This window comes from Diplotaxodon limnothrissa, linkage group LG3 (assembly GCF_057381915.1).
Source record: "Diplotaxodon limnothrissa isolate DT_005_m linkage group LG3, D_limnothrissa_male_GT1.1, whole genome shotgun sequence".
NCBI classification, from domain to species: domain Eukaryota; kingdom Metazoa; phylum Chordata; class Actinopteri; order Cichliformes; family Cichlidae; genus Diplotaxodon; species Diplotaxodon limnothrissa.
In genome coordinates this window covers 6,664,218-6,808,396 of record NC_140598.1, presented here as the reverse complement: position 1 = coordinate 6,808,396, position 144,179 = coordinate 6,664,218, and the positions used below count along the sequence as shown (strand labels likewise).

At 43.3% G+C, this 144,179-nt stretch overlaps 2 protein-coding genes across 3 annotated transcripts; both read right to left on the bottom strand.

Annotated features, from left to right (window-relative positions):
• Positions 1-78,149: 78,149 nt before the first annotated feature.
• LOC146634342 (protein NLRC3-like) lies at positions 78,150-140,444 on the bottom strand. 2 transcript variants are annotated; one of them, XM_085377007.1, is made up of 9 exons: positions 140,326-140,444; positions 139,969-140,070; positions 138,898-138,976; positions 138,550-138,736; positions 136,624-138,421; positions 135,538-135,711; positions 134,723-134,896; positions 118,107-118,153; positions 117,423-117,958 (listed from the first exon to the last, which is right to left on the bottom strand). In XM_085377007.1, the coding sequence occupies exons 1-9, from the start codon at positions 140,442-140,444 to the stop codon at positions 117,423-117,425; spliced, it is 3,216 nt and encodes a 1,071-aa protein (XP_085233133.1). The 2 variants fall into 2 exon arrangements, with proteins under 2 accessions (XP_085233142.1, XP_085233133.1); XM_085377016.1 differs by lacking the exons at positions 117,423-117,958; positions 118,107-118,153; positions 134,723-134,896; ... (3 more) ...; positions 139,969-140,070; positions 140,326-140,444 and adding exons at positions 78,150-78,691; positions 78,840-78,886; positions 86,689-86,862; positions 93,209-93,382 and having other exon boundaries at positions 136,624-137,714.
• On the bottom strand, positions 107,236-108,774 carry LOC146634343 (lipocalin-like). The gene is made up of 5 exons (XM_085377081.1): positions 108,565-108,774; positions 107,941-108,070; positions 107,761-107,849; positions 107,565-107,678; positions 107,236-107,304 (listed from the first exon to the last, which is right to left on the bottom strand). Exons 1-5 carry the CDS (start codon positions 108,647-108,649, stop codon positions 107,276-107,278), a joined length of 447 nt encoding a protein of 148 aa, XP_085233207.1. The 5' UTR covers positions 108,650-108,774; the 3' UTR covers positions 107,236-107,275.
• Positions 140,445-144,179: the final 3,735 nt, after the last annotated feature.

Here is a 144,179-nt window from a genome sequence, read left to right as displayed (position 1 = left end):
ATAAAATAACCAGAGATTACACTCTCCCTCTCTAAACAGCATGAGTCCCTTCATGCATCGTTGACCAACGTGGACGTGGTGGAGTAACAGTTGTGGAGAATGCAACAGCTGAGGTTTGAGAAAAGGAGCTAATAGCCAAGGTCAGCGGCTCTCCTACTTCCTCATAAGGAAACTTCTCAGCTGTAGCTGAGCAGGATATCATTGCATTTGAATCCTCCTCGCTCTCTTTAACCCGAGTTCCTTCTGATTGGTTTCCTGGTTCTACAAAGAGAGTCTGCTGCCTGAGGGCCCCACCTCCTCCTCCACCTACTGCTGTGGACATTTACAAAACATCAATCCAAGAAAAATTGTCTGGTTTGTAATAGATAGACATTTTTTATTAGAGTCTACAGCAGGAACCAACCTGAACCTTGTTATGAGCTGAATCAGTGCTGGACTGTAGAAATGCTGTTTCAGTGGCTGCTGCAGGAACTAACATGGAAACGTGTTCAGCAGCTTTCCAGCTCTAATATAGGAAACACAAGATCAGAGTTTGGACACACTGGAACCAAACAGTTTTGTCTCGGACTTTTATTTCAGCATCATCGTTTGGGTTGAATTAAAACCTTTCAGCAACGCTAACCAGACTTTACGAGGTAAACGTGTATCTCCAAGAATGTCTTGCTAAGAGTCGCGTGTTCTGGGAAACAACACACAAATCAGTGGCGTCAATAAGGTTGTGTTTCATGTAATACTCTAGACTTTACTGTGAGACCATCACTAACATGCAGACGTCACAAAGTTGTTCACGGATCACATTAATCCAGAGTCACAGACATGCAGAGACACTTCCAGGTATAACATATATAATCCACACAGTCAGTCACAGCTGAGCTCTTTACTGAAGTCAGCATCAGCTCTCTGCTCGCTCTCACATCATATTCATGACAATCAGACGTGTTTCAATGATGCTGCTGTTTTCAGCCAAGCACACAGTCTCCATGGAAGTTTAAACTGGAAACACTGGTAACTGCAGCAGAGTTTCATTTGGAGCAGACCTGATCTTTGTGACGCATCAACATGTCAACACAGTATTTAACAGAACTGCAGTTTGCATCAGATCATACATCAGACTGACCACGTTTGTCATTTCATCAAACCTGCCATTAACATATTCAACAGTACTTACACTATCTTAAACATGTTTTCTTTTTAAAATGTTTGCATATTTATTAAATATAAACTGTGCAGTATTTCATTGATGGAGGCCAAGAAAACACAGTTACAGGAGAAATGTATTTAAGCTTGAAATGTAGCTGCACTCGGTAGAATTGAGCCAACTGGTTGTCTTCATTTTCAGTTCTGATGAGCTCACATGTTTAAGATCATCAGTTTAAAGAACCATAAGGCCGTGGATCCTTAAGGGTTTTATGGTTTGAGTTTACAGTGAGAGGTGTTGATAATGATGTTGGCTGTTTTCAAGTTGAACAATCTTCCAGGGAAGTTTAAACTAGAAAAACGAGTCACTGCCTGCAGCAGAGATTCAGTTTGCAGCATTCCTGATCTTTGTGCAGCAGCAACAACATGTTGTTAACAGAGCTGTGTAAAGACTGACTCACCTCACCAGGCTCTCTTTCATTCACAGCATACACAACATTTACTTCATTACAAGCTGTGCTGCTCAAGTTACTGGAAATAAGCACTCAGTTACTAAGTAATCCCATGTCTTTACTGATTACTTATTTTCAAAAGTATTTGGTTACTTTACTCTTTAAAAAAAACACGACTTGAATACGTAATAAAGTAGAAAGTAGACGTTTCAGCCCGAGACTTTTTCTGCATAATCCATCATATAGAAATGAATCAAATTAAAAAGCCTTTCTTTTAATTGTTTTATTGTTTTTAATCTTTTTATTTTATGCATCAAGAAAAGATTAAATTATATTATAGCTGTTTTTGACTTGATGAAATGTGTTTAACATTTAAACCTATTTCCTGTATATTCCAGCACATGACATAAAATAATGTTTTGTGTTTCCACTCCCGAGTGGGGCGGGTGGAGGTCTGCCCACAGCGGTCATGTCAGGGGGAGGATCCGGGGGTTTCTCTGTCAATGTCACGTTCCCATGGCAGCGTGCTTGCTCAGATCTGAAGTGTTATGGTCCTGGGTGGGTGACCCAGTGTTTTTTGAGTTTTGGTTCCTTCTCATGGTTCCTTAGTTTTTTAGTGTTTCCTGAGTTCTAGTTTTAGGGTTTGTTATGTGGCTTCCTTCTGCATTTCCTGTTTTATTGTGAAGGTCTGTGTCTTATGCCAGAGTGTTCAGTTTGCGTTTCCCCTGTCTCGTCTTGTCAATCAGAATCGGCCGTGCCTCCCTCCTGTGTGTAGTTTCCCCTCTGTGTATTTATAGTGTGTGTTGTCTCGTGTTCGTCGCTGGTTCGTCTGTGTCGTCTCCTTCACGTCTCCCTGCATATCTTTCTAAGGTAATGTTTGTCGCGCTGTTGCACACACAGCACGCTCGTTTGTTTCAGTTCGTCAGTAGCAACAAGACAGCTTACCAACGTGTACGTAATAAGCTGATACTCCTGGGTGCTACACACTACAGTGTGCGCTGTACACCTACTTACTGGTTGTGTCGCATCAGTCTGTGTCTCTGAGTTAACTTGTGTTTCTCCTACAGCTCCGGACCGCTAAAAATGCGCGTGCTCTTTGTGAGCTCGTTCCCGGCTCGTAACCAGCGCGTTCTGCCGTCAAGGGCGATCATTGGTTAGATGTGATCATGTGACTGATGCAAGCCAGATCCTTTTATTTAGCAAAACTGTGATTAATAGTTAAATATTATTGTTGAGGGGCACAGACAGGACTCCGCACACACACACATAAAAAAATAAATAAAAAAAATTTAAAAGTTGCCTCAACAAAAGGGCACTTTGGGCACTCATCAGGAAAGGGGCGGGTGCTCAAGCCCCTCTAGCCCCCCCCTCTGCACGTCCCTGAACTGGAGGACACTCAGGACTTACACAGGCTAATGATAATGATCAGGGTTCATATGCCTTTTTCAGGGTCAAATTCAAGCACTTCTTAAGCACTTTCAAGGTCCCTTTTCAAACTTTTCCAGCACATCCCTCCCTCACCGCCAAAAAAAAATGCATGTTTCAATTCACATCACCTCAGTAAGACCATGTGAAAGTTAAGACAAATCATCCTAGGTGAACTTAAACACCTTTGTTCCCTTTTTGTTAAGAAATAGAAAAACACTCCACACAAAAATACTGCAAAAGGAAACTGTTGCCTTATATAAAGAGTGTATAAACTCAAAATGCACATGTCACTTAAAAATTAAGATGTGAACAAATCAACTTGTTAGATATTCTTCTCCTGTTGAAAAACCCCCCAAAAAGAAATAAATAAGTCTTCTCATCAGATATTGATGCTTCTTTCCTGTGTGACAGAAAATAGGAGACAGATGTTTGTTTGTTTTTTAAGTTAATTCCCAATAAAGCTGTTTTACTGCTAACTACATTGCTGTCTGTATTATTGCTGAAGTCCTAAACGATCACCTTTAAAGTAGAGCTGGGCGATATGAGATTTTTTCATATCACGATATGTTTTTTTCATTTCAGGCGATAACGATATCTATCACGATATAAGCCAAATAACTATATTTGTAAGATTTAAATGTGCCGTTGCTCACAAGTAAAATGTGAAATAATCAGCAGCTTGTTTTTATTTAAATATTTATTTCCCATAATAAGTTCAACAGGGTAGATGTACTTAAGGAACATGAGACTTTTTCAGATAAATAAAGGCAAATATTGCAAACTACACAAAAGGCAGCCGCTAAAGCGTTTAAGTTTCAAAATAGAACAAACGAAACAGACTAAATTGTCAATTCCACTTAGAAACAAAATATTAATTCTAAAAATAAATCTTAGTTTGTTTTACAGAAGAACAGACAAAACTGACTAACTTTTGTCAATATCAAATAAACTGAGAACTAAAAGGAAATTCTCAATCTCTCCTTGTTGTATAGCTGAGCTTTTCAAACAGTTTTAACAGTTACTTTAGTCTGACAAAAGCCGAATGACGAATCAGCGCTTCCAGTCAGAGACTGAGGCTACGTCCACACGTACACGGGTATTTTTGAAAACGGAGATTTTCCGTTTCCGTTTTAAAAAATAATCCCGTCCACACATAAAGGCAGAAATGAAGGAAAACGCTGCTATGAACATGCCAAAGCAGCAGGTGGCGCTAGATTCCTAACCGTGCAGAAATGTTGGCCAATCAGAAGTCTAGAAGCCTCGGTGGGAAAAAGTAAACAAAGCTGGGGCATAGAAGCAGAACCGAGTCGTATGTGTGGACGGACAGTAACTGTGTGTATATGTAAGCATTTAAACACTGCAGAGAGTAGAATTAACAGTATTGTAGAAATTCATTTCACCGACACAATAACGTGGCGCACAGTGTGACGCATGCACCAGTTTATTGTATTTCCAGACTTGCTTTCGGCACAATTTACAGTGCACGCTACTCTGTTTTTTGTCAGACTTATAGCCGAAATACCTTCACACTACGGAACTTCTATGGCTCTTCCGTTTGACAATCTCTCCGGCGTTGGAACCATCATCTGTTTTCTCTTCGGTCACACTCGGTTGATTTTTCTAGCCGGCACACTCATTTCCTCCATTACCCGCTGGCTGCTTCCCAAACAAACACACGTGCGGCTACTTAGTTTGGATTGGCTGACCTTTTTTTTTTTTTTTTTTTAAGAGGACAAGAGCGGCGAGGTCTATCGCAATAGTTTAATTTCTCTATCGAGTAAAAGTTATATCGCGATACATATCGTTATCGTTCTATCGCCCAGCTCTACCTAGAAACCAGGTCAATGTGTCTGTAGGTTCAGTCATCCAGGTCATGTGATCTAAGGAGCTTGGAGAGAAAAGAGACGTCTTTAAGTTTCTGGAAGACGTTTCATCAGAGAAGCTTCTTCAGCTCTAAAACCAAACGGTGGAGAGTCCCAGATATTTAAACCTGAGAGGGAAAGAAAGCATGTCGCTGACCCACCACTGATGTTATTTCAAGGAGGAAACTGAGAGCCTTTGCACCAGGAGCACAAACATCAGCTCCAGCAATGATCCACTGATGTGTTTTTATTCCATGTATGAATGTTGTTATTGACAGAGATGACGTTTGTGTGTCAGTGATGCAGTGACTGTTGTTGTTACCTGTACAGGCTGGTTAGACTCTATGAAACAGATCATACAGATCTCTGCATGTTAGAAGAGACTATTAAAGGTCATGAATGAGACAAAGGCAGGGAGGCGTCCTTTACAGCTAAACAGCAGAGTGAGAGAACAGCCAGCACCTCTACATTTATCACATTATACAGCACATGTATGATACTGACAGGGATGAGAAGAATTTAGTGATTCTGATCCCATCATTGATATTACTTATTGATTCTCAGTAGCTCTGCTCTGACAGTCACCACCATCACTGAGCAGCATATCAAAGACATTTGTGCACATTAACTGCATGTTGTGGCTCAAATGTTTGTGCATGTTGGAGGCATTTCCTCTTTGTTGTGATCAGTGTTGGTCATTACTCAAAACAGTCATTATTACACATATTACACAGAACACTTTGATTAAAAGTAATGGAGTACGTTACTTCATTACTCCTCATAACATTACTTTGATGTTACTGTGTAAAATGAACAAATGAGCATGTAACAACATAAAGCTGAGGTACAGCCCCACACACCAACACAGATCCTGATGAGGTCACGTGATGTTTCTCTGAGTGTTTATGAACACAAATCAAAGATGAAACAGCACAAAGACACTTCAAAGTGATTCTACTGTAGAAACATGAACAGGTAGAAACCTGCAGCCTGACTGCTCATCACTTTGTTACCTGTTCAAGTTCAGCAGCAGCAGCTCACTTTATCACGGTGCTGGTCTGGGGTCAGTGTTTACTCAGCTTTAACTAGTGATGTGACGTTCTGTATCGAGGCTTCGAAGCGTGTGTCGAGTAATGGAGGGGGCGTTTCCGCGAAGCGCGTATCGAGGCTTGCTTCATTTATGGGAGGAGCTGAAAATGATGACGTCCGAAGCCTCGCTGCCCGGCTGTACCACGTGTCTGGTTCAGGAAGCGGTTCGAACTTTGCCGCGAGCTATGACAGCGATATAAACCCCTCAGACAAAATGTGGGCGTTTGATGGAGAGTTGCGGTTAGTGAGAGTTAGAGACAGTTTAGAAAAAAAAAATCGCCTACGACCTGCCACAGTGGAGAAACTGTTTCTTTTTAACAAAAACCAATGATGTGTCCCCTAAACACTAATCACTGTCCTTGCCTCAATGTTACAAAAGCACAACCACTGTCCACACCTCACCTCACAGTATATGATCATTTCCATTTTAGGCATTTCCAAATAATCATGTTCCATACTGCCAGTATAAATATACACAGTACACTGCATCACTACAATATACATGTTTTACACACTCCTTTTGTTGTTGACATTTACAGGCTGTGTGCAAAAAGGCCACACTCTTCAAATTCATGCCAACTAATATTTTTACGTCCAGTAGGTGTCCTACTAGAGCAAATGAAGCTTCAAGAAGCTTCGCGTTGGGGTGAACCAATTGGATGAAAAGCTTCAGTGCTTCATGAGGCTTCATCTGCCCATCACTAGCTTTAACCTCACTCTGGGTTCTTGGCTAGCCTAGCTTTAGCTTAGTGTTAGCATGCTGTGTGCTAGCTTAGCGTCAGAGCTCTGCAGGTGTCTCGTGTGTAAATATTAATCACAGTGACAGTAAAGGAGGTAAAGGGCTGTGACGTCATCACGTACGCTGCGTCCTCTGTGGGCTCTGAGTGAACTCAAAGTACAAACTACAAGTACACAAACACGAACGTAGCTCAGAGTGGCGGACACACTCGGCCTCGTTGGTCCAGCTGTGAGTCCGTTACCGTGAACTATGGAGCGGCAGATTTGTGCTGAACTAAGCTGCACACAGCTGATGTTAGCCAGGAAACATTACACACTGACTTTAATGGAGAGACCGGAAATACAAACACACAGTTTGTTGTGTGAAGAAATCAAACACGAGCTGAACAAACAGTAAAGTTCCTAAAGACAAACTGTTAAAGGAGGAAACAAAGCAAACTTACAGTTTCTTCACACACCAACAACAAGCTCCACTCCACACCTGGACACTAAACACGGACACACAGGTGAGCTGCTTCCTGGAAGGAGGCGGGGCTCCACCTGAAACTCAGCACAGGTGGGAGGGGCTCAGCTCTGTGTGTGCTGATGTGTTAACTTTAAAAATATGCCGTCTGACTGCTCAGACTGAGTCAGAGTAAAGTTCACATGCTGACGTGTGGAGACATGAAACCTTGTTGTAGCTGCAGGTGTGAACACACTGATCCCAGATCAGCTCTGCTGTATTTGTAACATGAACATTTCTGCTGCAAAGCTTCAAATGTTCAGCATGTTTCTCTGTTTCCAGTCTATAGATCCAGTCACACTTTCTACCTTCACCTGTGCAGTAAAGACTGAGAGCAGAGCTGAAAGCAAGCGTCCAATCAGTGAGCAGCATCAACACCTGAGCTTCATTCAGACTCTGTTATTGAAGATGTTGTTGGTACAAAGTTCATCTGCTGCTCACATGAATCCATGAAAGATTTATTTCACTGATGTTTCTTCAAAGCTCATTTCAACCTGTTGAAGTCATGAATGAAAGTGCAGACTGAGAGTGGATCACATGATGTTTGAGGTGTGTCATGTGACATGTTCAGTATTGTCACACATGTCTAGATTGTCCCTGATATCATAACTGCTCAAACACTGATGATTATATTTGAAGCATTATTCCTGATGGCAGCAAAGTTTGAATGGAGCTCTCTGTCTGTGCTGATTTGTCGCCCTCTGGAGGTCAAAGCACAAACTGCATGATGTCACTGTAACCACCACAGAGACAGGAAGTGTTTTTATGACTGAAACACTGAAATGATGCTAACGGCTGTCGTTAGGCTCACTGACAGCAGTGCTGATGTGTTCATGTCAAACACTGGCTCAGGTCAGACTCCTTCATCCTTCTCCAGCGTGAGGCCGCCCTCAGACCCACAGGAGCTCTGACCTTTGACCTCCTGACCCTAACCATTTTAGTCTTGTTGCATCTTTAAATGCAAATCCATCCAAACTGTAGCCGAGCAAAAGAAGCTGGAAGCTGTTCTATGAATGATGTTCATCCCAGAGTTTCTGTTAAACGCTGCTGCTGTGCTACATTTGTCATTTCCTGCTTTCACTACCATCCATGTCAAAGTGCTGAACTCATCTGATCACTTTAATGCAGTAAAGCAGGAGCTGTAAGTCTGACATTTATTTACTGTCATTACAAACACACACATCTGGATTAGCATTCAGACAAAGGGCTGAAAAAAAATCAGCATTTGATTATTATTATTATATATCCTGTTTATGTGGATGCACTTTTCTATCTGTCAGTGCTGAAAGCAGACGTCACTGATCACATGACTCTGAGGGATGTTTCCAGCACTTTGCTGAATCTGAGCCATGAAGATTTAAGGCTCAGCTCTGAAGGCAAAGCAGGTCTGAGCCTGTGTTAGCAAGCTGTACCTAATAAAGTGGCAGCAAGGACTCAGTCAGTAATGATCAGAGCCAGCAGGGGGCAGCACAGAGAGGTGAGGAGCTGTCAGAGAAGCAGGCTCACATCAGACTGGCCATATTCCATCATCTATACCTGAAATAATCATCAAACACACGCAGAGCAGAAACATGTGGAAACATCTGGAGCTCAGTCTCAGTTTGATCCCTCAGAGGTTTACCTCAGTCCTGCTCCTCTACTTCCTGTTTACAGCGCACATCATGCTGTGTACTGAGGGTCATGTGGTCAAATTGCTCGCTCTCTGTTACTCTGACAGAGAGCGAGCACAGTTATCCTAATGTGTGACATCACTTCTAACCACAGAGCATTCAGCTTTCACAGCAGCCAACATCCTGTCACACTGAGCATGTGCAAACACAGCAGCCAACATCCTGTCACACTGAGCATGTGCAAACACAGCAGCCAACATCCTGTCACACTGAGCATGTGCAAACACAGCAGCCAACATCCTGTCACACTGAGCATGTGCAAACACAGCAGCCAACATCCTGTCACACTGAGCATGTGCAAACACAGCAGCCAACATCCTGTCACACTGAGCATGTGCAAACACAGCAGCCAACATCCTGTCACACTGAGCATGTGCAAACAGAGCAGCCAACATCCTGTCAAACTGAGCATGTGCAAGCACAGCAGCCAACATCCTGTCACACTGAGCATGTGCAAACACAGCAGCCAACATCCTTTAATGATAGAACAAAATTCAGACATCAAAGTTTCTCACGTTACAGAATCAGATGAACAGACATGAAGGGATATTTGTGGTTTTATGCACAGAGTCAGAATCAGAGTCAGAGGTGTTCCTCGTGATGTTTGGTGATGGAAACAGTCTCATCGACGTTTCCATCACCAAACTAGAGAAACTAGTAGCTGCACGCAGCAGAGTTTAGCACAGCTGATCTCTGTGACACATCAACAGGAACAACATGTTGTTAAACAGGACTGTATAAAGACTCAGAGTCTGACTCACACCTGAACAATGAGGCTGTGCAGCATCGTCCTGTCACACCTGCTAAACCACTCGTATCAGTTTGAGCCCGAACAGTAACACGGTCACATGACCGACGAGGCCAACGCGCCCAGACGAACGTCTTCCTCGTGGAACTAACTTGTTCCTGTTATCAGATTTGTGAGCAGCAGCTGAAACTGCCACACGAATAAATGTTCTTCAAACTGTTTGATTCCAGCCAATCAATAATCTATAATCATGAGGATTCAAACACAAGAGCTGAACGTGTGGTTACATTGTAACCTTGGTTCTCTGAGTGAGAGACTCTCTCTCCCCTCTGTCACATATGGAACAGAGGGGAGAGAGAGTGTCGGTGTGATGGAGAACATCAGGTCCAAACATCACAGAAACAAACAAACTGTTAAAGGAGGAAACAAAGCAAACTTACAGTTTCTTCACACAGAGACACCAACAACAAGCTCCACTGTCCCACTCTGATCCTGTCTCCTCCTCTTTTATTCTTGCTCTGAGCTCTTTTTGGGTGTGTGTTTCTGTCTCCACCCACAGGAATGCATTGATACACTGTTGATAACGACTCGAGAGCAGACGTGTTACAGAAAACAGAAAAATAACCTAAACACCTAAATAACGTAAAATAAACTGAATATTTATTAATATGTTTAATTTCTCTTTAAAAACTTTTCTGCTCCTCAAATCCTTTGTTTAAGTTCAATCTAAGGAAAGAAAAGCGTCTTCTTTAAGTTTCTCAAAGAAGTCCACGATCTGTAGGCTCATGGAAATTCATTTTGTTGTTTTTTTGAGCAGAAACACCAGAGTGTAGAGCAGGAAAACGATCCCAGCAGGACGTCTCTGTTGGGGAAATATCCCAGTTATTCCCCTGAGCCTGGTTAGTGAACTGAGTCAGAGCTGTTCATCGATCCTACAGGTGCTAACATACAAACACGATCAGCAGCTTCTCTCATATGGAGAACACACTTCAACATCTGCAGCAAATCCTGTGTTTTATGTTGATGTGACCAACATCTTGTGTTGAGTCTTTGAAGATGAGGAGCCAAACACAGACAGTGGATCCAGAAGGACTGTTTATTCAGGGCTTTAATACGACTGAACTGATGCTTCACATCCTGTTTAGAGACGATCGACCAACACAGGCTCAGTCCTCACTCATCACACGGACTTCAGTCACACTGGGATCAACAGAGGAGACTGTTCACCATCACAGTTCAGCAACAATAATCAGAGCTTTTCTCTCTTGGTGAGGATCACATGTTCTGACACACAAAATATCTTCTGCTTTAACTCGTCTCTCTTTTTTAGTTTGGTTGTCGTGTTTTTTACTCTTTGTTCCTGTCAGTGTCAAATATGAGAGCAAACTGTTTTATGCAGGAGCCAAACCAACACCAAGCTGACCAAGAGAACCTATAACACCACCAGAATTTATTATCCAGACTTTACTGACAGATTTATGTGCAAGTAAAGCTGTTTTTTTAATTACGTTCACTGCTTTCAGCCAAGGAAGCATTCGTTCTTAAAAGTTCACGAAACGAGTAAATCCAGTTCAGCAGAGTTCCAGTTTGTAGCACAGCTGATCTCAGCTGATCAACAGTAACAACAGTAGGGGTGGGCCATAGAAACGATATACGATAGAATCAATATAAATTTGGCCAACGATAGAGATTGTGACTGTACCGCATGTTGATGATGTCATCAAGCTGCGCCTGTTTTGGTCGAAAGCATCGCAGCAGCTACAACAATTATCATCTGCAATTATGGCGGGCGACAGTCATAACAAAGAGATGAAGCACTATTGAAATATGGGGAAAGCCAAAAAGTTAGCATTCATCCTCCAGCTTCACTGTGCTAATGTTATGCTAACATAGCTGTGTCGCTAGCAGTCATGTAGCACAACATTATATACCAGGTAGTCCAACTTCAGTAACCCTGCAAACGCCACTGCTGTTTAGTCTTCATTTATGTTGGAAGTGATAGCAGAGCTGTACGTTTGAATTAGTTTCAAAAATCTCTCAGTCAGAATATGCTATGAAATGTTTAGGTGGAAACTAGCGAGCTAACTTCCTGTTAACTTCTAACTCCGTTAAATTTAATAAATTCTGTTTTCATGGATGCCTGGATGTAGGGCTGCTCGATTATGGCAAAAATGATAATCACGGTTATTTTCACTGAAATTGAGATCTCGATTATTTGACAATATTTATTTAACAATAACAATGTGTTGAATAATGACTTTAAAGGTTGTCAAAAAATAATATTAAATAGTGTGCAAATACTGATAACAGTGCAAATGTTTGCAATATAAAAAAATAAATGAAAAATGTAAACATCTATGTTTAGTGAACTTTGCAGTGTTGCTCTGTGGTGCAGCTACGACACCGTAGCAAAGTTTACACACTGTGTCTACTTGATCCACGTTTGACTGAACCCATAATGTTTCCAACCACTGAAGTTTTTTTACCTCTTTTCAACCAACAGCAGTCACTCTCCTCTCCAAATAACTTCTGTTTAGCTTTCCAAGCTTCCCTCGCGTCCTCTTAATCAGCGGTCCCCAACCCCCGGGCCTCGGACCGGTCCCGGTCGGTGAGTCGTTTGGTACCGGGCCGCGAGAGTTGAGGCTCAGGTGTGAAATGTATAGTTTTCAGGGTTTTTATCGGTTTTCCATGTTATTTTGTCATCGTTTTTATCGTTGACTTGGTTTTCCTGGGTCTTTTCACGTGTGTTATGAATAAATTTTCTTTTTTTCGGTACCGGCACTAGTTTTATTTTGTTGTATTTATCCGCGACACCTTAAAGGCCGGCCCGTGAAAATATTGTCGGGTATAAACCGGTCCGTGGAGCAAAAAAGGTTGGAGGCCGCTGCTCTTAATTGTTGTGACACGTGTTCGAAATGCAGAGAGGTGCGCTCGATTTGCCACACGGAGCAGCGCGAGAGTAAAGCACGAGGGAGGGGCTAATAATCGGCTCAGTCATTTTTAATGATCGTTGAAAGCCCAGATCGTAATCGAGATTAAAATTCGATTAATTGAGCAGCCCTACCTGGATGTTAAACTTAATTGTTACACCTGGTAAAGCAGCAACGCTGATGATTTAATTAAAGATGAAAGAATTTAGACCGTTTTTAACTCTTAGTGTTCGTTTGACTTTGGTACCTGAAGCTGTCGGAGTTTTGGACCCAGATTCCTCCGTGAAGCTCCTCCCTACGGCAGCCGTAATGCTCTGACGATCCATCAAGCAGTGCTGCTTACCAAAGTTGTACTAAAACATTTTTAACAGATTTCTGCAGCCAAAATCGGTTCGAGGTCAGTAAGCACAACCAGAATTCATACATAAGGCACACTCTCGATTTTTGAGGAAATTAAAGGATTTTAAGTGTGGAAAATATGTTATACAGAAGAATATATCGTGATATGGATTTGAGGCCATATCGCCCAGCCCTAAACAACAGGTTATTAAACACATCAGTTTGATCTACAGATCAGGTCATACATCAGGTTTACTTCATGTAAAATAAACGTCTCACTCTATGAGCTCCATCAGTCTGTGTACCTCCTCATTGTCATTTCTGAGCAGAGTTTACCTGCACACTTCCTCATGTCTGACAGTGTCACAGTGTGTGTGCGTGCCAACATTAACCAGCTTATCATCAGCTGCTTGTGCTTCATGAATAACTCAGACTGACAGAGTGATGAACAGAGCACAGAGGGAGGCTCTGCTCTGGTCCATCAAGCAGGATTCACATAGTAACATGTTTTTCCTTTGAACACTTCATTGTGTTTAACTTGAAACAGATTAAAAAGTGTTCGATTGTGCACTTCACACAGTCCTGAGTCACAGAGGCTTAAATGTGTTTGATTCTGAGAGGCTTTACTCCTGCATCAACATCAAGTATATGTAGGATTTAAACCGCAGTGAAAACATCCTTAAATATTGATGGTGTGTGAGAGAGTCTGTATTTACTTCTGATTATCTCTGTTTGCAGTGACCCTGAACTGAGCTGGAGCAGCTTCATGTTGTTTTGACGTCACTCAGTAAAACCTGAATGTCGGCTTCTGAAGAACAAACTGGTTTCATCTGTTTCCAGTTAAAGGGACGATCATTGTTCCACCAGTGATGTTGGATCCAAAGTTTCATTCAGATCGTTTTAAACTGTTTATCAAAGACAAATGTTTGAGTGCAGAGTTACTGACTGATAACCAGAGTGGATTCAGCCAATCATCAAATCATCTCATTGGTTTTATTTTATGTAAATACAAACGTCTCACTTCCTGATCTGCTCATAAAGTTCCTAAAGACAAACTGTTAAAGGAGGAAACAGAGCAAACTTACAGCTTCTTCACACACCAACAACAAGCTCCACAGCTGCACACTAAACACAGACACACAGGTGATTCCTGGAAGGAGGCGGGGCTTCACCTGAAGCAGGACAGGTGGAGACTTGATAGGAATTTTCCCCGTACAGGGAGGAGGCTGATCTTCAGATGAGTTCCTGTTAAATCTGACGAAACAAAGTTAAAAGTGGACTCAGTCTTGTCTGATTTCACTCTGTTTTTCACTGAGCAGGTTTAAGTTTTATTAATGAAAATCAGCAGAGCTTGGTACTGATGGAAGACCCTCCTCTAATCGTTGTCATTCAGAGTGATCCAACCTGTTTGTGAATGCAGCTCACAGACTCTCCGCATTTCCACACGACTTAACAGACTGATGGTGTTTTTCCTTCAAACAAACTTTACTGAGAACACTCAGTGACACTCAGTGACACTCATGGACGCTCCAACAGAGTGAAGATGGTGATCAGGATGAAGAAGACTTTAGAGAGTTCTCAGAGCTGCTGAGCTTCTCACAGTGGAGACTCAAAGTCAGGACTTTAACCTTTTTAAGCATCTGTATTAAAGCAGATATAATATTAAACAGTGCTGTCATATACAGGCTCACCTCCAGGAATAAACATGCAGACACATAAACTTGTGTTCATGCTGACATTAAATAGGAACATACAAAATGATTTTATCAACTCTTACAGTTCAGATCAGGCAGAGTGGAGCTGTTTATAAAGACCAGTCAAACCTAAGATAAGATCATGAGAGGTGGAAACAAAATCCCCAAATGACTCGTTTGTATTTTAATGTCACAATAACTCGTGTGTTGCTCACCTAAAGTATAGAAAATGAAAAAATCAATTGAGTTTAATGTCATCAAATTAATGTTGCAGTTCATTTTCACTGCAGTGAGATAAAAAGGTTTAGTATCTACGTGTTAGCTGGTGTTTGTTTGCTTACAGCTGTTCATTTTTTTAATGTTTGTCAACATCTACAAAGATTTTAGTTTTCTATTATAATCATGTAAAATACTATTCTCACCGAGAAAAAGCAACGATTGAATGTCACAGCTCAAAGTCTGACTTTTCCTACTAAAATAAAACGTGTGAGTGATACGTGTCAGGCACGCTGTCCACAGGGTTCATACACCTTTTTCAGGGTGAAATTCAAGTACTTTTTAAGCACTTTCAAGGTCCTTTTTCAAGCTTTTTTGTTCATCTCCCTTAAATAAACAGGCAGCCTGTAAGTATGAAATATTCATATACAAACACACATAAATGTGTGTACTGTCGCAGTGGCTGATTGTGCCCCACAGGCCTCAGTGTGAGCTTGAAGACATTTATAATCTTTAAGTAGTTTGATGTGTCGGTGCTGATGATAAACAGTTTGAATGAAACTTTGGTAGCACAGAAACAAGAGGCTATTCTTTGTGACCATATGGATCGGTCACATTACCGTTATTTCACCCAAAGGCACCAAGTTAATACTCAAAGAAGCTGCAGCTGTACACACGAATATAAACAGTACTTGGTGACAACTTTGCTTTTAGCCTCTAGCCCTCTGGGGTCCAGGCTGTAATTGGCCGTTTCTGACTACTTTTGATTTGTTCTCTAGATTTCACCTTTAAAACTGTTATTTTCTCATTTTGACAAACTGTAAATATGTAAATATTGTGCTTAAAACATGAGTAGAAAGTGATATTTTTGACTGTAAAAACCAGAAGCATGTTTAACAAATCATTTTCGTAACTTGAAATGCAAATAGAAATTGTGCATTTTTAAAAAATATGCACAAGTTTTGCAAACAACAAAGTTATTTGGTACTGTTGAGCTAAAAATGCAGCCGAGGCTCAGACGTTTTTCATATAACCATTTCAAACTATGTACAGAACAATCAGCTGTTCTGCATCAAAGAAGAAGACACACGAATGATTTATGCAACTCCAAAAAATAGTTTGTGTCACTGTGACACAGAGGAGAACAGCACAGGGATAAACCTGCAGGTCTGACAGCAGCTGTGTCAGCGTTTACACTGCAACCTGCCTTTGGTGGCTTTAAGGCAGCAACTGTGGCGTTCACTAGTAGAACTGACACACAAAACAACAACTACACACTAACTACACAAGACAACACACTAACCTGAGACTCCAAACACGGTAAACGTCACAAACCTCTCACCTATCAAAACTCTCTCTCTCTCTCTCTCTCTCTCTCTTCCCAAACAACCACATGCCACATGTTGCCATATCATTTTTTGATTGGTCCATTTTTCCACCAATAGGGAAGGAGTGTTTTTTCTTTTTTCACTCACAATCGAAGCGTGTTTGCTAGCGCTCTCCTTAGAAAACGCCGTTTTTACCGTTTCTTCCCGGAGGAAACGCCAGTTTTATTCAGAAAAAACATCAGTTTTACGAGGCCTATCAACACGATTTAAAAGCTGGTACATAGTTTGAAGTCCGCACGTTCGACCCAAGTTGAAATGGAGACTCTGGGTCCGTCGACCCCAGAGGGTTAATCAGAAAGCCTAAGTTAGCTAGTTATGGTAAATGGTCTGTATTTGTATAGCGCTTTACACTCTACACAATCATCCACCTATTCACACACACATTCACACACTGATAGTTATGTATCAGGCTAATGTTTAAAGTTTTCACTTGAGTAAATTAACTCATATCACTGCTAAGTGATGTTAGCTATGTTCACAGCATATTCCATAACAGCGCTGCCATACTGCATCACACTCAGTGCATTTCGATCATTGCTCCAGCGAGTTTGATAGCAACATAATAATCATAATTTTTTAAAAATAGCGTGTGTAACATACACATACTGGAAAATTATTTACTAGCACTCACCTATCATGACTGGAGAGCGCAAACTCCGCCATTTGTTCCATCAAACACTCATTAAAACAGCGACCTACAGGTATGTTAGCGCACTCATCCCCGACTGTCCGACGGAGGGGCGGGGTCACACGGTGAAACAGACGCAAGGCAGCCAGGCGGGGAAATTTTGCTTTTACATTTTGCGACTCATTTTATTTTTATATCTGACAAGAAAAGTATTCAACCAGATAGTTATTTGTGGTGAATGAAATACAGTTACACTTTTAAGCACCACATCTGAAATTCAAGCACTTTTCAAACCTTGAAAAGACAACATTCAAGGATTTTCACGGATTTCAAGCACCCGTATGAACCCTGTGTCCGTCTCAGCTGAGTACACTCCCCTCTGATGCATCAGTTTTGTTAAGTGCTATAAATAAATAAATAGATCAAATAAAGTAGCAACATCCTGAGATCTCGGTGTTAGAAAAACTGAATCCTTTTAGAGGTGAATCGTTGTATCTACAGCCTCCAAGGAAACCGGTGACTTCACTTGTAATTAAGCACATATTTCAATCAACTGATGGTTCCTGTATCACATCTGTACAAAATGCAATAAAAGTCTAATTTTGCTGTGGTCTTTGTCTCCACATATCTTACATCTGTGCAGTTCTTATTGGCCATAACAAAATACATTTGAGTGCAAAGGAACCATGGAAAGTGTCTCACATGGTGTGTTAGCTGAAACTAACAACACAAGTTAGCCCAGGGAGCACATGTGGATACGCTAGCATCCATTCACAGGCTAACACAGCTAAGAAATCATTAGCAGCTTCTACAATCACATTTCCAACAAAACGTCGTATCCTGACTGGTTTTAGAAGTCAGACACCGGACTGTGAACCACAATTCAATTTGCAAATAAACGAGATTCACCAGGATCTTCTTCACAGAATAAACTCTGTGGTTCAACACGTTACTGGACAGAAACTTTGACAACAGCTTTGTGCATCTACAAAACAAAATCAGTGCCTCGTTTCATGGAGCTAAAGAAACACAGGCTCTATATACAGAGAAACTCACCCTGCTCCATGCAGACAGATGCAGTGAAACCATGAGCAGCACTACGGTGCATTCATGGTGCATGGGGAAACTCACTGCTCTACAAAAAGTAACATTTAAAATAAAACACCATAGCAATAAAATAACCAGAGATTACACTCTCCCTCTCTAAACAGCATGAGTCCCTTCATGCATCGTTGACCAACGTGGACGTGGTGGAGTAACAGTTGTGGAGAATGCAACAGCTGAGGTTTGAGAAAAGGAGCTAATAGCCAAGGTCAGCGGCTCTCCTACTTCCTCATAAGGAAACTTCTCAGCTGTAGCTGAGCAGGATATCATTGCATTTGAATCCTCCTCGCTCTCTTTAACCCGAGTTCCTTCTGATTGGTTTCCTGGTTCTACAAAGAGAGTCTGCTGCCTGAGGGCCCCACCTCCTCCTCCACCTACTGCTGTGGACATTTACAAAACGTCAATCCAAGAAAAATTGTCTGGTTTGTAATAGATAGTCATTTTTTATTAGAGTCTACAGCAGGAACCAACCTGAACCTTGTTATGAGCTGAATCAGTGCTGGACTGTAGAAATGCTGTTTCAGTGGCTGCTGCAGGAACTAACATGGAAACGTGTTCAGCAGCTTTCCAGCTCTAATATAGGAAACACAAGATCAGAGTTTGGACACACTGGAACCAAACAGTTTTGTCTCGGACTTTTATTTCAAAACAACAACTGGTTGTCTTCATTTTCAGTTCTGATGAGCTCACATGTTTAAGATCATCAGTTTAAAGAACCATAAGGCCGTGGATCCTTAAGGGTTTTATGGTTTGAGTTTACAGTGAGAGGTGTTGATAATGATGTTGGCTGTTTTCAAGTTGAACAATCTTCCAGGGAAGTTTAAACTAGAAAAACGAGTCACTGCCTGCAGCAGAGATTCAGTTTGCAGCATTCCTGATCTTTGTGCAGCAGCAACAACATGTTGTTAACAGAGCTGTGTAAAGACTGACTCACCTCACCAGGCTCTCTTTCATTCACAGCATACACAACATTTACTTCATTACAAGCTGTGCTGCTCAAGTTACTGGAAATAAGTACTCAGTTACTAAGTAATCCCATGTCTTTACTGATTACTTATTTTCAAAAGTATTTGGTTACTTTACTCTTTAAAAAAACACGACTTGAATACGTAATAAAGTAGAAAGTAGACGTTTCAGCCCGAGACTTTTTTCTGCATAATCCATCATATAGAAATGAATCAAATTAAAAAGCCTTTCTTTTAATTGTTTTATTGTTTTTAATCTTTTTATTTTATGCATCAAGAAAAGATTAAATTATATTATAGCTGTTTTTGACTTGATGAAATGTGTTTAACATTTAAACCTATTTCCTGTATATTCCAGCACATGACATAAAATAATGTTTTGTGTTTCCACTCCCGAGTGGGGCGGGTGGAGGTCTGCCCACAGCGGTCATGTCAGGGGGAGGATCCGGGGGTTTCTCTGTCAATGTCACGTTCCCATGGCAGCGTGCTTGCTCAGATCTGAAGTGTTATGGTCCTGGGTGGGTGGCCCAGTGTTTTTTGAGTTTTGGTTCCTTCTCATGGTTCCTTAGTTTTTTAGTGTTTCCTGAGTTCTAGTTTTAGGGTTTGTTATGTGGCTTCCTTCTGCATTTCCTGTTTTATTGTGAAGGTCTGTGTCTTATGCCAGAGTGTTCAGTTTGCGTTTCCCCTGTCTCGTCTTGTCAATCAGAATCGGCCGTGCCTCCCTCCTGTGTGTAGTTTCCCCTCTGTGTATTTATAGTGTGTGTTGTGTCATGTTCGTCGCTGGTTCGTCTGTGTCGTCTCCTTCACGTCTCCCTGCATATCTTTCTAAGGATTTCAGGTTTGAGGTTAGTTTTGTTTAGTGATGGGTAGATGAGGCCTCGTGAAGCGTTTCAGCACATTCCCCAAACTGTACCGATACTGTGTCGACACAGTGTTGCTGTTTTGCTCCATACTGACACCTGCTGGACTTTAAATATCATTGCAGGCAACTTACTTGAGACTCAACAGACACCTAGTCATACTTGTTTACACTGTAAGGTACAGTGGAACCCCGACTTACCAAATTAATTCGTTTCCGAAGGTCTTTCGTAAGTCGAACATTTTCGTAAGTCGAAGCACCCATTGCGCGTTTTGAGTGAGGCGATGCTGAATGATAGGCTATAGGCTAACAACAATACTCTAACTAGAACAACAATACATCAGTGGAACAGCGATGCGCAAGTACGGAAGCCAAGGGGTTGTCTCCGAAAACATTAGAGCACTTTTGCAAACATGTGATGTCTTCAGGGGCGGATCTAGAAGGGTGGCATGCATGTGCCACCCTAAAATGATCCCTTGCCACCCCAAGTGCCACCCCAGTTTTGCATTTGACAGTGTTGTTTATTAAAATAAGATCGCATTAACAGTTTGAGCGTAGTTACAGGCAGCAGTGATATATACACATATATAGTATATATATATATATATATATATATATATATATATATATATACACATATATAGTATATATACACATATATAGTATATATATATATATGTATGTATATATATATATACTATATATATATATATATATATATATATATATATATATATATATATATATATATATATACATATATACTATATATGTGTATATATACTATATATGTGTATATATATATATATAGTTGGTTTTGTCCATAAAACTACTCATCTACTGACCTTGGTTTTAAGTTGGACAGTGATTTTAAATTGGACAACCAAATCAGAGCAGTGGTGAAGTCCGGTTTTTATCATTTAAGGCGACTGGCAAGAGTAAAATCTTTTCTTTCGAGGCAGCACCTTGAAACAGTGATCCATGCTTTTATTTCTTCCCGCCTGGACGACTGTAACTCACTTTATGTGGGGGTCAGTCAGTCGTTGCTCTCACGTCTGCAGCTGGTTCAAAATGCGGCTGCACGACTCCTAACAGGAACTCAAAAAAGAGAGCATATAACCCCCGTGCTGGCCTCTCTGCACTGGCTGCCTGTGTCTTTTAGAGTTCATTTTAAAATTCTTATGTTTGTTTTTAAATGCCTTCACAGTCTTGCCCCGCCTTACCTCTCTGAGCTTCTTCATCCCCACACACCCTGTCGGTCTCTCAGGTCAGCTGACCAGCTGCTCCTGGAGGTACCGAGATCCAGGAGGAAGCTCAGAGGGGGCGGGGCCTTCTCTATTGTGGCTCCAAGTTATGGAATCATTTGCCCATGCATGTTAGAGAGGCCCCTTCACTGTCCACTTTTACATCACGTCTTAAAACCCACTTTTATTCCTTGGCTTTTAACCTCAGTGAGACTTAGTTTCTTTTTTAATTGAAGTAGTTATTTAATTAATGATTTCACTCTTCTTTTATTTGTGTTTTATTTATATCTCATGTAATTTTATTTTACAGTTCCAGTGTACAGCACTTTGTGTCAGCTGTGGTTGTTTTAAAGTGCTTTATAAATAAAGTTGATGATGATCTCAGATGACCACAAAGTAAAAGATCTCTCAGCAAAATGATGCAACAGTTTAGGCACTGTTGCCCCGATCAGATCAGTGAGCTTTTTATTCTAAACATGAGCTGCTGTTACAGCAACAGACATTAATCCTACTGGTGTCTCACACAACAACTCAGTGTCCACTATGTGAAGCAGCCAAACACAGGCCTGCTCCTCTCACTAACAGAGACAAACTGCTGGCATGTTGGTTTCCATCTATACTGTCCAGTCTCTGCTGGTGGACACACAGCAGCATTGTTTCATCTCGTTTGAGTCATTGTTGACCTTAGCATGTTTTTAGTCTTCTGAGAGCACTGAAGCTTCTTTCAGCCTCAGTACCTGCGTTTTATCCTCAGATTAAATTATTATTCTGTGCTTGATGTGCCTCACCTTTGGCCCTGGCTCCTCCCCTCTGACTGCACTAGGACATACTGTCACCTGATAAAATAACACATGGATTCGTGCCATATAAAAAGTGAGACGTGTCAATTCAGATTCTTTGTCAAACATACACTAATGAATCAGTTTACATCAGCAGCCTGACAACTGTCATGATAAATACTAGTTAATCTACAGTCACCTGTGAGCTCTCCTCTCCACCTCTGAGCTACATGGCAGAGCTGCCTCTGTCACCTGATCAATAACAGTGAGACACTCCACATACATGCAGTCACACATGTGCTTCAAATACAGTCATGAACCATCAGGTCATCCTCCAGTTTCACCTGTGACCTTGTGTCACCATTGCTCTCTGAGCTTTGTGTTGGTTCTTCTGTCACCTGACAAACAGGACAAACATGACAATAAGAATAAAATGTGCAGCTGCTTCAGTGTTTCTGTCACTTTGTGCAGATCCTGACTCGTCAGTAATGTTTGTAGGCTGAGTGCATTTTAAAACTGTGCAAACTGCACTACAAGGTGGAAAATTTGCTCTGAGACTGAGAGAACTAACAGTGCTGATGGTCCGCTTGAAGCTGAAGCTCCGGTGCATGTGTCAAAAAAATCAACACACTGCTTCAGAAGCTCTGTGTCGAAGCTTGATTCGTTTGGCCAGAGTGATCAGTGACGTCCGAAGCTTCATTTAGAACCTAACTGCTTCGGTGTCTGATTCAATGGTTTATAAGGAAGTGAATCATTCGCGGGATTTGTGGAGTGTTTGGTGGTGACAGATAGCGAACCACTGATCATTCCACTGAGAGATTTGGAGCCAGTGAGGAATAGAGGAGGTTCTGTTGTGTGGGAGAATTTTGAGTTGATTTTGGTCGATCCGGTGGGTTTTCCAGCTTTGTGTTCTGGCTGTTTGCTTTTGTTTTGTGCGTGTTTATTATATCTGAAAACGGGAAAAAGATAAAATGTCAAAAATCTGCTTCCATAATATAAATATCATTAAATAACTTTAGAAAAACTTCCACTTGACTCTTTACATGTAATGTTGTAAAAATATATATTTTATTGTTTAATTCATCTGAAAATGTTAGTCTGCCAAATGTGCAGCAATTGAATTTATTTATTCTCTTTGGCTGATAGTTTGTGGGGCCCAGGTAGACTGTACAACTGCATCTCTACCAGTTTCTCTGCACTCCAGCCTCCTCTGTGCCATGTGAAGGGATTTTCCTTAAGGCAGGAGAAATGATCTCCACGAAAAGGAACAGGTTCGGCCATCGCACACTAGAACAAATTCTCTGCTTAAATAAAAATGAAAAAGGGTTACCTTAAATGCATCATGTTTTTCATTTGCAAGTTCATAAGCATTTTCCATTTCACAATCAATTCTACCCCCAGGTCAAAAATATGTCTGGGAAAATTTCCCTAATATAATATTATTTATAAATATACCCCTCCGGCGATTAAATGCATACCTGCATGGAGGCAGGACCTCACAGCAGAAGCATACTCCATAATGTGTTGTACATTATTACATGTATATATATGTAACGTGGTATTTTTCAATTATTGTATTTACCAACATCAAGAAGTCACAAGCAAAGAAAGACCACACCATGGTGCATGTTTAAACAAGGAGAGTTTACCGGTCAAAACTATTTATTAAACAAATAAACCACATTTTTTAACCACCAAAAAATACACGTTCAAAGCAACACAGCGGCGGCCCAATATCAGACAGAACTCCACTCTGTAGAGTGAGCAGTCATTATGAAGCAGTTGGTTTTCTTTTGTGGATTCAAGCTGCTCTTCATATTTTTGGCCACCAGATGTCACCAGAGAGGACTGTGTTGAAAAGCTTCGAGTAATGAACCGTTTTTCAATACAAGCTTCAGAAAGCTTCATTTAGCCATCACTACCTGTAACGTTATTGTGACACATTTTATGAGTGAACTTGGCTTTAAGTGACTCACAGGTTTCTTTGAAAAACACTTTCTTACATCCAGCTTCTTCCTCTTTGCTGCCGTCCTCCTCTCCTCCTCGCAGCGCAGGCTTGCCGCTGCTGAAACTAAACAGAGCTCCCTGACAGGCTCAGCCAATCACATTGGCCATACTTGTCACATGACCAGGACTCCAGTAGAAGTAATTTAACTCTTTGGGCACCGCTGGGTGAGATGTATGGAGTGCCAGGACTGCCATAATGCATTAATTAAATACACCATTAAATAATTAATTAAATGTGGCAATAATTAATTAAAATTGGAATTAATTAATTAAATAAATAGTTATGACACATGTAATTAATTAATTATTGACACATTTAATTAATTAATTATTGACACATTTAATTAATTATTGACACATTTAATTAATTAATTATTGACACATTTAATTAATTAATTATTGACACATTTAATTAATTATTGACACATTTAATTAATTATTGACACATTTAATTAATTATTTAATGATATATTTATTTATTTCATTTTGGCAGTCCTGGCGCCTGGCTCTCATCATGAAATAATTTTATCTGTCAGCATCACCCATCAAACTCAGGGGGCGGGGTTAACGCTGATCGAGTCAAAACCATTGCTTTGGCCTGGTGGCCATTGTTTCTAGCACACAACAACCGGCATGTGGAAGCTAACAGAACTGAGCTTTGAAAAACCCTGTTTGTGTGTTACCAAATACCGTTTTAATATTTTTTTAGCCGAGAATGTAGTGGTTTAATCTTCATGTGTCTGGTCGGTTTGTCAAGATACAGCCTCTTTGCAAAAGTGCTTCGATGATTTCGGAGATGTCGTCCCAGTCTCACGGCAAAGCGTGGGATAGACCCGCTCGCCTCGCAAGCAATCCCACCGACAAAGCGCAGGCCCCGGTACACAGCTGTAGTAACCCCCGCTGACTTCTTTTACTGAGGTTATATTTATCTGTGTTTTATTTCCTGATGTTCTTATGTGTCCTACGTGTTTCAGTCTGAATTATAACTAACATTAAAAACATGTTTAAGGAGGAGAGAGAGCAAATAAATCTGTTTAACATCTGATCTTTGGGTTTTTGTTCAGTAATCAGCGTGACCTGTGTATAAACGCATAAAAGAGATAACGTTGGTGTTTCCGTCATGTAGTAACTGCTGGCTTTAACTGTACAAAGGTTGTTCGACACTATGAAACACATACAGACTTCATGATGTTCGGCTAATATTTTTATTGTGAATATTAATCATGCTGACCTCGCTCTGTACACCACGCAGCGAGGTCAGCATATCCACGATATCCTCAGCTCCATGAGTTAACACAAAGTTTCCCAGCTGACTATCTAACTGCCAACTATTCCAGAGACGTGAAAATATACAGCATAAAGAAAAGTGTAAGAGACTCAGCAGCAGATTAGAATAACAGTTATACATTTAATAAATCACCAAATGAATCCAAGAAACGAGCAAACCTGAGTTTGTGTTCCCTCAGCTGCAGACTCGCTGCTGTTTAAATGTTTGAAAAGGAAGATTAGATATAAAAAACGTCAAACATAGACTCAGTCTGCCTTCACATTTGATATGAGGCCAGCACGTATAGTGGCCTCAGCAGGCTATTACTGAAATACACGTGCTATATCATAAACTATGATATAAACAGGGAGGTCCTATTAACATGTTTAGTTTTAAAGGACACCTTCCTGCCTTTAGTCTCATTCATGAGCAGTATTAGTTTTCTTCTAACATCCATAAGTCTGCACAATGTGTTTCATAGTTTGTAACAAGCCTTTGACAGGTAAACATAACATGACCGAAAAAGCAAAAAAAAAGAAAAAAAAAAGAGAGAGAGTGTTGACATAAGAAGAGAAAATTCTCTCAATTATGGAGACAGACAAATGGTTCATTTATGTTTGATGTGTGTTTATTCCTCCCTAAATATCGTCGGTGAAGTTCGCCATGCACGTCAGATTTTCCTGCGCATTTTTATACCTCTGCCAACAGAGAGAGAAAAAATCACATTCTAACAGACAGCTGGTGCTTAGAATACAGTTGAATAACTATTAAAAAACAGATGATATTTAGATGATAGTTCAGTCTAACACATGTGCCAGTGAACCATTAAACGTCTGTGAAACTATGCAGTTATGAAACGTAACTTTAACCTCAGCCAAACCGATTTGCTCAGTTGTAAATAAAACAGCGAAGTAAACGTGACCCGACAGACAGAACCTGAGTGAATGAAGTCCAGCGTTTAACCACTGAGAGCTAAAACTCAGCTGAGGTTTGAAAGCTGTGTGCTGGTGATTGGACATCAGCCGCTGATAAAGCTGCTTCGCCTATAAAGTGCTCTGTAAGGAAACGAGCTCCAGCAGCTCTGCGCTCGGGGAAAACACTATATTTACTTATCTTGTGCAGAAAAATGCGCTGACATTGCTTTATATCGAGCACCGGCTGCCCAGTTAAACTGTGACTATCACCAGGTAACGTAGGCGTGTTTCTTGAATTAGCAGCAGGTGTTAAACAGCTGACAGATGAGGAGGAGGATGCATGCAGGTAAACTGAGGGTCTGCTGAGCTGATCGCTGGTTTCGTGAGAAAAATGTCAGCTCGTTCTTTATGTTACAGAAGCACAGAGACACAAGACCAGGCGGAAAGAGACGATCGTTCGGTGAAAATGAGAATCTGCGAATGCAACATGTGGAACACGGAGAGTGGAATATGTAAACAAACCGGTTAACGTAACCCCCTCGGTGCACTCTGCATGCTAACTGTTAGCAGAGCTAGTGAAATCTCTGAAAACATCTGAGCACTTTTGCAAACATGTTCTATGTTGACAACCTGACCAGACATACGTCGCGACACTCGCGGCTAAAACACTGTTAAAAGTGTAGCTGGTGACAGAAAAACGGGGTATTTTAAAACTACACCACCACCATTGCTGCCTGTGATTTGATCTGCATTCTGGGATACCTGGCTGCCCCAAGTCTACACAAGCAATCGATTATCTAGGATCGACCTGTTTTGACTTACTTTGCACGGCAACCAATCAAATGTTAGAGAAGCTGCATGGGCAGCGTTAACCCCGCCCCCTGAGTTTGATGGGTGAGGCTGACAGATAAAATTATTTCATGACGAGAGCCAGGCGCCAGGACTGCCAAAATGAAATAAATAAATATATCATTAAATAATTAATTAAATGTGTCAATAATTAATTAAAATGTGAAATACATAAATAATTAATTAAATGTGTCAATAATTAATTAAAATGTGAAATACATAAATAATTAATTACATGTGTCATAACTATTTAATTAATTAATTCCAATTTTAATTAATTATTGCCACATTTAATTAATTATTTAATGGTGTATTTAATTAATGCATTATGGCAGTCCTGGCACTCCATAGTGACGCTGACAGATCGTTTTTCTTTCTTTCTATCGGGTTTGATTTTCTTTACTGGAAGAGATCAAATTATTGGTGGGGACACGTCACTTCCGTCCGTGACAATCTACGCCCTTGGTAAAAAACTTTGAAGTCCGAACTTTCAATGTGGCTGAAACAGACTCAGCGTTGCTGCAGCTTGTTGCTGTGTCAGCTCACATCAGTCATGTGATCTGGAGGTGCAGCGTGTCCATGGACCACAGAGGGTTAATAGCACTCACCTTCCTTCATTTCCACAGTGTAACATCCACCCACCTGTGTAACATCCGAAATTCCCATGGTGTTGTTCAAAATGTGCTCTGGCACAATCATAAGCATCACTTGCTGCTGGAAACAAGAAAAAAGCCGTCCTGCTATGGGCTGAACCATTTGTTACTGATGCAGGGGGGGGGGGACACTATGGAATATATCCAGTTCTAGCATTTATATTCACTGCTGACTGTAACTACGCTCAAACTGTTAAACTTATTTTAATAAACAACACTGTCATATGCAAAACTGGGGTGGCACTTGGGGTGGCAAGGGATCATTTTAGGGTGGCACTTGCCACCCCATGCCACCCTTCTAGATCCGCCCCTGCTGATGAAGCCAACAGGTTCGCTTCATTTGCAAAAAGCAGATATGAGTTTCTGAGGCCACAGTCTTCTGTGGCTGAAGGGGAATCAGGGGAAGCCCTGGAGGAGTCCACCACCCACCAGAAACAGGTCTGAGCTCTCACTGCAGTGGTAAAGGGGCTACACAGCCCACATGAGGCTGAGGGATGCAGCCTTCTGTCAGACTGTCACTAACACAGAGAAACACCCGTGTACACTCATACTCATGGGCACATACACCAATCAACCTAACCCCACTAACTGCTCGTCTTTGGACTGTGGGAGCCAGAGAACCCAGAGAGGACCCAGACATGGGGAGAGCATGCAAACAGCTTAGATGTTGGATTTGAACCCAGAACCTTCTTGCTGTCAGGAAACAGTGCCAACCACTTTTCCACTGTGCTGCCTGTTTGACTCTGATACACCCATTTTTGAGCTCTTAAAAACAGCCCTCCACACAACAGGGACAAACCATAAAGGACTTTGTGGCTTGTAGCAACCAAAGAAAGTTTAAGGTGCAAAATAAAGAGGTTGAAAGGAAAGTAATAAAGGAAACATGTAATTATAACAGTAATGTTGACTGTGTATCACGTGTGGCATGTCATTGTGGGGCTGGCCTCTGTTGGGATTGAGAATATGTGATGGCGGGGGCAGGGTTGGTTACTGGGGTTTATCCTGATCTCCTGTTTAGTGGAACTGTGCTCCTTTGAATCCACAGCACTAACCTGGCACACACACATAAAATGCATCATTGCTACAGAGCACAGCAGGACTCATTATGAGTGGTGGGGCAGGCTGGATGGTGTTGAGGAGTCGTATCGCAGTGACATTGGCTCCCCTGCTTCACTCTCTCCTGCCCCACTAATGCAACTCACTAATCCCTCTGTCCCCTTTAGGTGGGGCTCACGCTGACAAGATAAAATAAGCTGCAGGACTGGTGGGTGGGGGCTGTGCTGTCAGCCCCCCTGGGTCTGCTCCTCTGTGATCCTCAGTGGGCCAGTATGCCTCTCCTGGTAGCTCCATGGGGGATGGTGTGGTGGGTTGGTGGGTGCCATGGCGACTATGTGCGGACTTCACATTTTTGTCTGCTGTGACAGCTCCTTGATCTGGGCGGGGCCAGTGGGGTGTGGGTAGGTCCTTTGTGGGGCTTTGGACGTTGCCTGAATATTGTCAGGCAGCTGGGTGCTGTGCCTCGACCCTTTCTTCCTTTGCATTTGTGGTTTGGTGCCATAAATGCACAACATAGAAGAGCCACCTCGACGGGACAACACTCAGCGGTTCATCTGTCTCTCTTCCACAGCATGTCTTTATCCTGTCTTCCTTCTCTCACCTCAACCAATCACAGCAGATGGCCCCGCCCCTCCCTGAGCCTGGTCGGAGGTTTCTTCCTGTTAAAAGGGAGTTTTTCCTTCCCACTGTCGCCAAAGTGCTGCTCATAGGGGGTCATATTGTTGGGTTTTTCTCTGTATGTATTATTGTACGAGCTACCTTACAGTATAAAGCACCTTGAGACGACTGCTGTTGTGATTTGGTGCTGTGTAAATAAAACTGAATTGAATTAAGAAACAACTCTTAGATTCCTCACATGATTCTCCTGTATTCCTACGGGACGCCAAGGTAATATAACATGGAAGTGTGTCGCAGTGCCTGGTGGCCACATGTTACCCATAAACTGTCAACCTGACCGTACTGTAGCTACGTCCAAAGACTAGTTAAAGATTAAAGCTTTTTGGGGGGTTAAATCTGACATAAATAAAGAAAGAATAACATTAAAGTCGATTCTTTTGATCACTGTAGTTCTACTTTGAGGATATGATGTGTAAAAACCCTCAGTTGTGGCTGGTGGATCTCACATTCCTGGTCTTTGTAATTCCAGTTCAATGAAGCCTCATTTTCACCTTTTTCCAGGTAAATTTTCCCAACTGTTCTAATGTCCATGCTGTGGCATTGTCCCATCATTTGTATTTCCTGTTAATGGATTTTTAATATGGTCTGGGAAATTACTATATATGAGTAACTTCCTGTTGTATTGCAGCTTAAGTTGTAATAGTTTCCTTTCAGAACGAGGAAAAGGAAGAAACCCAAACACTGCTCAGTGGATGAGTCCGTCCTGGAATAAATACCAGGACAAAACTAAAAAGAAGAGCTTGTTTCCTCGAAGCAACAACAGAAAGCTCTTTGTCTCTACAGATGTTTCTGGGAAACACGTTAACAATATTTAAACATTTGTTCTTAATAAACGTTTTTACTTAATGATGCTTTATGATATTTCTATCTGACCTAATGCAGCAGCGTATCCACATGAACTCTGCAGTGTTTCTACCCAGAGGCCACCGTGGTCCTTCTTTACTAATGCTGAGGGTTTTCTCCCAGCCGTGATAGCCTTTGACAGGTAAACTGAGTCATTCCAGCCCAGTGCAAAAATAACCTCCCTGTCTGCTCTTAACTTCACGCATCGATGCTAAAACGTTGCATAACTGAACCTGCAGACTGTGATCCTGTAGCTGTCGAGGAGAGGGCTTGATGCCGTCCATCTTCTGCTCAATTAACAACGCCTGCAACCTTTTGAGCCTTGGTCCTGCTACAGTCACAAATATTCAATTCAATTCAATTCAATTCAATTCAATTTTATTTATATAGCGCCAAATCACAACAAAAGTCGCCTCAAGGCGCTTCATAGATACAGAGAAAAACCCAACAATCATATGACCCCCTATGAGCAAGCACTTTGGCGACAGTGGGAAGGAAAAACTCCCTTTTAACAGGAAGAAACCTCCGGCAGAACCAGGCTCAGGGAGGGGCGGCCATCTGCTGCGACCGGTTGGGGTGAGAGAAGGAAGACAGGATAAAGACATGCTGTGGAAGAGAGACAGAGGTTAATAACAGATATGATTCAATGCAGAGAGGTCTATTAATACATAGTGAGTGAGAAAGGTGACTGGAAAGGAAAAACTCAATGCATCATGGGAATCCCCCGGCAGCCTACATCTATTGCAGCATAACAAAGGGAGGATTCAGGGTCACCTGGTCCAGCCCTAACTATATGCTTTAGAAAAAAGGAAAGTTTTAAGCCTAATCTTAAAAGTAGAGATAGTGTCTGTCTCCCGAATCCAAACTGGAAGCTGGTTCCACAGAAGAGGGGCCTGAAAACTGAAGGCTCTCCCTCCCATTCTACTTTTAAATACTCTAGGAACAACAAGTAGGCCTGCAGAGCGAGAGCGGAGCGCTCTAATAGGGTGATATGGTACTACAAGGTCATTAAGATAAGATGGGGCCTGATTATTTAAGACCTTGTATGTGAGGAGCAGGATTTTGAATTCAATTCTGGATTTAACAGGAAGCCAATGAAGGGAAGCCAAAACAGGAGAAATATGCTCTCTCTTTCTAGTCCCTGTCAGGACTCTTGCTGCAGCATTTTGGATTAGTTGAAGGCTTTTCAGTGAGTTTTTTGGACATCCTGATAATAATGAATTACAGTAGTCCAGCCTGGAAGTAATAAATGCATGAACTAGTTTTTCAGCGTCACTCTGAGACAGGATATTTCTAATTTTAGAGATGTTGCGCAAATGGAAGAAAGCAGTCTTACATATTTGTTTAATATGTGCGTTGAAGGACATGTCCTGGTCAAAAATGACTCCAAGGTTCCTCACCGCGTTACTGGAGGCCAAGGTAATGCCATCCAGAGTAAGAATCTGATTAGATACCATATTTCTAAGATTTTCAGGGCCGAGTACAATAACCTCAGTTTTATCTGAATTAAGAAGCAGAAAGTTAGCGGCCATCCAGGTCTTTATGTCTTTAAGACATTCCTGCAGTTTAACTAATTGGTGTGTGTTATCTGGCTTCATGGACAGATAGAGCTGGGTGTCATCTGCATAGCAGTGAAAATGTATGCTATGTCTTCTAATGATACTGCCTAAGGGAAGCATGTATAATGTAAACAGAATTGGTCCTAGCACTGAACCCTGTGGAACTCCATAATTAACCTCAGTGTGTGAAGAGGACTCTCCATTTACATGCACGAATTGGAGTCTATTAGATAGATATGATACAAACCACTGCAGCGCAGTACTTGTAATACCTACAGCATGTTCTAATCGCTCTAATAGGATATTATGATCAACAGTATCGAACGCTGCACTGAGGTCTAGCAGGACAAGCACAGAGATGAGTCCACTGTCAGAGGCCATAAGAAGATCATTTGTAACCTTCACTAAAGCTGTTTCTGTGCTGTGCTGAGCTCTGAAACCTGACTGAAACTCTTCAAATAAACCATTCCTCTGCAGATGATCTGTTAGCTGTTTGACAACTACTCTTTCAAGGATTTTTGATATGAAAGGAAGGTTGGAGATTGGCCTATAATTAGCTAAGACTGCTGGGTCTAGAGATGGCTTTTTGAGTAAAGGTTTAACTACAGCCAGCTTGAAGGCCTGTGGTACATAGCCGATTATTAGAGATAGGTTGATCATATTTAAGATCGAAGAATTAATTAATGGCAGGACTTCTTTGAGCAGTTTTGTAGGAATGGGGTCTAAAAGACACGTTGATGGTTTGGAGGAAGTAATTATTGAAGTTAACTCAGAAAGATCAATTGGAGAAAAAGAGTCTAACTTAATATCAATGGTACTAAGAGTAGCTGTAGATAATATTACATCTGTGGGATGATTATTGGTAATTTTTTCTCTAATGATAAAAATTTTATTTGTGAAGAAGTTCATGAAGTCATTACTAGTTAACGTTAAAGGGATGGTTGGCTCAAAAGAGCTCTGACTTTTTGTCAGCCTGGCTACAGTGCTGAAGAGAAACCTAGGGTTGTTCTTATTTTCTTCAATCAGTGATGAATAGTAAGATGTTCTGGCTTTGCGGAGGGCTTTCTTATAAAGCAGCAAACTATTTCTCCAGGCTGAATGATGATCCTCTAGATTTGTGACACGCCATTTCCTCTCCAGATTACGAGTCATCTGCTTTAGGGTACGTGTTTCAGAATTATACCACGGAGTCAGGTACTTCTGATTTGAGGCCTTAGTTTTCACAGGAGCTACAGTATCCAGAGTCGTACGTAGTGAGGAGGTGAAATTATTAACAAGATAATCGACCTCTGTTGGGGTAGCGTTCAGATAGCTGCTTTGCTCTGTGTTGGTACAGGGCATTGGAGATGATAACAGTGGGTGGATTATATTCTTAAACTTAGTTACAGTGCTTTCAGAAAGACATCTACTTTGATAAAGTCTACTCTTCACCGCTGTGTAATCAATTATTGTAAAAGTAAATGTTATCAGGAAATGATCAGACAGGAGAGGGTTTTCAGGAAACACTGTTAAATGTTCAGGTTCGATGCCATATGTTAAAACAAGATCTAGAGTGTGATTAAAGTGGTGGGTGGGTTCTTTTACATTTTGAGAGAAACCAATTGAGTCTAATAACAGATTAAATGCCATGTTGAGGCTGTCATTTTTAGCATCTACATGGATGTTAAAATCACCCACAATAATTATTTTATCTGAGCTCAGAACTAAATTAGATATAAAGTCTGAGAAATCAGACAGAAACTCTGTGTAAGGCCCAGGTGGACGATAGATGATAACAAGTAAGACTGGTTTCTGAGTTTCACAGCTGGGGTGGACAATGTTAAGCATCAGGCTTTCAAATGAATTAAAAGTCTGTCTTGGTCTTTCATTAATTAATAGGCTGGTGTGAAAAATTGCTGCCACACCGCCTCCTCGGCCTGTGCTTCGAGATTTCTGGTAGTTAGAATGGCTCGGGGGTGTTGATTCATTTAAACTAACATAATCATCCTGCTGCAACCAGGTTTCTGTAAGGCAGAGTAAATCATCACTCTTTATTTGATCCACTACACTGCTGTCATTTGTCTGTTATGGCCCCACAAGGTCACTGAATTCTGTCATTCTTCTCCAATCCATGGTTTTCAGTCACTGGTGGGCAACATTACTCTACCACGACTGCAAACAGTGGACAGTTGGTAGGTAGTCCTGCAGGACGCCTGTCTCGAGCCAAGGCTACTTGGAACATCTCTCCATGGAGGAACAATGAAGACATGAAGAGAAACTATAAATCTTTGGGACTTGTGCTCCAACAGCTTTGTTTAAAGGCCTGAAAGTGGCGACGTCTCTCCCAGAGCTCCAGCTCAGTGACATCTATGTGTGCCTTGTATGCTTCAGCTGACGCTGCTGCCAGGATGAAAGCTGTCAAACCGAGCACAGCTACATGTTCCACCTGGATGGGTAAATAATGTGTTTGAGGTGAGAACAATCAGGAAAGCTCGCCAGCGGCTTTACTTCCTGAGGAGGCTGAGGAAGTTTGGCATGAACGCCAACATCACCTCAAATTTCTACAGGTGTGCAGTCGAGAGCTTGCTGACGAGCTGCATCACAGTTTGGTACGAAGCTGCTCTGCCAGCAGCCGTAAATCACTACAGAGGGTGAAGGCAGCAGAGCACATCACTGGCACGAGGCTTCCTGCCATTCAGGACATTTATCTCCAGCGGTGCCTCCATAAAGCACACAGCATCATCAAGGACCACAGCCACCCAGCACATCAGCTGTTCTCCTTGTTACCATCGTTACAGGAGTCTGTCTGCTCGGACTACAAGACTCAAAAACTGTTTCTACCACCAAGCCATACGACACCTCAACCACAACACTTAAACACACACAACACAGCACTCAGAAGCTACCTGCAGCTTCACAAGTACTCTGTTTAATCTGCACTGGTCACTCCACTTTATTGTCATTGATATTTATATTTAAAAGTGCAATACTGAAATTTTCTGCTGCTCATTCCTGTGCAATGTCCCATCTGCCCTCCCGTCATATTTCTCTTCAAGATTTTCTTATTTAATCACTAGTGTACATATATTTATAGATACAAATATATTTAGTCATCTTTTCTCTTTTACCATGTCTCTCTAATATTTGCTCCTTACTATTTTTCTATTTTCTTTATTATTTTATTTTATTATATTTTCTCCTACTGTATCAAGCTGCCGAGTGACTGCTGCTCGTCAAACACATTTCATTGCAATGTTGACCCTGTGCTAACTTGCATATGACAAATAAAACTGAAAACTGAAAAGAAGAAACTGGTCGTTGTTAAAGGAAAGGTAATCTCCACATAAGCAGCTTAGATGACCTTCCACGTGTAAATCTTACAATGTGTTGACTTGGACATGAACAGTGTAGGACCAGAAAAGTCCCAGCAGTGTTAATTTGTCACATTAATGTAAAATGAAGTATTTTTCTGATGTTGGGTTAATCGTTCCTACAGTTTAAATGAGCCGTCACTGATGTTCACATGTGGCAGCCATACTCTACGGCTTCTGTAAATAAACACTGATTACTGAATCCAGTTTTGGCTACATTAAACTCAAAGACGTTCAAAGGATGGCTGGAAAGCTACAGACTGCAGTACTGTTTGGCACCAGTAGCAAAGTATGTCTGTTGTGGAGTTGTAGACATGTAACTTGAACATGTTTGTAACTTTTTACTAGCATTTTGTTTACTATGTTTCAGATCTATGGCACTAAATGGGGGACTGACCACGTTTTTGACCTTGACTGGACTTACTGGGTCCAGTAAAGATATCATAGCCAAAGGTGGCTCTGCTTCCAGTTCTGGCTTATAGGAAGATCTCTGAAGGTTGGGTGTAATCCTCTCCTGACTTTGGATCACTCTCTTAGATCTAAACCTCCAGCTCTGGACTCGCCATCCTCAAAGACTGCTCCATAAGAACACAGGCATGTGTGAACAGCCCACTCCTCCTTTGGTCAATGGCACACACTTTTAGACGATGTGTATTCAGCATCTGGCAAGAGTGGAATCAACTGGGGCTCTTTCTAAATTGGCGTCACCATTGATTGTGGTGGTGGCAGCAGCTCATTCTGCTGGCTCTGTGTAACAGGGTCATAAATCACATTGTTATAATGTGTTCTAAACCCCCAAACTGCTCCTTTTATACCTGACTTTTAGGACCTCCAAGCCTGTAGTTGTGTTCATTATCAGTTAGAGCCCCTCCTCGTTCTTTTCTTCTTCTTCGGTGCAATCCTATAAATACAGTGTACCCCTTTTGCCTCTCCCCTTTTCTACAATCCCCCTGTGGGAGAGGTGGGTGTCATTTCTTTCCAACACTTTAAAACACACATATAATGCATATTTAGCCACCTGGATGTTTCTGGTTGCAATTTTAGTTCGATTATTGTCATTATTAAGCCTGTTTTTGTTAGATGTTATAAGTGTGTCGTATGTGTGTATCATAAATGTGTTTTAGGCGCCATAAATGCTAGCATGAATATATACTCCTTGCTAGCTTGGGAGCTGTGGTGGGTTGAACTAACCCTCTTCCCCACTGTTTGCATTTGGTCGTAGGAGCTGGAGTGGGCAAATTATTTACTGGGAGGTCTTTCTTTCTTTTACCTTTTTTATCAGACACAACGCAGAATCACACCGGTTACATCTGCAGCTCATCCATCACCTGTTCTTCCCATCACTTAATGTTTTTGCTGCAAGACGTTGGAGTGAGTGCCATCTATTTTGCTGTTGTTTGGAGGCATTTTAGTTCAGTGAGAGACAGGAGGTCACGCAACAAACTGCTCAAACGAGTGGAAGCCGCTGCCCTCTGCTCGTCAGCTGGGAAACCTGGATCTCCCTTGTTGTGTTAACAGACCTCTCTGCATTGAATCATATCTGTTATTAACCTCTGTCTCTCTTCCACAGCATGTCTTTATCCTGTTTTTCTTCTCTCACCCCAACCAATCACAGCAGATGGCCCCGCCCCTCCCTGAGCCTGGTTCTGTCGGAGGTTTCTTCCTGTTAAAAGGGAGTTTTTCCTTCCCACTGTCGCCAAAGTGCTGCTCATAGGGGGTCATATGATTGTTGGGTTTTTCTCTGTATCTATGAAGCGCCTTGAGGCGACTTTTGTTGTGATTTGGCGCTATATAAATAAAATTGAATTGTCAGGGTCAAAGTTCAGAGGTAAGTTTGTTTAGCAAATGAATGACAATAAATCATACATGTTTGCTGATTCACAGATTGACAGCCCAGAGGAACAGGGCTGTGTCATTCCTGTGATGTGATTCAGCTTTATTTTAGTATTCATTTATTTTATTAGCTTTATTTCAGCCACTCAAACAAAACAACATTATATTATATTTAATATATATTAAATATGTGCCAACTGATTCAGTACGTTTCATGTAGAAATATGTGTGGCAACTTTTTGTTGCAGCAATGATCTCAAAACACGGGGGGGGGCTAAGATGAAGTCTGCTGTGAGGACAGGGGGTGTGCATGTGCTCAAGTCACGTGACACGTCATTTACGCAACATTTGGTCGATTTAAAAGTTACAGTGAGATAAAATCATGTTATGGATTGCACTCAGTATATTGTGCCGACATGGTGAGATTGTGTCTGTCGAGCCGAGGAGAGCGTCGCAGTGCCAAAAGCTGTAAAATGAACTATCAGGCTGGAGTGTGCTGCCACAGCACAGAGCAGTCACAGAGTCCTGCAGGCAGAAGAGGAGTGATCGTGTTAGCCACCTTACAAAACAAAAAGACATGAAGTGAAAAGCAGAGCGCAGAGTGTGGCAGAAGAAGACAGACTGGGCCAAGTCCTGCATGTGCGAGAGCGAGCGAGACCCGGGACAACGTCATCCGCCTCGCCTGGACTAGTCCGCCGGCCGGAGGAGGGACAGTGGCTGCACTGTGCAGCCGAAGACTCACTTTGATCGCGCAGGAAACGAGCGACGCAACCGGTCCACCGTCCGTGCAAACTGCGCCAGGCAGCGTATTGCACGCTGGAGGACACCGAGGAAAGTCACACTAGGAGCGGCGCTTAGTGAGAGGTGATGTCGGGGGGACATGGCTTCTTCTCCGGTCACCCCAGCATCGCTTGAAGGAGAAACACCTTCACCCACCGGGAACGAGGAGCCCGCGACCACCCGACAGGTACGACACGCCTCCGAGACCCTCTGCGCGCCCGGTAACGTTGTAACGTTTTACCGAAGTTCATTCGCAAACACACCAGTTTAAGATGGACCCGAGAATCAGCACACGGGAGCACTGGTGTCTGACTCAGCAGAAACGGCTCGACGTGCATGTAATGCTTCGTATTTGATAACGATGGAATAATTCTTTAAAATAAGCACACAGATAAACACTGGTGGGTGGAAAAGCTCGTGTTTTGGTGAAATGAGTCCCGCCTAGTCCGGTCTACACCTCATTCAGCAAACATCTGAGTCACCCTGAGACGCCAGTGCGCGTCCTTCTGATGCAAAAAGCCGTAAGTGACACGCTGTTTACACGCAGGAGCAGTTTAACACATGCAGGTTGTGCCAGTAGGCGTTTCCTTCAATGTGACACCAAACGTGTAAATCAGTGCTGGGAGCGGATGTTGGACCTGATCAGTCTTAATCTGACAAACTGTAGTTCCTGCTCTGTTTCTAATTCAGCCCCATGACAGACAACCAGCATGTTCTCCTGTCACGTGTTATTGACACGCACATATTTAGTCCGTGTGTGGGATGTTAAAGGTGAGTTTGTTCAGGGCACGATCAGACTGAGGCCATTTCAACAGGTGCAAGGAAGTGTTAGTGTGGTTACTACGGCAGCACTGATGCCCTGATGAGTGCACATGGCTGGAATGAAAAGTCAATGCTATGTATAGCATGAACTACTTGTTGTCTAAGGCGGTGCAGAGAGTGAGCAGGAAATATCTGAGGTTGGATATTTCAGTACATACAGAGCTGTGCAGAGACATTAGGATCTTAAACTATTGTCTGTATCTGGCAAAGCGAGAATCTGAGCCTTGTGTACAAACTGTCTGGTGTTTGTTCTGGCAGGAATATGAAACTACTGTGCACAGCATGCTTATTAAGATGGCCCAGGACCAGGTCATCTTGCAGGATGGTAGTGTTACATCGAGAAGGTTCCTCTTTAATTGTTGGATTTCTGTGTGAGTTTTCTCCCTGTGCCTCTGTGGCCTCTCCCCACAGTATCCGTGTTTGTGTTTAAAGTGTTTAAAGTACAGCACTAGATGATCGTATGGGTGAATGTGACTTGTTGTAAAGCACTTTGAGTTGTTGTCTATATAAAGTCTAAATGGAAATCCACTTATGTGCAGAGGACCAGAAGATCCAGCGCATCGAAATAAAAAGTTCTTTGCTTAAACAATGAATTGTGCGATAAAATATTAATTTACAAATTCATTTTTAAGTTATTTTATTTATTCAATACAAAAGTAATTTATTATCTAGTAATTTAATTGAAAATAAAAAAATTTATAAATCAGTATTTGAAAATAAATAATTATTCCATTAATAAATACTTCAAATCAGAAAAAAAAGAAATAAAATCTCAATAAAAACCTCACATCAAAAATCCTTTTCCTGTGTCGTCTCATGTCCAACATCTGTGTAGGCAGAGTGTAAACACAGAGGCTGAATGGCCTTTGGTATAGGTGCAAAGCTAAGACTGTCTAACCAATGAAAGAGCTCCTTACCTCGCACCGGCTAATTTGCATTGCTCCGGGATTTCGGAAATTTATCCATTTATTCATTATGATGTGGTTCAGCATCATAATGCTGAACCACAGAAACACACACACACACATATATATATATATATACACATATATTAGGGGTGCAACGATATTCGTATCGATATTGAACCGTTCGATACAGTGCTTTCGGTTCAGTACACATATGTATCAAACAATACAATATTTTTAATTTATTTCATCAACTTTCCTTCTGCAGATGCTGTCTGTGTTGAGCGCTCAGTGGATCTGCGTTCGACTACTCCGCCTAGGCTGCACTGTCGAGTGCAGATCCACTGAGCGCAGGGCAAGCTAGCAGACAGAAGCTAAGCTCCTTGCAACATGGCAAACGAACCTCCCCCACCCTCACTCAGGTTTTCATGTGACGTATGACCCTGAAGGTAAGCGCGTCATGGACTAAAGTAAAACAGTATGTTGGATGTGCCATGCAATGCTCAATTACATGGGTGGGAACTAGTGTGTTAGCGCAGTTAGCTCGTTAACGTGTTGACGCCGTCCAGCCCCACGCACGGGGCGATCCGCGGTAGCTTGTTAACGGAGATTTGCCGTGTTGTGGCGTTAAGGTCATTTCAGATTAACGCTGACAGCACTAGTGGGAACACAACGAATATGACTGCACATTTACTCCGACATCATCCTAGTGCAAAGACAAGTGGAAGCAGACAAAACAACAAGCACCATGCTACAAACTTTACCCGAGTCATTTAGACAGCCGTTAGCACAGGATTCTCCTTATGGGGACCTGATATGTTTAATATGCTGCTGAGAATATAGCCCAGAAGAAGCGTATAGTAGAGCTTTTATTTTGAAAGAGACATTTCTCTGTAATAAACTCTCTTTTCCAAAGATGGGTGATTCCTCCATCAGATAGATTTTTTTATTTTTTATTACTTTGTTGTTTCAGCAACATTAAATTTAAAAACTGTACGTTTGAGTTAAAATATATATTTATAATTTTAATAACTGACAAATTAAAAAGGCATGAACATTTTTTTTGTATCGAAAAAATATCGAACCGTGACACCAAAGTATCGAACCGAACCGTGAATTTTGTGTATCGTTGCACCCCTAATATATTTGTATATATGTGTGTGTGTATTTATACATCAATCCATTTTCTTGCTTATGGAGTTCAGGGCCTGGGACCTACTCCATGTCAGCTTTCAGTGTTTATAAACATGAACATTATGAACTCATGACTCCCTTGGGAAGCCTATGGTTTTTCATAGGCAGGGGATATTTGTTTTATCACAGTTCATTACCAAACAGAGCAGGGTTCTAATTGATTTGTGGCTTTTAGGATATTATGTATAGGTGTGTAAAAGTGGAGTGAATATAATTACAAACAGCAATGCTAGTGGAGTGATGACAGACAGGGCGGTTGGGGGGTGGTGAACAGTTTGCCAACAGTTCTGCCCCTGTAGAGAAGGACATCTGCCATTTCTTTTTCCTTTTAGTCAAACAATTCAGGTAGTGATGAAAGAAAATCAGACTGTGGCAGTGCTTGCAGCAGGTAACGGAGTGATAATGCAGAGTTTTTACTGCAGTGGACAGTCCCTAGTGTGACCATCGCTGGAACCAACCAGCTGATTTACACCATGGCAGCAGTTATCAGTGAAGTTCTTGGCTGCAACATGAACAATCTCAAGTAGCAATGCCTCCCATGGAGAAGGACACTAAGGCTAAACCCTTGAGGCGACTTTTGTTGTGATTTGGTGCTATATAAATAAAATTGAATTGAATTGAATTGAAAGACCAAGGGAGCACGAAGGGATGTTAGCCAACTATCAGAGCTGCAGAAAGGTGCAATGAAGAAGGTGCCTAAGAAGTACAGCAAGCTGCCCATACCTGAGGCCTTGGAAACTGCCAAGCAACGACTCAAAGCCTTGGCCAGCCGCTTGAAGGGACCATACCAGAGAGATAGAAGGCAGGAGAATTAACTAAGAGTAATCTACAGTTCAAGGTATATTCTCAGTGGCAGGGGGACACTATGAGAAGAGCCCCACCAAGGCTGGAGATGGAGCAATACTGGAAGAGCATATGGGAGTAGGATGCAACCCATATGGAGATGCTCTGTCGCCGCTGCTGTTCTGCATAGGCCTGAACCCTCTCAGTGAGGTCTTTGACAAGACTGGCTACAGATGCAGACTACATAATGGAGCAGTTGGATCAAACTACCAGAAGGCAACATTGAAGACATAGAGGACAGTTACAAGTACCTGGGGATCCCGCAGGTGAATGGGAACCATGAAGAGGCCGCCAGGAAAGCTGCATCCACCAAGTACCTGCAGAGGGTCAGGCAAGTCCTGAGGAGTCAGCTGAACAGTAAGAACAAGATCCGGGCCATCAACACCCGTGATCAGGTACCCTGCTGGGGTAATAGGCTGGCCAAAGGAGGGGATAGAAGCCACTGACATAAAGACAAGAAAGCTCCTTACCATGCATGGAGGGTTTCACCCCAAGTCCAGCACCCTGAGGCTGTACGCTAAGCGGAAGGAAGGGGGCCGGGGACTGGTGAGTGTCAGCACCACAGTCCAGGATGAGACAAGGAACATCCACAAATACATCAGGAAGATGGCCCCAACTAACCGAGTGCTCAGTGAATACCTCAGGCAGCAGAAACCCACGAAAGAGGAGGGAGACGAGGAACCATCATGGAAGGACAGGCCCCTGCACGGTATGTACCACCGGCAGATAGAGGAGGTGGCTGATATCCAGAAATCCTACCAGTGGCTGGACAAAGCTGGACTGAAAGACAGCACAGAGGCACTAATCATGGCAGCACAAGAACAAGCTCTGAGTACAAGATCCATAGAGGCTGGGGTCTATCACACCAGGCAAGACCCCAGGTGCAGGCTATGTAAAGATGCCCCAGAGACAATCCAGCACATAACAGCAGGGTGCAAGATGCTAGCAGGCAAGGCATACATGGAACGCCATAACCAAGTGGCATAGTGTACAGGAACATCTGTGCCGAGTATAACCTGGAAGTCCCGAGGTCAAAATGGGAGATGCCCCCAAGGGTGGTGGAGAATGACCGAGCTAAGATCCTGTCGGACTTCCAGATACAGACGGACAAAATTGTGGTAGACAAACAGAAGAAGACGGCCGTAGTGATCGATGTAGTGGTCCCGAACGACAGCTGCATCAGGAAGAAGGAACACGAGAAGCTGAAGGGGTACCAAGAGTTGAAAGAAGAACTGAAAAAGATGTAATTTCTTACAAAGAAAGACATTTCTTGAACCATTTGGCAGTGTTCAGCCTTTTCTCCGTTTCCCTTCTGTAACAATGATATCTTTACAGCCTCCCAGACAGCTGTTTGGGAATCACGCTGTTGCAGAGATGCTATTGTGCCTGTCAAACTATGTTGTCTTTGGCATTTTGTAAGAAATTAAATGTGTTTGAGAGCACAGTTTAAAAGATACAGTTTAAAATTGGTTCTTTGCTAAGTCTGTTATGTACGTGCTAGACACAATACTGGTTCATCCCTTGACTTGAGTGCCTTTTTTATGTTTCAGTGATCAATGGCTTAACAAACAAAAACATGCTTCTGAAATGCTTGATTTTCTTTAGGATTGGTTAAACTAAAAGACATTGACAAGGAATTTTAAGGGTTTTAGGAAGCATAAAACCGAAATCAGTTGTATTGGATACGAGTATAAATGAGTGCTTAGGCTCATGCAAGAAAAAACATCTTAGACAGGATATGACAAAACGTACTGTGATACAAGTTCTTCATTACTACAGCTCATTGAGTGCTTTTGTAAAAAGTCAAATCTGTGTGCTCCATTAAACCCTGTAGAAGTTGTTTCGAATGCTGACAGTGGACAAACAAAGTTGTCATTTAGCTTAAACATTAACAGTAGAAAAGGCCCGATAGGAATCTAACATCCTTGGAATCAAGCTGTGGGAGTGAGTTTTGAAACCTTTCTGTAGGACTGCTTTAAACTTGCCTTCTTGGTGATGTGTTGTCTGATGTCTTGTTTGACTTGAGCAGATTCTTTACGTGCTTTAAGTTTCTAACACATTTGCTTTAACCAGTAATTGAAACTGCTGAGTAGGAAGTACTAAAGTGGGTGTTGAGCATGTTGGGTGTGTCCTTATTACCTGTTTCGATGTTTTCTTTTAATTGAAAGCGTTTCATGAATATGAAATGCTTCTGCGTAATGTTAAACGTTATAAAATATTCTTATGATTTAAACTCTGTATTCATGGCTTATTCTTTCCTGTAAGCACTTTTATGCTCGGTGGTAAAATATCACAGAACAGTTTGGCGAGTGTCATACCGCCTGGATTAGTGGCTCAGCTGGTAATTCAGAGATTTATGTAGCTTAGTTTGCTGTGTCATGCTGATTTGGGGAGACTGGACACAGACCTGAGTCATTCTCTTCTGGGTGATCACAGTGGTTACTCTCCTCCCTTCCTCATCTCACCCTGCAAAGAAATCTGCCTCGACCTCTTCCTCTGTGTTAGTTTGCTGTCCTTTCATTAGCTAGCATTAGGTCTGTCTCATTCTCCTCTCCTCCATGAATTTATCCCCACTGATCCCATTACATGCTTGTCCTGCAGACACACCAGCAGATGACAAACCATCCATTATCTTGGACGGAGGTACATGTAGCGATGAATTAGGCAGCAATAAAGCTTTTATTCAGCTGCAGTTATTTGTCTTTCACAGAGATATGTTGGGTTGAACACTGTTGCACTGCTGTAATAGAAACATGTACACACTAGTGATGGGTCGGTCGCGAACGAAATGGCTCTTAGAGCCGGGTCTCTGACATGAACGACGCGAGTCGGCTCCTAATCTATTTAATTGTGTTGTGGTTTGCAGTGTTTTGTGTTGTTTTCACTTTAAATTTGTAAAAGGAAAAAGCTGAAAATTTAAATAGTTAAAAGTTGAAATGTGAATAGTTGATTTTTGTATTATATGATTTATTTATTACATTTTATGTGGAGTGAATAAATAAAAGTATATTTACAGTGGCCCCTAGAGACAAAACACATAAAAACTCCAAAACACGTAAAAACTCCAAAACACGTAAAAACACGTACAAACTCCAAAACACGTAAAAACTCCAAAACACGTAAAAACACGTACAAACTCCAAAACACGTAAAAACTCCGAAGCACATAAAAACTCAAAACACGTACAAAACACAACAGAAGTGCTCCAGGATGCTGGGCGCAGTGTTGAGCTTTTGTTACCTCGTGGCTACACAAGCCAGCAAGTACCAACGACCGGATTTGGTGTGTGGTAGTAACAGGTAAATGAACTTTTTTTTAAATTATTTGACTATATATGAGTGCTTGTGTATAAATACACAAACAATACACACATGCTTTCAATTGTGTAATTTAGGTGATCTAGTAGCTCTGCTTTGGAAGTTCAGTTCATGCTAGAAATGTGTTTTGGAGTTTGTACGTGGTTTGTCTCTAGGGGCCACCGCATATATTTATATATAAACATATATAAATAAAACCACTTTTTTTTACATTAGTAATTCCTTTTGTGCATAATTTTATATTATTGTTAATAATAATGTAAATTATAGCAACAAAACAACCTGAAGAGCCGGTTCTCTAACAAGAGCCAGAAATCCCATCACTAGTACACACTGACTATAACATCAAATGTGAAGTCGTGCAGGCCGTGGTCATTTTTTAACATGTCTCTTCCAGATTGGACATGACCTCACATTTATCAAACATACTTTATAAAATCAAACAGTTAGAAATGACATTCATTACTTCATTATGTAACATGTGATCTAAACAGCCTGTTCTTAGCCCTCACAGCACATTTGTTTCCAAAGCAAAGTAAATTGAAATAATTGTGCCAATAAATTAGATTTGAAAGCTCTTATTCTAATTTTCTGTTTTGATGATATTTGGGATATGCTGTTTATGTAGAACAGCTAAAACTAGTTCTTTATATTCCCATATAAATGATAAACACATATTATTTACAAAACACTGCCCGGTGGACGCCAAAGGACGGCCTGTTTTGATTACGCTGGGATCTTTTTGGAGCGCACATTTTTGGTCTACGATCAAAGCTGCCACACCACGCTGGATTAATCTCCCAGTAGCTGAGTTTATGAAGTCATAAGAAAGGAATGTCCCACATGTTCCTGGTGTTACACCATATTTGGACTGGGACACCTTTGCTAACCTCTGTTGCTCAATGACACACTGATTTGAATCTGGAGGTGCTGGCGACATATTTGCAGCAGTGTGGGTTCACAGAGGCTGTTTGGACTCTGAGCATGTGACACACCAGTAGCGTGCCACGCTGGGCCTCTCGGGGTGGCGTACAGTGTCACTGTGTGTGTCTATTTAAGAGTTTGTCGTGTAAATGAGGACAACCAAGATATGTGAAGTATAGAGTGGTGTACCACAGTGACAGGTTAATGTCAGTGTGAGTGTGTAGCAGTTTGTGTGGCCAGAGAAGGTCAGCAGCCTCCAGAGGACAAAGCGCTTGTGTTCTTCCACAATCGCCCGTTTGATCAGACAGATCATTTGGCATCTGTCAGGCTAAAAACAACAACACAACATGAAACCAAGCATACGCTCTGCAGTCCTGCAGCTAACTGCTGACAGTCTGTCTGCTGTAGGCTGAAGAAATCAGGGGCTCATTCATCTGCACCTGTCAGCGTCTTTATGCTAACAATAGATCAAACAGTATGTGTTCACAGAATGTGTAATGTTGAAGGTTACCGTACATCCTTATCTCCAGCACTGAGAATCAGTTATCACTGATCGCTGTCTCTGCTTTGTTTTGACATGTTTCATATTTATATATTTCATATTTATAAGGTAAATACCCTACAACATTACAGAGAAGAAGAAGTAACCCCAGGCTCGGTGAGGGGCAGCCATCTGCCGTCACCAGCTGGAGGTGATGAGTGGAAGACTCGATAGGCCACTCTTATTTTCATCCACTGCTTCGTTACCTCGACACGATGTTTTGGATCATCGTCATGCTTGAACATCCATCTTCATGGGACGAAGGTTCCTCGTCACAGTACGATACGCGGTCCTGTCTATTGGCCCTCCATGCAGGGAGGTCATGTTGTGCTCTTAGCAGAAAAGTGACCCATGTTTCCACCGCTTTACTGTGGGGGTGGTGTTCTTTGGTTTTTAGTGATTGTAAAGAAGTTTTCACAGACAAACCATCACAAAAAACCCATTAAGTGCCAAAATGACATAAACCTGTAGTTTTAAAAATAAATAACTACGAATTTTCAAAAATTTCTTAACAGAAAATCTGTTTAAACAAAAAGGTTTTGAACTGCTTTTTAAAAGAATTGACAGAGTCAGCTGTAGACTGGTGCAGAGCCTTGGTGGTTTCTCTAATCCAGCACAGAGGCCAGTACATTAATCTAAATGCAATGATGGAAACGCATTGATAATTTCTTCCAGTTCAGCAGAGGAGACCATGTTTCACAATTTAGAAATGTTAGGAGTGAGATAAAGATTTTACACAGTTGAAACTCAGAGAAGACTCAAACATTACACCAAGACTTTGAATGCTGAACTTAGCATGTGAACAAAAACAGAATAGAATAGAATGCATTTTATTGTCACTACACACATGCACAATAAGCTTCAGAGCATCTCCTATTCAGTGCAGACGTGGGAAAGAAAGAGGGGTGAGTTGCACAGTTCTGCAGCACTATCTACAAATATAGAAACAAAACATAGTGCTATATATTACAGTGTGGGTTACTGCACGTAAATTAAGTGTTGCACTGTGGTGATGATAGTTGTGTAGTCTGTGTATAGAGGTCCTACATTGGGGGGTGGAACTGTGTTTATCATGTGTGAGTTCAGGTTACGGGTGGAAAAAACTGTTGTGAGTCTGTGGGTCTCCTTGCTGATGCACCTGTAGCGCCTCCCTGAGGGAAGCAGGTTGAACAGGTTAGAACCGGACTGGAGCTGTCATGGATAATGCTTGCTGCTCTGCTGAGGCAGCGGGAGGAATAAATGTCCATCAGGGAGGGGAGAGGGCAGCCGATGATCTTCTGTGCTGTCTTGACCACACTCTGAAGCCTCTATCCGCCTTAGTGCAGCTGCCGTACCATACCGTGATGTCAGCAGCAGGTTGGAGTTCAGCTTGTACTTCCTGAAGACTCTCAGGAAGTGCAGCCGCTGTTGGGCCTTCTTGACGACCGCTGAGATGTTGTCTGTCCAGGAGGTGTCAGCAGAGATGAGGACACCAAGGAACCGGGAGGTGTGGACCCTCTCCACACACTCCCCGTTGATGTAGAGGGGGGCCAAGTCAGTGCCTCCTGACGTTGACAATGACCTCATTGGTTTTCTTAGTGTTCAGTCCCAGGCTGTTTTCTGAACACCATGCTGACAACTTCAGGACTCTTTATGCTGATTCTTTCATCCGGGCTGGACTTCTTATTCTTGACTGAAACTTGGCTTCGCCCTGGTGAGTTCTTTTCTTTCTCAGAACCAACCCGATTCACCTTTCTGAGCTCACCCCAGTCTACTGACAGAGGTGGAGGGCTAGCTTCAGTTTTTAAAAACAAATTCACTGTGGTGTGCCTCAAGGATCTGTGCTCGGCCCAGTTCTTTTTCCTTGTACATGCTGCCTTTGGGAGTAATACTTAAAAAATATAACATTTCCTTTCACTGCTACGCCGACAACATAAAAATTTATTTCCCTTTGACATCAGATGTCTCTACGTCTCTGGAACCCCTATTTGACTGTCTAAATGAGGTACAAACGTGGTCACGTCTCTCACACTGAAAGACAAAAGTTTTAGTTTTTGATAGTCACACCCCGCTGGAACAACTTACTGATGCCTTAGGGCCCCTTGGTAGCCATCTCTCACTCACTGTTAGAAACCTTGGTGTTTTCCTGGACAGCTCAAGAAATCGACCTCCTCTGTGGTAAAAAACAGTTTCTACCAGCTGCGTCAGATATCTAAAGCAAAGCCATACCTCCCTTTGAAGGACCTTAAAAAACTCATTCATGGTCTTATCACGTCCAGATTAGACTACTGTAATTCTCTCTACTCGGGCCTCCCACCTTCCTCTATTCACCGGCTCCAGTTAGTTTGAAATGCAGCTGCGCGTCTCTTAACTGGAACTAGAAATTATGCCCACATCACACCAGTTTTAGCCAACCTACGTTGGCTCCCTGTTGATTATCGTACCAATATTCAAAATTCTTTTGCTTACCTTTAAAATTTTGAACAATTTAGCTCCCAGCTATCTATGCGAACGCCTCCATTTGTGCATCCCTAATAAGGCACTTAGATCTTCCGATCAAATGCTCCTGACGCAACCGAGGTCTCGTCTGAAGTCCAGAGGGGATCGGGCCTTTACTGTCGTACCTCCCAGACTCTGGAGTAACCTCCCTCTTTATATTCGTCTCTCCGAGTCCATGCAGTCTTTTAAAATGCGTCTTAAAACTTATTATTTTAGTCTGGCTTTTGATCCAAACTACTATGTTATTTCTATTTTATTTATTTATTTATTTTGATAACACTTCTGAAGCGTCAGAGCTGTCCTTGCCTGTGATAGAGCTGACCTGCCATAGGACACTGGGAAGAGTGTAAATCCAGGCTGAATTCCTTGTGTTGGACAGTATTTGTGTGCAGCAGCAGAGCGCACAAATCAAACTGTATGTTTTGGTAAGCCTGGCCTTCTTGTACTGGATGTCAGTGAGCCAGTAGCTGGTGAGTTTATCACATTAACATTTTTACTAGCAATTTCACTAGCTGGGACCACATCCTCAGTTACGATGAACGATGATGGATGAGGGAGCGTGTACTGGTGCTGCAGTGTGGGGAAGGCCTCAAAGAGGACCGGCAGCGGCTCCTGGGCTCCAGGTGGGCATGAAAATGAGAACCGAGGGTATTGGTGAAGGGGGCATATATAAACTGAGGCGGCATGAATGAGGTGTGGTCCCACTCCTGAAATTCAGATAATATCTCCACTTAGAATAAACTGGGTCAAAGAAAAAGTGCCTCTGATTGGGCTGCTTTCTACAGTTGGCTGTGAGTCCATTGCAGGGCATCAAACATGGATAAGGGGTTGTTTCAACAGTAATTCTATGATGAAAAATTAACGAGGCATTTATCAGGATCTATATTTAATTTAATATCTATTTAACATATTTAATCAATATAAAGCTCAGTGTCTATTTCTTAGCTTGTAAAGTTGTGAAATTCATGGCAGATTCACTTCTTGGCTGTTTTGCGTTTTATTAGATAGTTGATAATAAAGAGTGTCTTTGCCTGTGGCTTTGTTAAGACTGCAGGTTTTTGTCCGCCTGACCTTTGGTGACCTTGGCGAGCTCAGGATGAACAGGCTGTCTGCTCTGTTTGGGTGTGATGCTGCCTGCAGAGACAGTCTACTCTCATGCAGACACAACATCTTTACTGATATAACGTGGTCATGGACTCTTCTCTGTTCTTCCTTATTAAATAATAGTAAAATGACTCTGCAGTTTTGATTCAAAATGCACCAGGTCTGCTCAGTCTGAATCACACCGTTAGAGCCAGACCAAATGATTGGAGCACCAATGTTAGCACTCAAAGAGTCTAAGCAGTACCACTACCAGCTTTGGCCAGTGCAGGAGTGAACATGTAGATCCATGTTCTACTGAGCAGACACTGAGCAGAGGCAACATGCAGTAAATGAATTAGTGGTCTCCACATGTTTGCACCCAAAGTTTCCCTGCTTTTGTGAGCTGGGCTGTTTTAATATTTTCCATGTATTAGATGATACTGTCCAATGCTTCCAGGGCTGTGAAGATGGAAAAAATGATGTTGCAGTCGTTGCTGAAGTGTTGGTACCATTTGAAGGAAGTCATTAAAGCGCCAGAGCGAGCAGACAAGGCAAGCACTCAAAGAATGTGGAAGGCAGTCGGGGAAAGTTGCCATGGACGGACTTGATTCCTCCCAGCCCCAAACAGCTTTTATACTGTGGACAAAAATACATGAAAGTGTGTGTGTGTACCTGTTTAGATGTCTCTGTGGGGACCAAGAATTGGAATGTTACTATACTTGTGGGGACCAACTGTCATTTATGAGGACAAAAGTGCCTCACGAGTTTGAGACTCACAATGTGGTTCTAGTGTCAGGGTTACAGTTAGGTTATGGTTAGGTTTAGGTTGAGCGTTAACCATCCATTATTGATGGTTACAGTGAGCGGCTAGGAAAAGGATCATGTCAACTAGGTGTCCTCACTAAGATATCAAAACTAGAATGTGTGTGTGTGTGTTAGTGAAAGGAACTGTAACTGGTCCCAGTAGCAGCAGGATACAAACGCCATAATGACACAGCTGCCTCTCGTCTGCCTTGTGAGTGAAATAAGACATTTGGGACCTTTGAATAGTTTTTTGAAAATATTTTTTTGTTTAAAGAAAGGAAAGAGAAGTTTAATCCTTTAACTATTTAACTGTTAGGTGTCAATCCCTGGGAGGGTTTCCCCCTTTTATTTGGCGTGGAGTCAGAATTATGGCTTCTCCACACTGTGGAAGTAGCTCTTTGACACAGTCGAGCAGTCATTGGTCATAACAGGATCATTTAAGACTGGATGATGAATAAGACTGTTGAAGTGCATGAGAAGGATCTCATATAAAACAGTCTGTGTCTGCTCCTCAATTCAATTTAATTCAGAAGACCCCTATGAGTGCAAGATCAAGGAAACAGTTCACCCTGCCTGGGATAGTGTTACCAGGGCCCTGCCCTGGAGCCAGGCCCGGGGAGGGTGCCAGAAGCTGTACATCTGGTGGCCGGGCACTGGTCCATGGGGCCTGGCTGGGCACAACCCGAAAAAGTGACATGGGCCCATTCTTATGCAGGCCCACCACCTGCAGTGGGCGCCATAGGGGTCGCATGCAATGTGTGCCACGTGGCAGCCAGGATCAGAGGCCATGGTGGACGGATCCCCGGCTACCAAGACCAAGACTAGACTTAGTGTCTCATAGTCATTGAAGAACTCTGACTTGCTTCCTGTTCTAGTTGTTCTCTGGAAAAAAATCTGCAGGTCAAACAGGTGCACATACAAAGAGCACATTATTGATTAAAGCCTGGAAAACAACTGAGGCATTTGTCAGCCCGGCACGCTTGAAATGTCCAAGTGTTGAAAACAGTTTTCCATTCGTCACCTCCCCAATGTCCACCAGATGGAACGTGTTTCTAAGATCAAGCTTAGTGAAGATTATTGCTCTATGTAGTGGCTAAAAGCTCCAGCTGAAGCTGTTCTACAGTGGCTGGATGCAAAGCCCCATTCACCATATAGCAGAACGTCTGTGAAGGTTCTCAGTCATCCAGGTCATCGTAGTCAAAGGAGCTTGCAAAGAAAAGCGTCTGGACTTCTTTAAGTTGCTTGAAGACGTTTCACCTCTCATCCGAGAAGCTTCTTATGTTGTTGTACTAGAGACAACACACTCGTTTTGCAGGATCCACCTGTGTTATCGCACAGGGAGAATTGATGTGGCCATTCTTCAGTCCTTCTCTATCACTCCTCCTGAGTAAGTCTGCTCAGCTGCACTGACTTCTCACGATGTTCTTGATGAGGAAGCTGATCGTGACTTGTAGTTTCTTTCAGTATTCAGTTATGGCAGTGGTGTCCAAACCCAGGCCACGAGCGTCCTGCAGGTTTTAGACGTGTCCAGCTGATTTAAATGGCTCAACATGCCTTGAAGTTCTCCAGACGCCTGGTAATGAACTAATCATTTGATTCAGGTGAGTAGACCCAGGGTGAGATCTAAAACCTGCAGGACACCGGCCCTCGAGGCCTGGAGCTGGCCAAGTTATGAAACTATTCTCAAGGCTAATGTAACAAGTTCTTCAAATGATTTCGTTTCATCCGTAGATACCAACTCATCTCTCAGGTGCTTACAGCATGATAGAAGGTGCTTCAGAAGAGTCCAAAATGTTGCTGATTTAGATGTTCTGTCATGGCATAGGAGGATTCTGGATTCAGGAGCAGATGGTGCAGTGAAAATGTTTATTTACAAACTACAGAGAAATACATATGGGCTTGGATTAAGTGGGCTGCTTAGAGCAGGGCGATATGGCCAAAAATATTTATCACGACATATATTTGAAAATTTGCAATAACGATATAACTGATGCGAGACAAAATACAACTCCACAACTTTACCAGCGCAAAAACCCCATCCATTTATTTTCACTTAAACAAGCAGCTGTTTTTTTATGTGCATTAAAGCTTTATAAAAATGTAACAGTGCAAATGCAAATTCCTCGCTGACAGTTTAACCAAAAGGCATCTCCAGTAGAAATGGGCTGACATATCCTGAGCATAACCATGTATAATATCCACTGAAGTTAAAGAGGTGCTTTGCTACATTAAACTGCTGTGTGCCAAATCAATCAATCTTTATTTATAAAGCACTTTTCATACAAAAAAAATGTAGCACAAAGTGCTTTACATGGTTAATAAAAAAGTCAAATACGTATTTTTCAGACCATAAGGTGCACGAGATTATAAGACACAAGAAACAAAGCAGCCAGATAAATCAAACTTTATTAAACTCATTCTTCTTGCTTCCTCCACTTCTGTACCATTGATTCATTAATGTTGAATTCTCTGGTAGCTGCTCTATTCCCATGTTGTTGCAGTATATTAATGACTAACCTCGTATTGTGGATGGATTATCTCAGTTGTTCTCCTGACTGAAGTTTGGTCCGTTTACAGCATCCTGCCATGCGATTGCATTTGTTTCTAACCATGAGGAACCTTCACGTTAACTTTTATAAGTGGAAAAGTGTTAGTGTTCGTCCTCCAGCTTCACTGTTTATGTTATGCTAACATAGCTGTGTCGCTAGCGATCACGTAGCACATCATTATATACCAGCTAGCCCAACTTCAGTAACCCTACAAACGTCACTGCTGTTTAGTTTTCTGTCTTCATTTATGTTGGAAGTGATAGCAGAGCTGTACGTTTGAATTTTTCAGAAATCTCTGTCAGAACATGCTATATCATGCTTAGGTAACTAGCGAAACTAGCAAGCTAGCTTCCGCTAGCTTCCTGCTAACTTCTAACTCCGTTAAATATAATAAATTTTGTTTTCATGGATGCCTGGATGTTAAACTTAATTGTTACACCTGGTAAAGCAGCAATGTTGTTCGTTTTATTATTGTTGAAAGAATTTAGTTTTTAACTCTCAGTGATGCTGCAGCGTTCGTTTGACTTTGGGTCCTGAAGGACAGAGTTTAGGACCCAGATTACTCCCAGATTTACGAGCACCTTAGTCCGAAAAATATGGCAATAATGACGGCCGCTTGCATGTTCTACAAAAAAATGGTGCTTTGTTGTGTATCTGATGGACAAACACCAAACCAGTTCCACACCACTGAAGCTGCACCATTTTTACAAACCAGTTCTGGTTCATCCGTTTCATTCAACGATCCGCTTTCCCCCTTCTCATTCTCTATCGCCACCATGTGGGTATGAAAACAAAGGCACTGCGCATGCGCGCTTTACTCATATTCTATCGCGATATTTTATTTTTTTATCGTTGCCCAACATTAAACCAGTATTACCATGAACAGTATAATGTGGCACAGCCATAGGTGGGCTGGTAGGAATGCTGCGGAGGGAGGAGAGAATGGGTTAGCCAGAGTCTAGAGTGAGATGTACACTTACAGAGAGAGTCGAAACCATCCTACCGGGCGATGTGGTGACAAGAAGCAGGTAGTAAGCGACGTAACAGGCGTGTCTTTTCCTCTGTAGAGCTAACACTCCTGCTGTTTTACTTCTGTACTCCTGTGCATACGTCAAGGATGTCACAATCACATTTTACAGCATCCATGTTATATTAGAGATACTTTAGTCCCAGCAAAGTAGTGTACTGTTGTTGTTTGCTCCATTGCAACAAAACATGCAATGATATTATACTGAATTGCACCAGTTTTTAGGACGTCTATCTTTTACTTTCTGTGGGTTTTTCACTGCTTCTCTGCGATCAGATGAATTGTGCACACTATTTGCTCTTCCACAGCTTTATTTTTTAGTCTTTGAATGTTCCCATCACTTCTGTGATGACAAAAGTCATGATTATGCCATAGTCAGTCTATTTATATAGACCAAAGGCTCATCAGCAGATCCAAGCCGACAGAAAGGCCACGGTTTCCTAAGAATAGAGCACTTACCAGTTATTCACATTGAAATGTCCTGTAACGTAGACACCGTTATCATGGTTTTGTTAACCTTAAAGAACAAAACTATGTGCCTGTTTAAATATTTATGGTCTGTATATACATTAATAATATTTACCATTAAAGGCAGTTTACTTTATACCTAGATCATCGATCACAGTGCATCGATCGGCTTCCTGCTTTACTTCCTCATTGATGACTGAGATGCTGCAATTAGTCCTCCAAAATATTAAGCAGGGTGCACGCCATCCCATCAGTTTCCATACTCCTGACATAGAGTGAGATTTCCTGAAGCCTTGCTATTTATAGCTGCAGGAGGCAGCTTCTAGCTTCTCCCTGGAGGAAGCTGTCCTTGTTTTTGTCTTCATCAAAAAACCTTAAAATCTAAAAATACAGACAGCAGGTTCTTTGTTGGGCTTCTCTTTGTGGTTTGCTGTGGCTTTGCATCTGCTCTGCATCCCTGACCATCAATGTCACCAACATGTGTTCAATGATCAGCCAGTTCACCTCTGAGGGACTTTGGTCTATTCAAACTGGCTGAGATGCTGTGGCTTAAAAAGGTGGTTCAGACTTGAAAACCCTCCGATGGGCTGAATTATAACTCTAATAAGAATAAATAGCTACATTTACAACCTGCATGTTGTGTTTACTTGTGTTGTCTGTGTCTAATATTAACATTTTGTTGATGATCTGAAACATTCAAATGTAACATTTTTGGATTCATTCCTGTGGAGCTCAGGTCGGCACTCCCAGTCAGCGAGCCATGGCATGTATGTATGTGTATGTGGAGACATGCGTCTGTATGTTCGCATGCATGTATTTATACATACATGTATGCATGTGCGTGTATGTTTGTATGGGTGTATCCGTATGTTTGCAGGTGCATGTATAACTTGTACATATCGTTCTTGTGTAAATGTAAATTTGTCTGTGATTGTGTAAATACTTCACACACATGGAGAAATGTCAAACAGCCTTTCATTGTTCTTGTAACAGTGACAATAAAAGCTATTCTATTCTATTCTATTCTATTGCTCTGTCATGCATTCTTGCATCTCTTGCCTGCAAGCACACTTTGCAGAGTGCACTCTGTAGTTTATTTTACATAATAGTTAATACAGTACTTGTATTTAAGTGTATTTCGGTTTATTGTTTTACATCTCATAGCACTGCAAACACTTATAAAGCATAAGGTTTACTGAGCTCTTACTACTAATCGGTTCTATCTTGTAGTTGCACTAAACTGCACGATAAATCATAGAAGTAATTCAGACAGGGAGTTTTATGTCAGTGTTCTCCATTGAAACTGGTTATGAGTATTCACAAGATTTGTATCCAGGGATTATATCCCAGTCACCAGCACACTGTCATGTCTCATAAGCTGGTTTGGTATCTCGGTGCAGTCCCCTACTCACAGAATAGTCTGAGGCCAGGGGCCTTTATGAAGGGGGCCAGGGGATCCCATGTCCTTGAGTGATTACTCTGCCTTGGAAGCTCGTCTGTTCAGAGCGTTTTATGGCATTTGATGTTTGTATATCTTCTTTTTATTCTATCATTATTTTAAAATTAGATTTTTTGTATGTGTGGGGGGACATATGAAGAACACTGGAGTTAGAAAGCTCATGGCTTTTCCTTTTGTGCGGAGCCTAAGAATAGCTCGGCGGACTTCATTCACATGTTGCTGTTATTTATAGCTGCCAGTGACACAAACAACACGCCTGTGGGTGCTGCTGCCTGTGCTGGGATTGGTTTTTGTCGTAACATAAACAGAACTAAAGTGGATCCTGTTAAGGTTCAAAATATTGGGGATGGAGACAAGAGAAAAAACCACAATAACAACACTGGTCCGGCCGGGTTGAGTCAAACGATGATTTAATGATCACACACGTGGGAGATGGACACTGATGCAGACAGCCTCAAAATCTCAAAATGGTGGAGCATTGCTCAAACTTTTATAACCTCTGGTGCCTCCACCTTATCATAAAAAGCCTAAACATTCACATGCTCTCTCTCACACAGCGCCTAAGCTACGACCTTGGCTCCCTGTTTATCTGCTCCTGCTGAAATGGGGCAGAAAACTCCAGTATGTTCTGTTCTCTTCTACTCAGACAAATTAGACAATAACCTTCTGCGAACAGTATTTCTTATAACTCAGCAATATAATGCATCATAAAACAATATCATTCATTCACAACAAGTCAGCAATTTAATGTAATGCAAATCAGTTTAACTAATGCAATAGTTATCAGCTTCTTCTAATTCAGGAGAATAATGCAAACTAAAACTACATAATAATTCACAATCTTTAATTAGGGGTATAACATGGCATAAAATAATATCATAATTTTACAATTCCCCCTGATGAGGTCATTAGAATAATGACCTCACAAACACCCTGTAGCCCAGTGTGGCCGGGTTCATCTCTTCTCACTCCTGAGGTCCTTTGTCCCCCTGAGGGGCAAACCATATGTAAGATGACCTCTGTGTTTACGCAAGTCAGGTGCAAGAAAAACTAGGATTCCAACAGTAGCAGGTCCAGATGACAATGTCCTTGTCTCCCACTGCTTTATTTGGTGTTCCCTTATACCATTCAGACGTAGACTAGAACCTCTGTCCGAAGAGCTCTTAACCTTTATTTTATTGCTGCAGCTACCAGTGTCGTCCAGTTGGGTGATCCTCTGCTCTTAATTCTCCAACCTTAGGGGTTAGACAACCCTTCAGTCGTAACACAGATCAGGGGATTATTCTGCTCCGATTTCAAACAACGATCTGTGTATTCTCCAGAAAAAGGAACAGGAAGGTGTCCCCTTTTTGCCCAAAAGCCTCTCGAACTTCGTTGGTCTGGTGTTCCCGGATTTCCGCCAACCCCTTCATGGTTATTGCTGTGTTTATGGGATCCATCCTTTTGTGGTGACTAGCTGGAGCCCAAACGCCATGACCCTTGGACCCAGTTGATGTCTCGGCAGTCACTGTGTCTGACTCTGCTACGGAGGATCCTCGCATCTCTGTGACCTCGTCTGGTGTCTGTTCCTTGCTCTGTAAGAGACAGAAAACCAAAACACCTCTCTTCCTAACCCTAATAATCTAATGTTCTTATCTACTGACCTTCTAGTGATTCAGAATTGGTCTAAAACATTCAGAATGTCCCAGGGACTTATTCTAATCATATCTTATGTGTGTGTAAGCAGTGTTTGCATTTAGCCCTCCGCACTCAAGGCATTTCTTACACTTTATCAGTCCGGACAGTCACGCCGAACGAAGCTTCTGACCTTCAAAAGGCCGAGTGCCAACTCGTTATAAGCACATTTGCAAGGTGTGTCTGAAAATTATTGAAACCCCTCTTTTTAACAAAAGACAAAAAATTAACAAATCTTCTAAACGCTATTCAGTTCATTTCAATGAGTAATGATTAAACATGAAAGTGATAGTTTATGCTTTTTCACTGATTCTCTAAAAGGTCCGTCTTCTCGGACCGCTATTAGCTTAAGCTTTACCATTCCTAAATTATTAAAGACACAAATGAAGTTATAAAATGTTCAAATAATCCTGGTTTGATGTTAAAGCTCAACCTTCCCCCCCTTTTTTGACACATTCCAATGTGTCAAATCAACGGAGCTAGAACATTCAAAAAAAAAAAAAAGTTAGGCAGCTACAAAGTTTCCCAGACTCTTAAGGTGATCCGCGTGTAACGTTCTGACTCAGGTATTTAATATTTTAATAAATCTCGTTTAATTAACCGCCACTATTTAAACTAACCTTAAAGACATAATTTAAGAAAAGATCACAAAGAATAACATGATATCAGTGTTTTGTAAGCGCGTGCGGCCCTCCATGCTCGAAGCCTTTCCCCTCAATAGATCAGTCAGACATTCGCGCTGACTGTAGCTTTTAACCCTTATGAACTTGAGCACAACTCTACAATGAGCAACAAGTTGCAATATGTATAAAAAATGATCATGGTTACACTTGCAATGAAAAATTATATCATTATCCTAACACCTGTAAATAGAAGATTCATCAGAGGTTATAACAATCACAGGAACACAGATGTTAGTATAAGGTCAAAAACTTCAATAAATGATCATCGATGCAATGCTTGTTGCATGATTCTCATACAATAATAATGCTGACATTGAAAATAACAGTATAACACCCCCTTTTGTCCCGTTTCACTTGACACCTAAACGTTTATGAATGCCTCTTTAATTCTTGATTTTATTTCCCCCTTTTCTCCCCTTACTGACCACAGCAGGGGGATCTTAGTTTTGAATCAGCCATGAATCCAGCTCACCTGATTCATCAGTGAGCTCCACCATCACTGGCGTCTGACAGGGTGGCGCTGCATACTCTTCCTTTAATGTCACTATTTTCAACCTGTTAATTAAAGTGTTTAAACCTGAAGTCGACTACGTCCACAACAAGTCAATACAGCTGTAAATGTGGCCAATTATCAATCTATTACCAATCAATAACAACAGATAACTTCTATTTTATGCATGCTTTTAATCAACCACTCACCCAGAGGATCTCCAATCCCAGGAAATGCCTTCTCCTCCTTTAATGAGTCTGTCCTCCTTCCATGCCCTGGTAACTGGTCCATCCAGAGCCATATGATCTCAAATATACATACGACAAGCCAAACCACACCTTGGCCACACCAACCCCCCTTCCACCCCCAAGATGTCCAATGCCATCCTAGTATGGACTGTCAAAAGTGGCTTTAACGCTGACTGTTCTGACAATCAATTTTATAACGTTCCTGGTCAGATTTGCCAATCTCTGCACCAGAGTTTTAAACGTTCCGCCATTTTCATTAGGGTGGCTATTTGTTTTTTGATTTGTTTGTTGCAGACCGACCCGGGAAACCAGTCTGAGCACGGAGGCCATGCCAGTCCGGCGTTGTTTGATACACCAAGTACATCACGCGTGGTCCATAGTGATTTAAGGTTGCGGGCAAGAGTGAAGCGCGAGGTCTCTGGTAAAAAGGATGAGTGTCTCAGCACATATGGTGGTTTAGAATTAGATTATGTTATTGGCTCCACAACTTCCTTTACGTTTGATCTGTGTGATGTTGTTAATTGCAGGGACGTCGGCAGTGCTTGGAGGGGATACAATGTGTGGGTCTGTTGGGATTATTCAGTGAGTACGCACTGCGAGAGGGGAAATCGTCCTTATGACAGCTGGTGCCGTAATTGGGACCAGGTAAGGGGTTACACTGGGCAAAATTGGGAACCGTTAGAATCAGGATCAGAAAACGGGCTTAAACTACAGAGGGATTTTAGCCCCTCTGGAAACGCGTTAACTTTATCATTGGGGAATTGGGATCGCAAACAATCTATGTATTTAATTTTGGGGGTGGAAATAGCGGGGGTTGATCCAAAAGGGTTAATTAAAGTTAATTTCCTAGAAAAAACTAATCGCGTACCGTCAGGTAGAGAAGACATAACAACTCGTGTGATTTCTACTCCCACCAGCTCTGTTGCATCTTTTACAGGGCAGGAGGGGAGCGGGTCATCGGAAGCTATACCAGAGGAGCACGAACCAAGGGAGAGGCGAGTAGTGTCGGTGGACTACACCACCCTGAAACCTCAGGATTTGATTGAACGCGCTACCGGGTTCAGTGACAGTAACATCTGGCTGGACTGGATAGCCCAAAATGCTAGAGAACAAAAAGTGGCTAATTGTGTAGCCTGCGCTTCAGCAAGGCCGCGTTTATTTATAGAGCCTGCACCTCTGCATCCAGAGGATCAGTGGGGCTATAATTGTATGTTGCAAATAACTAGAGGAGCTGTGAATACGGGGAACTGCACTGTGTTGTCCAGTCTATTTCCCCCTATTGGCAAGCTCACGCAAGTAGGGCCGTTTATGCCCCGGAAAGATAATTATACGTGCTTTAAGTTTACCACAGATAAAGTTAAATATCGGTTGGGGGAAATTGACCCCAGTTGGTGTTCGGTCACCCAGATTGGGAGGACCACCAACAATGTGAGTGATGCAGCCACCCTAATTGGGACTTGGGCTAGGAGCGGGCTGTATTACTATTGCGGGCACAGGACTCTACTGGTACGTGTTCCTCTTGGGAGCGTGGGGACGTGCGCGATGGTGAGACTAGGAGCGCCACTTATGCTAATCGGAAATAAGGTAAAATCAATTCCCTCACACAATACGCGCACTTTGGCAGCCAGGCGCAAAAGACACATTTTGAGAAAGAGAGGAATACAAAACACAAATGTTTATGACCCTAGAATGAATTCCCCCACCTGGATCGACTCCATTGGAGTGCCCAGGGGGGTTCCAAATGAATTTAAACTTATTGACCAAATAGCAGCCGGGTTTGAAAATATTCCAATAATTTCTGCTTTCTTTCCAGTGACTCCAAATAAGAATGTAGATAGGATTAATTATGTTCATTACAATGTACTGAGGCTCTCTAACCTGACCAGAGACGGATTGGAGGGGCTAGCGGAGCAGGTGGGTCCGACCTCGTTAATGGGAGTGCAGAATAGAATGGCCCTTGACATGTTGTTAGCGGAAAAGGGGGGCGTGTGTGCTATGTTTGCTGACCAGTGTTGCACCTTTATTCCAAACAATACTGCTTCAGATAGGTCGGTAACCAAGGCTCTGGAGGGCCTAAAGAGCCTTTCTGAAACTATGCATGATCACTCCGGTGTTGGTAATCCGTTAGAAGGCTGGCTGACCTCAGTGTTCGGACGGTGGAAGGGGGTCATCGCTTCGGTCATGTTTTCTTTGTCTATTGTGGTGGGTATTATGGTTATTTGTTGTTGTCTCATCCCTTGTGCCAGAAGAATGTTCAAAAGTATGTCTGTGAGGGCAGTGGACCCTGGAGTCATTACTCCAATGTCCATGATGCCAATGATGCATGTGGAACTGAATGTGTAGGCCAAGGAGGGACACAACTGTTTGTGACCTCTGGATTCTCCAGAGGTCAACAGAGGGAATTGTAGAATAAGGAGGGGATGTTTTTCTCATTATCATTTAATATTTTAATATGCCATTATTAGTTCATTAGAAGTATATAACCAGCTTTGCATTAAGCATAAATTGAAGTTTTTGATCTTATATTATTCTTTGCATTACAGTGATGGTGATAACTTTAATTTGATCTTTCTTACAGGTACCAGAATAATAACGTGATTTTCCATTGCAGATGTAACCATGATCATTCCATACACATTGCAGTTTGTTGCTCATTCTAGAGTTGTGCTCAAGGTAATTAAAGGTTAAAAGCTACAGCCAGCGCGAGTCTGGCTGATCTATGGAGGGCAAAGGCGTTGAGCTTGGAAGGCCGCACGCGCTTACACAGCACTTATAAGATGTCATTCTTGGTGATTTTGTGCTTAGTCATGTTTTAATATGTTTTAAGTAGAAGTAGCTGATCCAGCAATATTCATTTAATATTATATACTTGATTTAGAGCAATACACACTGATGGTCTTAATAAATGAAAGAGTCCTTGTAGTTGCCATGTTGTGTCTCAGCAGGGTACAGACGGTTCCAGGAGAAGGGGGGCAGTTAGCGTCTGCCCTCGGGAAGGAGACAATGTTATTCTTTGTGTTAAATAAAATTGTCAACATTGATTGTATTACACCTGTCACTACGCATGAGGGGGCGTTCTAATACCCTGATTTCATAAAACTATGGAGATGTGTTTTTTGAGATGAGATCTGAGACTCATGTGACTCATGCAGAGGAAGACAAAAGAATGCATTTGCCAGGTCAATGCACGTGAACCACTTTTGGTCACATGTGATAGCTGATAAAGCTGTGTACGGATTTGGTACCGGTGCAGTAGTAGAGAGCAATATTTCATTAATGGCTCTCAAATCATGTGCCATACGGTATTTTCCTGTTCCATGTTTCTCCACTGGTAGAATTGGTGTGTTCCACAGTGAGTGAGAGGGCTCTAACACCCCGGCCCTTAGCAGGCCTTCTATTGTTTCTGTAATTCCTGCCTCTGCTTCAGGTTTGTGTTTATACTGTGGTCTATTGATTGGTGTGTGTGACTTGAGCTGGAACAAGACAGGAGGACACTTAGCTAGGCCAACATCCGTGGGCCCTTTTGACCATAGACTGTCAGGCAGATTCGACAGTCCAGCAACTGCGTGAGGATGATCTACACACTCCTCACCATGTGTTTTTGAAATTTCTTTATGTTCCAAGATCACTGTATCCTCACAGGCACAAGTTATGCAATAGGTTTTACAATTTGGAGCATAAAATAAGTTAGGAATTTGGGTTCCAAGTGTTAAAAACAATTTAAAAATGTACATTGCAGCCACTGTCTGTGCATCTGGAACTGTTTCTGATGATCTGTGATGGTAGCAGGTACTTAGTTCACCAGATACTAAGAAATGATTCCTTTTGTTTTTTAAGGTAACTACTTAATTTGTCTTTTCTCTTGCAGGTAAGTTGACATGGAGCTGTCCAAAGCCTGACTCCTGCTGACGGTCGTTCTGTATGTGTTTGTTGTGGGGCTGGTGACAGAGAGGTAAATATGCCTCAAATAGTTGTTGACCTTTCTGTGTGGAGACACGAGGCAGAAGCAGCAGCCACTCTGATTATTGGACGTCCTGCTGTGACAGTGGACAGTGATAGAAAGGCCAGCGCTGTCTTTACTGAGCATCTTAGCTTCGTTGTTTTGTGATTTCATGAATAAATAATTATAAATAAATGATCAATAATTAGCCATTTGTCAGTAGTAGATGTGTGGTTATTATAACAGAGGGCAGAGGTCCTCTAAGGGCCTGGTTTAGGTGTTCAGCAGCGTCCTGTGTGCAGCAGATTAATCACATCATGTTCGGTTTGGTGGCTTTTTGATGTGATTGTTCGGAGAAAGCTGCCAGGAAACGACTAATAACTGATCAATGACAGCTCAGACAGTCCAGTCCAGTCTAGCTGGCTTTCCTTACAAAGTGATTCATTCGTTACCGTCTGTGGTCTCTGACCTGAGGAGGCGCAGTGTTACACTGATTTCATCTCCACAAAGCTTCTGCTGAATGTGAGTGAAGCGAGATCACTCCAAGCTGGTCAGTAATCTGTCCAGACCAGTATGTCAGTACTGTCTGGGTTTATGCTGAGCTGGGCTACTGGTACATGACTGGTAATGAACTGGTAACAACCCAGAGTTCAGTAGAACCTCTGGCTCTCTGTGCGCAATGAGAAAGCCAATCCATAAATAAATCATGAACAGCCAACATGCACACATGCTTAACATAGTGTGTGTGTGTGTGTGTGTGTGTGTGTGTGTGTGTGTGTGTGTGTGTGAGTCTGCTTCCTTTGAGTACAGCTGTTTGCATTAATATTTCAGGAAGATGCCCTCAGAGAGACATTATATATGTTTGCATGCTGCATAATTAATATAATAATAAATACCTTTCTAGCGTGATAACAGCAGGGGGCGCTGTGACTGCAGAGTCCTTTTGATGTGCTGTTTTTACGTGACAAATTGCTGCTGACAGATCTATGTGATCACATATATTAAGAGAGGATTCCTGATTCTCTGTTTTACTTTGTACTGTGACGCTAATTTAGTTTATAAATAAGTCTTTTAATCGTATTAGTTGTAATTAGAAAGACGAACTCCTCTCTCCTGATTGTTTATTGGCTTTTTATGAATTAGGGTGAAAACTTCAAACCCACAAATACAAAAGTAACCTAGTCAGTTTTGAAGATTAACAATGGCTAACACTGAACAGTGCTGATTTTCTAACACTGGAATATTTCTAACATTTTGAGTTATTTTCCAGTGTTAGAAAATCAGCACTGCTCAGTGTTAGCCATTGTTAATCTTCAAAACTGACTAGGTTACTTTTAAACATATAACACTGTCAAAAGTGTTAATTTAACACTCAACAGTGTTGTGTGGACCCATATAGACACTCTCTAGTGTTAATTTAACACTGGAGATTTTGCTGTGTAGCCTCTTTAGTTAGATTCATTTTAAATTTTGGCCCTCGAAGATAAATGGGCCCTAGTGACAGTTCGTTGCTGCTACAGGTGATTGTTTTACTCCTTTAGCAATGGCTTAAAAAATATTAAAGAAATCACACTGACTATTTGTACTATTACATTGTACAATAGTTATTATTACACAGACTTATTGTTATTATTTGTTACTGTTTAGAAGGCTTTGATGTGGCAGCCATCACAATTGCCTGTTTTCCATTAGTACCTACCCCCGTTTTTCCAGTAGGTTATAGTACCATGTAGTTTTTCAGTAACTACTGCACCAAGGTTCCAAGTGATCCAAAGTGATCAGAAAATTTGACATAGACTGAATGCCACCAGGTGGCTGGTCAATGGTGTCACTCGATAAGTTATGAGTGCGCCTCCTTCGTGAAAATCCAAGCCATCATTTTTGAAACTCTGAAAGGTTTGAAATAGCGACCAAAATTAACAGCGTGATCCCTGAATTGAACACTAAAGTATAGACTGAGCAGCAGGCATTTTGTCACCTTGACGTCCATGCTTGCTGTGGCATTTATATCACTGGATGCTCGGCTGCATTGCTATAGTGACCCCAGGCACAGTAGGTGATACTCAATTTCAGTGAACAACTAGATGCCGTAAGTCACGTTAAGCCAATTTGAGTAGGTACAAATGTAAAAATGGCTTAGGGTATGCAATTTATCAGTTCCAAAAAGTACAATTGTAGAAATACCTTGCATCTCCAGAGCCAATCCGAGTCACCATAATTATAGTCTATTTCTTCACCTGGACTTATGTCTCTGCTTGCAAATAAGCATAGATGGGGCTTTCCATTGAGTAATGGTAAATGGTAAATGCACTGGTTCTTATACAGCACTCTTCTACCCTCCCTAAGCACTAAACCAGTTCCAGAGCATCTAATAAAAGCACTGGCAGCAACAGGGGCCAGTATCCCGCCCAAGGTGACTTTGGCACGCAGACTGGAGCAGCCGGGGATCGAACTACCGACTGACGTCCTGAGCCACAGTCGCCTCTTTTCCAGTAGAACATAACTGCCTCAGCTCAACTTGACTCTACTCGACTCTACTTGACTCTGTCTCTCAGTTACAGTTGAGCACCACCTCAGTGTGGGTGGGGCTGTTACAGCAACACAACCTGGAAGTCCCGTGACGCAAACACAACAAGCGATGACATCCCGGTGATGGAACATCTGCACCCCGTCACTGGACTTCCTGTGTAGCCGTTTCCCTCGTTGCCAGGCAGGTTTGAGTCTTGAAGGGTTCGCTCTCATAACTGATCCAGTGATGTCACTTCCTGGCCATCGGCGGCATGTATCTGGGACACAAACTGGGCTTGGAACTGGGTGAGAGATGAAACTCTGAGGACCTGCACAGACTTGCTGCCTCGCTCTTTGTGAGGAACGTCCTTCAGGAGTATGAAAGGGAAACTAGCAGTTTATTGAAACCAGCTCCGCTTCAACCTCAGATGCACACAAAGTAGACTCGTTCCCCAAGAGTTTGCACTTTGGATCCCAGGTATCGAACCAGCAACCCTCTGATTAGCAGATGAGCCAGTCGGGCTACAGCTACCCTACGTGTGTGTGTGTGTTGCCTTTTCATTCACATAATCCATCTTATCTCTAATGAAAAAGCCAAATGAAATCCTCAGATTTGCCCCTCAGGTTCCCACAGTGTTCAGGTCCCACATTTGAGCCACGACTGTGGGTCACACAGAGGACAGAGCATGTCCTTTAGCCTTCTTTGTTTTTGGATTGTGTGCCACAGAGTCTCACTGAAGATGATTTTGGCACGTTTGCTGAGATTGTTTGAAAAACAAGCTAAAGAACACGTCCACGATGTCACAGCAGCTGTGGGCCTCGATGGAGCCCACGTTTGTCCTGGAGGCGTCCTCTGTGGAGTGAGGCCGGCTCACATGGTTCAGTCTGAACAGGGTGAAGCTCCAGCTTTGACCTCATTAACTTCCAGTAGTGGAAAAGCAGCTGTAGCTGCATTTTTCATCACTATTAATGGGATGCTGCTATGACCTGCTGTTAGTGGGAGCTCAAAGCCTGAGGCCATCATTAAGATCTGTGTGGGTCTGTGTGTGTGTGTGGGTCTGTGTGTGTGTGTGTGTGTGTGGGTCTGTGTGGATCTGTGTGTGTTTGTGTGAGTCTGTGTGGATCTGTGTGTGTGTGTGTGGGTCTGTGTGGATCTGTGTGAGTCTGTGTGTGTGTGTGGGTCTGTGTGGGTCTGTGTGGATCTGTGTGGGTCTGTGTGAGTCTGTGAGTCTGTGTGGATCTGTGTGTGTGTGTGTGTGGGTCTGTGTGTGTGTGTGGGTCTGTGTGAGTCTGTGTGAGTCTGTGAGTCTGTGTGGATCTGTGTGTGTCTGTGTGAGTCTGTGTGGATCTGTGTGTGTCTGTGTGAGTCTGTGTGGATCTGTGTGTGTGTGTGTGGGTCTGTGTGAGTCTGTGTGGGTCTGTGGGGGTCTGTGTGAGTCTGTGTGGGTCTGTGTGGATCTGTGTGTGTCTGTGTGAGTCTGTGTGGATCTGTGTGTGTGTGTGTGGGTCTGTGTGGGTCTGTGTGTCTGTGTGTGAGTCTGTATGGGTCTGTGTGGGTCTGTGTGAGTCTGTGTGAGTCTGTGTGGGTCTGTGTGGATCTGTGTGTGTCTGTGTGAGTCTGTGTGGATCTGTGTGTGTGTGTGTGGGTCTGTGTGAGTCTGTGTGGGTCTGTGTGTCTGTGTGGGTCTGTGGGTCTGTGTGGGTCTGTGAGTCTGTGTGGATCTGTGTGTGTGTGTGTGTGGGTCTGTGTGTGTGTGTGGGTCTGTGTGAGTCTGTGTGTGTCTGTGTGTGTCTGTGTGTCTGTGTGGGTCTGTGTGTCTGTGTGGGTCTGTGTGTGTGTGTGGGTCTGTGTGAGTCTGTGTGAGTCTGTGAGTCTGTGTGGGTCTGTGTGGGTCTGTGAGTCTGTGTGGATCTGTGTGTGTGTGTGTGTGGGTCTGTGTGTGTGTGTGGGTCTGTGTGAGTCTGTGTGAGTCTGTGTGGGTCTGTGTGAGTCTGTGTGTGTCTGTGTGGGTCTGTGTGAGTCTGTGTGTCTGTGTGTTACTTGAAAACAGTAATCAGTAACTAATTACTTCCCCCAAAAACTAATCCTGTTACTTTACTGATTACTTATTTTCAAAAGTAATTAGTTACTTAGTTACTTTTTGTCGTGAGACATTCTCGCAAAAAAATCACGGTTTTAGTAACGCAGTAACGCAGCGTTCCTACGGGAAAGTAACGGTAATCTAATTACTGTTTTTGCAATAGTAATCCCTTACTTTACTCGGTACTTCAAAAAAATAATCGGATTACGCGTTACTGGAGCGTTGTTCTCCTCTGTAACAAAGCAGTGATAAAGGAATAGATGCTGATTTTATTAACTTGTGTCTTTGTGCTGCTGGATTCAGTCTGAAGCAGGCAGCAGTGCTGAACCTACCAGTGTAAATGTGATGGTGGAAGCAGAGGCCAGCACTTGGCAGTGCTAAACACAATAAAAGACTCACAAGTTCCTGCTCAAAGGTCAGCTGCCTTCAGATCAATCATTAACCTGCAGCAGGTTGTGGCCTGATGTGTTTGTAAGAGTTTCACTTTCAGGAGGAGAAGATTTAAACGAGTCACACAAATGTGAACTACAAAGTCTGTGACACACAATTTATGCAAACTGCATGAAATCTGACCTGAAGAAATCCAGTCTTCTGCCTGTTGTGGTTGTGACAGCTGCTCGTAGGAGAGTTTGTTTGTAGGAGGTGGAGATGTTCTCAGATCAAGTGCGTAATCGTCTCTTTGTGTAGACGCTAAAAGCTGTGAGCCAAAACTCTCTGCTCTGAAACTCTTCACTCAGTCCTCACGCTGAGAGTTTAGAGGCTGAACTTCTTGTTCCTCCATAACACTTTTCATGAAACAGCAGAAATGAGCTTGTGTTTCTCAGCAGTGCGCACACAGAGAACCGATACTCTCTGCTCAGTCTGAACAAATCAAAGTGAAACGTCAGTGAAAACACAGCTGCTGATCAAACTGTGTCAGATTAATGCCTCAATGTTTCACTGTGAGGTTAAAAAATACATAAAAATGATTTAAAGAAGTAGGAGGCAGATTTTCACAATAAGAGCACTTTGTTTTTAATTCAGTTAATGTCAAACTGTCATCAACACCTCTGTGTTGTCTCCGTCTCTGAGCAGATTCAGGCATTACTCAAATAATAAAGGCTTTTTTTCACTATTATACTTTTCATTAGTCTCCAGGTTGATGATTATAAACAGAATTATTAAAGTTTTTATCATTTCAGGCTGAAAATCAACATGAATTTGGTTCTAATCAAAGAAGCTCCTTTAATGTGTGTCATTAAAATCCTCACACAGACTTAAAAAGGCGACATTAACATTAAAATAAATGAAAGAAGCTTCAGCTGAGAGCTTCATGCAGTCATCATCAGCAGCTCATAGCAGTCACAGCTCTTTATTACGCAGCTTTGCAGGAATTAAAGTGGCTGAAGTGTCAGAGTTTGTGTGAGAAGCTGCTTCATGGACAGCTGTACACACGTCTTTATTATTTCTTCATAAATCAAACACACAGGTTTGTCTGCAGATGATTTAAAGTGTGTCGTTGTGCAGTTAAAGCTGTTTGTGTGACGCCCTGACCTCCTGTGAATGAAACAGCCAATCAGATCCATCAGAGAGAGAGCAGGAAGTGTTGTGTGTTTGTGACAGAACAAGGAAACAGTGATGATGATGAACATAAAGGTCCTCTGATGTTTCCTGTTACAGTAACGCTTGTTCATCTGTTGCTCTCCTACACTTTCCTATAAATAAAGGAGAAAAAGTCAGTTTAGTTTCATTTCCTACAGCTCAGAGTTACACTTCACATTCCTGCTGTCACATCAAAAAGCTTCACTTTGGTCCAACATCTACATGTTAACATGAAACACAGACAGACTCAGAACATCTGGAACATCTGCACTTTGACCCAAACTGTTATAACAGGATATTTTCTGCATATTTCTTATGTTGGACCTGTTTGAACTGTAAACGACCTGTAATCATCTGTAAATGGTGTGAGACACACTGAGGCCACCTACAGGGCAGCTGGGGAACAGCAGGGATCTGAAATCAGTGAGAAGAACAAACGGACTTAAGATGGCTCGAAGTGATCAAAGTTGATCTAAAACAGAAGATAAATCCACTGATTCTTTGTAAAGTTGATCTGCTGCTCACATGAATCCATGAAAGATTTATTTCACTGAATGTTTCTTCAAAGCTCATTTCAACCTGTTGAAGTCATGAATGAAAGTGCAGACTGAGAGTGGATCACATGATGTTTGAGGTGTGTCATGTGACATGTTCAGTATTGTCACACATGTCTAGATTGTCCCTGATATCATAACTGCTCAAACACTGATGATTATATTTGAAGAATTATTCCTGATGGCAGCAAAGTTTGAATGGAGCTCTCTGTCTGTGCTGATTTGTCGCCCTCTGGAGGTCAAAGCACAAACCTACAGGGCAGGTGAGGAACAGCAGGGATCTGAAATCATACGAGACGTTAGTGAGTGAGAAGAACAAACGGACTTAAGATGGCTCGAAGTGATCAAAGTTGATCTAAAACAGAAGATAAATCCAAAGCAGCATCAGATGAATGTTACCATTTCCAGTTACGGTGCCCTTCATCTAATATGGAAATGTGTTGTTTTTTTAGCCGTGTTGTTGTTCTTCCTATTGTGTTTAGGCCAGAGATGCTCTTCAAACAGCGGACAGACATGACCACATTACAAGAACATGGTGTGAGTCCGATTTGATATTCCAGTCAACGCTGAGAGACCTTAACCAGGAAGTCAGAGGTCAGCTGATGCTGCGAGCAGGAAGTGAACCAAGGGAAAGGTCCACTCTACTCAATCTCAAAGAAAATATGCTGGTATTTGTTGATGTTGATGGTACAATAAAAATATATAATATAATAAATAATAAAATATCATGTGATGATGAGATGTGTTGTTGGTGTTTGTATTTTCTGTAAATGTCTTTTTTAATGTAAATGCTTTGTTCCAGACGGACAGGGAATCAGTTGCTGTACGATGACATCATCTTGATGTTGACGAGGAGGGCGAGAAAAACTAGTTTTGTCCTGCAGATGGCGATCTTGCACCGTGTTCAGAGAGCCGACACTTTGATGGTGCTGCTCTACTCAGCTTACTTTAGCCTGGGTTGGACTCTATATGAGCAGCTTCCACTCTGGTTTCACTCTTAAACACACTTGTTTGATTTCACTTGTAAAAGTTGAAGAATAAATATTTTATTACAAAATTATTTGTTGATGCATTTTTTTAGGGTCAAATATCTTGTTTGATTTGAGGAATGAACTGTTAGGGTGGAAAAAGTGAATCAGGTTAAAATAGTGGTGCTTTATATCAGTGAAGATGTATAATGTAATTTAAAATGTTGATGATGGGTTGTAGTGGGCTTGTACTTACAAAACTGCCTCATTTTATTGGAACGATCCACAGTTGCATCCATTCACGGATGACATCTGACATCATTTGACATCTGGTCTGAACACGTTTGTACACAAGATGCCTCAGTTCTGGATGTTCCCACAGACTCCTCTGTGCACCTAAAGGAAAGGTCAAGGGTCAGCAGCACATGTAGTTGGGACAATTCTTCAGTCGCACAAACTACACAATCATTTTCCTCCAATGACGACTTTTCACTTGCAGAAATGGTCCTGTGTGATTTCCAGGCTGTGATATAAAAACTAGTTCCTAATGGCAGCGACTCACTCAGTAAACATGTGTTTCCTTCACCAACCTCACACACAGATCCAATAAGATCAGGAAGTGGGCAGTATAGTACAATATGTGTTATTCTGTGCTGCACTGCCCAAACTAAAGATCTGCTGAAGTGTTGGAAATGATCCAGATGTTTATTTTGGACGATACAGCAGAAGATCAGACATGAAAGTGGAGATAACACAGAAGACCTGCAGCAAAGGTCAGAGGTCAGACTGGGCCCCTGGATTCAACAATGAGCCAATGATCATCAAGCAGTGACTAAAGCAGAGCCCTGACGTTCTGACATTCATCACACAGTCAGAACAAATGTCTGCTGATGACTTCATCTCATGAAACGACTGATAGATGTCAGTTCATTGATCAGCTGAGCTGCTGATCTTCATCGTCACAGAAACATTCAGCTTGTTTCAATCAGTAAATAACTCCCACTACTCCCAGTTTGAACTGTTCCCACTCAAAATGCTGTGAGAACAATGATCATTGTAGGACTTCACAAACATCACGTGTTGTTTTCCACATGTAAGATCAGCAAACACACAGAAACTTCCTGTTGCCACACACGGCCTCTAAAATCTCTTCCACGCTTTCTGTCTGAAGTCCACTCTCTGTGTCGGATCCACAGGAAACAACAAGATCTTATTAACATGGTTTTCAATGTGTCTCCTTCCAAAAAGTCCAACCAATGAACAAATGTGTGTATTTGTGGAGGCCGAACAAAAGCATGACACATTTCTCTGTTTCTATAAACTGGAGTCAAACACAAACATGAAGAGTTTCACTGACAGACTCCAAAATGCCCCCACAGTGGATCAAAGGGAAATCCTACAGTGTGGCCAGAGACTCTTAATGGCTCCAACATCAACACATCCACAATGTTGGATCCAGTTCTGCCTCACAGAGTTACTAAGACACACCCTCTGCCAGCATCACAACAGCTCCACCTGCTTCACCTGCCTCCTCAGCATCTGTACACCTGAAGAGAAAAGAAAGGCTCCAACAGCTCAAATCTACAAAGGATTCATGAAGTTTCATCCAACAATAACATGTTTGCCTTCCACAGTGTGCTGTTAGACACCACTGTACCTCTGCCATTTCAAAAAGAGCAGCTTGGGAACATTTTGGCTCCAAACACTTTGTGTTTAAGTTCTTTGTTTTCTTTGTGAAGCCGACAACATCTGGAGCTTTGTGACTCATAGAAACATCATTTTGTTCTTTAGATGACAGCAGATTGGGACTGAATAATCAATCACTATCAAACCAATAAAGACAAACATGCTGATTTTACAGGAACTTTGTTGGAGAAGCTGCAAAGACATGAAACTGGTGGAGATCCCAAACCAGTTGATAGTGCTGGTTATTCCAAATAAAGCTGTTTCCCTTTGAGATGAAATGACTTTGTGTCCTGATATATAATAAAGATGTTGTTGTTTTTGAGCCCCTGTATTAAAAGTAGTTTAAAGTCAGCTTGAGTTTGATGTCTTTATGTCAAAGCTGCTCATGATGTTGAGCTGCTGATGGAATAAAAACAATATAAAAGCATGTAGTCCAGACTTAAATGTAGCCTGTTGTTAGCTGAGGTCCACACACAGTGTTTGACAGTGTAAAGTGTGTGAAAGGGCTGCTGGTGGAGCTCACTAGGATGAGCAGGTGACCACGAGGTGGAGAGCAGCTGGCCTGGCTTTGACCCGGGCCACGCCCCCTTTCTCTCTGCTTTGCTGTCACTTATCTTCACTGCTCTGTCCAATAAAGCTGAAAAAGGCCCCGAATCAAAGAAATCTGCTGCAGCCTCTGAAATGTCTTCTGTTTCCTTCCCGACGGCTTTTTCACCGTCAGCCCATCAGACAGTCCAGCAGCATTTATGATGATGTCATGATGTTGAAGAGGCTGCTACGGTGGCCTCCCATGACCCCCAGCCTCATCACAGCTGAGATGCAGACATTTGAAACCATTCAGCAGACAACTGAATAACAGTCCAACACAACAGTCTGTGTGCAGACACACACTGACCTTTCATATAGTCAAACACAGCTGGTTGAGTCATTTCTCTGTGAGTCTAAAGTGAATCTAGTATTTGAAAGTCCACTTCCTGTATTTGTTGTTGAAGACTTCTTCAGCTTCTTCTCGAGGACATCAGCTGCTTGTTTGGCAGCAGAGGCAGTTAAGAAGCTTCCTGAAAAACACTGAACAGTGAGTTCACTGTGGCATATGACAGATTCAGCTTTCTGTGTGCAAATGTGTCTGTGTCGACCTTTCAAATGCTGTTGAATCCAAAACATCAGCGGCTCCTCGGCTGCTCACTTCATGCACTTCTGTCTGTGTGACAGTCCAATGACATCACAGCTGTTTCCAGCCCCAGTGTCTCAGGACTGGACACCTTTAAACATGTCGAGGATCAAACAGCGTCCAGCTAAACACACATGAAACTATCAGAGCTGACAATCATTCCAATAACATCTAATGGTTCATGTATGTAGACACAGGACTACAAGGAAATGGCTCTCAGCATCTGGCTGTGGGAACACATGAGTCCCTGTTTGTGTTCAGATTGTGTGCATGTTTTAGACATGTGTCACATGTAGAAACACAACAATCCCACAATGACACACAGATGTGTTTGACACAGCTGTGCAGCTGTAAGTTGTTTCTAATGATTCATTGAAGCTCTTCTAACATTCTGGAGACGATCAGTACATGAATCTGTTCAACACGACAACAATTTGACTTCAGTGTGAACGTTTGCATTAAATAACCTTCTTCATCCAGCTGACAGCATCTTCATCCTATGATGTGAACAGTTCCTCCTGTTGATGACAAACCTCTGACAGGATCTGCTTGAGGAGCTTTTTCATGTGCAGCTCTCTGAGCTCAGGGCTGAGCTGCTGTTTCATCTTTAAGAGCTGCTGCCTCCTCGCCGGACTTGTTCTCCTCTTCTTCTCCTAATGACACCATTTCTGCTTCATATTAAATTCAATAAAGATGCTGACATGTATCTGTAGCAACAACATCATTGAATCTAGAACAACTGGAGCCAAACCAGTGGCTCTGCTGGGATCACTGGTGAGCCAACACTTCCTTGTTGATGCAGATTTCAGGGCTTCCTTTTGCTCCTCCGTTATAACTGTTCTCTCTTCTCAACACATGATGACACAAAGGAATCAGCAGTGACAAAGATGATGCTGAAGAGAAGCACACACTTCACACATATAACAGAGCAGTGCAGTTACACACACCTCTGCTCGACATCAGGCCTCAAACAAAGACACAAAACACTAACTTGACTCTAAACAGAAGAAACGAGCAGCTGTTTCTGTTCTGTGCTTATTTATATTTGACACACATGCTTCTCTTTGTGCAAACACACATCGCACTATAAGGGTAACCTCGCACACAATGATTGGACAGCACAGTGATGATGCTGGGAGATCCTATACGCAGCAACACAGAAACACTGAGAACTTTAAACAATGATGGAAAGTGTTATAAATGACTTGTTGGCCTCTGATCTGTCACAAACAGCTGAAACGTGTCTCTCATGAGTCACATGAAGGTTTTTGACAGAAAGGACAAAAAGTAGCTGCAGTCAGTTTGTGTCATTTTTATATTTATTCATCTGGGAGAAAAATCTGAGGGACATTAAAATGTGTTTTCAACAGAGACAAGAACATGAATATAACAGAACAGGTAAATGAACATGTTTCAAGTAAACAGCTGGACTGATCAGGTCCAAACACAGAGTGATAAACTTGTCAAACAGCTGTCATATCTTTATATAGAAGCTCTTTATAAATGCTGCTCACTGCAGTCTGTTTACTAATAATGTCAAAGTGTTAGAAACACAGAAACATCAGAATGGTCTTTGTTCACAGAAACCTGTCTGGGATCCTTTGTTGTTCTTTTGATGCAGAGTTACATTATAAATATAAAGAGTTATTTCAGAGTCTCATCAGTTTTCCTGCATGTCTTTATTTAACACATCAGCAGGGCTGAAGCTCTCATGTTAAACACACACTGATCTATGGACACGTTCATGTGTTTCTAACAGAACCAGGCTGTTATCAGCCTGCACTAACATTATGTCACACACACTGAATGTAACAGTGACAGTTTACATCATCACACAATCAGCTGTGATTGTTTCACTGTCATCAAACGAGTCAACAGGAAGTAGAATCAATAGAAACCAATCATTTACTGACAGCATGTCTGATGGAAATAAGTGCAGATTATGTATGAAGTCTAACTGCACACAGTAACTGTGTTACAATAAGGACTTAACAGCGCCCTCTGCTGGAGTGTTTCAGTACTGCGTTAACTAGAATACACCACCTCCTCCTCACACCACCTGCTACAGCTCTACTCTTCTATGACTACAGTCATCCACAGCACTGATGTGAGGTCACATGGTTCATATGTAAGGAGCACAGCTGACCTCAGGTCAGTTTAATGACTGTGAGCAGCAGCTGTGTTATTGTCACTGTGACAGGGAGACACTCTCAGACACAGCGCTCATGTCAGCTTGTTCTCATGCAGGAGGATCAGGAGCTCCATGTTTGTCTTTCTGTTTGAATCATGATGTGTTTGTGCCATCAGAGTCTGTCATGAGTACTCAGGGTTTCACAGCAGCTCTTCTGGATGCTGACGAGGACTCCAACCTCATGTTTCACCTCTCTGAGCTTCTGATGTCTGTGAACACTCGTGTTTCTTCTCTGGGCTCATCTGGACAAAAACACCTTTCTGTGTTTGGCTGCAGCCTCATTCTGACTGACAGGAAGTGTGTTATCCATGAGCTGCACTTCTGTGAGGAAGTTTCCTGCTGTGTTTCCTGTCTGTGGACAAACACGAGTGTTCCAGCTGAGGACTTGGTTCCTTCCACCTGTCCATACAGGACATCACGCTGTCTGCAGCTCTGTAAATGCAGCTCCAGGTCCTTCCACGTGCTGCTCTGTATTTGTGCAGTTTGTAGTGTGTCCTGGGAAACGTAGCACACATGGTGTTCTTCTGCTGTTTCCTCCTTTCACTGAGTGTGAAACACTGACGCTGTGCTGTTGTTCACAGAGGGGAGCTGATTCTAGCTGCAGCTGGACTCTGTCATCTAACTGAATGTGTTGGTGCAGATCACGGGGCTCTGAGGGGGGAGCAGCAGGAGGACTCTGGATGCTGACGTCAGTGTATCTGTGGAAGCTCCCACAGCGTGTCTGTCATTCAATATTGTGCTGTATATTGTATCTATGCAAAGATGAACAGACTGTGTGTTCACTGGTCTCTGTGCTGCAGCTCTGATGTCATCATCACTCCCTCCTCCACCCTCAGCAGTCCCAGCATGCTGCTGTGGTGCACCCCACCCTCACTCTACACCTGAGCCACAGACCACACCCTCCACCTCAATATACACCACAGTTTTCTCTGCTGTGGAAATGAGATCAGGAGGAAATCATCATTATTATTATTTAATAAACGCTCACATTAATGTGGGCTTATTTGTTTCATATTAGAAACATTAGTTGAGTGTTTTTAGTATAAAATGGTCAAAGTCCCTCTTTTTGCTCCTCCCCTCACCTGTGGATGGGCGGTGCTGTTACCGTGGTGACAGCTTGGATGTGTTTCAGTCCTGCCTGGTTATCACTGCAGGAATCTTTCACATTTATTACAGGTAATAACTCTGATTTTTCTGTGTATTATGAACCAAATGTATGCTGATACACACAGAGATGGATGAGCAGGTTTTTTTTGCAGTTTATGTAGTTACTATGGACTTAATGCATACATATTATTAAAATTAGGGCTATAACAGTTGTATTGATGTATAGCAACTTGAAATGCTCCCACAAATGGCTCCACAGCATGTAAAAATATAACAAAAGCTCTGGCGGACTTGGTTCTGTGGTCAGTCTTAAAGGGTGAAGTTAAACTCTGTAATCTTCACTGTGTCACAGAGTTCAGTGAGTCCCGTTATTCACAGTATCAATCAGATCATCAGAGAACAGCTGATCAGCAATCAGTGGTGCCAACAGCGCCTCCTGTGGTGAGAGGATGCAATAATGCAATGTAGCATTTTTCCACTCAACACTTGCAGTCATGGAAACTGTCTGTTGGATCTGTGTGACGTTGCTTTCTTGGTTAGAGTTCCTCACAAATGTCCAGATGATTCTTCTAATGAGGCGTCGACCATGTTTGCAGCTCTTTGGAAGAAAACGTCGCCCTTTGCCATCCTTACTTTTCTTTGACTTCTTCAAATGCAGCTGAACTCCAGCTGGTATTTTCTTGGACTTTGCAGCTGTTTCTGGTCATCAGTTCATTCCTGCAAACCTCTGAAGCTGAACAACAATGATGCTGCATTGCTGGCTGATCCCAAAAGGTTGATTCTGTTCATCTGGACGTTTTCAGAAACGTTTGCTCACTGATCAGGTGACTTCTTCAGTCTCAGCTGACTGCAGCTTTACAAGCTTACAAACAGCACATTTGCACAATGACTGAAAGCAGCAGCACCTGATATATATGATACTAATATAATACATATACATATATAATCCATACTAATGATGAAGGAACTGAGCTCACAGTCCATTGTTCATTCAGTGAACTACTCAGTTTATTTTGGGCCTCAGAAATGCTCACTCTGTTTGTACATCACTGTCAGCAAAAGACTCATTCTGCTGTGTGGACAGGAACACATGTGACATCACTTCCTGTTTGTTTGGGACTGAAGAGGAAGAAGTTTACAAGGAATCATTTAGAAGAGTTTCAAACATCAACTGATTGAATCCATGAATCTGAAAACGTGTTTGTGAGTGAAAGAGACAGACATGTACAGACTGAACTATCTGTTCAACAGTCAGAGTGTTTCTGTAACAGGAGACACTCTTTACACTCCACTCAGCACAGGGACACTGAGGAACCAGCATACCAGAACATAAACCCAGGATAAAGAGTTTGAGTGAATGTGGTGTTGAAGGTGTGGAGGTGGATCAGAGTGTCAGAGGAGACTCTGTAGAAGGACAGAGTGCCAGCAGGACAGTCCACATACACTGCTGCTCTGTTAGAGACAGAGGAGGAGGAGGAGGAGGAGGAGGAGATGGATGTTTGTATCTTATTGTGTCTGACATAACGAGGACGATCATCAGAGCACCACAGACTCCAGGACTGATCATTGTATCCAAACACACAGTCATCACTGCCTCCTTTCCTTCTGATGCTTCTGTAACTCACTGATATATAAACGTCTCCTCTCCACTCGACCTCCCAGTAACAGCGACCAGTCAGACCATCTCTACACAGCAGCTGAGGACGAACATCAAATCTGTCTGGATGATCAGGATATGACTGAACCTCCTCCACATGTGTCACCTTCCTGTTGTTGTCAGACAGTTGGAGCTCTGTGTTCACTGTGTTTGTGTCGATTGTGAGTTGACAGGAATCTGATGGAGAGAACAAACACAATCCAGCTGCAGTTATTGATCCATCATCTGTTCATTGATTGACACTTTGATGATGACTCCTGACATGATGAAGATGGTTGAATGTGTGCTGCTTTGTTTTCATGAATCCCATTAAAAACACACTTACACTTCCTCAGACCTGGTCTCAACCATCGGACTCCAGCAGGCTCCACCCTGAAAGGAGGAGGGGGGTCAGAGCAGCACAGTCAGCATGCACACATGGACATTACATGGCTCTCACACACACACTGTTACACACTGAGCTCAAAGCTCGGCTCCACTGTTTTATTCAAAGAAATCTACATTTATTTATCAGCACATTTAAAAACAGCTTGAGCCAAAGTGCTGCACAGAGTAGAGAGAAAATAGGAAACATACACAGTAATGACTATAAAGACTGGTCAGGATTGAAAGCTACAGAGTACAAATGTGTTTCCAACCGGCTTTTAAAAATGTCCAGTGTTGGTGTTACATACTGGGAGGCTGTGGGAGTGTGTGGGCGTGGTGTTGTCTTCTCCCTCTCCTCCTCCTTTGTTCTGGCCCCTCCCCTTGTCTCTCTCTGCCCCTGCCCTCTCCTTTAGGTCACACCTGCTGCTCATCTGCTCTCGTTACAACCAATTACCCTCAGGGGTGATATAAGCTGGAGAAGAGCAGTGTGGAGGAGGAGGGAGAGGTTTCTGGTGGTTTTCCTCTGTGCTGGTCAGAGTGTGCTACTGACTTAGGTGTGGAACAGCCTGCTGCATGTGACCAGCCTTCCGGTGTGTGGCTCTGGTGTGTGAGTAGTGCTTAACTGAGCAGTGATTGCCCATGAGTGACGGCGGCCTTCATTAGTTTGTGTGGCCTGCCTGGATGGTTTGTTTGCTAGCAGTGTTGCTGTCTCTTTCTGTTGAAGCCTTATTGTTGCTTTCTTTGTTGAGTGGTCATTACCACTTTGGGTTGACCCCCCTGATTTCTCATTAAAGCAGCGGTGCTGTCTCCTTTTGTTGTTGCCATTTATATTTATTGAGGTGTTTGCCTACAATAAAGATCTATTTTATATTAAATACCTCTGCCTGGCGTTCTTTTCATTCCACCTGGATCTAACTGTTACTGTCCCCCACCCTCATCGCCTAGCATTTAAGAGGGGACGTAACAAAGTGGGGGCTCGTCCGGGATCGGAATGAGATGAAAGGGATTGGGTTGATCACGAGTGCGTACAGGTGTTTGTGTGTTGTGTGACGGTCTTTTGGTTAGCTGCTGCTCTCCCCGGCTAGCACAGGGGAGTGTCTAGCTGAGCATTTGCTCTTCCTTCGGACACTCGTTTTTTTGTTTTGCCTTTTTTATTTTCGGAGCAAACCCGGGTGGGGATTAATTCTCTGTTGGGGGTAGGCTTGTCGGTGCCTTTGGCGCTTGATGATTCGCCTTTAAAGTGGCCTCGAGCCTGGTATGCTCCAGAAGCTAGAATAGGCTAGATTCTGAGCAGGCAGGACTGGGGGGAGTGTGGGCTTTTCAATTAATGGTTGACTTTGGACACAAGACATTTCTCTTTTGCCTGTGTGTAGTTCTGTAGTGAAGGCGTTGTGTGTGGCCTTTCAGTGGTTTGCTTGTGTTTTGGCAGGCCGTTTTGGGTTTTCATGGCCACTTTTGATATTGCTGGGTTTACGGCAGAGCTGTCGCTTGCCCTGCTGGATGTTTGCAGGAAGAGAGACCTGCATGAGCTGGCTACACATTACCGGATCAGTGTCTCCACTGAAGGCCGCTCTGGTGTCCCGGTTGTTGGAGAAGAGGGTGGTTGTAATGCAAGAACCCCCGAGCACACCCGGTCCGGCTGGACCAAGTGCGGCGCCTCACGTTCGAGGCCAGGTTGTAGAACCAGCAGTGTCCACACCTATGGACCAGGGGTTGCCCGAGGGGGGGCCTATGACGCTGCCCCGTTTTGATCCACTCTCCACCCAGTCATCAGAGGGTTCTAAGCAGGATGCTAGGCTCAAAGTCCGTCTAGCTCGCCTCCAGCTGGAGAAGGAGCAGAGCGAGAGAGAGTTCCAGCTGAAGAGGGAGGTAGAGCTTAGGCGTTTGGACGCAGAACTGGCTAGGGCTAGAGAGGTTGAGCTGATTAAAGTGGAGGCGGAGACGAAGGTCAAGCTGTGACAGCTGGAACTCCAGCAGGCCTCCACCCCTCCTGTGGTGGCTTCGCTGTCACATACAGACGTACAGTTTGATGTGGGAAGGAATAGTCGTCTGGTCCCTGCATTTCGTGACACTGAGGTGGAGATTTATTTTGAATCGTTTGAGCGGATAGCGACAGCCTTGCGTTGGCCGCGGGATGCGTGGGCCATCCTACTACAGTGCAAGCTGGTGGGCAAGGCGCAGGAAGTTTGTTCCTCGTTGTCCGCTGAATGCAGCTTGGACTACGACAAACTGAAAAGTGCAATCCTGTTAGCCTATGAACTAGTCCCCAAGGCTTACAGGCAGCGATTTCGGGGGCTGAAAAAGGTGCAGGGTCAATCCTTCCTGGATTTCGCAAGAGAAAAGAGTGTCCTCTTTAATCGGTGGTGTATGGCCTGTAAAGCTGCAGACCTAGCTTCGGTACGGGAATTAATTCTCATTGAGGAGTTCAAAAATTGCATCACCGAGCGGATGGCGGTATATCTGAACGAGCAGAAGGTCTCTACGTTGCAGCAGACCGCGACCCTGGCTGACGAGTTCGCACTCATCCATAAAACCAGTGTTGTTAAGCATGAGGGACGCGACATACTAGCAAAGGCTAGCGGTGCTACTGGTGAGCAAGACACAAGGAGAGAGGTGCCTGTGCCTCGTCCCAGGTCAGATCGGAAATGTTTCTATTGTTTTAAATCCAGCCATTTAATAGCGGATTGCGAGGCCTACAGGCAAAGACAGCCAGTTTCAACACCACGTAAACCAAAAGGGATAGGGCTGATTAAACACGCTTCTCCTGGTAGTGGACCACCTAGCACCGAAACGCCTGACGAATGTTTTAGACCCTTCATTTTCAAAGGAGCGGTGTCACTCTCTGGTAAGCCTGGAGATGGGTGTAATGTGACCATTCTACATGACACAGGTGGTTCACAGTCCCTCATACTGGGTAGTGCCCTTGCCTTTGATGAAAAAACCACCAGCGGCACTGATGTTATTGTTAGGGGCGTTGGAATGACTTATGTGCCAGCCCCCCTCCATCGAATTTGGGTGCAGAGTGACCTAATAAGTGGTGTTTTTCCTGTAGCTGTGTGTCCTTGTTTCCCGATTGATTGTGTAGACTTCATAATGGGCAATGACATTGCAGGCGGGAAGGTTTATCCTATCCCAGAGGTCACAAAGACCCCTGACCCAAGCCCTTTGCCAGATGTTTTAAAAAGGCAGCACCCGGATGTATTTCCCGTAGGTGTTCTTACCTGGTCACAGGCCCATCGGCAGGGAGAAGTGGTTGACTTGTCAGGGTCAGTGGTCGGCTCTATGCTGGAGATGGATGTGATGCCCTCTGAGGAGGAGGAGGAGGTGGGTCCCTGATGCCAAGGAACTGGCTCAAGAAGTGGCTGAGCCTGCTCCTGAACCCGCAGCCCCCCCCTCTCCTCACACGGGAGGCCCTTATTATCGCTCAGAAAGAAGACCTGTCGTTAACCAAATGTTTTGCTGCCGTAGATGAGAGTGATGATCCGACAGGAGACAGGAAGCAGACGTTTGTTGTTTGTGATGGATTGCTAATGCGCAGGTGGACTTCAAAGCCAGGGGAGGACTGGAGTGTAGTCCAACAGATAGTGGTCCCGGCTAGTTTACGTCAGCACGTGGTACAGTTAGCCCATGACCATTCATGGTCAGGACATTTGGGGATAACTAAAACATATGACCGTATTCTGCAGCACTTCTTCTGGCCGGCAATGAAGACAGATGTTGCGAAGTACTGTAATACTTGTCATACGTGTCAACTGGTGGGCAAACCAAATCAAACTGTGCCCCCCGCCCCACTATGTCCAATACCTGCTGTGGGTGAGCCATTCGAGCATGTTTTGGTCGATTGTGTTGGTCCGTTGCCAAGAACACGAGCAGGCAATCAGTTTTTGTTGACCACAATGTGTTTGTCCACGCGGTTCCCCGAAGCAATTCCTCTGCGGAGGGTCACCACTGCAAACATTACTAAGGCGCTAATCAAATTTTTCACCACCTTTGGTCTTCCAAAAACAGTGCAAACAGACCAGGGAACTAACTTCTTATCTTGAGCATTTAAACAGAATTTAGCTTCCCTGGGCGTCTCTCATTCTGTGTCTAGTGCTTATCACCCAGAGTCGCAGGGTGTACTTGAGCGTTGGCACCAAACACTTAAGGCCATGCTAAAAAAGTACTGCCAGGACACGGGCAGAAGTTGGGATGAGGGTGTCCCCTTTGTACTGTTCGCAATACGCAACGTTAAGCAGGAATCCTTAGGGTTCAGCCCAGCTACCCTTGTGTTTGGCCGCGAGGTGCGGGGCCCGCTAAAGGTGTTGAAAGAGAGGTTCCTTGGTGGGGGTGTTCCAAAAACTAACGTGGCAGATTTTGTGAAGACATGTAAGGATCGTTGGCAACGTGCTACCTCATTAGCAAGAGAGGCCCTGTGTATTGCCCAGGCGTGCATGAAGACGTGGCATGACAGAAAGGCTGTGAAAAGGCATTTTCAGGCTGGGGACAAGGTTCTAGTGTTGCTACCGGTGCCTGGTTCTGCTCTTACGGCCCGTTTTTCAGGACCGCACGTCATAGTGAGGAAGGTGTCTGAGACAGATTACGTTCTCAGTACCCCAGAGCGCAGGAGGAAAACACGCCTATGCCACATCAACATGTTAAAACCCTACCATGATAGGGAAACCCATGAAACTGTTGACGACCTGATGTGAAGGGCGACTGTTCCAGAGTTTGGCTGCAGCCATCGATAAAGCTCACCTCTGTTTTTACATCTAGTTCTGGTCAGAAGCTACTTATCTGCAGACCTGAGGGCTCCACTTGGATTCTTTTGTTAAAGAGAGATAAGATGGAGCCAATCCATTCAGAGACAACCAGATCTGGAAGTGGATTCTACCACGTACTGGTAACCAGTGGAAAAAGCTGGTGATGAGTCGTCTAGCACAGACCCACCGCTGGAACCAGACAATTGATGAGGTAGAGAACTGTGACAGCGCTGTTCCTTCACTTGACCTCAGTCGCTCTCGTCTGCTCCCTCGTAACACTGCTCTTTATTGAGCTTACATGAATATGCACAAGTTCATTAACATATGACGTCTTACACAGGTATGAACAAAGAGTACCAGTCTGTGCATAGTGTGTGTGTGTGTGTGTGTGTGTGTGTGTGTTCCAGATGTGACCCTGTGACCCCAAAGCTGGTGCTAAGAGTCCAACGGTCCCCCTAACAAAGGGCTCTTATACTTAACCAGACACAGAGTAGGTGTCCTCCTACACCAGGGGTCTCAAACTCGCGGCCCGTGGGCCAATTGCGGCCCGCAGGACGATAGTTTTTGGCCCCACCTTAATATGAAAATGTAATGTTAGTTTGATAATGTATGACACTTTACAGTGTTGTGGGCGGAGCTGAATTAACCCACCAATCAGGGTGGGATATGGATCTCAGGGGACACCAGCCGGGCTTGATGCAAGCAGGGAAACATTTCTCAATGAGTCAAAGTTCCAGCAGCGTTGCCCTGGAGTGTTTCTTTCTTTCCTGTGCCTGGCTGGCTTCCTCCTTTCTATTGGGCAAACGCCGACATTCGCCCCAGCGCGCTGCGTTCACAACACTTCAAAAAAAGTTGTTTTTTTAAGTTGCTGCCCAGCGGGACGTTATACGTATATAGATTTATACACACGTCAGTGGGATTTAAAGTTATTTTTCCACAGAGAGAGATCTCATTAACTCTCAAAGTGATGCGTAGGCGGCGGGATAAAAGAAAAGTAATGAACTCAATGCAGCCCAATTTAGTCTGCAGTCACATAGCGACACCTGTTCATCGGCAACAACAGTCCCCGGTAACCCGGACTAATTATCGGGTCGCACCGTAATTTGTGGCTCGATGTTTTTATTTGCATCACTCCGTTTGCATTGCAGCAAACATGAACATTACATATATTTCAATATAATGTAAAAGCAGTCAAAACAACTACAGTGGGGCAAAAAAGTATTTAGTCAGCCACAGATTGTGCAAGTTCCCCCACCTAAAATGGTGACAGAGGTCAGTAATTTGCACCAGAGGTACACTTCAACTGTGAGAGACAGAATGTGAAAAAAAAATCCATGAATCCACATGGTAGGATTTGTAAAGAATTTATTCGTAAATCAGGGTGGAAAATATGTATTTGGTCAATAACAAAAATGCAACTCAATACTTTGTAACATAACCTTTGTTGGCAATAACAGAGGTCAAACGTTTACTATAGGTCTTTACCAGGTTTGCACACACAGTAGCTGGTATTTTGGCCCATTCCTCCATGCAGATCTTCTCGAGAGCAGTGATGTTTTGGGGCTGTCGCCGAGCAACACGGACTTTCAACTCCCGCCACAGATTTTCTATGGGGTTGAGGTCTGGAGACTGGCTAGGCCACTCCAGGACTTTCAAATGCTTCTTACGGAGCCACTCCTTTGTTGCCCGGGCGGTGTGTTTTGGATCATTGTCATGTTGGAAGACCCAGCCTCGTTTCATCTTCAAAGTTCTCACTGATGGAAGGAGGTTTTGGCTCAAAATCTCACGATACATGGCCCCATTCATTCTGTCCTTAACACGGATCAGTCGTCCTGTCCCCTTGGCAGAAAAACAGCCCCATAGCATGATGTTTCCACCCCCATGCTTCACAGTAGGTATGGTGTTCTTGGGATGCAACTCAGTATTCTTCGTCCTCCAAACACGACGAGTTGAGTTTATAGCAAAAAGTTCTACTTTGGTTTCATCTGACCACATGACATTCTCCCAATCCTCTGCTGTATCATCCATGTGCTCTCTGGCAAACTTCAGACGGGCCTGGACATGCACTGGCTTCAGCAGCGGAACACGTCTGGCACTGCGGGATTTGATTCCCTGCCGTTGTAGTGTGTTACTGATGGTGACCTTTGTTACTTTGGTCCCAGCTCTCTGCAGGTCATTCACCAGGTCCCCCGTGTGGTTCTGGGATCTTTGCTCACCATTCTCATGATCATTTTGACCCCATGGGATGAGATCTTGCGTGGAGCCCCAGATCGTGGGAGATTATCAGTGGTCGTGTATGTCTTCCATTTTCTGATGATTGCTCCCACAGTTGATTTTTTCACACCAAGCTGCTTGCCTATTGTAGATTCACTCTTCCCAGTCTGGTGCAGGTCTACAATACTTTTCCTGGTGTCCTTCGGAAGCTCTTTGGTCTTGGCCATGGCGGAGTTTGGAGTCTGACCGTTTGAGGCTGTGGACAGGTGTCTTTTATACAGATGATGAGTTCAAACAGGTGCCATTCATACAGGTAACGAGTGGGGGACAGAAAAGCGTCTTACAGAAGACGTTACAGGTCTGTGAGAGCCAGAGATTTTCCATGTTTGAGGTGACCAAATACTTATTTTCCACCCTAATTTACGAATAAATTCTTTACAAATCATGGGCCCTGTTAGAATCAATATTTCATTCTCATTCTGTTATTTGAGAACAATATGAGCAGAACAGAAAAATGTGCACTTGAGAACAAATTTATTGTGAATTCAGCTGTGAATGTACAGTTTGTCATTATTTAAGCTTCCATTTCCAAATGTTAGCTGACACTTTATTAGGTACACTGGCATCTATCTCAGGTACACCTGTGACCTAGATGTTCCTGCAAACAGACTCCTTGGAGACCCCTACATAAATATCCATGAACTATCCAGCTAGACTAGTGTGTCTGTCCCTGAAAATATTCCTGCATGTGTGATTGTTCATGTCTCATCTGCAGGAAACAAACAGGAAGTGAGTGAAAGACACAGGAAATGTTTCCAGCTCTTCCTCCTCTATCAGACATTCTCTCCATACCTGAGAGTGTCCAGTCTCCAGCCTGGATCCTTCAGTCCAGCCGACAGCAGCTTCATTCCTGAGGGACCTGGATGATTGTAGCTCAGGTCCAGCTCTCTCAGATGGGAGGGGTTGGAGGTCAGAGCTGAGGCCAGAGAAGTACAGCCTTCCTCTGTGATCAGACAGCCTGACAGACTGCAGACACACAAAACAACAATCTATCTGTCAACAGTTGTTTTCTCTTTGTCACAATAACATCTATCCATCCATTGTAACTTTATTTATAAGTGACAATACCCAACAGACAACAACAGTCATCTGAAGCTGTTTAACAGTGTAAGGTAACCGCCTCCACTGTGAGCAGCACTTGGTGATGGTGGGAAGAAGAACTCCCTCTGACACAAAGATCCTCCCAGTGAAAACAGGCTCCAGGAGGAGCATCTACCATGACTGGTTGCAGGGTGAGGGGAAAGAGAAGAGATGAGCTCAGAGAGACAAGAACAAAACCGAGAGACAAAAGTTAAGGACATGCAGTAGTGACATATAAAAGCATGAGGAGTGAAAAGAGGGGAGAAGAAAGCAGAGCATCATGGGAAGTCCATCAACAGCCTGAGCCTATAGCAGCATAACTAAGGGATGGTTCAGGGTCACCTGATCCAGCTCGAACTATAAGCTTTATCAAAAAGGAAAGTTTGAAGCTGATCTTCAAAGTAGAGAGGGTGTCTGTCTCCTGAACTCAAACTGGGAGCTGCTGCCACACCCAGTCCAACATAGCCAGGCTTTCTTTGCTGCTTTGACAAAACCTCAAATCCCAGTCAGAGATGATGAGCATCACCACATTGATGATCATTTCTCTGTAACCCAGGCTTTCTGCTTCAGGATCTGTGCACGCTCACAGAACAAGGAGACCTTTAAACATCATTTCACTAAATGGATGGACTGAGCTCAGCCTACAGATGAACTGGTGCCAGAGATCATAAAGAACATCAAACAGTCAAATTCAACACTTTTAATGGAAATATGAGATTAATGCTGCAGACAATCATGAACCTGCTGAATTCATGAACATCAAGAATGCAGCGAGTGGTAAAATAAAGATTTGACCTCAGTGTGCTCAGTGTTCCTGTCTATTCCTAACATATTCCTAACATGATAGCTGCACTTTAGAGCTCTAAAACTGGAACTGACTCATGTTTAAACTCTACATGTTACTCAGTACATTCAGTTCTGACACTCGCCCACAGTCCAACAAAGGAAACATGGAGATCACATCAGTTTGTCACCAAAGTCTAATTATTAGGGCAACTTAACCTGTTATAATCTCGTTAACTCATTAACTGATTAACGTCAGCAATTATTTTAATCACAGTTTTTAAAATCATGATTATTGTGAAAGTGCTCACTGGCTCTGAATATAAAAGCCATGGGTCACAGGAGGGATGTTGATCAGTGCTGGCTTGAAATGGGCGTCATTATGCGTCTCAGTCAATGGGAGCATTGAGGGTGGGCCTAATACTACTGCAGCGCTCACATGACCCAGGACAGAAAGAGAGGGGCGGGGCCACCCATGGCTCCAACACCATTGTGAAGTTTGCTGACGACACAGTGGTGTTGGGTGCCATCTCCAACAACGATGAGGCGGCCTACATGGATGAAGTGAAGAATCTGGCATCGTGGTGCCAGGACAACCACCTCCAGCTGAACGTCTGCAAGACCAAGGAGCTGGTGGTGGACTTCAGAAGGGGTCAGCCAGAGACTACAAGCCCATTATCATCAATGGAGCTCCAGTGGAGAGGGTGCAGTCCTTCAAGTATCTTGGTGTCCACATCTCCTCAGACCTGACACATTCAGGTCCAGACCAAAAAGGCTAGGCAGCGCCTGTATCACCTACGACAACTGAGGAAGTTCAGGGTCTCTCCAAAAATCCTCAGGATTTTCTATACAGGCGCTGTGGAGAGCATCCTCACACAGAACATGACATCGTGGTTCGGGAACAGCTGTGTGAAGGACCAAAAAGCTCTCCAGAGAGTGATCCGTACAGCAGAACGCTGCTGCAGGATTGCTCTCCCCCCGCTTCAGGACACCTACACCAGGAGATGCCGGACTAGAGCAGATACTGAAGGACCCGTCCCATCCTGGCAACAAACTGTTCCAACTTCTGCAATCTGGTAGAAGGTTCAGCATCTTCCAGGCAAGGACAGAGAGACTCAAGAGGAGCTTCTATCCCCAAGCCATCCGTGCCCTAAACACACACACCCGCCCTCTCACATCATCTATAATTGACTGAGACAGGACTCTCTTCCAGACACTCTAAACCAAGGCACAATGTACATTTCAATTCCTTTAATTTTAAATATATTTATATTGTCTATACTGTAAAATAGTCAGATTGTCTATTCATATTAATGTACAGAATTCACCTGCTTGCTGCTACTACTGCACATTCACCCAGTGTATGTATGTATGTATGTATGTATGTATGTATGTATGTATGTGTGTGTGTGTGTGTGTATATATATATATATATAAATAAAATATTCTTCCTCTAAACCCCCCCCCCCCCAAATTTTTGCACATGTCGAGGAGCGTGTCAGGCTACATTTCACTGTGTGTTATACTTGTATAACTATGCATGTGACAAATAAAGAACCTTGAACCTTGAACCGTTCCAGGAGGCAGTGTTGATACAACTAAAGTTATCTGTTGTTGAAGAAGTCGGTCTGAGGAACGTTCTTAGGATCAACAAATGACGGCATGTATGAGCCTCAAGACGCAGCATCACAAGAAGAACACATGAGCTGTAGAAAAAGGAGAGACTACGAAAGCCACGGCGTTACAACGTGAACCAGCTGTTGGTCTCTCTGGAGACTACTGGGCGTGGCTGGGTAACCATGGTTACCTGGGAGTTGCAGAAACGTGCAGAACATGTGATTCATGTTGCACAGCAGTGGGACATTTGAAATACAGTCAGCACACTCAGTACAGATAGTGCATCAAATATGATGCTGCTGCCAGACGTCTGCCTTTGAACACGTCCCTGCATCGCGCACAACACCAAGGTTGCCATGGCAATCACAGCTGACAGGGACAAAGTGCACAGCTGGAAGCCTGCAGGTATATTTAACATGATGTATTTCTCAGTGTCCTGTCTGTGTGTGAGAGACAAACAGCCTCTGTATGTGTGTGTAAATACAGCATGAATATGTAGAGGACATGTTTGTGGATATAAGTAAATGAAAGCTCTGCGTCATTTGAATCTTTGACTCTTGTTTCTGTTGCAGGTCTGTGACTGAACTTCTGGGAGGAGAAACGTTGGTTTCATGCTCTGTGATTCTGTGTTTTGTCATCTCTCTCAGGTGATGGACAGCTCAGATGATGACCCCGCCTACGTGTTCAAATTCAAGTCTACATTCAGAACAGACCTGGAGACACGCAAGCAAAATGCCAACATTGTATATGTGAAAACTGCTGCTGGAGCCAGATTCAAGGAGCTCAAGTGTTTACCCAGATCTTACTGAACTCACTGCAGGAACAGAGGGTTGTTGGAGGGAAACCTGTGGAAGCAACAACATCCGAGCCACCAGAGAAGAAGTTGGCCCTGTTGGTGCTTCATCAGAGTGTGAACAGGAGGAAGACTCAGCTGAGAACAGTGTGGTGGATACAGAGCAGAGCCCACCATCAGTACAGAGGCCTGTCCATTAGAGTGCTGCTCCAACATGCAGCACATGTACTTGGCCACAGCTGCAACATCTGTACCTGTGAAAGCTTCTTCTCTGTTGCTGCTCATATTGTGCAGAAGAAGAGAGTTTCTTTATCATCAGAAAATGTCAATGAGCTTGTGAGTCTCAGCAGCTGGCTCGGTGCAGAGGAGGAAGAACATGTCAGTCAGAGGAAGATAAATGCAGTTCATGTTGTCAACTCAACCTGGACTGTTGAAAGCGTTTTTCTTTGTCTTGTTTCTGACTGAGATTCTCCAAAGGAAATCCAGCACAAACACACACTTCACACACTCAAAGTCCTGCACAGTAAATGAGCTGATGAGCGTTTGTGCTGCTGCCTGATAACAGAACAATAGTTCTGCTGCTTCCTGTTCTGCAAACACACATTTATAAATGTTCACTTGCTGTTGATCAAAGGTATGTTGGTGGCTCTGGACGCTGAGGGAACTTTGTAAAAAACTAGATCAAATGTTAACGTCCTGGCAGAGGCAAAGAACTTTGATTTGATATTTGATTAGATTCATGTTTCAGCTCAGACTGACAGAAATATTTGAACTGCTGCTGTGTTAAAGGGAACACTGCTGTTAGAAAGCACCTGATCTGTTTCTGCACACTGAATGTTGCACTTCTCATACTGCAGTACTATTAAAATAAGTACACAATACACTACTTTTGAACTCATGATTGAATGTTGCTGTAACAAAGCCATTAATGTGATTCAAAGTGTTCATGGTTTCCCAGCACAACAAATGATTGCACAAGTGTGACTGATCCACTTTCTAATGTGTGTGTAGCCCACACTGTGTGTCACTGTGTCACAGGTGAGTCTGTGTGTCCAGGTTCTATGAGGACAACAGGATATAGTGACTGAGTCCAGCAGCTTAAAGTCTGACTCCATCCTCCATTTAAATAACTCACAGCAACAACTGAATAGCTTTGCCTTTGTGTAGCTGACACTTCATTTTAATGTCCTTCTATTCTGGTTCATCTGGTCTCAGTTTCTATAAGCACACAGGTTTCATCAGGACTCTATGACCTCAGTGATCTTTGCTGGGCCTTAATGCTCTGAACAAAGCTGCACATCACAAGACTAAATAGAAATGAATCAGTCTTTCATTCTCACTGCTGTTTGACTTCAGCTCTCAATGTCCCACCATAACCCATGGAAAGAATTACTGTCCATCCAGGCTGCTGAACATGAAGCTGAAGAAGGTGGAGTATTGTGAGGGCTGATGGAGATGATGATGAGGAATCCAGGAGCAGTGGGTGGATGGCAGCATCAGCATGAAGGATCAGTGTGAGAACACATCATCATCCACAAAGGAAACCAGTCTGAGTGTCTGACGCTCTTGTTAGAAAGACGCAGTCCCAGCAGTTAGCTTGTCTGCTAGTTAGCTGAGAGCTAACTCACTTGTACATTGAATACCAAACTGTGTAAACCAGGGGTGTCAAACATATGGCCCGTGGGCCAAATCCAGCCCTTGAGATAATTTCATATGTCAAATATTGATGAATTTTCACGCTTGCTGATAATCAATGTGAGCACGGCTGAGATTTTATTCTGATGAGCAAACCATGTGGCCAAACACTTTAAGAGACAGACTGGGATCATACCATTATGTGAAAGAAGACATGTCCCATAGACAGCAAGGGTGGTGGTAGAGACCAGTACACAGAGAAATGGGAGCTGTACTGAAATGCAAGCGTGTCAGGAAAGAGTGAAAAGGCAAAATGAGCAGCATCTGGCTGCATTTCAGTGATATTGGAGACCACAAAGCTGAGTGCAACATTTATATAGGAGATATACAGGAGACGCTGAGAGTAGAACTGATAAAATTAGGAGCTGGCTAAAGTGAGACCCATTTTTATTTCCACCCATTTTCCACTGTGGAGGACAAAAGGTTTCAAACTGGTCCAGGTCTTAAACCTCACGTGTTCTTCCTAACAGCAGTAAATGGATAAAAATAAGGCTTTTATGAAAACACTGAATAAAACTTGCTGCCTTTAAAAAGACTAAATGTACAGTTCAGTATTGAATACTACATAAAATAAACTATATATAAAGTGTGTCTGAATGGCAGAGATGCAGAACTATGTGCATGTAGCACAGAGCCACGGCTCAGTGTCTGAATGAGTCTCACAGACCTGAATGTGCTGTTGAAGCCATTTATAATTATAACGTAATTCTTTACTCGTTTGATCTGCTCCTTACCACAAGCCACCAGACGTAGAAGGTTTTGGACTTTTAACTATATTTTCTGAAGTTTTACAACTTTTCTTACTGTTAAAAACCTCGTTATGGCCATTCATGCTGTACAAAGTAATTAGACATGTGTGGTATCTACAGAAACGTCAGAATCTCAGCTAAAAGTTCACAAAACCATCTCAACAACCACCAAACAGCTGAAACAGCAGGTGAACAGATCACACAAAAAAGATGTAAACACAAATCCCCCTGATCATCTGTTTTTTAAACATGAAGCGTAGTTTTGGATGTTCATTTACTGCTGGTTCAGTGAATTTTGGTTGGACAGTGATGAAACCTGCAGCCTCAGAATCTGTGAGAAGTCTGCTTTCAGCTCGCAACAGCATTGTTGTGTTGTGTGCTGTGGATCCACCTCTGCAAACTCATCACTGTTTCACCATCATGTTTCTACTTAGACAATAACAAAGGAAGCAGTTCCCAGGAACTACTTCCTGTCTTGTTAACATAAGAGTACGTTGCCCTTCAAAACACCTCCACTTCTCCTCTTATTAGAGGACTGCCTTATTATTAATCTGCTAATTCTGTCAGTTGATGAAAGAAAAATGCTTGATCTCACCTGAGAGTTTCCAGTGTACAGTGTGGACTCTTCAGTCCTTCAGACAGAAGCTTCACGCCTGGATCCTTCAGGTTGATGTTACTCAGGTCCAGCTGTCTCAGATTAGAGGTCTGAGAGCTGAGACCTGAGGCCAGAGCTTCACAGCTTCTCTCTGACAGGTCACAGTGACTCAGTCTGAAAAATAACAGATAAACAATTACAAAAATAAAACACGTATGTTGAAGCGTAATGAGATACTATTATTTTTAGCAATATTTCATCTTGTTTTGTCAGGAAACTGAGCACTGATGCAGAGCAACATGTGGAGAGAATCAGAGGAGAAGAAGTGAAGAGAGAACAGCAGTAAAACAACACTGAATTGTTCAGTGTGATTTTGATATCAACAGAATGTGTCAAACTTCTTTATTTTGTATTTGTTTTAGTAGAATTGATGATTATCACTTAGATAACAACCACAGGCCAGGTCTAAATTTCACTTTGGTGACAGTTACACCCAGAAATATTTCAGAAACGTGGACAATTTGTGCTCCAATGTATTCAGTACTGAACAAACTGAGTACCGATGACCACTTAATATTTTTGATATTTTATTTGAGTTGTTCCACCTGATCTGTGTTAACTAGAATAAACATTTAAAAACTAAAGCTATGATCACATATGTACTTACAGAGCTTTGTTGGAGGCTTTGACCACTGGCAGCAGCCTAAGAAGAGCCTCCTCTGAAGCAGAGTATTTCTTCAGGTCAAACACATCCAGATCTTCTTCTGATGACAGTAAGATGAAGACCAGAGCTGACCACTGAGCAGGAGACAGTTTATCTGTGGAGAGACGTCCTGATCTCAGGGACTGTTGGATCTCCTCCACTAGAGAACGATCATTCAGTTCATTCAGACAGTGGAACAGATTGATGCTTTTCTCTGCAGACAGATTCTCATTGAGCTTCTTCTTGATGTACTTGACTGTTTTCTTATTGTACTGTGAGCTGCTTCCTGTCTGTGTCAGCAGACCTCGTAGGAGAGTCTGATTGGTCTGCAGTGAAAGACCCAAGAGGAAGCGGAGGAACAAGTCCAGGTGTCCATTTGGACTCTGTAAGGCCTTGTTCACAGCACTCTGGTAGAAGTGTTTCTTTGCAGATTCTCTTGTTTCAGATTTCTTGGAGGTTGTTTGTTGTTCTTCCAGCAGATTGAGTCCAAAGTTGATGACGGTCAGATGGACATGAAGAGCAGCCAGAAACTCCTGAACACTCAGATGGATGAAGCAGAACACCTTGTCCTGGTACAGTCCTCTCTCCTCTTTAAAGATCTGTGTGAACACTCCTGAGTACACTGAGGCTGCTCTGATATCGATGCCACACTCTGTCAGGTCTGATTCATAGAAGATCAGGTTTCCTTTCTGCAGCTGATCAAAAGCCAGTTTTCCCAGAGACTCCATCATCTTCCTGCTCTCAGGACTCCAGTGTGGATCTGTCTCAGCTCCTCCATCATACTTGACCTTCTTCACTTTGGCCTGAACCACCAGGAAGTGGATGTACATCTCAGTCAGGGTGTTGGGCAGCTGTCCTCCCTCTCTGGTTTCCAGCACATCCTCCAGAACTGTAGCAGTGATCCAGCAGAAGACTGGGATGTGACACATGATGTGGAGGCTTCGTGATGTCTTGATGTGGGAGATGATCCTGCTGGCCTGCTCCTCATCTCTGAATCTCTTCCTGAAGTACTCCTCCTTCTGTGGGTCAGTGAACCCTCTGACCTCTGTCACCATGCCAACACAGTCAGGAGGGATCTGATTGGCTGCTCCAGGTCGTGTGGTTATCCAGAGGCGAGCAGAGGGAAGCAGTTTCCCCCTGATGAGGTTTATCAGCAGCACATCCACTGAGGTGGACTTTCTAGGGTCAGTTAGGATTGTAGTTTTGTGGAAGTCCAGAGGAAGTCGACACTCATCCAGACCATCAAAGATGAACACAACCTGGAAGTCTTCAAAGCTGCAGATTCCTGCTTCTTTGGTTTCAGTAAAGAAGTGATGAACAAGTCCCACCAAGCTGAACTTTTCCTCTTGCAGCACATTCAGCTCTCTGAAAGTGAATGGAAATATGAACTGGATGTCCTGGTTGGCTTTGTCTTCAGCCCAGTCCAGGCTGTATTTCTGTGTTAAGACAGTTTTCCCAATGCCAGCCACTCCCTTTGTCAGCACTGTTCTGATTGGTTCATCTCTTCCAGGTGAGGCTTTAAAGATGTCTTCTTGTCTGATGGTTGTTTCTGGTCTGTCTGGTTTCCTGGATGCTGTTTCAATCTGTCTGACCTCATGTTCATCATTGACCTCTGCAGTCCCTCCCTCTGTGATGTAGAGCTCTGTGTAGATCTGATTCAGGAGGGTTGGGTTTCCTGCTTTAGAAATGCCCTCAAACACACACTGGAACTTCTTCTTCAGGGTGGATTTAAGGTTACGATGACAAACTGGAGCTTGAAGTTCTGAATGAGAAGAAAAATAAACACTCAATTCCAAAAAGAACTAATCTTTAAAACATGTTGCTCCATCTTCCATCTCTGGAAAATGTTCATTTATCCAGCAGCTTAAATCTTTAGATAAATCCTCTTACTGCTCTGCAGACGGTTAGCCAGCTCCTCCTGCTTCATTCTCCTCAGGAAGTCCACTGTGATCTTCACAAACGCCTCTCTGCTGCTGCTCCTCTGACTCTCAAAGCATTCTGGATAATCTGGCCTCAGAACCTTCTGGATCTTCTTCAGCTCGTTCTTCACAAAAGTGATGATGTTGTCCTCCAGCAGCTGGAACAGAATATTTATGAATGAGCCAATCAGACTGAAATCATGGAGCCAAACATCAGATCCATGTTGGACACACTGACGATCCACTGGTCTACAAAGAGCAGCATGGAGATGACTGTGAACAGAACAGATGTAACAGTAGTTGTTGTACATGTACAGACCATAAATATGGCGTCCAGCTGTGTTTGATGCTGCTGGGCAGACTGACCACTGGGAACCTCTGAGCTCTGCTGGTCCACTCTGTGGAGGAACCATGAAGGATTAGATCAACACAGGATAAAGATCCAGGAGTTTCTGCTCAAATAACTTCATCTGAATCAAGTCTGTCAAGTTTTAAACTCTCAGATTGTGAACATATCAGTAATTTTCAGTCTGTTTTCATGGACGTCCTTTCAGTGGTGATGTCAGGGATGATTTTGAAGAAGCTCATCAAACTGAACCATCAACAGATCACTGCTCCAAAACCAGAACATGATCCGAGTCTCCCTCCACCACCAGAACACCAGCTTTACTAACGTGGTAGATCAGTGTAGTACAGATCAATAACTGATGAGTCATTTGATCAAAATCACTGAGTGCTTCACATCTGACCCTCTGATGCTTCTGTAGACATTTTGCATATTTAATGAATGTCTGACAGTTTTACATTCATTCTATGAACACAGTGGAAATGTTGTGTTATAGTCTCCATGTTGTTTCCAGCATCATAAATTCTTAAGTTCAGAAAATTAGATTCTTTCTTCACAGCTGAAAAACAACAACATTTATTCTCTATTGAAATCTGCATCGTCCACTCCAAAGGTCACAATCTGAAGGTAACATCTGGTTTTGTTCCCTGTGGTTAACTCTGAGCATCAGTATGGTGGGATTTATCCACTACATCCACACCACTGTGGTTCAGTGTTGTCCTGATGGAGTAACAGCAGCCAGTATGATCCAGGCTTTAGCTGCTGGGTCTCTGTGTGACCTCTCAGACTGTTTAACAGATCAGACACAAAGAGAATCAGAGCAGCTCTGTTCTTTAAAGACAAACATGAACCCACTCAGGTCACACTTTCCCCACAGATATGAGCATCACTGTCCTCAAACAGCAAATGACCAAGTCGAACATTTGGATCTTTTCTCTTTCATTGTTTTCTTTTTAATGGATATTTGTAACAATCTGAGGATGTTTCAGGTCATATTTATCCAGAAAACACAAACATGTAAAGGAGTCATCACAGCTCTCTGACCTCGTTGCTCCAGGGTCAGCACTGAAGTATGGAGGTTCACCTTTGGACCGGTCACTCCTCACAGACGGACAGCTGGACCCTGCAGACTCTGCTCTGTCCTCCTCTTCCTCCATCATCATCTTCAGTCAGTCTGAGAGGTAAACCACAAACACTCAGTGAGTTCACATTAACAGGAGGAACTGAGTTACAGTCGCTGACCTCTGACCTGTCATGTAACATACACTCAACAAAAATATAAACGCAACACCTTTGTTACTGCTCCCATTCCCCATGGGATGGACGTAGAGACCTAAAATTCATTCCAGATACACAATATAACCATCCCTCCCAAACAGTGGTCACAAATCAGTCCAAATGTGTGGTAGTGGGCACATCTGCCATATTGAGATAATCCATCCCACCTCACAGGTGTGCCACATCAGGATGCTGATCTGACATCATGAGTAGTGCACAGGTGTACCTCAGACTGCCCACAACAAAAGGCCACCCTGGAATGTGCAGTTTTTTGCGCTATTGGGGGTCTGGGGACCCAGAACCGGTCAGTATCTGGTGTGACCACCATTTGCCTCATGCTGTGCAACACATCGTCGCATGGAGTCTATCAGATTGTCAATTGTGGCCTGTGGAATGTTGGTCCACTCCACTTCAATGGCTGTGCGAGGTTGTTGGATATTCGTGGGAACTGGTACACGCTGTCGTATACGCCGGTCAAGCACATCCCGAACATGCTCAATGGGTGACATGTCCGGTGAGTATGCTGGCCATGCAAGAACTGGGACATTCTCAGCTGCCATCTGCCCTGAACAATGTGAACCATGATTCATCCGTGAAGCGCACACCTCTCCAACGTGCCAGACGCCATCGAATGTGAGCATTTGCCCACACAAGTCTGTTACGGCGACGAGCTGGAGTCAGGTCAAGACCCCGATGAGGACGACGGGCATGCAGTTGAGCGTCCCTGAGACGGTTTCTGACAGTTTGTGCAGAAATTGTTTGGTTGTGCAAACCAATTGTTCCAGCAGCTGTCTGGGTGGCTGGTCTCAGACGATCTTGGAGGTGAACCTGCTGGATGTGGAGGTCCTGGGCTGGTGTGGTTACACGAGGTCTGCGGTTGTGAGGCCGGTTGGATGTGCTGCCATATTCTCTGAAACGCCTGTGGAGACGGCTTATGGTTGAGAAATGAACATTCAATGCACGGGCGACAGATCTGGTTGACATTCCTGCTGTCAGCATGCCAATTGCACGCTCCCTCATTGCTTGTGGTATCTGTGGCATTTTGCTGTGACACAAAACTGCACATTCCAGGGTGGCCTTTTGTTGTGGGCAGTCTGAGGTACACCTGTGCACTACTCATGATGTCAGATCAGCATCCTGATGTGGCACACCTGTGAGGTGGGATGGATTATCTCAATATTGCAGATGTTCCCACTACCACACATTTGGACTGATTTGTGACCACTGTTTGGGAGGGATGGTTATATTGTGTATCTGGAATGAATTTTAGGTCTCTACTTCCATCCCATGGGGAATGGGAGCAGTAACAAAGGTGTTGCGTTTATATTTTTGTTGAGTGTAGAAACCAGTAGGATCTCAGTCATGAAGGTCATGTGATCTAAGGAGCTTGGAGAGAAAAGAGACGTCTTTAAGTTTCTGGAAGACGTTTCATCCAAGAAACTTCTTCAGCTCTAAAACCAAATGGTGGAGAGTCCCAGATATTTAAACCTGAGAGGAAAAGAAAGCATGTCGCTGACCCACCACTGATCATGAGATGAGTCACATGATCAATAGTGGGTCAACAATATAACAACAATATAAACACTTATTTCAAGGGGGAAACTGAGAGCCTGTTCACCAGGAGCACAAACATCTGGAGCACAGACACCTGGAGCACAGACATCTGGAGCACAGACACCAGGAGCACAGACACCAGGAGCACAGACACCTGGAGCACAGACACCTGGAGCACAGACATCTGGAGCACAGATACCTGGAGCACAGACACCTGGAGCACAGATACCTGGAGCACAGACATCTGGAGCACAGATACCTGGAGCACAGACACCTGGAGCACAAACACCTGGAGCACAGACACCTGGAGCACAGACACCTGGAGCACAAACACCTGGAGCACAAACATCTGGAGCACAGACACCAGGAGCACAAACACCTGGAGCACAAACACCTGGAGCACAGACACCTGGAGCACAGACACCTGGAGCACAAACATCTGGAGCACAAACATCTGGAGCACAGACACCTGGAGCACAGACACCTGGAGCATAAACATCTGGAGCACAAACATCTGGAGCACAAACATCTGGAGCAGCATGTCGATGCTGTTGGCTGAGATCCTGAAGACTGAAGTCCAGGCAGCTCCAGCAATGATCCACTGATGTGTTTTTATTCCATGTATGAATGTTGTTATTGACAGAGATGACGTTTGTGTGTCAGTGATGCAGTGACTGTTGTTGTTACCTGTACAGGCTGGTTAGACTCTATGAAACAGATCATACAGATCTCTGCATGTTAGAAGAGACTATTAAAGGTCATGAATGAGACAAAGGCAGGGAGGCGTCCTTTACAGCTAAACAGCAGAGTGAGAGAACAGCCAGCACCTCTACATTTATCACATTATACAGCACATGTATGATACTGACAGGGATGAGAAGAACTTAGTGATTCTGATCCCATCATTGATATTACTTATTGATTCTCAGTAGCTCTGCTCTGACAGTCACCACCATCACTGAGCAGCATATCAAAGACATTTGTGCACATTAACTGCATGTTGTGGCTCAAATGTTTGTGCATGTTGGAGGCATTTCCTCTTTGTTTTGATCAGTGTTGGTCATTACTCAAAACAGTCATTATTACACATATTACACAGAACACTTTGATTAAAAGTAATGGAGTATGTTACTTCATTACTCCTCATAACATTACTTTGATGTTACTGTGTAAAATGAACAAATGAGCATGTAACAACATAAAGCTGAGGTACAGCCCCACACACCAACACAGATCCTGATGAGGTCACGTGATGTTTCTCTGAGTGTTAATGAACACAAATCAAAGATGAAACAGCACAAAGACACTTCAAAGTGATTCTACTGTAGAAACATGAACAGGTAGAAACCTGCAGCCTGACTGCTCATCACTTTGTTACCTGTTCAAGTTCAGCAGCAGCAGCTCACTTTATCACGGTGCTGGTCTGGGGTCAGTGTTTACTCAGCTTTAACCTCACTCTGGGTTCTTGGCTAGCTTAGTGTTAGCTTAGCGTTAGCTTAGCATTAACATGCTGTCAGGTGTCTCGTGTGTAAATATTAATCACAGTGACAGTAAAGGAGGTAAAGGGCTGTGACGTCATCACGTACGCTGCGTCCTCTGTGGGCTCTGAGTGAACTCAAAGTACAAATTACAAGTACACAAACACGAACGTAGCTCAGAGTGGCGGACACACTCGGCCTCGTTGGTCCAGCTGTGAGTCCGTTACCGTGAACTATGGAGCGGCAGATTTGTGCTGAACTAAGCTGCACACAGCTGATGTTAGCCAGGAAACATTACACACTGACTTTAATGGAGAGACCGGAAATACAAACACACACAGTTTGTTGTGTGAAGAAATCAAACACGAGCTGAACAAACAGTAAAGTTCCTAAAGACAAACTGTTAAAGGAGGAAACAAAGCAAACTTACAGTTTCTTCACACACCAACAACAAGCTCCACTCCACACCTGGACACTAAACACGGACACACAGGTGAGCTGCTTCCTGGAAGGAGGCGGGACTCCACCTGAAACTCAGCACAGGTGGGAGGGGCTCAGCTCTGTGTGTGCTGATGTGTTAACTTTAAAAATATGCCGTCTGACTGCTCAGACTGAGTCAGAGTAAAGTTCACATGCTGACGTGTGGAGACATGAAACCTTGTTGTAGCTGCAGGTGTGAACACACTGATCCCAGATCAGCTCTGCTGTATTTGTAACTAGAGATGGACCGATCCGATATTACGTATCGGTATCGGTCCGATACTGACCTAAATTACTGGATCGGATATCGGAGAAAAATAAAAAATGTAATCCGATCCATTAAATATCACGAAAGCACCTCACAAAACTTGCAACAGGCCGTAACTCACCTCAGAACGTTAGCACGTCGGAGCAGTATACATCACGTGATAGAGCGGCTGTGGCATGCGGGACCTGTCGGTGGTCTGGATAGCATTTGGAGCTTTGCTAGCAACCCGGCATTTCATCTCCGACAAAGTTATCCCCGAGAGAAGTAAAGCAAGTGTGTAAGTCCATCTCTGAATGTTTGTAAAGCATTCCCACGTTAAGCTTAACGAGCGACTGCCTCTCGTTTAGCCAGGGGGGCCGATAGGGCATGAACAGGGAAAAGGGGGCACAAAGACATACTTTTCTTTCTTATTCTCATTTTAAATGTCTAGCTTTTAATAAATAATTATCTGACACCCAAAGTTTTAATTTGATGTAAAATGAATAGAAGTCAATTACTGTATATAGTGACTATTAAGTCTAATATATATACCCTAGTAAGCTATAGTACTTTTTACTTTGGGAAGGTACCATCTGTGCAGTCTGCAATTTTGTTGAAGAAAGATGTTGAATCTATTTAATATTTCTTGAAAAATAATTGATTTCTGTGCATTTTTTTTCACACTGCATCAAATTAAGGTTGATTACGTCGATTAAGCATCATGAGGTGGCGCGTGAGGGGTGGTTCCCTATTTTTTATTTATTTATTTTTGTTGTTGCTTGGAGTTGGAACCCTATTAGTTAGGTTGCTTAATATTTACGCTAAGTACTCTTTAAAATACCAGAATAGGGAGGATGGTGTAGGTTTAAGTTTATTAGATTGATCAGTATTGCTGAACTATGAAATATTTTTTTTGTATACAGGTATAACAGAATAGCTTTAGTGTAGTTGTTGTTTTAAACTTGAGTATGAACTTGCAGACTTGCAAAATGCAGCAAGATATTTTAAAAAACAGTTTTGTTGATTAAAAAACACTATATCGGATTCATATCGGTATCGGCAGATATCCAAATTTATGATATCGGTATCGGACATAAAAAAGTGGTATCGTGCCATCTCTATTTGTAACATGAACATTTCTGCTGCAAAGCTTCAAATGTTCAGCATGTTTCTCTGTTTCCAGTCTATAGATCCAGTCACACTTTCTACCTTCACCTGTGCAGTAAAGACTGAGAGCAGAGCTGAAACCAAGCGTCCAATCAGTGAGCAGCATCAACACCTGAGCTTCATTCAGACTCTGTTATTGAAGATGTTGTTGGTACAAAGTTCATCTGCTGCTCACATGAATCCATGAAAGATTTATTTCACTGAATGTTTCTTCAAAGCTCATTTCAACCTGTTGAAGTCATGAATGAAAGTGCAGACTGAGAGTGGATCACATGATGTTTGAGGTGTGTCATGTGACATGTTCAGTATTGTCACACATGTCTAGATTGTCCCTGATATCATAACTGCTCAAACACTGATGATTATATTTGAAGAATTATTCCTGATGGCAGCAAAGTTTGAATGGAGCTCTCTGTCTGTGCTGATTTGTCGCCCTCTGGAGGTCAAAGCACAAACTGCATGATGTCACTGTAACCACCACAGTGACAGGAAGTGTTTTTATGACTGAAACACTGAAATGATGCTAACGGCTGTCGTTAGGCTCACTGACAGCAGTGCTGATGTGTTCATGTCAAACACTGGCTCAGGTCAGACTCCTTCATCCTTCTCCAGCGTGAGGCCGCCCTCAGACCCACAGGAGCTCTGACCTTTGACCTCCTGACCCTAACCATTTTAGTCTTGTTGCATCTTTAAATGCAAATCCATCCAAACTGTAGCCGAGCAAAAGAAGCTGGAAGCTGTTCTATGAATGATGTTGTTGAAGGAGCTTGGAAAGAAAAGCGTCTGGACTTCTTTAAGTTGCTTGAAGAGGGACATGGACGTCTTAACACCCACTCACATCCTGGGACATTTGATCACAGGAAATCACATGATAGGGTGGGGCTAGATCTCACAATGGGTTCACCCAAAACCTTGGCTGATTGTGACCCACACCCGTTTTCACACCGTGGCTCGTGTGATTAGGTAGAGGATCAACAGGGGCTCCATGTCCCTGAATTTAAACTGAATCTAAACACACCGTGCACAATGCCAAGTTAGATAATGGTTAAAAGAACAAGATAAGAATAAATAAAAAGATAAAATAAGGATAAAAAATAACTTAAAAAAATAAAATAAAAAGATAAATAACTGCAAATAAGTACAAATAAGTAACTGAAGACACGTGTGGTCTGCAGATGTCGATGTACATGGATGTACATGGAGTTTAATGTGCAAAATGAACTTAGTGTGCAAAGTGACCTGATGTGCAAACTGCAGTTTGAGGTCGGTCAGCTGTTCAGGAGTCTGATAGCAGTGGGGAAGATGGAGTTGTTGAGTCTGGATGTTCTACATTTCACACTTCTGAACCTTCGTCTCGAGGGCAGAGGTGTGTCTCTCCTCTGGACTCTGTGATGGTAGCTGCTCTGCAGAGAGGGCAGCGGGGTCCTGATGATCTTCTCCACAGTTGTTATCACTCTCTGCAGGCGTTTGCGGTTTGCAGTAGTGCTGCCGTACCATGCAGTGATGCAGCTGTCAGGCTGCTCTCCACAGTGCAGCTGTAGAACCTGCTGAGGATCTTGGCCAACATACCAAATTTCCTCAGCCTCCTCAGGAAATACAGCAGCTGCTGAGCCTTCTTGACCAGCTGTGTGACTTTGAGTCCCTCACTGACTCAAACTCCTTCAGTGACACTTGCAGCCTTGCAGATTAGTTTGCTGATCCTGATGCATCTCTGCAGCTGATGCTGTCCCCCAGCAGACAACAACAACATAGATGCTCTCACTAGTCCACTTTACCCTCTAATCACATCTCTGACATCTGCAGGTTGCTCCATAGAGACTCTTGTGCAATGCCAGGTGTTTGTGTTTGTCTGTAGGTACACATTAGATATGACCATAGACGCACACACACAAGTGAACACAGCAGCACAGATGGTTTCCACCTGCTTCCCTCTTTCTTCACACAACTGTGAGGATGATGAAGAGGTTTCAGGACGAGGTGGTCAGCAAGCACAGGATAAAGCAGGGCCATGAAACTCTCTGGTGCAGCAGATGTTTAATCAGACTCAGCTTTAGGCTTCTTTTCCCACCTGGCAGCAAAGTAACAGCTTCACTAATGTGAACAGTCACAATGTTAAACGTTTCTATATCTTCATATATTTTTATCTGTTGATGCTGCAGAATAAAGTCTGTTAACAGAGTGCAGGATGTGTAGAGCAGGTCCAGCTCTCCCTTTACTGTGTCCACTTTCATCAGCCCCTGTGAAGTGACACAGAGTGCATGTGTGTCTGTCAGCTGTTGTTTGTTGTGAAGGATGGAACAAATGAACACACACTTTTAGAGAAATCTGAAAAAGCAACACGTGCTTGGGCTCCTTCTGTGCTCGTCTTCATTAATGCTGATCTTTCTTTCCTGTTTGTTCTTTGGCACAAGCTTCAGTCTTTTCTCCCAGGGCTCCTTCACACTTAGAAACACACCTACATTCATTTATACACAAACATCATGAAACAAAGGCTTTGTAAAAGAGGACATGAGATCCTCTCTGAACAGCACATTCATATCAAACACAGGACTGAACAGGATATACTGAGTCTGTGCTGTTTTCATTGTTACTTGCTGAGTATTTTTCCAGTGTTTGAAATGTGACTCAAGTCTGATTCTTCTACTGTGTGTGAACTCTAAGCAGCTGCATTAAACAGCTGCTTTTCAAACCAGGCTCAATCCTATGACTCTGTGAATGTAAACTTTTGTCACCTGCATGAATAACAATCCTTGATCTAGTCAGGACTGCAGTGCTCCTGTGATCCCAGCTTATAGATGGAGGCTAGCATGAGAGGCTCAGCAGCTAAAGCAGCACACCTGGGTCTCCCAGCCTATTAAAAGCAGCCCTTTGCTTCACCTGCTTCACTAAACATTATTATTATTATTTAAGCAGAGTGGTGTGATTCATGTAGGCATTGCTGTGTGACAGGAGGACTTTTCTTGAAACAGCTCGTGTGACGTGAGCTGACGTAAAAACAGTGATGTTAGCTTGATTCTCTTGGCTAAAACTATTTTAAAAAGAGGGTCAATCATGCAAATCTGCCAATAGAAGCCAAAGTTACAGCCCCTCAGAGTTTAAAGAGAAAAGGCCCGTTTCCAACACTCGGTTGTGCAAAGGGAAACAGGCCCACAGTGCCTGAGTGTGTGGGTAATTCTTCAAATAATATTCAAAAGCAAACATTTTTAAGCATGTAAATAAAATTCAATCATTTCTGCTCTTCAATACCTAAGAAATGAAAACTGGCAGATGGTCCCAAAATGTGAAACGCCTGGCTATCTGTGCATTTAGTGCTGCAAGTTTTCACTGTTTACCTTCAGAAGCATAAATCTCTGCACAGATAATGTTCATATGTGGATTCCTGGTTTTCTGCAGTTAATTGTGACCCAAAGCGTATTTTTAAAGTGGTTCCAGGCAATAAAGTCTAAAAATAAATACATCTACTTCCTTTTTCTGTGTTCCAGCCTCAGTGACTCTGACACAGTGCTGTAATATTTACACCTCTGATGAAAACAGAGTTTGTAGTTGCAGAGAAATACTCGACTCATTTTGGGCATTTACGAGCAGGAACCTCAGAAAGCCCCTCGCTGCTTCACTGGTTAAGAAGCAAAGCAAACATTAGTTCACAGTGATGTTAATTAAGGCCCAAAGTTTAGGAACGAACGTCAGCACTTCACTAATGAATGTAATGCTGATTCATGTGCTTGTTTTGTAATGTGCATGTTGTGCGTTGCTATTTCCCATATTCTTTGGCACTGATAGATGAAGAGTCTCAGGCAGGACCGAGGCTGCCAGCTGCTGACAGTGAGCAGGGAGAGAGCAGCAGAAGCTGGGCAAGAGCAGGGCACCTTCAGCCCCCTTCATCAGTCAGAAATCATTTGGGTGTCTGTGTGAAATGTCTGATTTTTAAAATCTTTTTGTAGACATATTTATTAAATGTTTAACAATTATATAGAAGAAAGACAATGTAAAGAACAAAACATGACAAAACAAAAATGAGTTGAAGTTATGAACTGTTTCTGAGAGACAAATAACACCAGGATCCTTTTTTGTGTAGCTGACAGCTGGTAACTGTGCAGGGGCGGGTCTAGCAAAGTGTTGCCAGGGGGCCAGGTAGGGCATTAACAGGGAGAGGGGGGCACAAAGACATACTTTTCTTTCTTATTCTCATTTAAAATGTCTCACTTTTAATAAATAATTATCTGAATCTTACAACAAACGTTTTCATCTGATGTAAAATGTATAGAAATCCATTATTGTACATAGTCATTTTTTAAGGGTCCCATCATAATTTCTTCAGAAGTAAGTACTGCATATGATGCCAGTATTTCCCCACATTTTCTAGATTCTGCACCAGTACTGTGTGTAAAATGCATCAAAAAGTCCGTTTGATTCTTTCTCAGCTGTCTTTCTGTCTCCTTTCACTTTTTAAAGGTTGCCATGTTAGAAAACATATTTTGCCCTGCCGTGCTGTTTATTGATGTGGCAAATGAAAGGTTTATGAAAATATATCTAAATCTGTCATCAGTAATCAGCAATGATCATGTCTCACCTCTAGTCTCTGTCTTAATGTCAGGTTTCCACCGTGTGTTGTAGATGTTCAGGAGGTTAACTCGAGCAACAGTCTACTTCCTGTTTAGAATACCAGGACAGGGAGGATGGTGCAGGTTTAAGTTTATTAGACTGATGCATGTATACCAACAAGACAGCGTCCATCACTGTGACAACAGCGTTTGTTTTCATTCAAAGGCTTTATGGTTTTTCCTTTAATACCTGGGGGGCCGGTCTCCAGTCAAAATGCCCGGGACCATTTTTTGTCCCAGTCCAGCCCTGGTGTCAGATCTGCATGCAGTGTCAATGAGACGATCAACAACAGATCAGACAAAACACTCAGGCGGACACTCCTCTGTAGAAGGAAACATGGAAAGTGTGAGGTAATCAGTGCACAACATCACTTTGTATTTCAGGCTGTTTTTATATAGAACTTCAGCACCAATGTAAAAGTTCTGGTTTTAGGAAGATGAAGAACATTTTCAGGAAGGATGCCGTCTGCAAGCAGAGCTGCTTGAACCTCAGCGCTGAGGTCCAGACTACTTCCTGTGAAGCCACGTGATGTAAATCTGCTGCTGTAACTTCACAGTTTACTGAAGCTAAATGCAACGTTACCATATAATCTGTTTTCAACAAAGGTTTCACTCCGTCCGGTGTTGATGGAATGATTCAGGCCGTACTCGTCAGGCTTCCCGTCGACCACACGCATTTCAGTCACAAACCCCGTGACTGACAACAAGGGAAACAGCAGAAGAAAAGATGTGAAAAATACTGGATGATGATGATGGAGGATTAACCGCGGTGGCTAAACTGTTTCCTGTCTTTGTGGGCGTACTCACAGGGAAGTTTCCAGGCACGTCAGTCTTGGTGGCTAAAGTCTCCATTTTCCAACATGTATCGCTACAGGTGCAAAGACACAACATTAATCATCAGTGTAAATATTTTAATGCTGTCCAAACGGTGTTTGCTTTGTCTGTCCTCTCGCACTCACAGAGGAAACGAGGACGCCACCTTCAACCCATCTTCAGTTGGCTCAACCATGGCCGGACTTCCTGTTGGCTTTGTGACAGCAAACCACTTGAAATGAGAGCAAACTGCAGTCAAGCACCACTTACAGCAACCTGTGGACACGCAAATGGAAAGCACTGAGAATCATACAGAAGCATAAGAGCTGTTTATTGTAACACGTGTGTGTGTGTGTGTGTGTGTGTGTGTGTGTGTGTGTGTGTGTGTGTGCACGTTAATAACACACTGATGTATGTTAGTTTGATTTATGCTATATCTGAGAAAACAACTGCAGAATTTTACATCAAAGTTTCCAAAGCTGATGTTTTGTTGTTCACTCTGTTTTATATTCATATAGTTTGTTGTTTTTAAATCAGTGGACAAAATAAATATTATCACACAAAATCCAGGGTGAAACATAACCAAATAACCTAAATGGTGAAGTCATTATAGAAGTACATGTTGCAAAGGTCGGCCTCCTGTATAGACTGCTAAACTGTCTGGGGGGGCCCTGCCTGTCCTCGTTGGATAAGCTCCACCCCTTTTCCATAAGACGGAGACATTTGTATGAAAATAGATGGGCAGTAAAATAAAAAATATTATGGATGACTCTGTAAATCAAAGTCGGCCTGAGGCAGAAGCAGAAACCATGAGGAGCACAGCACCACTCCCAGAAGGGCACGAAGTGAAGCCATAGCTGCTGAAGAGTGAAGACGTGATGATGGAGGAGATCACAGATGAAGATCTGCTGCCTGCTGACTCTTTATATAGAAGAGTGAGACTATCTCCCCACCAGCAGCTGCACTTATACAAACCCCAGGTGCTGGGATGGCTTTGAACATGTGACATTTTCTGCAAACACATGGACAGTTTCATAAGCACAAAGATTATTCCTGCAGCGGCAGAATCGTATCCACTGTGTGAGAGGTGAACGTCAGACAGTTCTTAGAAAATGTAGTTTCTCTTTTAACGTCTCTTTTACCCCCATTTGTCTAAAACTACTTGACAGCCCTTCATGTCAGAGGTTTATTACCTGTGCAGGATGGAGCACATGGTCTCAGTCAGGCTGGACACGATCACTCCTACAGGAAGTAAATGTGATTTTATTTCACCTGTGAAATGATGAAAAACAGCAGAATAGCTCACGCTAACAAACGGGTGTTGAAATGTTTCATTTTCTGCTGTTTCACAGGTCAAAAAGGGCGTCGAAGCAAACTGAAGCTGAGCTGCTGCTGCTGTTGTAGTGCAGCATCTGCTGTGTGCTTCATCAGAGAACCTTCTGTACACAGCAGACAGAGGCTGCTGCCACTGAAGTCCATCTGCTAGAGAGCTTTAAACACTGGTTATTGAAGTGGCTTTGATGATACTGATACACAGTCTTTGCTGCTGTCACAGGACAGGGATCCACCAGGGAGTAGTTGTCAGGATAAAGAGCCTTCGCTTCTCTAAATATAAACTGGATACTTGTAGGAAACTTTGGGAAGCAGCATTTTTCCTCATATCGTCTAAACTGAAGTTAGCTCAGGTGCTTCTTCCATACTTGCTCTGCAGAAAGCCAAAGAGTTTGGAGCTCTGCAAACATTTGCAGCACAGCTGGATGTTTGTAACTTTGGTCACCTCTGTATCATCCCTCAGATTCTTTCTGCACAGCTTTGAAACCATGACAGCACGAGTGATGCTGAGGAGACGTCCAGTTTAAACAGACCTTTATTCCTGGAACACAAACACATGAAGTGATGCTGCTAAAGAAGAACATTTAATCGCACTAATGAATCAAGCATCTGTTTGTCTGTCAGTCTGTCAACAGTTCCTCTGATCGACTTCAGACTTGGTGGGTATTTTGTTTTTGCAGCGGTCAAAGTCGATCAGCGTGTTGCTTTGTCTGCTGTAAATCTGCCTGTACAAAGGGAAACATGCATGTTTTAGATGCAAACTCACAACATGGCTGCATTTTTGTGATTATGTGTATTTTATATTGATTTATTCTATTATGTTTTGTATATGAATCTTTACAAGTGTGTCGATACAAAGGCTTGATTAAAACAAAGGTCTCAGCTGTGCTGTTAGGGATGCTCTCATATTTGTTTCAAATGTAATAAATCAAAGGATTTCAGGCTTTTCATCCTTTTATTTGTTTGGTTCTAACAGCAGGTGGATAAAAACATGCAGGTGATGAATATAATTGTGTGATATTATGAGCATTGTGAATAAAGAAAGAGCAGAGATAGTAAAAAGGAAACAGGTGATGGACGTGAGATTTTCAGAACAAAAGCTCCTCAGTGAGACGATCACCTGGACACAAGGTCAGGCAGCTGGGACTCATCTAGAGAGCAAAATGGAAAAGTGATCTGTGCAGAACATCACTGTTGATTGCAGTTATTTACATCAGACTTCTTCTCTGAGATAAGAGCAGCATTTGTGGGAAAGATGACAGTATTTCCAGGCTGGATGCTGTTTGCAGGGAGAACTGAATGAAAGTCTCCTGCACCTCAGCGCTGAGGTCCACACCTGTGAACACAGATGAGGTCAATCTGCTGCAGCACGTAGAGCTTTACTGATCAGCAGGTTCAAAGGATTCAGCAGAGCGTAGAGTCAGAGCTAAATGCCACATCACCATAGAGTTTGTTAACAACAGCTTTCTTTGCCCTTTGTCTCGATGGACTGAATCAGGGATACTCGTCATACTTCACCTCAACCACGTCACTGAGAGACCCCAGCCTGACACAGCAGCAGAGATGATGAAAGCAGAAACAGCAAACAGATGCTTCAGTTGTGTTTCTCTCTGTGTGTGCGCTCACGCCCACTTGTGTGTGTGAACTTTCCACGTACCTCAGCTTGTTTCTCCAACATGAGCCATCAGGGCTGAAAAACATCACTAACACATGAATTCTTTCTCTTTTTGTTATCACCTGTGATCATGTGTCTCATGTTTCTGTCATTCACCAGTTCTTGTAGAGTTACGTGTAACTAGACTTCTGTGGGACGTAAATGATTGTTTTGTATGCAGATCTGTACAAAGGATGGAAACACTTGATTACAAAGGAGATCTCAGCTGTGTTGTTGTGGATGGACTTCAACGTATTTGTTAAAAAAGAGAATAAAGCAAAGTGTTTTAGCTGTTTGGGAGTTTTTGTTTGATTCCATTCAGTTTTATTTCTATGGAGTCAAATAATAAGAAAGGCTCTAGAACAGCCCTGAGTTTGTCCAGGTGACACTCCTCTGAAGAACAAAGACAAAGAGGAAGAAGGGGATTCGTTTTCAAGTCTTGTTTCTTTCAAAATAAAAGCTGAAATGTTTTGGAAGCATGATAATATTTCAGCCAGGATGCCGTCTCCAAGGAGACCTGCACCTCAGCGCTGAGCTCCACATCACGCCCTGTGAAAGCACAGATATAAATCTGCTGCAGTGAGAAGAACTTTACCCAACACAAGTGTAGAAGTAGACATTTGACTTTACCTACAACCTGTTAACAACAAAGCTTTCATTGCCTCTTGTTGATGTCATGTAGGACTAATCATACTTCACATCAGCCATGCACACGTCAGAGGATCTCCAGGCTTTCAGTAATAAAGCCAAGCAGATGATGTGAACATAGCAATAGTAACACATGCATCATAATCAGCTGTATGTGTCGACTATGTGGCACCTCAGTCTTGTTGGCATGAAGAAAAGTTGTGTAACATGTAGCATAAGGGCTGCAAAGACATCATGTAGACAGCAGTCGTCTGTTAGTCGTAACGTATCTCCTGTTAAAGAGTTAAATGTGCGTTATCCATCTCTGTCCTCTCACAGCTCGCCGTACACCAACTCCAGCTGTGGTAACCATGGCTGTGCCCATCAACACGCTGAAGCTGAGACGCCACCCGTCACTATGGCGACTCCAATAGGGTTACCTGTCAGCTGTGGACGCATGAAAGGAAAACAGCAGAAACACAGACATGTTTACTGGAACATTTCCTATTGACAGCTTTATGGAAAAGTGGGTTTAAACACTTTTCTATGTTTTATTTTGTTTATTTATGGATTTATTGTGAAAGGAATTTCAAAGGTTTAATTTGACCTTTCCCCTGTTTTTCATACAGACTGGAGACGAATGGATGGTGCTTTCTTTGTTTGTCTAAAGATAATGAATAAAACTCTACACACATCTTAAACCACCCTCCTTTCTATATATTTTGTTATATAAATGGAAAGTATATAAGACACAAACTGAGCTTATATGATACTAAGGACCCTGGAGGTCAGTCCACCTTTATAATTCAGCACAGCCTGGAGTCTCTTAGTCAAGCTTGTTTGTGTTTTCTGTGAGGAAGTTTTCAGCAGCAGCTCTTTTCTTGGATGTTGGTTCCCTTTGTTTCCATCCTCTGTTAAGATGTTTCAGTAATGTTGAGGTCTGGGGAGGCCAATCCATGGCTGACGTCCTGTGATGCTGCATTAGCAGTTTGTTCATAGTGAAAAATGAAGCCACTGCCAATCAGACATTTGCACAGTGGATCAACTTCTGATGGTACTGTCCTGAATTCCACACCTATAATATGTTTGCACATCCTGATGAATATGTGCAGCTGATTTTCAGTCCAGTTCCTGTGTGACAGACGCCAGTCTTTCTGCCTGTGTCCTTCCTTAACAATAGAGCCATCCTTCCACTGAGACTGTTTCTGATGAGGCTTCACTGAGCAGTAGATGGATCCCTCAGCTCATCTAATCGTCCTATTTCTAACACATGACTGTCAGAAACTGTTAATCTGCTGCAGCTCTTTAACTCCTCCACTTCTTTTTTTGTAATCTCTTAGTTTCCTCATCTTTTAAGGTGGCACTGCACACCAGATCCAAAGTCAACATGCTGTTATATAATGGAGTTGAACCTGTAATGGAGTTTGATTTAAACCAATCAGCAATTAAGTGAATGATGATGAGCAAAGATGGTGGAGGTGGTGGATGAAGACCCGGACAGCTGTGGTTGGCTCCTCGTATAGAGCAGAGTGAGGTTGTGTTTGCACATTATTATAAAACCATGTTCACCATATATTTTAGCTGCAGACAATAACATGATTTCTTTGCTGTGGTGATTTTATTCCACTTTGGTAAAATGGAAAACCATCATTTCTTGCTGTAATTCACACATTATTCCAAGAGCCTCAACACGAGCCTTGTAGTCCGACCATATATAGACAAATCAATAGTTGTGTTTGTAACAGCTCATGAACATGAATCGTTCCACATTACTTTGAAATCATTGTAAACTAAACTGGAATAAATGAGTGTTTATATATAGTTTTGTCTCAGCTGTTCATACACAGTGTTTCAGTTCTTATCAGAGTCCCACCGTCTCACTGTGGTGAACCTTTAGCTCTGTTGTAAGCGTGTTGTTAGACCAGGTTTCCCTCATTTAAAAATAATCTCTCATTAGAAATGGACATGATGTCTAAGACATAGAAATGCTTATTATGGGTTCACTTGATGTCACTGAAAAGATGCACATGGGTAACGTGCAGGCCATCCAGCTCCGAGGTTTATCTCCTCACCTCGAGTCTGCGACACTCTCTCCGTGTCCTCTCAGATAAGGGCGCGCACATTTCTGCACGATCTTCTAAATTACAAAGAGCGATTCACAAAACAGAAGCTCACAAAACACTCATCACAAACCAAAAGTGGCTCCACTGAGCGTCAAACTGTCACCAGAATTTACTGATAATCTAAAGACTCACAGAACTCATTTTGTCTCATTGTGTCTTAGTTTGAGACATAAGTGCATGATCATAATACTGTGTAGTTAGATGAGACAGAGCTGATGCTTGCTCTTAATTATCCTCTTCATGTTTCCCGAGCCTCAGCAGTGGAAGCTACCATGGATAGAAAGACTATGACTCATCTTAAATCTCAAATCTTTGTCTCCAAAGAGCTGCTGATGTGTCCGATATGATCCACAAGCTTAAACTAGGATTATAAGTGTGTGCAGTGATGTGTGTGAAACCTCTGAGGACTCACACGTGTGTGCTTCAGCCCACACACACATATGAAGCACTGCGACCTCACACAGAAGTGTTTTACACATCCAACCTGAATCCTGATCATTTCTACAGTTTATTAAGTTCAGCTTCACCTGAACATCAGTGATGAAGCTGCTCTGACTCCATCACAGCTCACAGCTGTTGGAATGAGTCAAACAATGAAGAAGGTTCAGAAACAGCTGATGATTTTACAGAAACATGATGCAAACATGAAAATGGACACATGATTTTTTATTAACAGACACCGTTTATGTTTCACTGTGCATGACGTCATCAACACTGACACCAGGGGGCGCTCATCACCAGCCTGAGGAAGTGTGATAATGGGGGGAGACGCAGTGTTGTGTGTACTGCAGTCGGACAGAAGGAAAAACTTCCTCCTGAAAACATTTTCATCCTTCCCAAAAGTGTTTGAGTCAAATGTTACAAATATATAAATACAATAAAACACAGGGTCTTACATAAAATTAGTGATGCAGTTGTGCACTGAGCACCTTTCCAATGTTCCTTCCTCAGATGAGTCCAGCTGCTGAACACATTAACATCTGTATGTAAATGTAGCCGAGAACCAACCTGAGCACTGCTGGGAAAATACAAAGGCAACCATCAAAGTGCTGTATTATCTTATTTATTCTGAATGTTGACTTAGATCCACACCACGATTTATCAAACTATAGAACTAAAATAACAACAATCGTCTGCTTCTTTAAAATTTCTTTCATTACATCAAACCAGTGAAAACTGAAAAAAACAAAGAGCTGTTAGCATGTTTAGACCAACTTTGAGACAGAGACTGTAAAGTTCTGCACTTTAAATCCTGCCTGTGTTCCTGCAAATGATTCACACTGAAAGTATCTTAGTTTAGTATTGAGTGAGCCACAAAGCAGCCTGATAGCTTTAAAACAGTAAAAGTAAATGAAATTGACAGTTTCAGTGTAGCTGGATCTATTATTGGGGGGTCATGACCCCCGTAACCCTGCCTGGTCCTGAGGTCAAATCCACCATCTTTGTTTCAGAGCTTCATGTTCTCCCGTGTTTGTGTGCGTCCTCTCCGGTACTCCGGCTTCCTCCCACAGTCCAAACACATGCAGTTAGTGGGGTCAGGTTAGCTGTGAGTGGTTGTGTCTCTGTGTTATTCCACCTTAATCAATGACTTCCTGTTAGCATGAAGTGCTTCTGTAGGACTGATGTCATTTTCATGGTTGGATCATTTAAATGAAGCTGGACTCAGATGCAGTAAATAAGCTGATTGATCATTAATGAATAAAGCTGGTCAAACACATCACGTGGACACATGTGATTGTGTGTTGTAGTATTGATCCCAATGCTGGTATCAGTCCTGGATCAATAACACTGGATGGATGCGTTCAGCATGGAGCCCTGAGCTGTGTTACAGACAAACATGGAAACTGACAGGTCTGTGTCATTCACAGTCTGTAACACTTCTAAACAACAGAGGCTGACCCAAGTGCCTCAGAGCCAGGCACGCTCACATCACAGCTCTCTAAATAAGCCAGTTTCAAAATAAGAGCTGAAAGCTGTGTTTGCTTGTGTTAGCTTATTATTGTGGAGACTAACATTCAGTGATCATGTGTTCAGACTCATAATGATTACTCTCAGAAATCCTGATCTTTGTATTTACTGTGTGTTGGATCAATAACTGAGATTCATGGTATCACACAGCTGTGCTGCTGCTGATGTCAGCACATCTGGAACAATACGAGGTATCTGCTACCAGACTGAGCAGGACGTGAGACCTGTGGACTGTTTAAAGCTGTCCCTCCACAGCTCACTCAGACCTGATCCACACCTCAGTGATATTCTCTGACTTCCTCAGTAGAGACAGAAACCATTCAGATCTGGGACCATCAGCTGACTGATGATGTCACACAGACTGTGTTTTTCAGGAACAGTGATTCTGATGTGAGCCTGCTAGCTGACAGCAGACCTGATGAAAGCACATGTTCACATCTGTGAGGACAGACTGGACTCTTTGACTGCACCTTGGTTCTCCTCAGAGGTCTGTACAGGAGCATGTCCACCCCCACTGAAGATCTCAGTCACTGTGAAACATAGAAAGCTGCTTGTGTGGCCTCTGCCTCACATGTAGATACAGCTACAGGTTTCTCTGTCAGTCAGACTGAAACAGTGTCCTGATGCTGCATCATTCAGCTCTGTGCCCCAGTCAGCATCACTGGGAGCTACCAGTGTTTCTGCCCTTTTCCTGTAACACTACACTCAGCACAGGCTCAGCTGGTATCCAGTGTTGGACTTTGGCTTCAGCTGCTGTGATAGATCCTCTAACATAGATCAGCTCTGCTAAATGTTGTTAGATAAGTGCAGCTGCTGTCATGTCCTGATGTTTCTCTGGCTCAGCAGCTTCTCCATCAGAGGTTCACATGGAGCTGATCCAGTATCTCCAGTAACTGTGTTCTGTGCCTCACTGGTTCATCCTTCTGTCTGTGTGACGTCAGTCAGATGTTGAAGTTCAACTCTGTAATCTTCACTGTGTCACAGAGTTCAGTGAGTCCCGTTATTCACAGTATCAATCAGATCATCAGAGAACAGCTGATCAGCAATCAGTGGTGCCAACAGCGCCTCCTGTGGTGAGAGGATGCAATAATGCAACGTAGCATTTTTCCACTGAACACTTGCAGTCATGGAAACTGTCTGTTGGATCTGTGTGACGTTGCTTTCTTGGTTAGAGTTCCTCACAAACGTCCAGATGATTCTTCTAATGAGGCGTCGACCATGTTTGCAGCTCTTTGGAAGAAAACGTCGCCCTTTGCCATCCTTACTTTTCTTTGACTTCTTCAAATGCAGCTGAACTCCAGCTGGTATTTTCTTGGACTTTGCAGCTGTTTCTGGTCATCAGTTCATTCCTGCAAACCTCTGAAGCTGAACAACAATGATGCTGCATTGCTGGCTGATCCCAAAAGGTTGATTCTGTTCATCTGGACGTTTTCAGAAACGTTTGCTCACTGATCAGGTGACTTCTTCAGTCTCAGCTGACTGCAGCTTTACAAGCTTACAAACAGCACATTTGCACAATGACTGAAAGCAGCAGCACCTGATATATATGATACTAATATAATACATATACATATATAATCCATACTAATGATGAAGGAACTGAGCTCACAGTCCATTGTTCATTCAGTGAACTACTCAGTTTATTTTGGGCCTCAGAAATGCTCACTCTGTTTGTACATCACTGTCAGCAATAGACTCATTCTGCTGTGTGGACAGGAACACATGTGACATCACTTCCTGTTTGTTTGTGACTGAAGAGGAAGAAGTTTACAAGGAATCATTTAGAAGAGTTTCAAACATCAACTGATTGAATCCATGAATCTGAAAACGTGTTTGTGAGTGAAAGAGACAGACATGTACAGACTGAACTATCTGTTCAACAGTCAGAGTGTTTCTGTAACAGGAGACACTCTTTACACTCCACTCAGCACAGGGACACTGAGGAACCAGACCAGACTCCAAACCCAGGATAAAGAGTTTGAGTGAATGTGGTGTTGAAGGTGTGGAGGTGGATCAGAGTGTCAGAGGAGACTCTGTAGAAGGACAGAGTGCCAGCAGGACAGTCCACATACACTGCTGCTCTGTTAGAGACAGAGGAGGAGGAGGAGGAGGAGGAGGAGATGGATGTTTTTATTTTATTGTGCCTGACATAACGAGGACCATTTAAATCACAGATCAGACTCCAGGACTGATCATTCCATCCAAACACACAGTCAGCACTGTCTCCTTTCCTTCTGATGCTTCTGTAACTCACTGATATACAAACGTTTCCTCTCCACTCGACCTCCCAGTAACAGCGACCAGTCAGACCATTTCTACACAGCAGCTGATAAACATCAAATCTGTCTGGATGATCAGGATATGACTGAACCTTCTCCACACGTGTCACCTTCCTGTTGTTGTCAGACAGTTGGAGCTTTGTGTTCACTGTGTTTGTGTCGATTGTGAGTTGACAGGAATCTGATGGAGAGAACAAACACAATCCAGCTGCAGTTATTGATCCATCATCTGTTCATTGATTGACACTTTGATGATGACTCCTGACATGATGAAGATGGTTGAATGTGTGCTGCTTTGTTTTCATGAATCCCATTAAAAACACACTTACACTTCCTCAGACCTGGTCTCAACCATCGGACTCCAGCAGGCTCCACCCTGAAAGGAGGAGGGGGGTCAGAGCAGCACAGTCAGCATGCACACATGGACATTACATGGCTCTCACACACACACTGTTACACACTGAGCTCAAAGCTCGGCTCCACTGTTTTATTCAAAGAAATCTACATTTATTTATCAGCACATTTAAAAACAGCTTGAGCCAAAGTGCTGCACAGAGTAGAGAGAAAATAGGAAACATACACAGTAATGACTATAAAGACTGGTCAGGATTGAAAGCTACAGAGTACAAATGTGTTTCCAACCGGCTTTTAAAAATGTCCAGTGTTGGTGACGACCTGATGTGAAGGGCGACTGTTCCAGAGTTTGGCTGCAGCCATCGATAAAGCTCACCTCTGTTTTTACGTCTAGTTCTGGTCAGAAGCTGCTTATCTGCAGACCTGAGGGCTCCACTTGGATTCTTTTGTTAAAGAGAGATAAGATGGAGCCAATCCATTCACAGATTTAAAGACAACCAGATCTGGAAGTGGATTCTACCACGTACTGGTAACCAGTGGAAAAAGCTGGAAAAAGCTGGTGATGGGTCGTCTAGCACAGACCCACCGCTGGAACAAGACAATTGATGAGGGAGAGAACTGTGACAGCGCCGTTCCTTCACTTGACCTCAGTCGCTCTCGTCTGCTCCCTCGTAACACTGCTCTTTTTTCTCCAGCTAAACAAAAACAAAACTGAAGTAATAGTCTTTGGCGCCAAAGAAAAACGATTACAGGTCACCAGAGAACTTCAATCTATACATCTAAAAACCACAAACCAGGCGAGAAATTTGGGTGTAGTGTTGGATGCAGACCTAAACTTAGAAAAACACATTAAGACAATAACAAAGTCAGCTTACTATCACCTCAAGAATATTTCAAGGATAAAAGATCTGATGTCTCAACAGGACCTGGAAAAACTAGTCCATGCATTCATCTTTAGTAGGCTTGATTACTGTAACAGCATCTTTACAGGTCTACCTAAAAAATCAGTGAGACAACTACAGCTCACTCAGAACTCTGCTGCTCGAGTCCTCACTAAGACCAAAAAAGTGGACCACATCAGTCCAGCTCTGAGGTCTTTACACTGGCTGCCTGTCCGTCAGAGGATAGACTTTAAATTTTTTTTTTTTTTTTTTTTTTTTTTTTGGAAGTGACATCAGAAACAGCAGCATGTGACACCACGTGATGGCGGAGCTTCAGTTCATCCTTTGTCATCCTTTTTTTTTTTTTTTTTTTTAATAGGACAGGGGGAAAGAATGAAAGAGAGAGGGGGAGAGGAAGAAAGAAAACCAAAGGGGAGAAGAGACGGTGAGAAGGGGGGGAAGAGAGAGAAAAAAAAAAAAAAAAAAAAAAAAAAAAAACTCCTGGGTCACCTGTATGGAGAGAAAGAAAAACAAAAAAAACAGGGGAGACAGCAAACAATAAAGAGCAACATAATAATAAAAAAAAAAAGCACCATCACAATAAACTAGCTAGTCATAGATATCAATAGTTACTAAATAATAAACGATATTGTGCAGCACGCAAGATAGACAGCGCACAGTGTGCTTTGAGGCAGCAGCCAAGAAAGCTGTAGTAGGTCTGTGAATACCCATGTGTACACCTGTGTGCATACCTGTGTGGATCAGCATGCTTGCATTCCAAAGGTTTCTCCATGTAATGATCTGCTAGAGAGTGTGGGGAGCCACAGCCCTGTCCTCTATGGTATCAAGCAGGTATGGAGGAGATCAAAACTCCAGACATCCAGAGGCACCCAGAACACAAGAGACCAAGGAAGACCCACAGAGGGGCAGCCGCGCCACTGTCCCAGTAAGAGCTTAGGAGAGTCCCAGATGAGAGCTCATTCAGCAGCCGCGGAGCAGAAGCCAGGGGGAGTTGCAGTGACGCGCCCGTGAGCTCCGCCGGCAGCCAGCTGTGCCTGAGTGACCGAGCCCCAGGCCGAGAGGCCGGGGGCACCCCACCTCCAAAGTGGCCCGAGTGAGCCCCAATAAGCGGCCGCCAAGGAGTGAGCCGTTGTGTACCCGGACACCCACCCCCAGATACAAAGAACCACCAACGCACCGATACCTGAGGGAGTCCGCCACCGGCAGGGGAAGTGGTGGTGGGTGGAGATAGGCCTCCAAACCTTGGAGGGCCCAAGATGTCCCCAGAGAGGTGGCGTCTGATACCCAACCTGACATATAGACACAGACATACAGGCACACACAGACACAAACATCCATTCCCACCCTCATGCTCTCATATCGTTAGCTTCATAGCATAAGTGCCTAAGTCATTGACTTAGTCAAATGACTTAGGCAATTATGCTATGAAGCTAACGATATGTACTTCACACTCAACCGACGTGGAGACAGACATAAAGGGACGCTGTATACACGATCACACTCCCCAAGCGTACTCTACTAACCGGGTCTAGGTACCCTTGCCCCTGGAGGGGGGAACTGCACCCAGACCCAGGTGGTGTTACCCTTTTCCCTGCGGTGGGGAGAGGCAGACCGCCCCGACTCCGCAGCAGCAGGGAGGCCCCAGACCGCAGTCGGATGGCCCACTCCTCCTAGCCCCCCCGCTCCAGTAGGCCGCAGAGAATGGGGGTGAGAGAAGACTCCAAACCTCCCTCCACCCGCTCATTGTAGTGTTGATGCATATGTGTTCTAAGGTGCAATTAAAACCCAGGAGGGCATAGAGCTACCTGTCAGAGAGCAGCAGGTAAGCGCATAGTCCCTCCTGCTAGCCCTCAATGTCTACATGTATTTAAAATTGAGAGGTGGGCAACGACGCCAGGGGTGAGGCGTACACCCTGATGGTAACTTGGACTCCGTGTATCGTGCCCACCCCCAAGATCCTATATGTATGTGTAATGAGGGTGTGAGTAATGTGAATGTCTAAGTTGTGGGATAAAATTGAGGCAGAGGCAGCCAGAAGGGGACAGAGGGGGGGGTAGCCTCCTCTGCATCCTGGTGACATACCCCTACTCCAAGGCCCTGCATGTGTGGGTGGTTGTGGTGGAGCAGGAGGAGGGAGGCAGCTGGAGATGGGGAGGGAAGGAAGGGAGGGGCAGGTGACCCCTCCCTGGGGCCAGCTCCCCCGCTGACCCCAGTAGGCACTCCCACACTTCGCGACCCGCCAGGGAAAGGGGGGCCCAGGCCCATCCAGACCGGGGCCCAGCGCAGCAGCGCCCCCCGGCCCCACAGAGCCCGGGACAGTCCACCCAACCCCACCACAGAGAAAACTGCACCCACCCCACCATCCACTCGTCTTCCAGACTACATGAGACAATAGACGCCCAGGCTGAGATCTTCCTCCACCTCTCCTGTATCTCCCCCTCCTGCAGAGAGTTCCTGAGGGGAAGAAAGCTCCTGCAAGGTGTAACAATCTCCCCCACCGGTTGAAGAGCCCCACAGGCGACTCGACACGCCGGCGGCACCCTGCGCCAGGGATGGGCTCCCATGCACCCACCCGCCCACAACCCCGGCAACACACAAACCAGGACCCAAGGCCCCGAGGCCCAGCCAGGGCCCCGGCCCAGAGATGGAGCGCCCCCAGACCCTCACGCCCATCCCGGACCCACCCAGGGGCAGACAGGCTACCAGGTCAGTAACCCACGTCCATCACCACAGACCCTCCCCTAGCCCCGCTGCACGCAGCCACGAGGAAAAGGTCAGAAAAAGGCCCCCAACCGGACATGACCGGTTGGGGGCATCAGACTTTAAAGTTCTGATGCTGGTCTATAAAGCTCTGAATGGTTTAGGACCAAAATACATCAATGACCTCCTGACCCAGTATGAACCTTCCAGATCCCTCAGGTCATCTGGATCCGGTCTTTTATCAGTTCCCAGAGTCAGAACCAGACACGGAGAAGCTGCATTTAGCTTTTATGCTCCTTATATCTGGAACAAACTCCCAGAAAGCCTCAGATCAGCTGAAACACTCAGTTTATTTAAATCCAGGTTGAAGACTCACCTGTTCTCAGCTGCATTTGAATAAAGCACCAAATCCACACCTTTAAGCTTAAATTTCAAAACTTACATTTAACTACTGATTTTATCTACTGTTCTGATTTTATCTGTTTTGATTTTATATACTGTTTTGTTTGTTTGTTTGTTTGTTTGTTTGTTAATTAGTTATTTAGTTTATTTGCTTGTTTTAATCAATTTTAAATCATGCTTTTTATTTGTTTTTGTTTCTAATTTCTCTGTAAAGCACTTTGAATCACCTTGTTGTTGAATTGTGCTATACAAATAAACTTGCCTTGCCTTGCCTTGCCTTTATTGAGCTTACATGAATATGCACAAGTTCATTAACACATGACGTCTTACACAGGTATGAACAAAGAGTACCAGTCTGTGCATAGTGTGTGTGTGTGTGTGTGTGTGTGTGTGTGTGTTCCAGATGTGACCCTGTGACCCCAAAGCTGGTGCTAAGAGTCCAGCGGTCCCCCTAACAAAGGGCTCTTATACTTAACCAGACACAGAGTAGGTGTCCTCCTACACCAGGGGTCTCAAACTCGCGGCCCTCGGGCCAATTGCGGCCCGCAGGACGATCGTTTTTGGCCCCACCTTAATATGAAAATGTAATGTTAGTTTGATAATGTATGACACTTTACAGTGTTGTGGGCGGAGCTGAATTAACCCACCAATCAGGGTGGGATATGGATCTCAGGGGACACCAGCCGGGCTTGATGCAAGCAGGGAAACATTTCTCAATGAGTCAAAGTTCCAGCAGCGTTGCCCTGGAGTGTTTCTTTCTTTCCTGTGCCTGGCTGGCTTCCTCCTTTCTATTGGGCAAACGCCGACATTCGCCCCAGCGCGCTGCGTTCACAACACTTCAAAAAAAGTTGGTTTTTTAAGTTGCTGCCCAGCGGGACATTATACGTATATAGATTTATACACACGTCAGTGGGATTTAAAGTTATTTTTCCACAGAAAGAGATCTCATATTAACTCTCACAGTGATGCGTAGGTGGCGGGACTAAAGAAAAGTCATGAACTCAATGCAGCCCAATTTAGTCTGCAGTCATATAGCGACACCTGTTCATCGGCAACAACAGTCCCCGGTAACCCGGACTAATTATAGGGTCGCACCGTAGGCAAGGCAAGGCAAGGCAAGGCAAATTTATTTGTATAGCACAATTCAACAACAAGGTGATTCAAAGTGCTTTACAGAGACATTAGAAACAAAAACAGATAAAAAGCACGATTTAAAATTGATTAAAACAAGCAAACAAACTAACTAACTAACTAAACACACACATTCACACCTGTTCGCGCGATCTGAACCCTTATCATAAGGGGAGCTACCAGTCCTTCTGTGGACGAGCTACTTTCTATTTTAAATTCCCTGAATTTAAAATACTCTCTAGACCCAGTCTAGACCCAGCTGGGGAGCTACCCAGAGCTCTAAACCCACTTAACAAACAAACAAACAAACAAAACAGTATATAAAATCAAAACAGATAAAATCAGAACAGTAGATAAAATCAGAACAGTAGATAAAATCAGTAGTTAATGTAACTTTTGAAATTTAAGCTTAAAAGTGTGGATTTGGTGCTTTATTCAAATGCAGCTGAGAATAGGTGAGACTTCAACCTGGATTTAAATAAACTGAGTGTTTCAGCTGATCTGAGCCTTTCTGGGAGTTTGTTCCAGATATAAGGAGCATAAAAGCTGAATGCAGCTTCTCCGTGTCTGGTTCTGACTCTGGGAACTGATAAAAGACCGGATCCAGATGACCTGAGGGATCTGGAAGGTTCATACTGGGTCAGGAGGTCACTGATGTATTTTGGTCCTAAACCATTCAGAGCTTTATAGACCAGCATTAGAACTTTAAAGTCTATCCTCTGACGGACAGGCAGCCAGTGTAAAGACCTCAGAGCTGGACTGATGTGGTCCACTTTTTTGGTCTTAGTGAGGACTCGAGCAGCAGAGTTCTGAATGAGCTGTAGTTGTCTGACTGATTTTTTAGGTAGACCTGTAAAGATGCTGTTACAGTAATCAAGCCTACTAAAGATGAATGCATGGACTAGTTTTTCCAGGTCCTGTTGAGACATCAGATCTTTTATCCTTGAAATATTCTTGAGGTGATAGTAAGCTGACTTTGTTATTGTCTTAATGTGTTTTTCTAAGTTTAGGTCTGCATCCATCACTACACCCAAATTTCTCGCCTGGTTTGTGGTTTTTAGATGTATAGATTGAAGTTCTCTGGTGACCTGTAATCGTTTTTCTTTGGCGCCAAAGACTATTACCTCAGTTTTGTTTTTGTTTAGCTGGAGAAAATTGTGGCACAACCAGTCATTAATTTCCTCAATGCATTTACCAAGAGCCTGTACAGGGCCTCGGTCTCCTGGTGACATTGTGATATATATTTGTGTGTCATCTGCATAGCTATGATAGTTTTGTTGTTCTTTATAATCTGTGCCAGTGGGAGCATGCAAATGTTAAACAGAAGGGGTCCCAAGATGGAACCTTGGGGAACTCCACATGTGATACTTGTCTGCTCAGATGTGAAGTTACCTATTGATACAAAGTATTTCCTGTTTTCTAAGTATGTCTTGAACCAGTTTAGTACAGTTCCTGAAAGACCTGTCCAGTTCTCCAGTCGTTTGAGTAATATGTTGTGGTCAACTGTATCAAATGCTGCACTGAGATCCAGTAAAACTAGGACTGACATTTTTCCACTGTCTGTATTCAGACATATGTCATTAAACACTTTGGTCAGAGCGGTTTCAGTGCTGTGGTTCTGTCTAAAACCTGACTGGAAGGCATCGTAGCAGTTATTCTTTTTTAAGAAGTAACTGAGCTGTTGAGAAACTGCTTTTTCAATGATCTTACTTAAAAATGGGAGATTTGAGATCGGCCTGTAGTTGTTCATTTGTGTCTTGTCAAGGTTGTCCTTTTTCAGTATAGGTTTTATTACGGCAGTTTTTAGTGATTCTGGAAACACACCTGATAATAAAGAAAAGTTGACGATCTGTAACAGGTCTGACTCTAAAGTCTTTGAGACCTTTTTGAAAAAACTTGTTGGCAGGACATCTAAACAGCAGGAGGAGGAGTTCAGTTGACCTAAGATGTCCTCCAGGTCTTTGCTGTTAATCGGGTGAAACTGTTTCATGGTGTTTAAACAGTTTTTTTGGTGGACACAGTACATATCCTGGATCTGCTGTTGATGTACCAACTGCTTGTCTAATTTTTTGGATTTTTTCTGTGAAGAATTTGGCAAAGTCATTGCAGGCCATGGTCGAATGAAGTTCAGCTGCCACTGACACAGGTGGGTTTGTTCGCCTGTCAACTGTAGAAAATAAGACCCGAGCATTATGGCTGTTTTTAGTGATGATGTCAGAGAAGTAGGACCTCCTTGCACTCCTCAGTTGTAAATTAAAATTGTGAAGTTTCTCTTTATAGATGTCATAGTGAACCTGCTCAGCTTTCCTACACTCTCTTTTTTCATTTTTCACCAGTGTGGAGTTTCTCCATGGAGACTCCTTCCTTCCTTCACCTTAATGGGAGCAATAGTGTCCATTACATTTAACATGTTAGCATTGAAGCTATTGACGAGCTCATTGACTGACCCTCTGGACAGGTCAGGTGTTAATGGGAAGACCTGGTTAAAAATTGCACTACTGTGTTCAGTTATACACCGTTTTGTGATCACTGTTGTTGATATATTTATGTGGGCTGAGATTTTACTTTCAAAGAAAACACAGTAATGATCAGACACGCCCACATCAGACACAGTAACCTTTGAAATGCTCAGGCCTTTGGAGATCAGTAGGTCAAGAGTGTGTCCTCTATTATGTGTGGCCTCTGTTACATGCTGAGTCAGCCCAAAGTTGCCCAGAGTGTTACTCAGGTCTTTAGTCCCTTTGTCCTGAGGGTTGTCCACATGAATGTTAAAATCCCCAGCAATAATTACACAGTCAAAATCAACACAGATCACAGACAGCAGTTCACTGAGGTCATTAAAAAAGTCTGTGCAGTATTTGGGAGGCCTGTAAACATTAAGAAACACAACTTTGGATGGGGCCTTCAGCTGTAAAGCCACATATTCAAAAGACTGAAAACTTCCAGGAGATAGCTGCTTACATTGAAATGATTCATTAAATAAGACAGCAACCCCTCCTCCTCTCCTGCTCACCCTGACCTCACTGATAAAACTGTAGTTAGGAGGGGTCGTCTCGATGAGAACAGCTCTACTGTTACTTTGGTCCAACCAAGTTTCAGTTAAAAACATAAAATCAAGGCTGTGCTCAGTGATTAAATCATTAATTAAAAATGTTTTCCCAGCTAAAGATCTAACGTTTAATAAAGCCAACTTAAGTGTTTTAGAGGCATTACTTGTCCCCTCGTGTTTGGGAGCAGTCTGTGGCACACAAGGTATGTTTACTATGTTTAAGGATCTTTTAGAGTGCACCTCTCTGTGTTTTGACCAGGCCACATGTCTCCTGTCACCTAAAAGTACAGAGATTTTAAAACCTTCTAGTAAACAGGGTCCCAGCTTCTCCTGGGAAAAGTCACCACTGCCATAATCCTCGCAGCCCGGACCCTCCACACATCACACATCAGACTGCGGAGACAGAGCATGAAGGTGGTAAGGAGGAACTAAGGGGGGCGAGGCTGGGCAATGTGACTTCGATTGCTCTGTTGAGGGTGGGGCTCGATGGCGAACCTTTGGCCGCTCTGGTGGGGGGTTTATGGGGGACAAAAAGGGATTGGGCCGGGGGGTAGATCTGAGCCCAGCATTGACCCGCTCCATCATCTCCTCAGTGAATTTCAGGTGTGGGGAGGGGGGAGAAAGGGAGGGGGAGGAGGGTGATGGCCTGTCAGGGGTTTGGGGGACTGGGGAAGATCGTGGTCCCTGGTCCTGGTCGTTGGTGTTGTTGAGAGAGTTGGAGGCAAATAGGGACCCCTCTTCTTGCCTCAGATGTCTCTCCTTTCTGAGGCTCTTCCCAGGTGGGGGCAAATGGAGCTCCTCCTCAAGGTTTCTGCTGGGCTTTGTCTGTTCTTGGAGTACTGTTTGTTCCTCTTTATGAGATAACTCCTCGTTTATCTCAGCCTTGGCACCAAGCACAGATGGATGACGTATGGAATAAAACAAGTTGGAGGTGAACAGTTTCACCCCTGACTTGTTAAAATTAAATCCATTTGCTTTAAACAGATGCCTGCATTCCCAAAAGATATTAAAGTTGTTGATAAAATGCACCGAGTGGTCAGCACATGCTGATATAAGCCATTTATTCAGTGTAAACAACCTGCTGAATCTCTCGTCTCCTCCTCTGACCGGCGGTACAGGTCCACTGATGAATACAGCTGCATTCAGAGAGTTTACAGTATTTAGTAATCCAGTAAAGTCCCGTTTCAGAACCTCCGACTGTTGTTTGGACACATCGTTTGACCCTGTATGCAGAACAGTGTTTGTCACAGTTGGATATTCATCTGCAATTTGAAGAATTCTCTCCTTCAGGTTGTTGACCATATCCTTAGGAAAGCAGAGGACTTTAGTGTTCTTACCGCACATCATTTGTACATCCTTTACGGCAGAGTCACCCACAATCAGAGTTTCAGGCCTAGCCTTTAGCTTTCCCTGTGGTCTTTTACTTTTCAACAGATTTTCAGACCTTATTTCGCTGCTTTTAGATGGATGGTTGTCCGATATAGATCCAGGGTCCTTTGATAGTGGAGCAAATCTGTTGTGCAGTTTCACATTCAGTTGTTTTGGAGGTTTGTTGTTAACCTTCCTATTCACAGTTGTCCAGTCCTGTTTCCTCTCGAACTTCTCTGTCTCGTAGGAAGTGAAGGCCAGTCGGTTTCAGAGACTTCAGCTCGCTGTGCTCTGCCCGTGATACGTCCTCCCCCTTCCAGGAGACATGATTTATGTCTTGGTTTTGCACCAAGACAGTCCAAGGGGGGATTATCACTTGAGGATTTATAATAATGCACAGAGTCTACTTTCTTGGTCATGTTATCTGTGCTCCTTAGCTGTGTACTAGCTTGCTCGTCGCCATTGTTTTGAATAAAAGGCAAGGTTGTTTCATTTCCACACAGTCCATTTACCTCCACGTTTACTTCTAAGCGATGAATTTTTGTCTCCAGTACTGCAATCTTCTGCAGGGGGCTGTGGTAGTCATCTGTGGAGAGGGAAGGCATCTTGTTGCTAGTTAGCCTAGCGGTTAGCACCTTTCCAGGCTTCCAGGCTGTAATCAGGCTTCAGCTGTGTCTAGGCCAAAGACACACGGAGCGCTGAGGATAAGGTAACTATAAAAATGTTGCTGTTTCTGTTAAGAACACTTTAGTCCTAATAATCTATAAGTGTCCAGAAGCTATCGCAGGTAAGCTCATACGGAAAAAAGGGAAAAAATCAGCATAAAAATCAATAAAAGAAGAAAAGCATTTAAGGAGCAAAGAGATGAAGTGTCCACACTCGCAATTTGTGGCTCGATGTTTTTATTTGCATCACTCCGTTTGCATTGCAGCAAACATGAACATTACATATATTTCAATATAATGTAAAAGCAGTCAAAACAACTAACATCAGAAACAGCTGATGTTATTTGTTATATGTCACGGTGTCATTTCCGCTTCTTTCTCCTGTAACAACAGCCCGGCGCCGTGAGCAGTCGCCTTTTTTGCACTCGCTATCCCTGCACTTTCTACCATCTGCAAACGCCACGGTGTTCGTGTCGTCATGAAAGACATGAATATCGAGGGTAAAAAGAAAGGAGACTGCTACCAGCTTTTTATCTGCCGATCGCCGTGCTACGGTTGCAAGAAAAAGAAGCAGAAATGACCTTCAATAAAGCAACCAAAGAGAATAATGCAGCAGTCGGAGCCACGTGGTTAGTGAGATGATTGCTAAAGCAGGGAAGCCATTCACAGAAGGTGGATTTGTCTAAAAGTGCATGTTGCAGGCTGCAAATATAGTCTGTCCGGGAAAGAAAGGTCAGTTTAGCAACATCAGCCTTTCTGCCAACACCGCAGCAGATCGCATTTCTGACCTGTCAAGTGACATTTATGACCAACTGTGTGAGAAAGCCAAATGTTTCAGTGTATACTCAGTCGCTCTTGATGAGACCACAGACATCACCGACACTGCCCAGCTCCCAATGTATGTCCGTGGTGTTGATGACAGTTTTGAAGTGATGGAGGAGCTGCTCACAGTAATTCCAATGCATGGCCAGACCACCGCTCAGCAGATATTTACAAGCTGTGTGATGCCATTGAGAATGTTGGTTTGCCATGGAAGAGGTTTGTTGGAATAACAACAGATGGAGCGCCATCAATGACAGGGAGGAAAAATGGACTGGTGGCACAAAACAAACTGGAAGAGGAAGGCGTGGAGGAGGCCATTGCTCTGCACTGCATCATCCATCAGCAGGTCCTTTGCAGCAAATGCCTGAAGTTTGACAATGTGATGTCTATTGTTGTGAAATGCATCAACCAAATCAGATCCAGGGGCTTAAAGCACCGAAGGTTCTGAGCTTTTTTAGAGGAAATGGAGTCAGAATATGGGGATGTGCTCAACTTCACTGAGGTACGTTGGCTCAGCAGGGGAAATGTATTAAAGAGACTTTTTGAGTTGAGAGCAGAAGTGAAGCCTTCATGGAGAAGGATGGAGTTAGTGTTCCTGTGCTAACTGATCCCAAATGGCTCATGGACTCAGCTTTTCTTGTTGATATGACACATGAGCTTAATGTACTGAACAAGACGTTACAAGGCCAGGGGCAACTTGTCAGTGCTGCCTATGACAACGTGAGAGCATTCTCCACAAAACTGGCGCTCTGGAAAGCTCAGCTCTCTCAGACAAACCTTTGCCATTTCCCAGCATGCAAGGCACTCGTGGATGCAGGCACACCATTCAGTGCTGACAAGTATGTTGATGTCATTTTGAGGCTACAGGAGGAATTTGATCACAGATTTGCTGACTTCAAGACACACAGAGCCACCTTTCACATTTTTGCGGACCCCGTCTCCTTTGATGTGCAAGATGCCCCTTCTGTGCTTCAAATGGAGCTCATTGAGCTGCAGTGCAACTCTGAACTCAAAGCAAAGTTCAGGGAGGTGAGTGGAAAAGCAGACAAGCTTGGACAATTTTTGAGAGGATTGAGCCCTAGTTTCCCTCGGCTTTCCCGAATGTTTAACCGGACCATGTGCCTTTTTGGTAGCACATACTTGTGCCAAAAGCTCTTCTCCACTTTGAACTTCAATAAGTCCAAGTACAGGTCCAGACTTACGGATGATCATCTTCAAGACATACTGAGGGTCGCAACTGCTTCCTCCCTCAGGCCAAATCTGGCTCGGCTATGCGAGAGGAAACGCTGCCAGGTCTCTAGCAGCAAGGAGTAGGCAAGAGAAGCCATGTTCAGAAGAACAGTTCATTTTCTACAGTGTTCCATTCATGTTCAGAAGAAGGTTACAGAACCGTTAATACAGACATTTTTATCTAAATACAGCAGATATAGAAGACTGAAAGAAACACATAAGTTCACTGACTAAAAATATCTTATTCTTATTTTATTTATGTATTACAGATTGATTTATTTTCTTATTAATTCTTAATTTGTTTATTTATTTGTCATATTTTGTGTTAAAAAATAAAAATAAAGAGATTTGAGAAGAATGGAAGTTTTTTAACCATGCCTTTCTTGTGGAAAACCTAATGCGGCCCAGCCTCACCCAGACTCTGCCTGCAGCGGCCCCCAGCTAAATTGAGCTGTACGGAGCCCCGCAGGGGACATGGGAGAAAAAAAAATTAGGGAGAAAAAATTATTTGGGAGAAAAAAAAAAACTAGGGAGAAAAAAAAAATTAAGAGTGACTTTTGCGAGATCTCGCAAAACAAACTCGGGATCTCGCAAAAGTATTGCGAGATCCCGCAAAACTTTCTCGCGAAAGTTGAATTCCAACAATGGCGGCAGCTACTTAGTTGTAATATTACTCTTTCTGGGTCACAAAATACACTTTTAAGATATTTTGAGGCGTGAATGTAGTTGTGTAAACGTCAGATACCTGCTCGGTTTACAAGACATCACATATTTGCAAAAGTGCTCCGACGTTTTTGGAGATCTGACACCCACTAGCTCGAAGCTAACGGGAGGTCGAGACCTACTACAGCCGGGAAGAACACTGCTTTCCCGGCACATCGTGCCTCGACCTCCCGGTCAGCTTCGAGCTGGCGGCAACTAGCTCGAAGCTAACGGGAGGTCGAGACCTACTACAGCCGGGAGGAACACCGCTTTCCCGGCACATCGTGCCTCGACCTCCCGGTCGGCTTCGAGCTGGTGGGCACTAGCTCGAAGCTAACAGGAGGTCGAGACCTACTACAGCCGGGAGGAACACCGCTTTCCCAGCACATCGTGCCTCAACCTCCCGGTCGGCTTCGAGCTGGCGGCCTCCGAAGAATGCGGCTAAAACTTTTGCGATATCTCGCAATACTTTTGCGAGATCCCGAGTTTGTTTTGCGAGATCTCGCAAAAGTCCGTCTTAATTTTTTTTTTTCCTCCCTAATTTTTTATTTTTTCTCCCTAATTTTTTTTTCTCCCATGTCCCGTGGGGCTCCGTAAGTTTGAGACCCCTGTCCTACACCATAAATCAGTAAGAGAGGGTACGACCTCTCTCATTGCCCCAAGTGCTGTCTGCATGCCAGAGCACTCTGGAAGGCACACAGAGTCTTTACAGACTACTCAGGATCAAACCTCTATCATTATGCAATCGATTATAAAACTCTAAGCATATATGAGTAAATATTTCTAAGCATAAATGACAATCAACAATATAAACCTTACAGCTGGTTTTAATAACAGAATTCATTTGTTTCTCAAATGAGAAAGAGCTATCGAGAAACACTCCTAAATCTTTAGTTCTTAACTCTTCCAGTGGGCCAAGGTCAACATTATCTGCTAATGCTAAATAGGCTGCTGTTATTAACTAATGCTAATTTGACGTGAATTAGCATTATGCACTAATGCTAACACTTACTTTTTTAACAATGTGAGTAGCTAATGCTAACACTATTTCCCTTAACTTTATAACAATGTGAACGGCTAATGCTAACACTCTTTTTCCTAGCATTACAACATCTGAGCTGCTAATGCTAAGTAGGCTGCCATTAGCACCTACGTCTAATTTAAGGCAAATACGCATTAGAACCTAATGCTCATATCGTTTTCCTTTGCTTTATAACAATGTGAGCAGCTACTGCTAAATAGCATTAGCTAATAACAGCAGTCTAATTTAATGCAAGTTAGCCTCATTTGCATTACAACGATGTGAGGAGTTAATGCTCAGTATGCTGCCATTAGCGGCTAATTCTAATTAGGGGTGAATAATTATTACCAGCTAATGCTAATATCGTATTCTCTTCCCTTTTAACAATGTGAGCAGCTAGTGCTAGGTAGGCTGATGCTAGCAGCTAATGCTAAAGCTAATTTATTGTGAATTAGCATCACATTAGTGAGGAGTTAATGCTAAGTAGACTGCCATTAGCAGGTAATGCTAATTTTAGGTGAATAGGAATTGGCAGCTAATGCTAATACCATATTTTCTTGCTTTAACCCTTTAAAACTGGTCAGAGTGGGCACACTCCGTTTTGCGCAACTATTTTTAAATCCCGGTAGCACTGTAACCACGTGAGCTAGCGCAATAATTTTTTTGCATATGAAACCTGAGGAGTTGTACTTACATCTTATGCCATCAGCTTGTCCTAGGTTACAGTTTCCTTCCACATATGCTTAGGACTCATATTGCACTGCTGGAAATAGTTTATTTTGATGCATATGCTGTTATTTTGCAAATTTGCAGTATAATATTTATTTTTTCGTTTTTCCTGCAGTATATAAAAATTGGTGTATTTCAAAAATAAAACTATGAAGGCACTCAAAATAAATTTCCTGTGGTGGGAAACTATTTTGTGCAACTTTTTTGTATTTACAGTTTTGAGGGATAAGCCTCTTAAATTTCTCTATCTAGAAATATATGTTAAAAAAACGATTTTCAATTTTTTTGTAGTTTATTGCACTTTTTTGCAATTTATGTAATTACTATGCACTTAATACATACATATTATAAAAATTTAGGCTGTAATGGTTGTATTGATGTATAGCAACTAGAAATGCTCCCAACAATGGCTCTACAGCATGTAAAAATATAATATAAGCTCTGGCGGACTTGGTTCTATGGTAGGTCTTAAAGGGTTAAATCAATATCAGTAGCTAATCCGATTGTTCAGTCTGACGTCAGGTGAAGTCATTTTTATGCATTTAAGAGCTGCTTTGAATTCAACCTTACAAACTGAACATTAGAACTATCCTCTTCTCCAGGATTTTCCTGATTTAACATTTCAATATGATTCATTTTTGTTCTCTACACCTGCCGTCATCACTTCAATTATTCCCACTGTGGATTTGATCATATTGTTTTCCCAGCATCTCTACATTTTCCCATCCATACGACCTGTAGCTCATTAACACTATTAATACTGGAAACTGCTGTTGAAGCCTGATGGTGACACTTTCGGGTGAAGAAGTGAATTGCAGTAACAGGACTGGCTGGCTTATGATACACTGGACATTTCCAGCGCTTTGTTTTCTCTGCTCACAGACAACACAGATACACGCATGTATATACAGCCCACGTCCAGCTCTGCATGCACTCCTTCTGCTCCATTTCTATAGAGAATAAACAACGTAACACAATCATTCTCCATTGTTTTCAACTCAACCAGCTGCATTTAATGGAGTTTGAATTTACTTTACAACAGCTGCTGTTGTTTCCTGTCTGCATCCATGTTCTTTATTGTACTCCCCACATTCTGAACTGGTGTAGTTCTTCCTAAAGTACTGCAGTATTCCTGCCAGTACATCCTTTTAGTTTTCCTAACTGTTTCCTCTGATGCTCGTTGCTATTCTTTCCTCAATGCAAATTCATGCTAAGCTCCTTCATATCCATCCCTGTTTCTAAACCTGTAATAATTGCTTTAATGTGTCTTTGGCCTAATTATGAGTCTGTCCATATGTTTTTAGTTGCCCACTTGCTTTGGTTTCTTAGCTCTGATTCTCTGAAATTGATCCTTGAAATCATTTACTGGCATCTCTCCCTCTCACTCCCACTATCCCCAGAACACCAGAGTATTCATCTCCTGGTTTATCATATGGCCTCTTTGCATTTTCTCCAATCATCCCTGTTTCTAGAGTCTCGCCCCATCTGCAGGCAGTCCAAGAGAAACTGCCTCTGCCATTTTCTTCTTCTTAATCTTTGATTTTTCTCTTCACTTTCTCCATTGGGTCTTCTTAGACGCACTTTCCAGAAAGCAGCAACATTTTTTGTGCCCCATTTTTCAAATTGTGCATCTTACTTCAGCTTAATGTGTTTCCTGTTTTGTTTGTACACAGGTCATGTAAAAGAAATCCTACCAGAGGCTCGACAAAGCTGAACTGAAAGACAGCACAGGCAATAAATCAGAGCAGCACAGAACTTAAGCACACATATATAAGGTGATTTAACAAATCATGTCTGTTGTAAATGAGTAAGCCATTTATCGACCTGACTCGGTTTTTAAAATCATCATCGGAAAAGACTGAATCCTGACCTGAGAATCCCAAGTGTACACTTTGGACTTTCCACTGCAGAAAACAGAAGCTTCAGTCCTAAATCCTGCAGGTTGTTGTTACCCAGATCCAGCTCTGTCAGACGGGAGGACTGGGAGCTCAGGACTGAGGACAGAGCTTCACAGCTTCTGTCTGACAGGTTACAGCCACTCAGTCTGAAGAAAGGATGACAAGAAGACATGAAACACTTGTGTTAAAGTATATTCATGGTGCCATGAGGAGCTACTACATTTACAATATTTCAACACTGTTTCAGGACATGCTGGAATCCTTATTGCCTCATGTTACAAAAGACAAATGTGGCAGTTTACTGTGACTTGCATGGATTCATTAAAAAAACAAAACATACGACATTTTCGCCTGAAAATATGTTAAAAGTTTATTTTGTGACCCAGAAAGAGTAATAAGAGCAATATTAAAACTAAGTAGCTGCAGCCATTGTTGGAAACTGGAATTGGCTGGGCTATGAATTCTGGGATATGGTTTTTCTATTTTGTTTTCCGGGTGGAAAATCAGGAGAAATACAGGAGAATGGTGGCTCCGGGAGATTTTCGGGAGGGGCACTGAAATTCAGGATTCTCCCGGAAAAATCGGGAGGGTTGGCATGTATGTTTCCAGGACATGCTGGAATCCTTATTGCCTCATGTTACAAAAGTCAAATGTGGCAGTTTACTGTGACTTGCATGGATTCATTAAATCAAATAAAAAAACATACACACAATGTTAATTTTTTCCAAATGAAATTGATTAAATGATGTTAATTGATGAAAAAAAAATCGATATCGCTTGATCTGACCTCAGCGTTTCCAGTTTGCAGTATTGACTCTTCATCCCAGCAGACAGAAGCTTCACTCCTGAATCCTGCAGGTTGTTGTTACCCAGGTCCAGCTCTGTCAGATGGGAGGACTGGGAGCTCAGGACTGAGGACAGAGCTTCACAGCTTCTGTCTGACAGGTTACAGCCACTCAGTCTGAAATCAAGGTGGAAGGGAGACAAGATCAACCAAACAAATCAGAGCTTTATTGCTTTTTTGTAGTTTTTAAGCAGAAATCAGTGAGGTGCTGGTAGATTCTGTTCTTTTGGTTTATTACCCAACAACACACACATACACTAATATTTGTGACTTTTGTAATAGTAGCATTTACAATGCAAAGCAACAGCGATCACAGATTGAAGGGGCCTGAATAAAACTACAATGCAGTGATTTTTAAGATGACCTGTTCTTCCAATTTCCAACAACAGATTTCTCCAACCTTACAGTTAAAAATAATTCTTTATCTCATACTGAATCTTGGTGCACCTCCCCCCAGTTTATTAAAATGAAGAGGTACTGAAGTTGCTGTAAGTGATGTGTGATGCCACTGATTTCCTTTCTGATCCAATACAAAGTAAAATTCAGGCTGGTATCTGCGATACTGATGAAAACTATTCCTTCAGAATCAATACAAGACATCATAAGAAAATATGATGTTTTGTATAACATAAAAAGCCTGAATTTTAAAATATTCAGTTAATAATCAAAAACAGATGTGACTGAAAATAATAAAACTGAGAAACATTTTATGGCCATTCGATCCTTTTACAACCATTGCAAGAGCTTGGTTGGCATAGCCGGCAATACGTTGGATAGTAATAAGTCCGGTGGGTGATGGGCTCCACCAGGGCTGCCCTTTGTCACCGATTCTGTTCATAATTTTATGTTTAAAGGCTGTTTCAAAAGTTCATTCAAGTTACAATATTGTGGTCAAAAGTTCTCCTTTTTTCTTTTATACTATACAACTACGCTGTCTCATGGTTTTAGGACATGGATCTGTCATGGAAGAAATCTATGACCACTTTTAATCAACATTTTAAAAATAAACATGATCACAGATTTACTTACAGAGCTTTGTTGGAGGCTTTGACCACTGGCAACAGCCTCAGAAGAGCCTCCTCTGAAGCAGAGTATTTCTTCAGGTCAAACACATCCAGATCTTTTTCTGATGACAGTAAAATGAAGGTCAGAGCTGACCACTGAGCAGGAGACAGTTCATCTGTGGAGAGACGTCCTGATCTCAGGGACTGTTGGATCTCCTCCACTAGAGAACGATCATCCAGTTCATTCAGACAGTGGATCAGATTGATGCTTTTCTCTGCAGACAGATTCTCACTGAGCTTCTCCTTGATGTACTGGACTGTTTCCTGATTAGTCTGTGAGCTACTTCCTGTCTGTGTCAGCAGACCTCGTAGGAGAGTCTGATTGGTCTGCAGTGAAAGACCCAGGAGGAAGCGGAGGAACAAGTCCAGGTGTCCATTTGGACTCTGTAAGGCCTTCTTCACAGCACTCCGGTAGAAGTGTTTCTCTGCAGATTCTCTTGTTTCAGACTTCTTGGAGGTTTTTTGTTGTTCTTCGAGCAGATTGAGTCCAGAGTTGATGAAGGTCAGATGGACATGAAGAGCAGCAAGAAACTCCTGAACACTCAGATGGATGAAGCAGAACACCTTGTCCTGGTACAGTCCTCTCTCCTCTTTAAAGATCTGTGTGAACACTCCTGAGTACACTGAGGCTGCTCTGATATCGATGCCACACTCTGTCAGGTCTGATTCATAGAAGATCAGGTTTCCTTTCTGCAGCTGATCAAAAGCCAGTTTTCCCAGAGACTCCATCATCTTCCTGCTCTCTGGACTCCAGTGTGGATCTGTCTCAGCTCCTCCATCATACTTGACCTTCTTCACTTTGGCCTGAACCACCAGGAAGTGGATGTACATCTCAGTCAGGGTCTTGGGCAGCTGTCCTCCCTCTCTGGTTTCCAGCACATCCTCCAGAACTGTAGCAGTGATCCAGCAGAAGACTGGGATGTGACACATGATGTGGAGGCTTCGTGATGTCTTGATGTGGGAGATGATGCTGCTGGCCTGCTCCTCATCTCTGAATCTCTTCCTGAAGTACTCCTCCTTCTGTGGGTCAGTGAACCCTCTGACCTCTGTAACCATGCCAACACAGTCAGGAGGGATCTGATTGGCTGCTGCAGGTCGTGTGGTTATCCAGAGGCGAGCAGAGGGAAGCAGTTTCCCCCTGATGAGGTTTATCAGCAGCACATCCACTGAGGTGGACTTTCTAGGGTCAGTTAGGATTGTAGTTTTGTGGAAGTCCAGAGGAAGTCGACACTCATCCAGACCATCAAAGATGAACACAACCTGGAAGTCTTCAAAGCTGCAGATTCCTGCTTCTTTGGTTTCAGTAAAGAAGTGATGAACAAGTCCCACCAAGCTGAACTTTTCCTCTTTCAGCACATTCAGCTCTCTGAAAGTGAATGGAAATATGAACTGGATGTCCTGGTTGGCTTTGTCTTCAGCCCAGTCCAGGCTGTATTTCTGTGTTAAGACTGTTTTCCCAATGCCAGCCACTCCCTTTGTCAGCACTGTTCTGATTGGTTCGTCTCTTCCAGGTGAGGCTTTAAAGATGTCTTCTTGTCTGATGGTTGTTTCTGGTCTGTCTGGTTTCCTGGATGCTGTTTCAATCTGTCTGACCTCATGTTCATCATTGACCTCTGCAGTCCCTCCCTCTGTGATGTAGAGCTCTGTGTAGATCTGATTCAGGAGGGTTGGGTTTCCTGCTTTAGCGATGCCCTCAAACACACACTGGAACTTCTTCTTCAGGGTGGATTTAAGGTTACGATGACAAACTGCAGCTTGAAGTTCTGAATGAGAAGAAAAATAAACACTCAATTCCAAAAAGAACTAATCTTTAAAACATGTTGCTCCATCTTCCATCTCTGGAAAATGTTCATTTATCCAGCAGCTTAAATCTTTACAGAAATCCTCTTACTGCTCTGCAGACGGTCAGCCAGCTCCTCCTGCTTCATTCTCCTCAGGAAGTCCACTGTGATCTTCACAAATGCCTCTCTGCTGCTGCTCCTCTGACTGTCTAAGCATTCTGGGTAATCTGGACTCAGAACCTTCTGGATCTTCTTCAGCTCGTTCTTCACAAAAGTGATGATGTTGTCCTCCAGCAGCTGGAACAGAATATTTATGAATGAGCCAATCAGACTGAAATCATGGAGCCAAACATCAGATCCATGTTGGACACACTGACGATCCACTGGTCTACAAAGAGCAGCATGGAGATGACTGTGAACAGAACAGATGTAACAGTAGTTGTTGTACATGTACAGACCATAAATATGGAGTCCAGCTGTGTTTGATGCTGCTGGGCAGACTGACCACTGGGAACCTCTGAGCTCTGCTGGTCCACTCTGTGGAGGAACCATGAAGGATTAGATCAACACAGGATGAAGATCCAGGAGTTTCTGCTCAAATAACTTCATCTGAATCAAGTCTGTCAAGTTTTAAACTCTCAGATTGTGAACATATCAGTAATTTTCAGTCTGTTTTCATGGACGTCCTTTCAGTGGTGATGTCAGGGATGATTTTGAAGAAGCTCATCAAACTGAACCATCAGCAGATCACTGCTCCAAAACCAGAACATGATCCGAGTCTCCCTCCACCACCAGAACACCAGCTTTACTAACGTGGTAGATCAGTGTAGTACAGATCAATAACTGATGAGTCATTTGATCAAAATCACTGAGTGCTTCACGTCTGACCCTCTGATGCTTCTGTAGACATTTTGCATATTTAATGAATGTCTGACAGTTTTACATTCATTCTATGAACACAGTGGAAATGTTGTGTTATAGTCTCCATGTTGTTTCCAGCATCATAAATTCTTAAGTTCAGAAAATTAGATTCTTTCTTCACAGCTGAAAAACAACAACATTTATTCTCTATTGAAATCTGCATCGTCCACTCCAAAGGTCACAATCTGAAGGTAACATCTGGTTTTGTTCCCTGTGGTTAACTCTGAGCATCAGTATGGTGGGATTTATCCACTACATCCACACCACTGTGGTTCAGTGTTGTCCTGATGGAGTAACAGCAGCCAGTATGATCCAGGCTTTAGCTGCTGGGTCTCTGTGTGACCTCTCAGACTGTTTAACAGATCAGACACAAAGAGAATCAGAGCAGCTCTGTTCTTTAAAGACAAACATGAACCCACTCAGGTCACACTTTCCCCACAGATATGAGCATCACTGTCCTCAAACAGCAAATGACCAAGTCGAACATTTGGATCTTTTCTCTTTCATTGTTTTCTTTTTAATGAATCTTTGTAACAATCTGAGGATGTTTCAGGTCATATTTATCCAGGAAACACAAACATGTAAAGGAGTCATCACAGCTCTCTGACCTCGTTGCTCCAGGTTCACCACTGAAGTTTGGAGGGTCATCTTTGGACCAGTCACTCCTCACAGACGGACAGCTGGACCCTGCAGACTGTGACCTCTGACCTCTGCAGACACAAACATGATTGAAGCAGCTGTGATCACACAGACTGCAGATAATGCAGCTGTTTCCTGTCAGTAACATCCTCTTAGATTAGAGTTCAGCTTTTTACAGGAAAACTGGACAAAACTGATTTTTGTTACAAACTCATTTTCATTTCCTCTCAGCTCACAAACACAGTCAGACAATCAACCAGAGTCAACACTGATTATAATGTCAGTGCAGAATTATTTCTGTTACTCAGTGAGTTCAGCTCTCTGACCTCGTTGCTCCAGGTTCACCACTGAACTCTGGATTTAGATCTTTGGACCGGTCACTCCTCACAGACGGACAGCTGGACCCTGCAGACTCTGCTCTGTCCTCCTCTTCCTCCATCATCATCTTCAGTCAGTCTGAGAGTTAAACCACAAACACTCAGTGAGTTCACATTAACAGAAGTAACTGAGTTACAGTCGCTGACCTCTGACCTGTCATGTGACCTAGAAACCAGGTCAATATGTCTGTAGGTTCAGTCATCCAGGTCATGTGATCTAAGGAGCTTGGAGAGAAAAGAGACGTCTTTAAGTTTCTGGAAGACGTTTCATCAGAGAAGCTTCTTCAGCTGTGATCTGGATGACGCTCACGACTGATCATGTGATGAGTCACATGATCAATAAAGGGTCAACAATATAACAACAATATAAACACTTATTTCAAGGAGGAAACTGAGAGCCTTTCCACCTGGTGCACAAACACCTGGAGCACAAACACCTGGAGCACAAACACCTGGAGCACAGACATGGAGCACAAAAATCTGGAGCACAGACACACCAACACAGATCCTGATGAGGTCACGTGATGTTTCTCTGAGTGTTTATGAACACAAATCAAAGATGAAACAGCACAAAGACACTTCAAAGTGATTCTACTGTAGAAACATGAACAGGTAGAAACCTGCAGCCTGACTGCTCATCACTTTGTTACCTGTTCAAGTTCAGCAGCAGCAGCTCACTTTATCACGGTGCTGGTCTGGGGTCAGTGTTTACTCAGCTTTACGTCACTCTGGGTTCTTGGCTAGCTTAGCGTTAGCTTAGTGTTAGCTTAGCGTTAGCATGCTGTGTGCTAGCTTAGCGTCAGAGCTCTGCAGGTGTCTCGTGTGTAAATATTAATCACAGTGACAGTAAAGGAGGTAAAGGGCTGTGACGTCATCACGTACGCTGCGTCCTCTGTGGGCTCTGAGTGAACTCACAAAGTACAAACTACAAGTACACAAACACGAACGTAGCTCAGAGTGGCGGACACACTCGGCCTTGTTGGTCCAGCTGTGAGTCCGTTACCGTGAACTATGGAGCGGCAGATTTGTGCTGAACTAAGCTGCACACAGCTGATGTTAGCCAGGAAACATTACACACTGACTTTAATGGAGAGACCGGAAATACAAACACACACAGTTTGTTGTGTGAAGAAATCAAACACGAGCTGAACAAACAGTAAAGTTCCTAAAGACAAACTGTTAAAGGAGGAAACAAAGCAAACTTACAGTTTCTTCACACACCAACAACAAGCTCCACTCCACACCTGGACACTAAACACGGACACACAGGTGAGCTGCTTCCTGGAAGGAGGCGGGGCTCCACCTGAAACTCAGCACAGGTGGGAGGGGCTCAGCTCTGTGTGTGCTGATGTGTTAACTTTAAAAATATGCCGTCTGACTGCTCAGACTGAGTCAGAGTAAAGTTCACATGCTGACGTGTGGAGACATGAAACCTTGTTGTAGCTGCAGGTGTGAACACACTGATCCCAGATCAGCTCTGCTGTATTTGTAACATGAACATTTCTGCTGCAAAGCTTCAAATGTTCAGCATGTTTCTCTGTTTCCAGTCTATAGATCCAGTCACACTTTCTACCTTCACCTGTGCAGTAAAGACTGAGAGCAGAGCTGAAAGCAAGCGTCCAATCAGTGAGCAGCATCAACACCTGAGCTTCATTCAGACTCTGTTATTGAAGATGTTGTTGGTACAAAGTTCATCTGCTGCTCACATGAATCCATGAAAGATTTATTTCACTGAATGTTTCTTCAAAGCTCATTTCAACCTGTTGAAGTCATGAATGAAAGTGCAGACTGAGAGTGGATCACATGATGTTTGAGGTGTGTCATGTGACATGTTCAGTATTGTCACACATGTCTAGATTGCCCTGATATCATAACTGCTCAAACACTGATGATTATATTTGAAGAATTATTCCTGATGGCAGCAAAGTTTGAATGGAGCTCTCTGTCTGTGCTGATTTGTCGCCCTCTGGAGGTCAAAGCACAAACTGCATGATGTCACTGTAACCACCACAGTGACAGGAAGTGTTTTTATGACTGAAACACTGAAATGATGCTAACGGCTGTCGTTAGGCTCACTGACAGCAGTGCTGATATGTTCATGTCAAACACTGGCTCAGGTCAGACTCCTTCATTCTTCTCCAGCGTGACTGTATCCTTCTGCAGGCATTTGCGCTCCATAGCGGTAGTGCTGCCGTACCATGCAGTGATGCAGCTGGTCAAGCTGCTCTCCACAGTGCAGCTGTAGAACCTGCTGAGGATCTTGGCCAACATACCAAATTTCCTCAGCCTCCTCAGGAAATACAGCAGCTGCTGAGCCTTCTTGACCAGCTGTGTGGTGTTCAGTGTCCAGGTGAGGTCCTCACTGATGTGGACGCCCAGGTACTGCTGCTCACCCTCTCCACTTCACGCTCCCGGGTAAACAGCGGCTGTTGAGGCCTCTTCTTCTTCCTCGTGTCCACTATCATCTCCTTTGTCTTATCAGTGTTGAGGGTGAGGTTGTTGTCCTCACACCGTGACACCAGACCAGCCTCCTCTCTCCTATAAGCCACGTCGTCCTCTCCAGTGATGTGACCGATCACTGCAGTGTCATCCGTGAACTTCAAAATGATGTTGTCTTTGTTGGAGGTGACACAGTCATGGGTGACCAGGGTGTAGAGGATGGGGCTGAGGACACAGCCAGTGTTTGTCTGCCAGTCAAACAGTCCTGTAGCCAGTCACAGAGGGTGGAGGGTGCAGGCCGAGTGTAGCCAGTCACAGAGGGTGGATGGTGCAGGCTGAGTGTAGCCAGTCACAGAGCGTGGGGTGCAGGCCGAGCGTAGCCGGTTGCAGAGGGTGGAGGGTGCAGGCCGAGTGTAGCCAGTCACAGAGGGTGGTGTACAGGTCGGGTGTAGCCAGTCACAGAGGGTGGAGGGCGCAGGCCGAGTGTAGCCAGTCACAGAGGGTGTTGTGCAGGCCGAGTGTAGCCAGTCACAGAGGGTGGGGTGCAGGCCGAGTGTAGCCAGTCACAGAGGGTGGAGGGTGCAGGCCGAGTGTAGCCAGTCACAGAGGGTGGAGGGTGGAGGGTGCAGGCCAAGTGTAGCCAGTCACAGAGGGTGGAGGGTGCAGGCCGAGTGTAGCCAGTCACAGAGGGTGGATGGTGCAGGCTGAGTGTAGCCAGTCACAGAGGGTGGGGTGCAGGCCGAGTGTAGCCAGCCACAGAGGGTGGAGGGTGCAGGCCGAGTGTACCCAGTCACAGAGGGTGGAGGGTGCAGGTCGAGCGTTGCCAGATACAGAGGGTGGAGGGTGCAGGCCGAGCGTAGCCGGTTGCAGAGGGTGGAGGGTGCAGGCCGAGTGTAGCCAGTCACAGAGGGTGGTGTACAGGTCGGGTGTAGCCAGTCACAGAGGGTGGAGGGCGCAGGCCGAGTGTAGCCAGTCACAGAGGGTGGGGTGCAGGCCGAGTGTAGCCAGCCCCAGAGGGTGGGGTGCAGGCCGAGTGTAGCCAGTCACAGAGGGTGGAGGGTGCAGGCCGAGTGTAACCAGTCACAGAGGGTGGAGGGTGCAGGCCGAGTGTAGCCAGTCACAGAGGGTGGAGGGTGGAGGGTGCAGGCCAAGTGTAGCCAGTCACAGAGGGTGGAGGGTGCAGGTCGAGCGTTGCCAGATACAGAGGGTGGAGGGTGCAGGCCGAGCGTAGCCGGTCGCAGAGGGTGGAGGGTGCAGGCCGAGTGTAGCCAGTCACAGAGGGTGGAGGGTGCAGGTCGAGCGTTGCCAGTCACAGAGGGTGGAGGGTGCAGGTCGGGTGTAGCCAGTCACAGACGGTGGTGTAC

Bases quoted from the DNA above. Each gene is read 5' to 3' on its own strand.
- LOC146634343 (XM_085377081.1), bottom strand. From the start codon at position 108,649: ATGGCTTCACTTCGTGCCCTTCTGGGAGTGGTGCTGTGCTCCTCATGG. The intron at 107,679-107,760 runs GTTTAGCCACCG...CCTTGTTGTCAG, and splicing joins GCCCACAAAGACAGGAAACA to TCACGGGGTTTGTGACTGAA. The intron at 107,305-107,564 runs GTAACGTTGCAT...TTCCTTCTACAG, and splicing joins TGTTGAAAACAGATTATATG to AGGAGTGTCCGCCTGAGTGT.
- LOC146634342 (XM_085377007.1), bottom strand. From the start codon at position 140,444: ATGATGATGGAGGAAGAGGAGGACAGAGCAGAGTCTGCAGGGTCCAGC. The intron at 138,737-138,897 runs GTCTGTACATGT...ATTCTGTTCCAG, and splicing joins AGCTGGACTCCATATTTATG to CTGCTGGAGGACAACATCAT. The intron at 135,712-136,623 runs GTAAGTAAATCT...CCTTGATTTCAG, and splicing joins AAAGCCTCCAACAAAGCTCT to ACTGAGTGGCTGTAACCTGT.